This window comes from Macrotis lagotis, chromosome X (assembly GCF_037893015.1).
Source record: "Macrotis lagotis isolate mMagLag1 chromosome X, bilby.v1.9.chrom.fasta, whole genome shotgun sequence".
NCBI lineage: Eukaryota > Metazoa > Chordata > Mammalia > Peramelemorphia > Peramelidae > Macrotis > Macrotis lagotis.
Genome location: NC_133666.1, coordinates 376,525,394 through 376,669,572, shown reverse-complemented (window position 1 = coordinate 376,669,572; position 144,179 = coordinate 376,525,394). Strand labels below are relative to the sequence as shown.

The window sequence follows — 144,179 nt, the reverse complement described above, 5'->3', positions numbered from 1 at the left end:
GGGGCAGCTAGGTGGTGCAATGCATAGAGCACTGGCCCTGGAGTCAGGAATACCTGAGTTCAAATGTGATTTCAGACACTTAATAATTACCTAGCTGTGTGGCTTTGAGGAAGTCACTTAACCCCATTTGCCTTTCAAAAATCTAAAAAAAATCATTAGCCATGCTTGAAATCCAAATTATTATTTTCCAGAAATCATTCAACCCATTATAATATCTTAAGGGTCTCTAAATTTAACAAAACAGTAATAATTATAACACTTTAAGAACTAAATTTCCCAAAACAATCTTTCCATTATTACATTTATTCTTGGACATACATTTCTAGAGCAAGGTCCAATTCATCATCTAAAAATTTCAGGGAATGGGGCAGCTAGGTGGCACAGTGAATAGAGCACCAGCCCTGGAGTCAGGAGTCCCTGAGTTCAAATCTGGGCTCAAGCACTTAATAATTACTTAACTGTGTGGGCTTAGGCAAACCACTTAACCCCATTTCCCTTGAAAAAACCTAAAAAACAATTTCAGGGCACCCAGAGGGTCATGGCCTTTGATAACTTAGCTCACTATCCCTACAAAGCAATGAATCATTAATTCTAGGTTTTACCACATTACAGTTAAATAGTTGATATTTCCAAAAGTAGATCACATGTTTCATAACACTCTTCAACAACTTATTCATTGATGTCAGATAATTAGGATGACATAATTTTTAATTTCCTAATCATTTTCCAAAGCCCCTCACATTTATACAACATTATTGAAAAGGGTATCCTTTAATTACACTATCCTTCTGAATCTGCATTTAACATGGGGGGAAGAAATCTGCAATTTTTACTTCTTTAAATTGAAACATTAAATTAGTAACCTGCATGAGACATAATGTTTTCATGCTGACATCTCATTCTCTTAAAGAAAAACAAAACAATAGGCTTTCTTAAAGGTAACCTTATAAATAAATATCTTTTACACTCAAATCTCTTTTAAATTTGTGCTTTATAAGGTTATTTATCTCTGCTTCCAAATACATTTCTATTTCCAAAACAAAGAGAATGAGATTCTCCATGAATTTTAGTCTTATACATATAATTTCAAAAGCCCAATGTACACTTTTTATGCATTGCATTGTCTATTTACATATATAATTTCTTCTTCTGAAATGACAGACCTCAATTCATTCATTGTTCATTATTGTAACACAATTTTAAATTTTCAAAAAAAGTCATTTAAATCTGTTCTGTGTTTTTTCTTTAAGGTATTCTTCAACTTTTATTTTTTCATTAAATTTTATTTATTTTTAATTTTGCAGTTTTTCCTGTAATCTTACTTCCCTCCCCCCACCCCAAAGAAGGCAATTTGTCAGTCTTTACATTGTTTCCATTGTATGCATTGATCCAAATTGAGTGTGATGAGAGAGAAATCATATCCTAAAAGAAGAAACATAAAGTATAAGAGATAGCAAGATCAGACAATAAGATATCAGGTTTTTTTTTCTAAATTTAAGGTAATAGTCCTTGGCCCAACTTCACAGTTGTTTCTCTGGATACAGATGGTATTATCCATTGCAGAAAGCTCCAGATTTTTCCTGATTGTTGCACTGATGGAATGAGTGAGTTAATCAAGGTTGATCATTGTCCGCATGTTGCTGTTAGGGTGTACAGTGTTTTTCTGGTTCTCCTCATCTCACTCAGCATCACTTCATGCAAATCCTTCCAGGACTCCCTGGATTCCCATCCCTCCTAGTTTCTAATAGAACAATAGTGATCCATGAACAAACAGGGTTACTGTGAATCTTTTTGTATAAGTGATGATTTTAGCCTTTTTCATCATCTCTTCAGGGTATAGACCCAGTAGTGTTATTTCTGAATCAAAGGGTATGCACATTTTTCTTGCTGTTTGGGCATAGTTCCAAATTTCTCTCCAGAAAGGTTGGATCAGTTTGCAGCTCCACCAGCAATGTAATAGTGTCCCAGATTTCCCACAACTCTTCCAACAATGATCATTATCTTTTCTGGTCATATTGGCTAGTCTAAGAGGTGTGAGGTGGTACCTCAGAGAAGCTTTAATTTGCATTTCTCTAAGAAGTAATGACTTAGAGCAATTTTTCATTGAATTTTAAAGGATTGCTTTGATTGCCTCATCTGTAAATTGTGTTTGCATATCCTTTGAACATTTGTCAATTGAGAAATGTTTTTTTTTAATTTGACTCAGTTCCCTGTATATTTTAAAAATGAGTCCTTTGTCAGAAATATTAGTTGTAAAGATTGTTTCCTAATTTACTACATTTCTTGGTTACTGTGGTTTTGTCTGTGCAACAGCTTTTCCATTTAATGGAAATGAAATAATCTATTTTGTTTTTAGTGATGTTCTCCATCTCTTCCCTGGTTATAAACTACTTCCCTCTACATGGATCTGACGGGTAATCTACTCCTTGATCTTCTAATTTGCTTATAGTATTGTTTTTTAAGTCTAAATCTTTTATCTATTTGAATCTTATCTTGGTACAGGGTGTGAAGTGTTGGTATAATCTAAGTTTCTTTCATACTAACTTCCAATTTTCCCAGCAGTTTTATGAGAGTTTTTATCCCAATAGCTGGGATATCAAACATCAGATTACTATAATCATTTCCTGCTGTTGTACCTAGTCTATTCCACTGGTCCTCCAATCTTTTTCTTAGTCAATATCAGACCCAATTAACTGACCAAGTTTTTTTTCCTATTTTGTTTATGTAACTATTTGGATATTGAATAATTTCTTTAATGATCAGTTTATTTATATTGTTGAAGTTTCTTTTTTTATCTCATGATAGGATGAAATTATTGCTGTTTCTATGTTGTTTTGTTTGATGCATTTATTCTTTTTTTTTCAGTTTTTGCAAGGCAAATTTGGTTAAGTGGCTTCCCAAGGCCACACAACTAGGTAATTATTAAGTGTCTGAGGCCGGATTTGACTCAGGTACTCCTGACTCCTGGGCCGGTGCTCTATCTACTGTGCCAACTAGTCTTCCCCTTGCTCCCATTTCTTTCCCTTTTCCCTTCCTACTTTTATCCTCCTTTTTTTTAAAGGTTTTTCAAGGCAAACGGAGTTATGTGGCTTGCTCAAGGCCACACAGCTAGGTAATTATTAAGTGTCTGAGACCAGATTTGAACCCAGGTACTCCTGACTCCAGGGCTGGTGCTTTATCCACTACACCACCTAGCTGCCCCTTTATCCTGCTTTTTGCTCTCCTTTCTGTCAGCATCACCGTACCTCTCATTCTTTCCCCTATAGATTAAGATAAATATCTAAACCCACTTTAGTGTATGTCATATTCTCTCTTTGAACCAAATCCAATGAAAGTAACATCCAAGCATTTCTAACCCCCTCCTCCTGCCTTTTCCTCTTCTGAAATATGTCCTTTGTACCTCTTCTTGTGATATGATTTACCACATTCTACTTTACCCTATCTCCATTCCCATTATAATCCCATTTTATTACCTTAATTTTTTTATCATCCTTTCAAAATTTACATATACTCATACTTTCCAAGTATACTCTCTCTGTTAGAGATACAGTTCTCAAAGGTTATGATTATCTTCCTCCTATGTAGAGTTATAATAAGTTTAATTGTATTGAATAACACTCATTTTCTTTGCCCTTGCTTACCTTTTTAGTGTATCTGTTAAGTCTCATGATTGAAGATCAAATTTTCTTGTCAGTTATTATCTTTACATCAGGAAAATTTGAAAGTCACTTATTTTATTGAATATCTAGTTTTCCCCTCAAAGAATATGCTCAGTTTTCTTGAGTAGTTGATTAATGGATATAATTCAAACTCCTTTACCTTCTAACATATTATATTCTTGACCCATTGATACTTTCATGATGCTGCTGTATATTCCTATGTAATCCTGACTGTGGTTCCTTGGTATTTCAATTGTTAATTTTTAATTGACTGAAGTGTTTTCTCCTTAACCTGTTAATTCTGTAATTAGGCTACAGTATTCTAGGTGTTTTCATTTACCCTTTAGAAGGTGATTAGTAGATACTTTCATTGATGATTTTACCCTGTGGTTCTAGGATGTTAGTGAAGTTTTCTTTGATATTGATTGCAGGAGGGCTGGTACAGGCAAAGGGGGGGTTGTGGCAGAGCCAAAATGTTGATGTGAGGGCAGAATTTTCCAGAAACTGTCTTTTATAATATTCCAAAAACTTTAAAATAATGATTCAAGCTAAATTTCAGAGAGTCAGAAGCCACATAAGGACCAAGTAAATTAATTCTCCAGGCCAAGGAAACTTGGAAGATACTGTGGGAAAACTCTGCTGCACCTGGGTCGGAAGAGGCAGTAGCATAAGCAGAACCATGCCTCACTGGAGCAAAGGAGCTTCAGCCTTCCAGGAACAACCTGGGGGGAGGTGGGCTCATGACAACAGAAATATTATCCAGACCTCCCAACCCAGGGATCACTGAGCACAACCTGGGAGATCAGGCAGAGAAACCTGTGCTAGGTGAGTGCAGAGCCCAGGCCATCATTGCCCTCAGCACAGCTGTGGCAGTCAGTGCAACTCCATTCCCATGAAATGGAAGGAGGCCCATGGAGCCACCCATCATGGAATTGCCTGGCAGTTGCTTCCAGAGTGCTCAGCCCATGAAAGATAAGGGTATGGGGATAAGACTGCTGAGGTCTCTCTGGTATCGCTGGTACACGACTCTAGTGTTTTGATTATATGCAGATCCTGGTCACAGACTGAGACTCCTTATTGCCACAGAAGAACAGGGACCATCCTCACAGCACCAGGGCTGAGGGGAGAGCTTGTGGTCATCCATAGACTAGAGTAAAGTCCAGGAGAGAATAAGAAAGTCTCATAAGTCACTGAAGGAACTGAGGTCCTTGAGGGGATGTCCCAATAACCCTCAAAAACTTATGAAACACCCCAAAACCAGGGCATAGGTTGGAGAAATGAGTAATCAGAAAAAAAAGGAACCTGACCATAGTAAATTACTTTGATAGCATTGAGAATCAAAACATACACTCAGAAGATGACAAAGTCCAAGATTCTGTATCACCAAGTCACCAAGAAAAATGGGAATTGGATTCAGGAAGAGCTCAAAAAAGATTCTGAAAATCAGATAAGGGAGGAAGAGGAAAAATTGGGATGAGAAATTAGAACAATGAAGGAAAAACATGAAAAATCAAGTCAGCAAATTAGAAGAAGAGATACAAAAAAAAGTTGAAGAAAGAAACATATTAAAAACCATTTTTGTGTCAAATGGGGAAAAAAGTATTCCAAAAAGTTGATGAGGAGAATATCTTCAAAAACAAAAATGTTCAGATGGTAAAGGAGGCAAGAAAGTTCTCTGAAGAAAATAAATCATTCAAATGTAGAATTTTGCTAAGGGAAATTGATGACTTTTTAAGAAATCAAGAAACAATAAACAATACTAAAAGAATGAAAAATTAGAAGAAAACCTGAAATATCTCATTGGAAAAACAACTGACCTGGAAAATAGATCCAGAATGACAATTTAAAAATCATTGGGTTGTCTAAAAGTCATGATCAGGAAAAGAGCCTTGACTTCATTTTTAAAGAATTTCTACAAGAAAATTGCCCTGATATCCTAGGAGAGGGCAAGAGAGAAATTGAGATAATTCACTAATCTCCTCCTGAAATCAATCCCAAAAAATAACTCCAAGGAATATTATAGTCAAATTCCAGAACTCCCAAGTCAAAGAGAAAATATTACAAATAGACAATAAGAAACAATTTAAATGTCTTGGCAATGCAGCCAGTATTACACAGGAATTAGTGTCTAATTTAAGGTCTCCTAGGACTTGGACTATAATATTCCAGAAAGCAAAAGTACTTGAAATGCAACCAAGAATCAACTACCCAGAAAAACTGAACACTGAATTCCAGGGGAAAAACTGGATATTCAATTAAATAGGGGAATTTCAAACTTTCCTGTTGAAACAACCAGAGCTGAACAGAAAGTTTGGTCTCCAAGTATAGAACTCAGGTGACAAATAGAGAGGGTGGAAGAGAAGGGGTAAAAAATTATGAAGAATTTAATAATGTCGAACTGCTTGTATTCCTGCATGGGAAGATGATATTGATAAATCAAATGAATCATCTCAGTTAATAGAACATTTAGATGGAGTCAATGGATGAAAAAGGAATGTATTGGGCTAAGATATTTCATGTAGAAGAGATGAGAAAAAATTTTTGCAATAGAGTAGAAGAGGGGAAAATTGTGGGGAATGAGTTGCTTCAATCTCATCAGAAATGTCTCAGAGAGGAAAAAACATACATACTTAATAGGGTACATAAATCTATTTTACCCTAGAGGAAAAAGGAGAGAAAGGGGATGGGAGAAAGGGAAATGAGGAAGAGAGGTGTGTGTAGGTGATAGAAGGGAGGGTAGATCATGGGTTAGGAAAGTCAGATACACCGCACTTTTTTTTTTTTTTTGCAAGGTAATGGGATTAGAAGACCTGTCTGGGAACAATGACTGGATAGTTGTTGGGTGTCTGGGGTAGAATTTAGGTTAAGGACCTCCTGGATCCAGGACCTGTGCTCTGTATACTGTGCTGCTTGGCTGCCCCTTGGAATACTTTTGAGGAGGGACAGAAGGAAAGGAGAGGGAAAAAATAGAATGATTAAGAGTAGGGAGGAATGAATAGAGGGAAATACAATAAGAATAAAATCTGTGAGAAAAAATATGGAAGTAAATTCTCTGATTGACTTGTAATAAAAAATGTGATCCATCCCAGTGACAGAGATGATGGTATCTGAACATAGACTGAAGTATATTTTTTTTTTACTCTTTTACTTTACTTTTTGTAATGTTTTTTTCTATTTTTTGGTGGAAGGGGATTATGGTTACTTATACAACAAGACTATTTTAGTAATGTGTAAATAAAATACAAATATATAAAACAAATAAAAATAAATAAATAAAACAAAATTTTTAAAAGAAGAAAATTTATGGCAAGATGGTCTCCAGGCAATTTTTTTTTGACAATGGCTTTCCTGGAAGTCCTGGTAAGCCCAATAATCCTTAAATTTCCTCTTCTAGATCTAATATTCAGGTCATTTGCTTTTTCCAATGGGATAATTTACATTTTAACTTAGATTTTTTTAAATTTTGCTTCACTGATTCTTGATGGGTCATATAATCCTTTCTTTTTTGCCTAATTCTTTTTCCAAGTAGTTATTTAGTTAGCTTTTGAATCTCCTTTTGACCTAGTCTATTTTTAAAGGAAGGCTTTTCTTTTGATTTTTGCAAGGCAATGGGGTTATGTGACTTGCTCAAGGTCACATAGCTAGGTAATTATTAAGTGTCTGAGGTCAAATTTGAACTCAGGTCCTCCTGACTTCAAAATCAGTATTTTATCCATTATACCACCTAGCTGCCCTCAAGAATGATTTTTTTTTTTACGTTTACTAAATTGTTTTTTTGAAAAATTTATTTTCTTTTTTCATCTTGTCAATTCTATTTTTTAAAGAGTTGCTTTCTTTATCCCATATTTCCAATTGTATTTTTGAAGAAGTTGCTTTGTTTACTCATTTTTTGTGTTTCTTTTTTTAAGATGATAAATTTTTCTTTCATTTCATTTGCCAATTTTTTTATACTTGGTTTTTCTGGGGTGTTTTGCAAAGAAGATATAGCTAAGTGGCTTGCCCAAGGCCACACAGCTAGGTTATTATTAAGTGTCTGAGGCTAGATTTGAACTCAGGTACTTCTGACTCTGGGGTTGGTGCTCTACCGACTGTACCACATAGCCTCCCCTATACTTGATTTTTAAAATCCTATTTAAGCTCTTCCAAGAGGTCATTTTGCCCAGGAGACCAATTCATTTTCCCCTCTAGGGATTTGTATATAGTCCTTTTTCTGCTATCCTCTTCTGACATGGTGATACATATCTCATAGTAGGTTTTCTTACAACAAGGTTTTTTCCTGAAATTTCTTATTCATTTTGAGCTCTTTTCTAAGACTATAGGAGTATTTTTCCAAGGCTTTTATGTTGGGTAGATGCCTGTTCACAGACTCTATGAGATTGGGAAAATTAGGGATTTGTTCACTAGACTAGGGTCCTCCAATCTAGACTTGGGGGATGCACAAGGGGTCTGGCTCTACCAATATGCATTCTTCACCTTTGTTGGAGACTTTTTAGCTTTCCTACTGTGCTTGAACCACTTAGATATGAACCTGAGTCCTCTGCAGCAGATCTCTGCTACGGCTATGAATCTCTCACTGGCCTCCTCAACAGCTTGTTCACACTGGTTTCTGTTCCCTGTGCTGGGGCCAAGGTAGCAATCTACTCTATTGATACAGAGCTTTCCTGAAATCCTTCCCAGATATCTATTCTTTTGTTCTGTCACTTCAGAGTAGTTTGAGGTTTGATTATCATTATTTCTATGAAAAGTCTTGTAGAAAGTAGGAAAGTTTCTGGATTCTCTTCCCCCTCCTTGACTCCACCCCTTTCCTGTTGCCTTTATAATTTGCCTTTGGCATTTGTGAACCAAGAGGTCTGATCAGCCACTGATGCCAGTACTTGGCTCAGAAGCCAGTCCCTGGTTTTCTGTGGCACAATTTATTTTGGCATGACTTGTGCTACTCTTTCAACCTAAGGAGATAACATAAGTGCTTCTTTTGAAGTCCAGTCCCTCTTTCCTTCAGGTCTAGTGAATTCCTGTAGATGCCCCACTTCCACATTTTCCATTAATCCTAATTTTTTCACTAAAAAGATCTTATCATTTCTACTTTTCATGAGGTTAAGAGATAAGGGAATGAATGATCTGCTATGTTAGCATTTTGTAAAGCAAGTGCCCAGCAGCTAGCATGAAAACTGATTGTTCCTTCCATTTCCAATCTGCATATAGCTACCAAACATTGAGATCCTATATATCTTTTTTTAGAAAGATTTTATTTATTTTGAGTTCTACAATTTTCCCCTATTCTTGCTCCCCTTCGCCCACCCCCACAGATGGCATTCTGTTAGTCTTTACATTGTTTCCATGGTATACACTTATCTCAGTTGAATGTGATGAGAGAGAAATCATATCCTTAAGGAAGAAAAATAAAGTATAAGAAATGGCAAAATTACATAATAAGATAACTTTTTTTTTCTAAATTGAAGGTAATAGTCTTTGGTCTTTGTTCATACTCCACAATTATTTCTCTGGATACAGATGGTATTCTCCATTGCAGATAGCACAAAATTGTCCCTGGTTGTTGCACTGAAGGAATCAGCCAGTCCATTAAGGTTAATCATCACCCCCATGTTGTCATTAGGGTGTACAATGTTTTTTTGGTTCTGCTCATCTTCCTCAGCATCCATTCATGCAAATCCTTCCAGGCTTCCCTGAATGCCCATTCCTCCTCGTTTCTAATAGAACAATAGTGTTCCATGGCATACATATACCACAGTTTGTTAATCCATTCCCCACCTGAAGGAAATTTACTTAATTTCCAATTCTTTCGCACCACAAACAGGGCTGCTATGAATATTTTTGTGAATATTTGTGATGTTTTTATGATTTTTTCATAAACTCTTCAGGGCATAGACCCAGTAGTTGTTTTGCTGGATCAAAGCATAAACACATTCTTGTTGCCCTTAGGGCATAATTCCAAATTGTTCTCCAGAAAGGTTGGGTGAGTTCACAGCTCCACCAACAATGTATTAGTGTCTCAGATTTCACACATCCTTTCCAACATTGATTATTGTACTTTCTGGTCATATTGGCCAGTATGAAAGGTGTGAGGTGGTATCTCAGAGATGCTTTAATTTGAATTTCTCTAATAAATAATTATTTGGAGCAATTTTTCATATGACTATGGATTGCTTTGGTTTCCTCAGCTGTAAATTGCCTTTCCATATCCTTTGACCACTTGTCAATTGGGGAATGGTTTGGTTTTTTTGAAAATTTGACTCTGCTCTCTGCATATTTCAGAAATAAGTACTTTGTCAGAAATACTAGTTGTAAACATTGTTTCCCAATTCACTATATTTCTTTTGATCTTGGTTACAGGGTTTTGTCTGTGCAAAAGCTTTTTAATTTAATGTAATCAACATTATCTATTTTGTTTTTAATGATGTTCTCCGTCTCTTGCTTGGTCATAAACTGCTTCCCTTTCCATAGATCTGACAGGCAAACTACTCACTGAGATCCTATATATTTTTGCAGAAAAGGAAGGGCATAAATGGGAAAACTTGACCAAGGTTTAACCATTAGCAAAATCCTTCTGTAGATCCCAAATCACAAGACCGTTGGTGGGTTTGTGTGTCTTGTTAAAACATGGTGGCTGAGTGCTCATATTAGATATTAACATTTTCTATTTATTTCTAAATGCTGGAACCCCTGTCATTGTTTTTGTTATAAGTTGCAATTGTCCTACTTCTAGTCAATAAATTGCTCTTTTTTTTGAATTAGGAAGAATAAGAGAAAATTGTTTTTTCATCCACCTAATATAACCTGTAAGACCCTTATTCATGCATCCTTAAATTAAATATGTGAATTGGGTCACTAATATGATATTAAGTATCATTTCAGATATTGGACTTTGCCTAGTTTGTGGAAACAAAGTACCTAGGGAAGAATTCTCAAGCATATGTTAAAGTATAGTCTTTGAAAAACAAATTAACAATGAATACACAAAGAAAATTATCTTTTAAAAGTCATAAAAAATTAAGATAATTTATTTTAAAAGCTAATTCTATAGTAAATTGCCATTCATAAAATCATATTATAAAGTTAGTTAGAGATGGTGGGTTGGATATAGGTCTAGATTTTGAAAGATATATGATACCAAATAAGAAAAGTGAGTTGTGAATGGCAGAAAATTTATTCAGAGGAAAGGGTCCGAATTCTGAAATCAGAGAAAGATAATGAAAATTCATCTAAGACATAATTGACTAAATAAAGTATCCTACCGCATAAATTGAGAATATAGAAAGTAAGTTTTAAAATAAGGAAAACATTATTTCGTATTTGAATTCTTATCTCCCCTCTGCAACCAACACAAATTTTCTAGATGAAGATTCAGCATAATTTTATATTTTCAAAGAATATGAAGCTAAGCCACTTTTGAGATAAATTTGTCTTTTAAAATATGGCAAAAAATCCATGTTTCTGGGCTAAAAGCCTTTAAAATTCTAATCATGATATAAAATAGTAACACAATCAGTTATTCAGCTTATATAGCTACAAAATTATAGAAAATTATAGTGATTTTAATGTGAAACATTGGGTTCCTAAAGGTTTTTTTGCTTGATTCCAGCTCTATTTGCCATCTATAAACTTCCAGTACATTTTATGCTAAATTACCGTTGATTTAAAATGATACTGACTACTACCAAATGGCTTCAAATTAGCTATATTAACTGTCAGTCATCTGTATTCACTGAAGATTGACTGAATGGGAACTTGACACTAACATCTCTTATTTAGATCCTCATGAGATTTATCACTTTTGCCTTAAAAATATTTTTATATATTCTTGAGCCTAGTGAATTATTTTAACTGACACATGCCAATGTGATATCTATGTGTGTATCACCTCGAATGGTACAGATCAAAACTCAGGCATGTAACTTGTCTATGGCTTCCTATAAATATACAATAAGTAGCCTACTTCATGTAACTTGAAGATACCAATGAAAAACTAAAATATGTCTATTGACTGTTTTCCTAAAAATAAAATTATATATATATATACATAATATATATATATATATACATAATATATATGTGTATGTGTGTGTATCTACATATATATATATATATATATATATATATATATTATTTGCTTGGCACATTAATAGAAACACACATTCACAGACACAATCACAGAGATAAACAAATCAACATTAGCAATGAATACTTATCTAAACATTTGGTGAAATTGGGTTGTTAATTTTTAGAGGACAGGTATTATGCATTAAATTTTTAAATCTAACATAAGAATGTTTTAGATTTTAAATTTCTGGATTAATACTTATTCTTTTCTAACTCCTCTTTAGAGTATCTATTTTTTCATAAATCCATATTTTCAAGAGAAGTACAATAGAATATTGAGAAAAGATTTTGGTACTAGCAACTATTATATGACAGTTAAAATGTCTTTTTAAAGATTATTCTCCCAATAAAGTAAAAAAAGATTATCTGTATTCTAAGTGGAATCTGTGAAGACTGAAGACTGTGAAGACTCATCAATATGATATGTCAAATTAGAAATAAAATATTTGTTTTTGTTTATGTGTACACATGAGTTCTCCAAATGCAGTTTGTAGGGAGGTCCATATAGCTATTTCTAGAATCACTCTCACTTCTTTCTAATGAAGACTGATTCCTTCCCAGGAGAAAGGTGCATAAGGAACCCATGAAGCTAACTTTACTTTCTCCTAAGAGAGAGTAACTATTAGGTTATAATTATTTCTATCTTTCACCCATTCACCCCTCACTAAATAATGCTAGCATAGATAAATTAATATATTTGGTTTATGTTCTTTTTCTAGTTATGCTTTCTAAAAAGGCAAGGAGTACTCCCTTACAAATTTATATCTGAGGGCAGCTAGGTGATGCAGTCGATAGAACACCAGCCCTGGAATCAGGAGGAATAGAGTTCAAATCCTACCTCAGACACATTAATTTCCTAGCTGTTTGATTTTGGGCAAGTCAGTTAACCCCATTGCTTTGACCCCCCCAAAAAAATCTTGTATACAACTTATATCTGAAGGCTTTGAAGGTACTTAATGATAGGTGAACAAAAAATCGTAAGAATGAGTGAACAGTGTGAAAAGTAAAAAAAAAAATTGTATAAACATTGGACTTAAACATATAGACAAATGATATCCCCCACTGAGAATAAGATACTTCAGCCAAACCAAGGTAGACAGACTCAGTTCAGACTTAAGGTGAAAATTACCTCAAGTCTCTAACAACAACAAAAAATAAATTTTAGAATCCAAATCATAATACTGATTTCAACACTTCAGTGAATATTTCATTTCATAAGTGGCATAACAGGCACAGGAGTGACATTAGTTATTTTACATATCTAATACATAGAAATTGACAGCATCAGGGCACCATTAATAGGTATGTCTGCAGGGACAAATGCCCTTAAAGCTAAACTACAATATGAGCTTAAAAGCTTAAATAAAAAAAGAGAAAGCTTTGTTTTTAAAACTTGAGCATGTCAAACAAACTGACTCATATGTGGTTCACCATGATGTTGCTTTTGCAGCAGAAATGTCACAGGTTCTCATGCTGATTCTCAAATAAAGTAAGAACAGGACAAGGTGTAATGACAGGGTCCCTGGAGCCTCTAATGAGTATTTTTGATAGCACAGAATGTTGTGAGGTCAGATCTCACATATTCAGAGACAGGCATCTTTGGAATTGTTGAAATAAAGTTCTGACACCATTAGGAGACCAAATTTATCTGTAATTAAGGTTGACTTTAAAGAATATTATAAAGCTCTCTAACTTTATCCTAATAGATCTGTGGTTCATTAATATGTGTATTCATGCCACAAATACAAATAGCAACCTGTCCATACTTTCACAGAGCATCATGTTAAGGGATGTTCTAAAAAGGATGTTAGGTCGCATTCCATACAAGCTACCACTTTATAGGTGAGAGACCTGAGAAATAGAGGATTTAATTTCCTCACTTATTCTCAACATGGTAAATAACAGAGTCAGAATTCAGTCTCAACCCTCCTGATTTCAAAATAAATTCTTCCATGCAATGTTTCTTTACCAAATGTGACTTTTATCAAAGTCATGTAAGCAATAATCATGTCCCTATGATGTAAGGACTTAGATAAACAAGTGAATAATGTATCTTTCTGACACTCCGAATCTAACATTCTAGTATTACCACATATTTCTTCAACATGTTTGATGCTGATTTTTTTAAAACACCAAGTCAGAGTAGGGTTAAGGTCACTTTTCCAGGTGACAGTAGTTTAACTTGAGATGTAAGTTCAGACTAGTTTCTTTTGTTGCTCTGCACTGCAGAATTCTTCTATATGTACAAGTCAAAAACTGCCAAGTATGAACTGCCATGCCTTGCATGAGCTTTAAAGGGTATCTAAGAACATGGACTGCATGGCAGAGTTAGTGTGTCACTTGCAACTAGCCATCCAGAAGACAAACAAGAAGTCCATATCTAAAAGCAGATCACTGAAACTATATATTCACTAAACAAAATTCATTTGAGAGACAAAGTTCATTGAACTATAGGGTGTCTGAAAGTAGCACACTTAAAGTGCTTTATAAATTAGAACTATTATTCATATATCATAGACATTATTTCATAATGACATTGTACCGTACATCTTAACTGACTTTCCAAAGTAATTTACTTAATAGTGCACTTTCTTTTTTCAATAATAGTATTTTTTGCAGTTACACATAGTTTTCAATATTCATTTTGTAAGATTTTGAGTTCTAAATTTTTCTCCCTTCTTTCCTTTTTCCCTCTCAAAGAAATATGAAATATAATAATGCATAATTATGTTAAGTATGTTTCTGTATTAGTCTTGTGAAAGAAGAATCAGAACAAAAAGGAAAAATCTTGAGAATGGAAAAAATAAAATATAAAAATGAAAATAGTATGCTATCATATGCAAGCAGACTCCACCGTTCTTTCTGTGAATGGCATTTTCTACCACAATTCTATTGTAATTGTCTTGGAGTACCATATTTCTAAGAGCTAAATCTATCATAATTATACATCATACAATGTTGCTATACAGTGTTCTTCTGATTCTGCTCATTTCACTCAACATCAATTCATGTAAGTCCTTCCAGTTTCCTGTAATTGACATGCTCATCATTTCTGATAGCACAATAGTATTCTATTACATTCATATACCATAACTTATTCAGGCCAATTGAATGCATCTCCTCAATTTGTAATTCTTTGTCAAAAATAAAAGAATTATCATAAATATTTTTATATATGAAGTTTTTTTTGCCCTTTTATATATCCTCTTTGGGATACAGACATAGTGGTTGTATTGTTGGATCAGGGAATTTCTGTAGTTTTTTTTAGATTTTGCAGCATAGTTCCAAATTGTTCTTCAGAATGGTTGGATCTTTTTACACCAGCCACAGTGTATTATTGCTCTGGTTTACCCACATCCCCCACCATTGATCATTTCCATTTTTGTCATATTAACCAATATGATATGCATAAGGCCATACCTCAGAGTAGTTTTAATTAGCATTTCTCTAATCAGTCCTGACTTAGAGATTTTTATGATTATAGATATATGATTATATTTTATATATTATATATATTTATATATTTTTTGGGATTATAGATAACTTTGATTTCTTCATCTGAAAACTATATGATGACTATTCATCAATTACTTTTATTTTCCCTTCATTGGTGGTAAAGTCATCCTTTTCATTTTTGATATGGTCAATTTGGATTTCTTCTTTTATTAAATCAAATACCCAAAGTTTTATCTATTTTTCCCCTAAACTCAAGTCCTAGTTTTATGAGCTCAATAGTTGCCTACTTTCAATTTTATTCATCTCCCTTGATTTTCAGAATTTCTAATTTGGTATTTAATTGGGGATTTTAAATTAATTATTCTAGCTATTATTTATATATATATATATATATATATATATGTATATGAATATATATATATATATATATATGCATGTATATATATTTTTAGGTCAGTTTTTTTTCAATTAGGTATTTACTTTTTCTTCTGTTTTTCTTCTCTTCCCCTCCCTTCCCCTCCCCGACTCTTCTCCCACCCTTGCCCCCTCCTCCTCTCCCCTCCTCTCCCAACCTGTCCATCTCTCCCCATCTGTTCTCTCCTCTCCTCTCCTCTTCTCCTAAATTGCTTTTGAATCTTTTTCTTCATAATTATGATTAATTTTCCCAATTTTTCTTCTATCTCTATTATTTGCTTTTAAAAATCCTCTTTGAACTATTCCAGGAGGACTTTTTGGATTTGAGCCATAAGGCTTTATTTGTTGGCATTTTGCCTTCAGCTGAGGCAGTATTTTCATGTTCCCTAGTGTCATAGTAGTTTTCTATAGCTGTGACACTTTATGCCCACTTTTTTTAAAAATCAAACTCTGTTTCTAGGGCCCAGTGGTCACTGCTCCAAGCTTCTTGTGCTGTAAGTCATGGGCCAGGAGAAACTAACATATTTTGTCATGTTCTTGGCTATATGTGGTGATGAAAGATGTTAGGATAGAAGAAGAGAAAGGAATGGGTCAGTGACTATGTTTTTAATCAAGGACATACAAATGATATTTTAGAGGTAAAATCAGGGAGCAATATAATAAGCATCAAAATATTGTATGCTTAAATAAATTCAACTCAGTGAGACAATCATTTAATTTTTTACTTGAGGAATTATATCTCAGAAATGAGTAAATGCTCCAAATCAAAGTTTGAATTATTGCTTTATTGATTGTCTAGAATGAACTTAAGGAGAAAAAGTGTCAATGAGGCAAATTAAATTTACAAATTTATTTTTTTGTGGACAGTGGATATAGCTAGGTATTAAATAATATGAGGACACTGTAATAGAACCTATATTTATCAATGTCAGAATGTCACAATGTGGGAATAATATAGCTCACATTACCTAATGTAGAAAAGACCAGGGCACATGAGTAGGGACTGATATTAGCTAAGCAGCATGAGACATTTTTATCCAGGTAAACTGAGATTGTGATATATGATCAGAGGATCTTGCCATCTTTAGAGCCCTGATTGAGATATACAGTAGTAGTCAATGCACATTAGATTCTGTGATTGAATGATAACATTTTACCAATTTCCTAAATTGAAGAAACTGAGAATTATACTGGAGTAGAGATGAGCCTGAATTTATCTTAGATACAACTTCCTGTTAAGGGTTATGCCTGGAAAATAACTGAAAGTTATCATATATGTAGCATAGCAGTAATGCTTCTTTTTTTACCTATTTAATTCCATGAAATGTTTATTGCAATGTGTCCTTGCTGAAGAGCTCTGTCAATTAGGCAATAACAAGGGTAGGGTGAAGAAAGGAAGCTTCTTAAAATAGCAACTCCTCTCCACCACTTTATTTTTTTGTCTGGTTGATGATGTTCATTAATTCTTTAATTCATAGGAAAGGAACATTCCCACACAAATAAGGTTAAAAAAAGAGAGAGTAAAGGCAGTCAGTCACCTTAAAGACTCCAAGAAACTAGTAGTTATCACAGATGATCATTTGGTTTGTATGGTCCATGGCAAAGAACCGAACATTTGACAGTCTGATTCTTGAATAGATCAATACACTCACCATGTGTTTGTCAGTAGCCCAAAATATCACACAAAACTAACTTAGAGATCAAGATCCAGTTTCCCAGAATGTAAACTGAGGCCCAGAGAAGAGGTGATTTTCTCAAGGACAGGTTTTTGTTTACATAGCTGGTAATAGAGTCTATTTCCAGTGACTACAATTTTTGTTCTTTTTACTGTCCATGCTGACTTTCCAAGTAGTGTTATTCTTATTTTACTGGAAATACTTGTGTTCAGACAAATGATGTAATTCGTTCATGGTCACAGTACACATAGATACAAGTGCTCCAGACTCCCAAGCCCAAACAATTTTTCCTATACCATATTGACTCTCATGTATCGCTAAAGGAGAATTTCATTGCTTTATAATATTAATGGCCAATTTAAGCTGATATTCTCGGTCTTCTCTGTATTTAAAGTTGAAAAGGTAATTTTGGCTATTGTTTCCTACTTTCTGGTTTTCCACTACTTTTAATATTATTCTGCTTTGGCAGGGATTATCACAACCATGGCAAAGAACTCTCTGTTTAAAGCAGGAAGAATCTACATTTATAGAGTGTAGACATCCAATGGCTATTTAGACAATTGAGATGTATCTTTAAAAAAAAGTTCATGAAATTCTGATTCAAATTTAGTCATCAGTAATATGCATGGGGAAATCAGATATTAATTCCTGCTCTCTGCATTTATTACTCTATTTTCCAAGTACTTATTTTATAAGAACAGGGACAAGTTAGGATATTATTTAATGAACTCCTTCTAGCAGACAAAAAAACTAAAATTGTATTAATTTATTCCTATTTTTATTAATGAATAAACTTAAAGTTCCTTGAAACCAGGAATGTATCAAGTCTAAAATTAAACTCTGTCCCTTTCATCTGGGGGTGTTATGTATAATTGATAATGAAATGTCAATAGTAATAAAATAACTAAGACCAAATATATTAATAGCGAATTTTATATCAAATTTTGGTAATGGGAGTTATTTTTTATATGCTATTTCCAAATATGTTGATTCTGTCGGTGGTCACATTAATTTTAGAAATATATCAAGGGAATTTAGGAGAATGCAAATTCATTCAAAATGCTGTTGCTTTTCTACCAATGTTACATTATTCAAGCCTAGTGTTAGAAATGATATAAATGTGAACAAATTAATATTTCCAGCAAGAAGAATTTTTTATGAAATTATTATTGCGATGATAAAAGGATTAAGAGTCTAGTATGCCCCATGTACTTTATGAGGATAATTATTAAGGATAAAAGGAAAGATGTATATTATATACATATGTATGCATATATACATATGTATATTTATTATATCGTAAGTATGTATATATGTTGGAATTATATTAGAATCTAGGATATTTTTAAGGAACAAAGGAAATATAGACTATTCAATTTAAAACTAGAATGCTTAAGGAAGAAACTGAGGTCTGGAAGTATTAACTGACTTATTCAGGTTCAAAGAATGAAGGGGTGGCTAGGTGGCACAATGAATAGAGCACCAGCCCTGGAGTCAGGAGTACCTGAACACAAATCTGGTCTCAGATATTTAATAATTACCTAGCTGTGTGGCCTTGGGCAAGCCACTTAACTACATTGCCTTGCAAACACCGAAAAAAACAAAGAAAATGCAGGTTCAAAGAATTAGCGAATTCTTTGAACAGGAACTCACCACATATTTCTGGCTAAATCCAATCTTAGTTTCTCCAAAACAGCACAGTATATTCCTAGGCAATATCCCATCTAGGTATTTGTCAGATTCAACTCTTCTTACCTTTTCAGCTCATGTATGGCATGGGTATAAAGTTTTAGATAAAGGAAATTCCTCCATTTAGGGAAAACAAAAGCAAACAATAACATGAAAGAAAAAAACATGCAGGTAATTTAAGTTTCTCAGGTCTAAAACTGGGAAGTTTTATGTTTTGTCCTATCTCGATAAACAACAGGGGATACATTTCAGGATTCACATCCAATTTTCCCTGTAGAAACTAATGCAGATGCTTTCCCAAACCACAAGCCATTATCAAAAATAAATTGCAGGCTCTGATTAAGCCACAGTATGAGAATATATATTAACTTCATTATTCATTATTCTCTTTTCTCCCCCTTAAATCTTCATATATTGAATGGGTCTTTAGCTGCTATAAGACCAATGTCACCACTGGAAAACTTGTCAAGGGTGATTCAAAGCATCTTTTTTCTTTATGATTTTTATTGTTTTATATTTTTATGATGAATAATATTTTTTAATCTGAGCTTCCAGTCAATGCTGACAGCACAAACCCATGAATGAAAAATGTTATTGTTCAGATTCATTACACAGGAAAAATTAAAAAAACAAACATATTAAGAGTTTTCAAAATAGTTCATTTTAGCAATGATGCGTGCTAACAAAATATGGCATACAAGAATAACAAAAGCAAAGCTTCATAAGTGTTACTCACAAAATAATGAATGCCTGTAGTTCTTACAATCCTTATCTCTTTATATTTTGTGACATATCAGATGTTCTCATTGCTATGTTGCTCTGATTTCCTTGTACTATATATATATATATATATATGTATGTATATATACATATGCATGTATATGCACACATGTGGATATGTACACGAATGTACATGTATAGTACCACAAATAATTTCAGTGAAATCATTTTGGGAATGTTTTATAAACTTTAGACCATTTGCAAGGCCCTAAATACGCATTGCCATTTTCAAAAACAATGCTAATGAACAAAATTATCTTGAAACTAAAATTTCTAAATCCATTTTTGGAAATATTTGAGGAAGATTTAAAATTTGGAATCTGCTTTGATATTGATTAGATTCACAGAGTCAATATGTTAATAGTGGATTGAATGGAAGACTTTGAATCAAATTACCTGGGATTAATTCTGCCGGATACTTATGTCAACATGAATTAAAAAGAAAACATACAACATAGCTAAATTGAGTTCTTTAATCAGGACAAGTGAGCTGCAGGTTGGGATGCTACTAAGCAAGTCCCTATGGAGGGGCCTTGGAATAGGATTTATATTGAATATTAAGACAGAGGGAGAGCTAAACTGCAGTTGGGAGGTATACAAAATAATGAAAGGTTAGGAAGGGTTGTCTCCATAGGCTCAAACAATTCAAATCTGTTTCATTGAGTCCATGGCCTCTATTTATCATTTATGAACTAGTTCTATGACCATGAACTATTTATTTAAAACTTCTTAATCTTAGGCAATTTCAAATAAAGTTATAGATGAATTGTAATCTTTGTTCTTGTAAGGAAGGAAAACCAAATCATCTCTTTGACATGGGAAAGCCCCTTATGAACTTTTCAGATCTGAAAATCCAAAAATTAAATGTTTAGGTCATACTTGGTTCTTTTTTTTTAAATCATTCCAATCCATCAGTTGTTATTTTTTGCTCTTTGAAGAAAGACCAATGATATCATAGGCTGATGTCTTGATTTTTGCATGATTTGCCTATAAGTGAGGCATAGCTGCACAAAGTAATGACTCTAACTGTTTCAGAATCATAGAAGTTTAGTAGCAAGAATAAAGTCTGGATGATTGATGATTAGTTGCAGTGGATAACTTTGTCAATTTAGATGTCTGCCCAAGCTCTAAATATTTCATAGCACCTGCTTCAGCCACTTTCATTGATACTGGAGCAAATAGTTCTCGTCCAGAGGTCTTTACATGTTTGGGGCAGACATCCTCCTAACTCACAGATGAGTTTGAGGAATGTTGATAACCTACCATTTGTTTGAACCTATCTACTGAAATAGTTTGATGTCTACAGAGTTGAATAAAGGTTGATGAACATCAAGGATTCATTAGTAGACTTGAAAAGACTAGATGAGCCCTCACCCCATAGATGTTAGTCCTCCTTGAACTCTTGGAGAAAGGAAATCCTGGGCTTAAATCCTGTCTTTGTTTAACCTCTATGTACTATATGAAGTTTATAAAGAAAACACCTTACATCCCATTAATTCAGACAACTAATAGAATGACTAAATTAGAGTTAAGTCTCCACTTTGCATGCATGAAGGGAAATTTGCTGGGCCAATTAAAATCAGTTGCCTAATGTGCTTTTCTAAAACATGATATCTGAGGTGTTCTAGCTTTTTGTGAAGGACTATTTATAACTATTTAAAAAACTTCAAAAAGCATTTGTAGCTGACAGCAAAGACTTCAGTGCTAGAAGAGTTTTGCCTATAACTTCACAAGCTCTTGTATAGTATTATTCCAGTATTTATATTCCACATAGAATAATTCTAGTGAATGACAACTGTCATTTAGTAATATTACAAACTTTCATAGTCAAAGAACACATGGCCTTTGCTGTGCCTTGGACAGGTAGATTTCTTTTTTCCTTTTCTTTTCATTTTTTTGTTTGGAGGGGTTGCAAGGCAGTGGGGTTAACTGAGTTGCTCAAGGTCATACAGCTTGATATATATATATATATATATATATATATATATATATATATATATATGTATTATGTATGTATGTATGTATAAAATGCTCGAGGTCTGATTAGAACTCAGGTCCTCCTGACTCCAGGGTTGGTGCTCTATATCCACTGCACCACTTACCTGTCCTGGTAAATATATTTCTAATCTTAGGCCCTTGCTTTCTATTTCTGGAGGTACCAGACAATTTGCTTGGTATATTAGTGCTTAATCTCAGCCCAGTGGGGGCCAGATCTTTATCCTGAGGTAAGGAAGAAGCAAATAGTATCTTAACTACTTAAGGATTTCCTAGTGAAAGAAGAGTATAATTGTCAAATTTGCTTATTAGCTCTTTTGCATGTAAAATGGATGAAGCTGTGATGCTAATTAAGGAAAAGACTGAAGATTTGCAGAATAGCCCCAAAGCATTTTGGCCTAAGTAGTATTAAGTGAGGGTGAAACTTTCTCAAAGCCACCACAGTCACAGTAGTGATCTGATAGAACAAACCTTAGCAAATAAACATTAAGTAGTCAGAGGATTGCACCAATAGCATCTTAGGAGATGTACTATAGCAGAGAAATTATTACAATAGTAGCAGAATGGTCATCTTCTAAAACTGAATAGGAGTAGATGGTGCAGAATAGTTGCATCAAGGGAATATCTAGGAGGTGTCTAGAAATTTTATGAAAATAGATTCACTAAATCATAGTAGGATGCTGGAATATGGAACCATGACAACATAGGCAAGAAGAATCTGTTCTCGAAAGTTGCCTGGAATGCTGCACAGGAAAGGCTCTAAAGCAACTTATGTGCATCTGTGTGAAGTTTTTATTTGCCTTAAAAGGCAAGGAAAAGAGTGATTCTATTGCTGGGATAACTCCTATTTATTTTTCTTTTCCATTTCAATTACATACTTATTAAATTTCTAATTGTTGTTTTGTTAGCATTCTGCCTTGCTGATATTCAAAACATAACTTTTGTATAATATTTTGCAAAGTTGTCGAGCAGCTCCTGAAAGACAATCAAATAGGTAGTATTATTGCTATTAAGCCCATTCTCTAGGAGGAAAACTGAGACTGCTAAATTTAGTAGCAATAACAGTCTACCAAAGTGAAAAGCTAAATAATAAATCTGTGTTTTAGCACCTAGCACACTAGGTATGGATAATTCCAGAAGCTTCATTACAGTCAAAATTTCCAAATAAAATCCATTTAAGCAACCTATAACACCATACTAGGCAATATGGCAGATGCTCAGTAGATCAAGATACTATCAACCCTAATGACCTACTCATTTCAAGCTATAATCAATATGACAAAGTTGTAGGTCAGGATATTACAATAATAGATAATATTTTCATTTTTCTATAAGGGATTCTGACCTAGTTACTTAGAGAGCATCCCTCTCAAAGTGAGTGGCCATTATTAGTAGTAGTATCATTATTAGTTTTTATCAACATTGAGTGCCCAAAGTGTGCCAGGGGCAGTACAGTCATATAAAAGCCTTGCTCCTTAGAGCCTCAAGTAGTGTTATTACTGCTTAGGATAAGCAATTATTCAAGATGTTCCCTGGTGATGTGACAGACTATATGCTGGCACTATTTAGCCTTTGCCTGCCAGATGGCTATTACCTGCAGTCGTGAAATGAGGACACAGTTGAAGGGACCTGGGGCAAAATGGCTCTTTTGTCACAATGTGGTGGAAGCAGCAATTGCAGCAGTAAGGAAGTGGTCCCTAGGCCTGGAGGAATGACATAAAACTAAATGAAAATAAGTGAAAAGACTGGCCTGAAATTAGGCCAACCAGTCATCTCTCAGAACTGCTCTTCTATTCTGCAAGACCATAGTGGTGTCTGAAATTTAAAATGTTTGAATTCCAGTCTGACTTTTCCAAAGAAATCATTGAAATTGAGTAAACCTGAGTTAATATTCTAATTTCTAGGATAATCTGTCTATTTAGCTTGCAGTAAAACAGCCCATTATATAAAGCCTAAACAAGTTTTATATTCCCTATTACCCCACACTTTTTAGTTGTTGTTTGATTGCTGTTTGTTTTTACTGTGTGAATATTGCCCTATCCCATTTATGAAAGGGGTTGAACAGAAAGGAAAATAGGAAGTTAAAAGAGCCCTCTAGCCTTAGTCACCATTGCAAATGACTAATAATTATATATATGTATATATATATATATATATATATTTAGTCACAGTAATTAAAATATATTTTTATTAATTACAAATCTTTTCTGCAGAAAAGGACCAATTTCCCTAGTGGAAAAAAGCTGTAAATTGTGTCAATGTCTTGTCTTATATGCAGTTTGAAGACTTGATCCTCCCCTTTGTGACAGCCATTGGTCAGGGTTACAATCTAATCAATACACTCACCTCATACCATTCTCTAATAATATGTTTTCACTGCCATAGTCATTATCTAATGAGCACAAGGAAGAGTATAGCAATTTGAATGAACTTAGTTCAAATTGTTGTGTGCCAGAAAAGTAGCCGGTGGGATCTCTGCCTAGATGTTTGCTTCGTCCCTTCTCTACTGTGAACGTGTGTGAGAGAGATCTACAAGCTCAACTCAAAATGTTCCCAGTTGGCCACATCCATCCGCATCTGAAGTCCTGGACAATGAGCCATGGGGGCCACCTCCACCATCACAGCCATTCTGGAATATCTAATTGCAGAGGTGCTAGAGCAGGTGGGAAATGCATCAAAAAACTTGAAAGTGAAGCACATCATTCCTTACCACTTGCATCATGGGGATAAAGAATTGCACTCTCTTATCAAGGCATCAGTTGCTGATGGTGGTGTGATTCCACATTCATAAATCTCTGACTGGAAAGAAAGGAAAAGAGAAGACTATTTAAATGATGCCTGGATTCCATGTTGGCTCAGGACTCTAAATACTCTTAACAACTGTCCAATGTTGGTGATTTCCAGTGGACTATATCTCTGTGAAAATGACAATTTTGCCTATTTGTAATTCTATTTTGATTAATTTGGAAGCTTATTTTAGCTTTCCAGCCAACCAAATTTCTGCATTGAAGTTGTAACCATATTTAAGTGTTACTGTGGCCTCAAAGAAGCTATTGAATCTGAAGCAGTTGAGCAGGTACATTTGCAAAGGATATGGAACCTAAGTCAATTCAGGATGATATGGAGAAGTTAGGATCCAATCTCAGGTCTGGTCAGGTGGAGGTCAATTATTTTGTCTTACACTTGCATAACTGCATGTAGGCACAACAGCAGACTCCAGTCTTTGTAATGCATATTTTTTCAGTCAACAATTTATTTTTTTAAAGAAAGATTTTTATTTCTTTTGAGTTTTACAATTTTACTCCTATTATTGCTTTTCCCACCCCCTACAGAAGGTAGTCTGTTAGTTTTTACATTGTTTCCATGGTATACGTTGATCTAAATTGACTGTGATGAGAGAGAAATCATATCCTTAAGGAAGAAAAATAAATTATAAGAGATAGCAAATTTACAAAAAATAATGGGATTTTTTTTTCTAAATTGAAGGTAATAATCTTTGGTCTTTGTTCAAACTCCACAATTCTTTCTCTGGATGCCGATTGTATTCTCCATTGCAGATAGCCCAAAATTGTCCCTGACTGTTGCATTTGATGGAATGAGCAAGTCCATCAAGGTTGATCATCACCCCTATGTTGCTGTTAGAGTGTACACTGTTTTTCTGGTTCTGCTCATCTTGCTCAGCATCAGTTCATGCAAGTCATTCCATGCTTCCCTGAATTCCCATCCCTCTTTGTTTCTAATAGAACAATAATGTTCCATGATATACATATACCACAGTTTGTTGAGCCATTTCCCAACTGAAGGACATTCACCTAATTTAAATTCACCAAAAACAGGGCTGCTATGAATAATTTTGTACAAGTGATGCTTTTACCCTTTTTCATAGTCTCTTCAGGGTATAGACCCAGTCTTGTTATTGCTGGACCAAAGTGTATGCACATGTTTTTTGCCCTTTGAGCATAGTTATTAATTGTTCTCCAGAAAGGTTGGATGAGTTCACAGCTTCGCCATTGTTCCAACATTGATCATTGTCTTTTCTAGTCATATTGGCCAGTCTGAGAGGTGTGAGGTGACATCTCAGAGATGCTTTAATTTTCATGTAATGCATATTTTTTTAAACTAGCAATCTCATCTTGCATTCTGTGTAAGTCTAATGCCCTACATTCTTCATAGTCTCTCTATAAAAGGGATCCCTGATTCTGTACATTCAGCAAGATCCCAGAACATCTTTCATTGGTCAGTTAAGTTTAACTTGGCATTGATGAGAGGAAAAGCACAAAAAAAATCTGAAATCAGTAGAAAAACCAACTATCTTTGGTTTCTTTAGTCAGAATTAAAGTGAAGAGGGAGTGATTTATGGAGGGCAGTAATGAAAAAATCTATTTTATAGCCATATGAGTATACTCTTGCAACGCAAATGTGTTTATTCAGTTTAAAAGGAAAAATATCTGAAATTCTAAATGCAGAGAGTACTTATCTTATAGTATTCTAGTGAATTGTATATTATTGTATGGTATTTACTCCCTACCTCCAATACAGATTGTTGTTCTTAATTTAGGGTTTAAGATGAGTAGAATTTTCAGAAGCATCAAACACATGACTCACAGGTCCAGGTACTGCAGTATGTAACCCAACTATATTAAAACGTAACTGGGAAATATTTAACAAAAATAAAGTTTAAAATTCAATTAAAGTCAACATTTGGAGAAAATAGTCAATATGCAATCCACAAAACTCCTTATGCAGATATTTGGCCCCTAATTTTATTTGAGTTCCACTTCACTCTTCTAGAGGCTTTTGCCTAACAAGCCAATAACATGAAAGACTTAAATAATATTTACTTAATGAAATAAGATTTTCCAGCCTAGAATTCACATTAATTGTTTATTGACTCTCCAGATCAAATATAGAACTTTGTTAAAAGAAAATCCCTGGCACCCTTTTCTTGGGTGGGCCCCTGGCACTGGCCCTGGTCCCACTTCCCTTCCCAGACCAGCCCCTGGCCCGGCCACTTGGACAGTTCCCCTGCCCCTGACCCACCTGCACTGAGCACCCTCTGAGCCTACCAGTAGGCCCAGCCCTGAACAGGAAACACCACCAGTGTCCAATCCAGTGAAGGCACCAACCAGGTGCATTGACAGCAGCTCTTCCATCAGGGCTCCTGCCCTACTAGTGAGCAGATCCCTTGTCCCTCCATGCTCTTGCTCCATAGCATCTGCTTTTCTTCAGAGACGACTCAAGCTGGGCATCCTGGACAAACTGGTCTAGGCTGGCTACTGTGCTGTGGGAATTGATCTGCCTGGTCTAGGACACTCCAAGGAGGCAGTTACCCCCACACCCATCAGGGAGCTGTCCCCCAGCAGCTTTCTTCAACCTGTGTTGGAAACTCTGCAGCTGGGTCCCAAGGTCCTGGTTAGCCCATCTCTAAGTGGAATGTATGCACTTCCCTTCCTCATTTCACCCAGCTCTCAGCTCTGTGGCTATGTATTTGTTGCCCCAATCTGCACAGATAAAATCAGCCCTGCTGACCATGGCCTAGGGAAGACTCCCACTCTGATCGTGTATGGAGACCAGGATCCCATGGTATAGTCAAGTCTCAAGCACCTGCAACAACTACCTAACCACCAGGTTATGGAGATGACAGGAGCAGGTCATCTCTGCTACTTGGATAGGCAGGATGAATGGCATTCTGGGCTCCTGGATTTCCCAAATGGGTTGCCTTGAAGACCTGGAGTATTCCTGGTCCATCCTAATGGCTTCTGATTTGGGGAGGGGAAGGCACTTACCTCCTTGCGTCTTTTACCTGGCCTCTTACCTCTCTTTATGGCTGACCTGTCAAACAGTCTCCCTGCCTGCCCAGTGAGTCTGTCATCTGTCTGTCTGGCATCTGGTCTCTTTGTATCTCTTTTTCTCTTTGCTCAGAATTATAGGTAGATGGGAAGAACTAGGAGAATTAAGGAGATGTAAACCATGGATCTAAACCACATGAAGGGTAATTGGTCACTGTGCTTCCTCTTCTCCCATTGGACTCCAGCCTTCCCCAATTCCTTTTCCTCTTTCTTTGGCCACAGGTGTACCTAGAGATGTCACACATATATGCATACTTAGAGACATAAATCTAGGAATATCTGCCAATGTAGCAACACATTTATGGATAGGACCCCCCCCACACACACACACAGATGTGTGCCAGCTGATGTGTCCAGGGGCAAAGGAACTCACTGGGATGGCAGGAAAGGTGGTGGCCCTGTCTGAGAGGACTGCAGCTCTGGAGTTCAGATTTCCTGGGGTAAGGGCTCAACACCCGATTAGTGCTTCATTCTGCTCTCTGCTTGGGGTAGCAGGTTCATGTGGGTTTGAAAGAGGAATAGAAAAATCAATCAATCAGATAATCTTAAAAAAAAATTGAAAATAAATAAAAAAGTCCAAATATATTTGATTTATTTTCTTCGAGTTCTTTTTGAGAATGAATTGCCCAGAAAAAAAATCATTTCAGATAATATGACTTGGGAACAGTAAAATCCAACTCATCCTCTTCTTTCAGTCATATTTCTGTTTTGATTATTTCAATATCCCCCTTGAATGAAACACAACACAAAAGAACAATGATTACTCCTCACACTTAAGGCATATCACTACAGTCAGTCTTACAATGAAAATAATTTGAATACAGAAGTGAAAAAGTCATTCTAAGTAAAGAATATACTATATGATTTTTAAATTGTGATTTTAATGATCAAATAGGAATTCATGATGTTAACACACTATATAAAAGGTTTATCTAACAACAGAAAAAAGGAAAGAGGTAAATATTATAGAACTATGGAAATAAAACTATTTTTCTTTACATACTGAATATTAGTTAAGGAAGCTGAAAGATGCTGATTAGAGAGGGTGACAACCAGGACCTTATTTTTTAAGTACATTTTCCCCCATTAGAAGATCATTTGATCACAGGGAGAAAGTGAGAGGGAGAGAAAAATGTTTCTTACATCTTAATAGGTTTCTACTTCTGACCCAGGAGGAAAAAATGTCTAGATAAAAGTTGTGGAAAGAAAGACAGTTAAGAGGCTTCCCTGATAATAGCAAGAAAAGGGCTTCTCAAGACAGGTACCTCTTTTTTTTTTTAATGAGAACCAACGAACAAGAAATAGTTGGGCTATCAGTAACCACAAAGTAAAGCAGTTGGTAAAATAAAGATTCTGAAGTCATTTAAATACCAATTATAAACAGTTCATCATTGGACAAAAAAGATCTTGTAGCCTTTCAAAGTCTGAAATTCAGGTGGGTGAGAAAAGGCCAATATTTTCCTCAAAGTGGAAATGAAGAACAATGTTTAAGTTAAATAATGATGGATATTAGTGAAATTAGGAATCAAATTTTTGTCTAGGAATGTTTCCTTAAATCATTGACTTTATCAACTTCCCTATTGTGTACTATATTTTTTATTTCATGATTAGTAATAATCTTTAGTATTTACATTCAAATTATATTATCTCATGATTTTTTTAATTAGAGTAAACTTGAAAATCTAAGTCAGACATTTACTCACCTCATATTCACCTAGAGTAAGCCAATTTAACCTTTGTGCCTAAACAACTGGATTTAAAGAACCCAATAACAGCTACCTGAATTTTAACTATACTTACTATACCTTTCAATATAGATATATTGAAAAAGATAAGTCATTGCTAAAGAATAGCCAAGAGAAGTAAGAAGTGATATTGAAGATTTAGGACAGACTTTTAGTTAGGAAGTGACTATATTTTCTATTGTTCTATAGAAAAGGGGGTAAAGAAGATCCTGTAAAGTTGAAGTTTTTAAAGAACAATCTGGAAGGTTAACTTGCAGATTGAGATCATGCTTCAAATGCAGCTTGACAGTTGTTTCAGAGAAAAAGTCCTGCTCTTTACTACATCTGATTCTGTTTCTTGGAGACTTAGACAAAGAAACAAAATGAAAGAAAGTTTTTTTTGGGAAACATGTGAATCAAGAAATAATAGTAAATACCACCAAGTTTTAGTTATTAGCTTTTTAAGAAAGTTGTCCTCAAATAAATCATACTCATTATTTAGTTCATTAAATATTTAATGATATTGTGTCAAAGGTTTTAACTCAAGCAGGCTATCTGTATATGAACAAGTTATGAGTACACTTAAATAGCTATAAAACAAAGATATGTTGTTATCTCTGACACAAGGGAAAAAAGAAAGTAAATACATTGAAAGTTTCATTAATGAAAGTAGTAAAATATTTAATAATTTATCAATGAAGGGCTAAAAAGAGGAAAATTAAAATTTGAACATTTTTTCATATGATAAAAAATTTTACTTCAAAATTCAACTGGTGAATGGAACTTATCCTCCCCTCCCCTTAATCAACCAAAAAACAGGCATCTAGAAATACTCCAAAAAAACACTCCCTTATTTTCATGAAGTTGTTAGGCTAAGATTCTATGGTTTAAATAAGACCAAATGAATTAGTTCATTATAAATGGGCATGAGAATTATCAGGTTAAGAATTTAATGACAGAGTCAATACTGAATTCAAACAGTTAGAAATATGGAAAATATGAGCATCAGAATCAGAGGTCTATGGTTAGCAATGGCAGATATATATATAAAAGAAGGGAGTTTAATAGAAATATATTTTGATGACTTCTATGAGTTTGTCTGCTTAGTAAACTAAATATATTGTTAACCTATAGAATTAGTCTTAATAAGGGACAAAAAAATAGAATTAGGTTGTCATACATATTAATTAAAATTTCTCAGAGCTTTCTGATTTGCAGCCATATGTGGGGGTCATGCTAGTAAACCAGACCCAAAAATGGAATTTTGGAGAAAGTCTTATATAATTCCACTATCATAAGGCATCTGGAAAAAGTTGTCTCTTGGTTGTCCATTTAGGGAAAGAGGCCCTCAATTCAGTTTGGAGCTAGATATTAGGCCAGGAGGAATTTCCCCCTCTCAATTCAAGAAATTTGTACCTTTTCAATTATGCTAAGACTCTACAAGGCATGTCAGTCTTCCCCCTTCTAGATGTTGGCACCTACCCAGTGACCACTGATGTAATAGTGAGATTCATATTGCTATTGAGGAGAATGGAGAATAGACAAAATACATATTTGTTTCAAGGTGATTTCAACAACCTATATAACAGAAAACAGGAAGATTATATAATTGTAGAGCTAGGAGCAATTGAAGTCAGAGAATCAGTAAGACCTAAAAATAAAATCATCATGATAGCTGAGTTTGGGAAAGTCCCAGAGTTTTTTCTTTACTTCATATAGTATAGCAGCCAATTCCAGAGGAGAGGGACAAAGACTGAAGAGGGCAACTGGCAATTAATAACATTTGGCAGGGGTGAGAGGCACTTTAGGGAAGGGTGGGGTGGTACTGGGGAAATAAATCTGGAGAAATTAATCCTGAGATAGATCAGCTTTGTTTGATGCTAATACTTAACCAGCTATGCAAATCTGTATGTAATTCTTTACAATAGTGATCACATCAGAGAAGATGGATAATTGAAGCTATTCTTTGCCAATAATACATTACAATTCAAGGTTCTGGACTTTTTCTTATAAATATAAAGCATGGCATACATGTTTCTTTTAAAGTTCTGACTAATGGAGACAATTTGTCAGAAGGAAGCATTTTAGTTATTGAACAGATCATTAATATTAACTCTGCCAATGAAAAGAAATGCCTGAATGCTTCCAAACTCCCCCACCCTCTCCACCCCCAGGAAAATAGAAGAGTATAAAAAATTCTTCATTTATATTGCAAACAAAAGTGCTTTTACTGCCCCAACCTGATTCACAATGTCTCTCAATGCACACTATAATCATGCTTTCAAAATGCAGTTGATCTAAACAATACAACATTCAGTGATTCTGACAATATTAATACAGAACAATTGGCTTGTCTGTAAAGATTGTAATTAAGTAAATGCAAAATCATCCAGTAAAAAAGTAATTTGTGCAATAAAACATTTAATAAAGTCATTAAATGCTATTAAGTCAAAAATGAATGAATGTTAAAAAATAGAGAACATTTTTATTCTGGTATAAAATCTGCATGCTCAAATATAATGACTAAATTGTACATTTAAATATGAAGAAAATTAGTGACAATATCCATCTAAAACATCATTTATATTGGGTATTTTATTCTTTCAGATTAAATATCAATAAGACATTGAGTTACATGCATTGGTCAAATTATTTGTTTTAAATGTAGTTCAGAATATTTCTTATTTGTTAAAATAATAGAGGGAAAATGAGGAAGGAGACATTGATTCAATCTCTATACTTACATGCTTTCTTCATAGAGAACTTCACTGGGAAAGATATCTTTCTATTAACAATTCAAACAAATACAAAGAGAGATAATTATTGGGTCATGCAAATAAGAAAACAGTTTAATATATTTTTAACAGATGGAAAAATTCACTGAAAAATCTCTCCATAATATAGATAACTTCATATACTCAGTTGTCACTTGTCTCAGATCTAGTCTGGGCAACCAACAAAAGTGGTAACCAGAGATGACTTTCTGTTCTCATGGGCAATTTTTTAAAGGAACATTTAGACATCCATGCTTCATAAATTCCTTTCATGTTTCTTATTTCAGTTTTATTTTGATTTGTTACTGTTCAGTGCTTCCTACTGTGTAAACTAAGATCACTGCATTTTAAGGTATTTTCTTGGTCTTTTTCAAATATAATATTATTAAATTTTATGATTATATGACTTGCCCAACATTAGAGTACTACTACTACTACATGGTAGAACTAGACTTTTTGTTTCTGGTATATATGTATCAGATACACATGTTTGTGTACATTTGGACAATTTGAACAGCAAAATATAATTTTATTATTCTCAAAAAAGGGAACAATATCCTATTCAATAACATTGGTTCTGTATATCTCTCTTAATTGGAAGCTTTAGAAATTTGAGAACAAAAATTTTGGTTTTCAGTTGTCAGATTCATATTTAAGGTCAGATCCAGTCCAGATTCAGAAAGAAAGATGTGTTATCTTCTTCAAACTAAAAAAAACAAGAATATGTCTGTTTGGTTCCAGCATTAGTAAAACTAGTTAAAGGCCAGGGACCAAAGCAACGAAGCAAATTGATGGAGGTGCAAAAGCAGGAATAAAAAAAAAAGAGTGGGCCTTTGCTACAATTATTTTTTTTTCTTTTCTTTTTCTTTTCCTTATCTCATTCTTACTTTCATTGCAATATTTCATTACTATAGGTAGCTATTCTAATAGAATCAATTGATTAGATGAAATGACATCTACACAACCTCAAATTGTAATATTCTCTCAGTCTGTGTTACCCTTCATCCAATAAATACATACTTGACATCACAAGGGAGGATTTCTGATTTTCAGCACCTGGCTAGCAAATTTAGGAGCTTTTTAAAAAGTATATGAGTAGTTCAAATGACTTTTCAAAAGAGGGGGAAATTTTAATAGATATTCAGAGAAAAAGACCAATTATGGTTTATTGTTTATGAAGTGAGTGTTCCAAGATATATATATATATATATATATATATATATATATATATATATATATATATATATATATGTAAAAGAGAACAGGGGGAGAAAGGAAACATTGAATTAAAGGAAGAGAAGCAAAATTTATGGAAAAACAAGAGAATGGGGAAGCTAGGTGGTTAACCCGAAAACGAAGTTCTATATTCTTAAAGTTGAAAGAGATCTTTCAAGAATTGGGTAATCATCTGTTCATAGAAGTACAGAATTATATTGTTTGGATCATTGAATATTTATTTCCATATTGGGGTTCTGGATGCACTTATGATGAAGAACTAGTAGTAGCAAAGTAGTAGCAAAAAGAAATAAAAAATAGGAAATTTTATTTTTCTAAGATCTAGGAGAAATTTTAATAACATTCTTGCAGAGGAGAGCAGTTTCCTTTGGAATTTCTAGCATGATAGATTTGATGTGAGCAAAAGCCTCTTTGAGCTAGGTTAGAGAAGTAATTTTTAATATGAAAATGTGATTTGTCTGGCAAATATGAAAATGTGATTTGCCCAGCAATTAGATCTTGGACAGTTAAGAATATCAAATCATATAGTACTTGAGAGTTATAGTACATATATGGACAACTAAGAAAATGGTAATATCTTGATTTCAGGCAGAATTCTCTAAATTATTGAAAACAAGAGAGACATTTCATTCAATCTATATGGGGGCGAAATGTCTTATGGAGATTCTCTCATCTGCTACTATAGCCTACCACTTGAAGAAAGAGATCTAGGGTTCAAATTCTTAGGAATGGGTTTCAGGGTCTAAAAATGAAAAGTAGAAGAAAAAAAAATCATAGAGTTTTTCCTATTTCTTGACCCTCATTTCTGGAACCACAGGAATGCATCATGTTAGTAACACTAAAATTCATCAAAAACTTATTAGTGTCTCTTGGCACAGTAAAGGTAATTTCCTATGAAATGAAGAGGAATGACACTGTTGAAGTCTGCCTAAAGTGTCTACACCCTTTGACCTAGTAAGCTCTCAACTATGTTATTACCAACAATGAAGTAAAAGAGAGAACCAAGGGTTCACACACACACACACACACACACACACACACATATATATATACATATATATATATATACATATATACACACAGACATATCAAAATTATCTTTTCAGAATACTAGGAAAATAATTAACTGGAAATGAAGTTGATGAATATTATTTTAGTAATCATTAAAAACCATGATATCTGAATATAATAGAATTTATTTAATGTGAGCCCATGACTCTGATTCCATTGCTATGGTTAATTGATCTAGCCATTTAAGGAGTATGTATTACCATTATTCTGTAGGACTCAGCTTTCCCTATAGTCCCATTCATATAAACATGCATTGATGTAAAAAATTATTCTTTCATCTTTCCTTTTCTAACCAGATATATCCATAGTTAAGTTTCCCTTTGACTTCAGTCCAACTGTTTCATCAGTACTGGACCTCCTTGTTTTTGCCCTCCATTACTCTGTAGTAACAAATGAGATACCATCCAAACTGAATGACCCATCTTCCAACTCCATTTCCTTAAGATTTTAGGACTGTCCATATAGTTTTATTGACAAAGATACTGCAATGGTTTGCCATTTCATACTCCAATGAATCAGTTTTATCAGAACTTTCCATGCTGATCTGTCTTTTTAAAAAAATATATTTATTTATTTTCATTGATATGCACATGTATATTTTTAAGTTACAAAGTTTCCTTCCATGCTACATTCCCACCTACCTCCCTTCAATGTTGTTCATACACAGAAATGCTGATGATTGATGTAGGTGAACCATCAGGTTAGCATTGTACATATATGTTTGAATACACATGTTTACAAAACAGTAATTTTTGGTATGAGGAATTAGGAATAAGGGAAAGAGATACATAAGAAATTTATTTTGTAAAGTTCATCAGATTCTACAGGGTTGTGGGTTTTTTTGCATGTGTTTTGTTTAGTTTTATTTTTCTTCCTCTGAATGGGGATAATGCAGTACATAGTCAGTCTAAAACAGTTGTCTTAGCTCTCTGGACTGCCAAGAGGAGCTTGTTCTCTTGATTCTATTCCCTTCATGCCACATCAGATCCCATAAATCATTCTATGTTTCTCTAGAGTCCAAAAAATTTATGGTTACTTATAGAACAATAGCATTCCATAACATTCATATACCATAACTTGTTTAGCCATTTTCCAATTAATGGGCATCCCCTCAATTTCCAATTCTTTTCCAGTAGAGAAAGATCTGCTAAGAATATTTTGGAACTTGTAGGATTTTCCCCATTTTTATAGATGCTTCTGGATATAGACCTGGAATTGAAATTGCTGGGTCAAAAGGATGAACAGTTTTGTTGCTGTTTGGGCATAGTTCCATATTAGATGGAAAGGTTGGATCCATTCACAACAAAGTCCCAATCCAATCACAACTTTTCCAACATTGATCATCTTCCCTTTTTCTCAGCTTGGTTAATCTAATAGGTGTGAGGTGATACCTCATTGTTGTTTTAATTTGTATTTTTCTAATCAGTAAAGATTAGAAACATTTTTTTCATATGATTATATGCATAGATTTAATTTCTTCATTTGAAAACTGTCTGTTCATACAGTTTGACCATTTATCAATTGGGGAATAACTTGTGATCTTATAAACTTGGTGCAGTTCTCTACATATTTTAGAAATGTGTTCTTTATCAGAATGCCTACTTGTGAAAATTATTTCCCGGCTTTCTGCTTACTTTCTAATTTTGGCAGCATTGATTTTGTTAGTGCAAAAATTTTTTAATTTAATATAGGAAAATCATTAATTGTGCAATTTATAATGTGTTTTAATTCTTGTTTCCACAGATCTAAATGTAGAGTATTCCTAGTTTGTTTGTTTACCTATGTTATTGCACTTAATGTCTAAATCCTGTACCTATTTTGACCTTAGTTTGATACAGGGTCTGAGATGTGGATCTATGTCTAGTTTTTTCCATACTATTTTCCAGTCTTCTCAACAATTTTGTCAGAGTGAGTTCTTAACCCAAAAGTTGATGTCTTTGTGTTTGTCAAATTTCTGTAGTCATTTACTGCAATTTCTTTTGATCCTATCCTAATCTACTGATCCATTACTATATTACTTAACTAATACCAAGCAGTTTTGATGATGGCCACTTTATAGTATAATTTTAAATCTGATAAAGTTAGGCTATCTTTCTTTATATTTACATTTATTTTTCATCATTTCACTTGCTATTCTTGTCCTTTTGTTGCTCTAGATGAATTTTGTTAAAATTGATTCTAGCCTGGTAAAGGAGGTATTTGGTAGTTTGCTTTGTATGAAAGTGAATAAGTAATTTCATTTGGTTAGAATTGTAATTTTTATTACATTAGCCGGACCTAACAATAAGTATCTGACATTCTTCCAGTTATTTAGATCTGACTATATTTGGGTGAGAAGTGCTTTATAATTGTGTTCATACACTTTCTGGGTTTATCATATTCCCAGGTATATAATGTTGTCTACAGTTATTTTAAATCGAATTTCTCTTTCTATCTTTTGCTCTTGGGTTTTGTTGTTCATACACAGAAATGCTGATGATTTGTGTAGGTTTGTTTTATATCCTGCTATTTTGCTGAATTTGTTAATTATTTCAAGAAGTTTTTTTAGATAATTTTCTCAGGTTCTCTCAGCGTACCATAATTTCATCTGCGAAGAGTGAAAATTTTGCTTCCTCATTGCCAATTCTGATTCCTTCAATTCCTTTTTCTTCTCTTATTGCTACTGCTAGCATTTTAAATAATATATTGATTAGTAATTGTGATAATGGGCATCCTTGTTTCACACAATTTTATTGACAATACTCTGAGTTTATTCCCATTTCATATATGTTTGAGGATTAGATAGATATGATTTATTATTTTAAGGAAAACTCCATTTATTCCTAAACTTTCTAGTGTTTTAATAGAAATGCATGTTGTATTTTGTCAAATGTTTGTTCAGCATCTTTGGAGATAATCATATGATTTCTGTTGATTTTGCTACTGATATGTTTAATAATGTTAAGTGTTTTCCTACTGTTTAACCATCTGTGCCTACCTGATAAATGCTGGCTGATCATGGTGTATTAGACTAGTAATAATAATTTGCTGTCTCATTGCTAACATTTAAGACATATAAGATTTAAGATATTTAAGATATTTTCTTTGTTTCTTTTGGTTAGTCCTAATTTAGGTATCAACACCATGTTGGTGTTATAAAAGGAGTTTGGCAGAGCTCCTTCCTCTCCTATTTTTTAAATAGTTTATGCAGAATAGGAATTAATTGCTCCTTAAATGTTTGGTCAAATTCACTTGTAAATCTATATGGAACTGGAGACTTTTACCTAGTGCATTTACTGATGGTTTTTTCAATTTCTTTTTCTGAAATGGAGTTACATAAGTAATTTATTTTCTCTTCTGTTAATCTGAGTAAACTGTATTTTTGTAAATATTCTTCCCGTCCACTGAGGCTATCCAATTTATTTGCATACAGTTCAGCAAAGTAGCTCCAAATTGTCTCTTTAATGTCTTCCTCCTTGGTGGTTGGTTCACCCACTTCATTTTTGATACTGGTAATTTGGTTATCTTCTTTCTTTTTTAATCAGATTAACAAAAGGTTTGTCTATTTTATTAGTTTTTTCATAAAACCAACTCAATTTTATTTATTAGATAATGGTTTTCTTACTTTCAAATTTATTTTCTCTCCCTTGATTTTCACAATTTCTAATTTAATATTTAATTGGGGAAATCTTTAATTTACTCTCTTTTCCTAATTTTTTTTAGTAGCAGAACCAATTCATTGATCTCTTTCTCTATTTTATTCATATAGGCATTTAGAGATAAGGTACATGGGTACATCCCATGACTTTTGGTATGATGTCTCAATATTATCATTTTCTTGGATACAATTATTGATCATTTCTATTATTTGCTGTTTGATCCATCCATTGTTTAAAGTTAAGTTATTTAGTTTCCAATTAGCTCTTGGTTTTTCTTTCCCTGACCCTTTATTACATGTAATTTTTATTTTCCCATGGTCTAAAAGTGTGTATTTATTATTTCTGCCTTCCTGCATTTGATTATAAGGTTTTGTGCCCTTCTACCTGGTCAATTTTGGTGCATGTGTCACATACCACTGAGAAAAAATGTATATCTTTTCTATCCCCATTAAGTTTTCTCCAGAGGTCTATTATATCTAAATTTTCTCTGATGCATTCACCTTCTTAACTTCCTTCTTATTTATTTTGTTATTAGATTTATCTAATTCTGAGAGAGGGAGATTGAGGTTGCACATAATTATAGATTTTGCTGTCTATGTCTCCTTGTAATTCATTGAGCTTTTCCCCTAGTATGCTGACCCAGTTTTCGAAGTTTATGATGCTTAATGGGTTCTAAGTCCTGGGACACTCTGGAGGTCACTCCTGAAAACTTTACAAATGATTCTAAATTACACAGATACTGATTTTGGTCCTCACAGTTTATGATGCCCTTATTAGATAAAGTTCTAAGCATGATAAAAAGTGGATCAAAGAATAAGAAGAAACTTAATGTTAAAGTTAACACCCTGGCTTTTCTTGTGGGCTTTTTTGTTTCAAAAATAGTGAAGTCTTCTTGAACCTCTTCAATGGATAGATATGACCTAATTATACCCAAATCCTTCAATTATAATCTGCCTTTCAATTATCCTTAGTGAAGTAAAGTTCTAAAAATTAGAAGTGTTATATCTTCTCTTTTAGGGTAGTATACAATTTCATGTTCTTCACCAACAATTGTTTTGTCTTGTTTCATTTTTTTTCCTTCCCCTTTTCATTTACCTTTTTTATGCAACTCTTGAGTTTTGTATTTGGTAATTGTATTCTCAGCTCAGTTCTAGTTTTTCTTTCAGGAAATTCTGGAAGTCCTCTATTTCATTGAACATTCATGTTTTTTCCTGACAGTATTTAATGAAATTGACAGGGTAGTACATTCTATGTTGTAATCCCAGGTCCTTGTTCTATGAAATACGCTATGCCAGTTCTTCAGATCCTTCAGTGCTGAAGCTGATAGGTTCTATGTGAATCTGATTGTGTTTCCTCTATATTCAGATTATTTTCTTTTTGCTTCTTGTAATATTCTCTCCTTTATTTGAGGGATCTGGAATTTGGGGGGAGCTGAGGTCAATCAAGTACAAGGCATGCTCCCAGGAGACCAGAGACTATAGGGAAACTTGGAAATATACTAATTAAGGGACTGCTGAGGGTCTCAACCTGTTTCAAGTTACTCCCATGGACTGTTATCACAGTACTTGCTGGATTGGGCTGGAAACAAGGTTCTCCTTGATTGACCCATTCACTCCCCTACATGAGGGCTTCACATGCTATACAGGCAGACTTAGGGGGATAATAGGAGAGGCAAGACAGAGAGAGAGAGAGAGAGAGAGAGAGAGAGAGAGAGAGAGAGAGAGAAAAGAGAGAGAGAGATAGTCAGCCATGGAGCCCTTTCTCCACCCCCTACACTGCCTTGTTGGGGGTAGTCCCAGGGAACAGGGACTGGTGTGGAGGGCCTTTCATGTGGGGGGCTGGAGAGAGGCCATGAAGGAGACTCCAAGATGTAACTGCTATGCACTGAAATAAAGACTGTTTGCATAGACTCTCCTTGTTTCCATTCTTCCTTGACTCTTCACTCAAGACTGTTGCTGGTCAACAGTCTCGGGGGCACCCAAAAGGTGGGTTAAGTCATAGGTAAGCTCCCCATAGAGAGCTGGGCCTAAGGAAAACACCAGCACAGTCCTTGGAGTTTTTATCCTGGTGACTTGTTCTGAAAATTTTTGAAAAATTGACTATTAAAAGTAAAAATAACCAATTGGAAAAGGAAACACAGAAGCTAATTGAATAAAATATAACACTAAAAATTAGAAATACATAAGTAGAAACCAATGAATCTACAAAACTACAAGATTCCATCAAACAAAATAAAAAAGCTGAAAAAAATTGAAGAAAAGGTAAAGTACAGTACCTTTTAAGGAAAACTAATGACCAGGAAAAGAGATACAGGGGAGACAAACCATGCATCATCAAACTTCCAGAAAGACTGAACCAAAAACAGAACCTGGAAAAGATCACTCAGGAAATTATAAGAGAAAACAGTCATTGGCCAAGATGGTGCCTATACAGTTCAGGCCTTGCCTTCCAGAGGTTTTTTCCCTCTCCTTCACGCCCAAGTTCTGACTTATGGTTTGTTCCTTACACAGCCCTGTCTTTTACCTCAGTTTTTTCTGGGTTCAGACTTTGTTTAGGATCTTGGTACTCCCTGTTGGCTTGCTATCTAGCTGCCAGGAACTCTGCTCTTCTTTAGCTGTCAGGACCTGGACTGCCCTGTGGCTATAGGCCTGCTGCTGCCCTTCCCACTTTCCAACCTCTTGGATTTTACTTTCTCTTTTCCACCTTCACTGAAGATCCTCCACATATCTACCCTTGAAAACTTCTTTGAATCTTCTCTTCTTCTTGGTGGGTCCTGAAGTGGGGATATCAGAGTAGAGGCTTCATTTATCTTTGGTGGGGAAAAGCTCAGGGAGCATGTTAACTTAATACTGGCATCCTGCCTCTGCCCCCTCCCTTTGATCTGTCTGTAAACCTACATAGCACAGTGCATTGTTTTATTGAACCATACTAGTCTTCTGTGAAAACAAAACAGTGATCTAGAGTGGGATTTGACTGTCCACTTGTATTTTTTCATGGTCCTTCTGCCTCCTCTGTTATCTTCCTTTACTTCTTTTATGTGTTAAACTCTTTCCTTTCCCTTTGTCTGTCTTTATATGCTCAGGTCTTAGCACAGTTCCTGACAAGTAGTAGACACTTAAGAAGTGTTTATTCACTATTTCTCTTGACAGTCTCATCATTGCTCAAGGATTCCTCTATTGTCTTTAAGAAGATGATTCTCAGATCTATTGCTTTAGGTTTAACCTCTCTCCTGAACTAAGTTTCATATTTGCAATATATATTAGAAATCTTAAATTATATGTTTCATAGACATCCAAGATGACCATATTTTAATTCAATACTTTTTCCTCCCCAAACTTTTGTCTCTTCATTATTACATCGTTATTATTATAATAATGGAGATTTTTGGCAATTCTCACAGTGATCTAGATTTTAAACCTGTTCCTTCCTTTTATGCCCTCACATCCAATCTCTTGTCAGGTCTTGTTATTTTTATCTACTTAAAATTTCTCAGTTTTACCTTGGAATAGAATACTACTCTGTTGCATGACCTCATCACACCTTCTTACCACATTTTTGCAATAACCTGCTAATTGGCTTCCCTGTTTCAAATCTCTCCCTATTTCAGGTCAATCTGCACTCAAATTTCAAACTAATTTTTCAAAATCGCATGTCTATCCATTTCACCCACACACACATATGTACAGAAACAGAGTCTGCCAATTTCAATTCCCTTAAAAACTTATAAAATATCAACTTTTTTAAATAAAATATCTTCTTACATTCCAGTCTTATTACTCCATACCTCTTTCAACAGCCTATATGATCTAGTGACATTTATCTCTGTGTTACTCTTCTAAAATGACAATCCATTTCCCAACTCTGGTCATATTCAGAGGATCTATTTCCCCAAACTTTTGTCTCTGCTTTTTTTCTTTTTCTCCATAGCTCATTGAACCCATATTTAGTATCTGCTCTTTGAATACAAATCATAGATTTTATAAATCCAAATCTTAACTCTGTCCTGAGCTAAATCTAGTACCAACAACTACCCCCATATATTTTTATTTATTTCTTAAATATTTCTCCATTGAAAATAAACAAATACCATTTTTTAAATTGAGTTTTAATTTCTCTCCCTCCCTCCCCTACTTCTTGAGAAGGTAACCAATTTGATATAGATAACATGTGAAATCATACTTAACATATTTTCCATATTAACCATGTTGGAATAGAAAATAGATGAAAAACAAAAACAAAAAGATAAAGTAAAAAACAAAATATAATAATACAAAACAGACAAACATACATGTTTTAATCTACATGCACATCAAACAAGTTATTTCTTTGTAGATGGATGGTATTTTGTTTATCAGTAAATCTTTTGGAATAGTCTTAGATCATTTTTTAAAATTATAACAGAAATATGCAATATTGCTTTTCTGTGTAATATTATCCTGGTTCTACTCATTCCTCTTTGCTTCTGTTCATATGTTATTTCTGAAACCCTACTAAATAAGCATTTCTCATTAACCCAATAGCATTCCATTGCCATCATATATCACAATTATTTCAGTCATACTCCAATTGTTGGCACTCCTCAATTTTGAAATCTTTGAAATGACAAAAAGAACTGTTATAAATATTTCTGTACATATAAGTAATTTACTTTTTAATTTTTGATTCCTTTGGCATACAAAACTAATATTTGTATTACTGGCCAAATGGGTATATGTAGTTTTATAGGTCTGATGTCAAGTTTCTAAATTACTGCACAAAATGTTTGGATTAGTTCAAAACTCCACCAACAATGCCTTTACTGTCCCATTTTTTTTTTGCATATGGCCTCCAGCATTTGCGATTTTGCTTTTTGATTCTGTTACTATATCTGATAGGTGTGAAATATTTTAATTAGCATTTGTCTGATTTATAGTCATGCAGAGCATTTTTTCACATTATCATAGAATTTTGTTTTTCTTCAGAAAATGGCCTGTCCAAGTTCTCTGATCATTTTTCAATTGGGAAATGACTCTTTTATTGTAAATTTGAATCTATTTTCTACATTTTGGAGAAATGAGTCTTTTATCATGGAAAATTTCTTATTCCCTCCACATCCCAGTTTTCTGCCTTCTTCCAATTTTGGATTCATTGACTTTGTTTTGGAAAAATATTTTTTAAAATTTTAATAATATCTATTTTTAAATTCTCAATCTCTTTTTATGCATCTATGTTTAGCTTATCAATAGATGTAGCAAGTTAACTACTCCATCCTCTTAATTTGGATTATGATTTGCCCCTTTAATCTGAATCATCAATTCTTCTTGATTGTAACTTCGCGAAAGGTATAAGATGCTGATCTATTTCTAAGTTTCTGAGAAACTGCTTTCCATTTTTCCCTGAAATTTTTGTTAAATAATGAGTTTCAATACCAGAAGCTTGCATCTTTAGTTTTATCAAACTTTTAATTATTATGGTAGTTCATATTCATAGAGTGTTATAAACCTAATCTATTCTATTTATCCACTACTCTATTTCTTAGAAAGTACTATATTGTTTTGATCATTACTTCTTGTTATGCAGATTGACATCTGGTTATGCTATTCTAATTTCCTTCACAATTTTTTTCATTTATTTCAGTGATTTCATTGTTGATATTTGGTTCTTCCAAAGAATTTTTGAATCATTTAAAATAGCCTATTTGTTTGATTGCCATGGCAATGAATAAATAAATTTTGTCAACCAATTCATGAGTTACATTTTTAGATCTAACTTTGAGTGTGTGTATGTGTCTATAATGCTGCAAGATATATATTTGCAAAAAAGAATTTCAAATATTCTATATTGTCTATAATTGTTTTATTTTTTTCTCATGGCAGCTAGGTGGTACATTGGGGAGAGCCCCAGCCCTGGAGTCAGGAGGCTCTGAGTTCAAATCAGTCTGCAGACATTTAATGATTACCTAGCTGTGTGCTCTTGGGCAAATAACTTAACCCCATTGCCTTAAATAATTAATTTTTTTAAAAATCTCTTTCTATTTTATTCTGCTTTGTTTTGTCAATAATATTTAAAATAAATGTTCCCAGGGGCAGAGACAAGATGGTAGCATGAAGGCAGGAATTCTGAGAAATTTGTTTCCCAAAAAATTCCAAAAGTCATCAAATTATGACTCTAGCCAGAATTTAGAGGGGCAAAACCCAGAGAAAAGACTGAGTGATACAATTTCCCAGTCCAAGACAAATCAGAAGTTCCATGGGAAAGATCTGTTTCACTATGACCAGGGGTTGGAAAAATGCCACAGCACAGTGCAGTCCAGGGATCACTGCGAACAGTTTGATGGAGTGATGAGAGAATTTTGCCGCACCAAAGTGAGTGTTGAGAGATTGCCCAGCCTCAGAACAGCCCTATGGTGAGAACCTGCTGCAGGAATTGGGGAAGCCAGCTGCACATCTAGAGCATATCCCTCATACCATAAGGGTGTCAGGAGAGACTGCAGAAAATCACTCTGCTCTCCCTGGGGCAGGACTCTGCTGTTTGCCGACACTCAGATCCAGGTTGCAGTTTGGGATTCCATACTAAAATATCCAAGAAGGAACTCTCCTTACAGTGTTAGGGCAGAGGGGACTGCTGTGGTTCTCCACATATCAAAGCACAGGCAAGAAAGCAGTCAGAGCCTCTCAAAAGTCCTTGGAAAAATTAAGGTCCTAGAGGATTGTTCCAAAATCCTTCCAAAGTGTTGGAAGTGTGGAAATTCAGTCATAGGCTGATAAAATGAGCTAACAAAAGGAAAAGAATAATCTGACCATAGCAAATTATTTTGGTTCCATGGACATTTCAGAAGACAATAAATTCAAAGCTTCTGTATCCAAAGCCTCCAAGAGAAATAGAAGATGGTCTCAGGCTATGGATGAACTCAAAAGAGACTTTAAAAAGCAATTAAGGGAGGTAGAGGAAAAAATTGGGAAGAGAAATGAGAGTGATGCAGATAAATAATGAAAACCAAATCAGCAGCTTGGTGAAAGAAATACAAAAAAACCCTGAAGAAAAAATATATTAAAAACAGTTTAGGCCAAATGGAAAAAATGACACAAAAGGAAAATGAGGAGAAGAAGGCCTTAAAAACATGGAAAATGAGAAAAAAAAGCTCTCTGAAGAAAGTAATTCTTTCAAATGCAGAATGGAACTAAAGGAAGCTGATGGCTTTGCAAGAAATCAGGAAGAAATAAAACTATTCCAAGAAAGTCAGAAATTTGAAGACAGTGTGAAATATATCATCGGAAAAAACAACTGATCTCAAAAACAGATCCAGGATACATAATTTTAAAATTATTGAGCTACATGAAAATCATGAGCAAGAAAAGAGCCTAGGTTTCATTTTTTGAGAAATAATACAGAAAATTTGACCTGAGATATTAGAAGCAAAGGGTTAAATAGAAATTGAGGGAATTTTCTGGTCATTTCCTGAAAAGAAAACTTCCAGGAATATTATAGCCAAATTCCAAAACTCCCAAGTGAGAGAGAAAAAAACCAAAAAGCTGCGAGAAACAAACAATTCAATTACCATGGCTCTGTAGTCAGGATTACACAGCATCAGGCAGCATCTAAATTAAGGGCTAATAGGGCTTTAAATATGATATTCTGGAAGGCAAAAGATCTTGGTCTACAACCAAGAATCAACTACCCAACAAAACCGAACATTCTCTTTCAGGGGAAAAGATGGACTTTCAATGAAACAGGGGACATTCAAACTTTCCTATTGAAACAACCAGAGCTGAACAGAAATTTTGATCTTCAAATACAGGACACAGGTGAACCATAGAGGGGGTGATGAGAATGATTAAGTATGAGGGACTTAATGATATTAACTGTTTGTATTCCTGCATGAGAAAAAGATACTGATAACCCATATTAACTTTCTCATTTAAAAGAGCAGTTAGAAGGAACATAGATAGATAGATAGATAGATAGATAGATAGATAGATAGATAGATAGATAGATAAGGCACAAGAAGGAACTGAATATAATGGTAAAATATAGTAAAAAATATGGATGGGATGAAGAAAGTACTTGGAGGAAGAGAAAGGAGAGTAAGAAGGGGTTAGGATATTTCACATAAGAGTTAAGAAAAAGGTTTTTCAATGTAGTGGAATGGGGGAAGGCGAGGAGGAATGAGTGAACCTTCATTCGCACCAGAAATGAATCATAGTGGAAATAACATAAACACTTAAAAGGGTATAAAAATCTATCTTAACATAGAGAAAAATGAGAAGAAAGGGAAGGTATGGGGAAAGTGAGGGGAGGGAAGGGGGAATAGGTTATAAAAGAGAGGGAAGATTGTGTGCAGGGTACTGAGATACAACATATTTTTAATAGGGTGAAAGGAGAGAGAGAGAATAGAATAAATGAGAGTAGAAAGGAATAGAGTGGAGGGAAATAACACTAGTAATAGCAACTGTGGTAAAAATAATAAAGGAACTTCTTTGGTGCACTTATGATAAAGAAGGCAAGTCATCCCAGAGACACAGCCATTGGAATCTGAACACAGACTGAAGTACACTTTTTTTCTCTCCCTCACTATTCTTGAAATTTCTCATCTTCTTAGGGGATCAAGGAGGGGTATTGATGGTTACTCTCATAACAAGATTTTTGTAATAATATAAAAAAATAACCCCTCCCTAAAAATACAAGCAACAAAAATAATTTTAAATTATAAGCAATTTATATGAAATGAATTTTTATTCTGCAATACTGCAAAAGCTGTAGTGTTTCAACTAGTTTTTAGTAGATTTCCTAGTATACTCTAAGATACCATCATAGTATCTGCAAAGAGGAATAGTTTTGTTTTCTTATTGTTTATTCCAATTTCTTCAAATCCTCTAATGTATCTCATATAATATTTAATTTTAAGGAAAACTTACCTATTAGTTTTCATGTGTTTTTCTAAGGATGAGCTTTATAATGTTTTTTTAGATAATGAACTCAATATTTTTTTCAAAAACTTTGTAGACATTTTGCATTTTATCAAAAGTTTTTTTTAATTTATTGAAATGGTTTTGAGGGGTTATCATATATAAGATTAACTTTTCTAATAGATTTCATAATATTGATCTAGGTCTGCAGTCTTAGTCTAAATCCCACCTGGCTATAATGAATGGTGTTTTTCTTATAATCTCCTTTCTTACTTTTTTTGAATATTTGTATGAATAATCATTAGGAAAAGTGGTTTATCGTTTTCTTTCCCTGTTTTTGCTCCTTCTCATTTATTTATCAGTACCATACTTATTTTAAAAAAGAATTTAGCAGAACTCTTTGTCTATTTTTCCTAGTAGCTTTTATTGTATTAGAATTAGTTGTTCTTTAAAAGTTTGATAGAATACAATTCTGAATCCTTCTGATCTTGGAATTTTTTTTTTTTCTTAGAGAACTCATTGATTTCTTTCTTAATTTATTTTTCCATGTTAAGGTTACTAAAGTGTTTGATTTTCCTTTTCCATGAAACAAACTCCTAGTTTTATTTATTAGTTCAGGTATTCTTTATATTTTATTAATCTCTCTAATTTTCAGGAAATACAATTTGGTGTTTAATTGGGGAATTTTAATTGGTTCATCTTTAGTGTTTTTAATTGCATATCCAATTCATTCATAGTATTTTTCTTTTTTATTGATGTACAGAATTAGAGGTTCAAATTTATTATTATTATTATTATTATTATTATTAATTTGTCTCTTTATAATGTAATTATTTATTATTTCCTTGATCTTCTCTTGGAGTAATCCATACTTTATCATTATATTGTTTAGTTTTTCAATTAATTTTCATTCTATGCTTCCATGGATATTTTGCAATCTGGTCTGAAAAAATGCTTTTAAAATGTCTCCTTTTTCCTTTCATTTTGAGACTTTTATGTCCTAATATAAGGTCATTTTTTTTTGTGAAAGTGCTGTGAAACTGGGAAAAAGGTTTATTCCTTTCTATTCCCATTCAGTTATTTCAAGAGTTTTTTCAGAGTTAACTTTTCTAAAATTCTTTGCATTGTTTAGCTTCTTTCTTGTTTATTTTATCTTTAGATTTTGGTAGATAAAATGGAAACCCACTAATATTCTTTTAATATTTCCTTTTGTAACACATTTACTAATTCCTTTAAGAATTTAGATGACATGCCATTTGGTGCATATAGATTTATTATTGATATCATTTCGTTATTTGCAATACCTTTAAGTAAAATACAGTTTATCTTTCTCTGATATCTCTTCTAATTAATACTTTTATTTGATTTTGTTCTGTCAGGGTCATAGTCACTGCCTTTTCTTTTTTTTATTTAAGCTGAAGCATAGTAACTTCTGTTCTAGCCCCTCATTTTTATTATTTGTGTCCTTGTTTCATTTTTAAGTGAAGTTTAACTCTTTTATACTTTTTCCCTCTCTCTTAATGCTCTTTTCAGCTCTCTCTTCACAAAATACTGTCAAAAGAAAATACAGGATTAAAACAACGGAGTTCATGAGTACAACATCAAAAACAGCTATAAAAAAGACTTACTTGTAAGAGGAAATTAATGCAATATTTTATAGTTGTTTTATATATCAGACAATATTCATAAAACTAATCATGATGCATATGCTCCCTGACTACAGATGTCTTTTGAAAACAATAGTTCACTGTTAGAACATAAATATCACAAGCCAGTTTTGTTTTTAATTTTAGTGCAATTAAATATATCAAACTTAATAGTTTTAAGTGTTGCTTCTAATCATTCTTTAACATTTTTTGCAGGGACAGGCTATTGGTAGAGAAGTACCACATAGGTTTTTGGATTTCTTCATTCAAATTCAAAACTCTCTCAATTTCTGACTGTTAGATTGAATATTATTTAAATATCTGATAATTTCAAAAATTACAAACAATAGGTCAGAATTTCAAGCATCCTTTTATCAAAAATCCTTTTCTCTGAGGAACAGTCAAAGAAAAGGACACAGGCAATCACTTGTTTTTATACTAAAAGTAAGGTGATAGTAGCATCTTATGACTATTAACCTTGAGTCACATTATCAGGATGAGAATATGAAATAGTGTCTCATAGGGCCTGTTATTTTCTAGAGTGCGGCTTCTTTATTTTAAGGGTAAGTTTTACTGGTTGACTTTATAGTTAGAGAAGGATGTTATGGATCATAACTCTGTTTTTAGAGTTTCTAGCTAGTGATTCTACTCATTAAATGCTACTCATTTGCCTTCTCCCAGGCCACAGATTTACGTAATCAGTTTGCAATGGTAGGATGTTTTTTAGGAATTTCAATAAGGAAAATTCTGAAAAATTTACCTTATATAATTGAATATATTTTAAAAATGAACACATAAAAATGATTGTCAACAGTGTGCTATAGTGGGAAAATATTAATCAAACCCAAAGCAAGGCTATGGTACTATTTTTCAGTAGTTCTGTGGACACCCTATGATAATGAGTAGGACCAAAAAATCAATGTTAATTGTTCTTTTCATCAGAAAAGAAAATTTAGTTGTTATATTCAAGGAGTCATCATTTTGAAGCAGGATGTGAAACCTATTTTTTTTTGCACTCACAGACCATCATTATTTCTTTAGGAGGAAAAGTTTAACCTGAGATATTTCACTATAAGATCGACTGCATTGCTCAAGATACTGCTAACATTATAAAGGATTACTATACTAGTGAAATACTAAACTACTGTGCTTTAGACTTGTTTTAGTTCCCTAAAAATGCCAGTTAAATTTACCTAGACTAATGAAATAAGAACAAGTCTAGAAAATGGTCCTTTTATAGATAGAAATTTTCCATTTTATTGATATTAATCAGTGAAGTCACATTCTATTGAACTTTGCAGAAAGAGACTATGAATGGGGCCTTTAACCTGGTCCTCAATTTATTGTCAAAAACCAATCAGGGATGTGCAGCCAAGAAGGCAGGAAATTCCAGGAGTTATCCCCCAAACTACTCCAAATATCATTAAATAATGACTCTAATAAGATTCTAGAGTGGTAAAACACACAGAAAGACTGAGTGAAACAATTTTTCAGACCAAGACAACTTGGAAGATCCATAGGAAAGATCTGTTACACCAGAGTTAGAAAAGACCACAGTGCAGACTGGGCCATGCCATCTGCTAGAGAAAACTGACTCCAGACACCTAGGCACAGTCTATGGGGGTGTCCTGGTGCCAGAGAATGCCTAGGTCCATGACACCATAGTCACCAAGATCACCAAGGATAAATTGGAAGGTCAAGGGGAAAACTCTGACACAGCAGAATGAGTATGTAGCCCAGTCTAAAACAGGGTTCAGAGCAGACCCCAAAATAAGAATGAGGAGCAGGCCTGGAAGCCACCCAGTAAGAAGCCACCTGGCAACTGCTTCCAGAGTATTGAACCCACGGATTATAAGGGGGTCAGTAGAGACTGTGGAGGTCTCTTTACTATCTCTGAGGCAGGGCACTTTTTCTTTACCCATACTCAGACCTAGGTTGTAGTCTGGGCCCCAGTCTCAGGAAAAGGAGTTTTTCCTGCCTTAGCAGAGCAGAGACCCTCCTCACAGTTCTAGGCCTTTTGGCCATACATAGATCAGAGCACAAGTCAAGAGACCAGGCAGAATCTCTCATAAGACTTTGAAGTATTGAGTTGTCTTGAAGATGTCTCTAAAAACAATTGCAGAAACCCTTAAAAATGTGAGATAGTGTTTTCTCAACCCTGGAAGTGGAGATCAATCATAAAAAAGAGTTAGAATCAAGTCATAGACTGGGAAACTGAACAAACAATAGAAGAAAAAAATGTAACCATAGAAAATTGCTTTGTTCCTATGGAGGATCAAAATTCACAGTCAGAATATAAATAAGTCAAAGTATCCAAGTTCAGAACCTCTAAGAAATATATGAATTGGTCTCAGGCTATGGAAGAACTCAAAAAATATTTTGAAAATCAAGTAAAGGAACTTCCAGAACAGAGTCAATGAGATGGCAGGGTAAAGCTAACATGCTCTTGGAGTTTTTCCTCAGTAAAGATAAATGAAGCCCTTGCAGTAACAATAAATGTTTTAAACATGATGCCAAGAAAATGAAAAGTTACAAAGAAATTTTGTATGGTGGACATCATGAAGTATCTTCAGTTAGAGTCTGTCATTTTGATGGGGGGAGTTATTTCATGCAAGCCTGGAAAGTTGGAAAGCCAATGGGAAACTTTAATGCAAGGACAGTCCAGGTCCTGACAGAGTGACAATAGCACAGATTCCAGCAGAAAGATAGCAAGCCAGCAGGGAGAGTCCCACCACCAAACAAAGTCTGAAACCAAGAAAACCAGGGCAAAAGATAGGATTGCATTGGGGGCAAACTACTGCATAGGCAGAACTTGGACATAAAGGAGGGAATAAACCTCTGTAAAGGTAAAACCTAGACTGCATAGACATATCTTGCTCAATGACAAGTCAGGGATGGGAATCCAGCCACAACAACAACAAAAAAAAACTTGGATCTATGTTCCCTATATACCATGAGCAGAGCTAAAACAACAAAATGAGAAAAAAAAGCTAAAAGAGTGCCAACTATAGAAAACTACTTTGTATAGATAAAGATTATAATGCCATGTCAGAAGAAGAAATCAGTAAGAAAGTCTCAGAAGAGTCCATGAATTGGATTCAATTTCAAAAGCTCATATAACAGCTTAAGAAGAATTTAAAAACCAAGAGAAGAAGAAGAAAAATGGGAAAAAATGAGAGTCATGAAGGAAAATTATGAAAAATTGATGAAAGAAATCAACTGTTAAAAGAAAAATAACCAACTGGAAAAGAGCAAAGATAATTGAAAAAAATAAAATCCTAAAAATTAGAACTAAACAATTAGAAATCAATGAATCTATGGGACTATAAGATTCCACCAAAAAAACTAAAAGTGCTGAAAAAATTTAAGAAAACATAAGATATTAGGAAAGGAAAGACAAATGAGCTAGAAAATAGATCCAGAGAGACAATCTATGAATTATTGAATTATCAGAAAGTCTAGACTAAATAAAAAGGAACTGGAAAATGTCATGTAAGACACTATAAGGGAAAACTGTCTAAATTTGCTAGAAGAAGAAGACAATATAACCATTGAAAGAATATACAGAACCAATGTCAGAAAGAGATCCTAGGTTAAGAATTCCAAGGGATGTTATAGCCAAAATGCAGATCTCTCAAATAAAGGAGAAAATACTTCAGGCAGCAAAAAGAAAACAATTTAAATACAAAGGAAACACTATCAAACTCACATAGGACCTATCAACCTCAACACTGAAGGACTAGGGGTTCTGGACTAATATATATATATACATATATGTATATATATATATATGTATGTATATATATATATACATATATATATATATGTATATACATATATATATTGAAGGACAAAGGACCTGGCATAACAACAAAGAATTTACTACAAAAACCTTAAAAATGAATTTAGAAAGACAGAATTAATAAATACACACTTTTCTGACCATCATGCAATAAAAATTACATGTAATAAAGGTCCACAGCTAAAATGAACAAGAATTAATCGGAAACTAAATAATTTAATTTTAAATGAGTGGGTCCAACAGCAAATTAGAGAAATGATAATTGTATACAAGAAAATGATAATAATGAGACATCATGACAAAATTTATGAGATGTAGCAAGACAAGTTTTGAGGGGAAACTTTATAACTCTAAATTCCTAAATGTATAAAATATAGAAAGAGGGGATCAATGAATAGGCTATGCAATTATAAAAAAGAACAAATTGAAGATCCCCAATTAAATACTGAATTAGACATTCTGAAAATCAAGGGAGAGATTAAGAAAATTGAAAGCAATTATTCTAATAAATAAAACTAAGAGTTGGTTTTATGAAAAACCCAATAAAATAGATAAAACTTTGGTTACTGAGATTAAAAAAAGATAACAATCAAAAATGAGAAATGTGCACTAGCAACCAATGAGGAGAAACTTAAAGAGATAATGCAGAGCTAATTTGTCAAATTGTATGCCAATAAATTTGATAAATAGATGAATATTTGCAAAAATATAAACTGCTCAGATTAATAGAAGAGGTAATAACATATTTAAATAACCTATTTCATTAAAAGAAATTGAAGGAACCATCAGTAAACTGCCTAAGAAAAAGTCTCCAGGTCCAGATGAATCTACAAGTTAATTCTACCAAACTTTTAAGCAACAATTAATTTCTATTCTACATAAATTATTCAAAAAAATAAGAGAAGGAGTTCTGGCAAATTCCTTTTCTGATACAAACATGATACTGATATGTAAACCAGGAAAAACCAAAACAGACAAAATTATATACCAATCTCCCTAATGAACATCTCTTTTAATTTTTTTAAAATTTACTAATTAATTTTCATATATATGCACATGTATATTTTTAAATTTCAAAATTTCTTTCCCCTCCCTTCCCTTTGCCCCTGCCCAGGTTTCCCTAATGAACAATGATGCAAAAATCTTAAATAAAATTTTAGCAATGAGATTATATCATGTAATTGTAAGGATATTACACCATAATCAGGTATGATTTAAGCCAGATAGGCAGGGTTGTTTCAATATTAAGAATATGCTCAGTAAAATTGAACATATCAATAGCAAAACCAACAGAAAGCTTAAGATTATCTCAATAGATGGTAAAAAGTTCTGAGATAAAATACAACATCCATTTTTATTAAAAACCACTAGAATGTTTAGGAATAAATGGAGTTTTCCTTAAAATAATAAGCAGTATGTATCTAAAACCATCAACAAAAATTGTATGTAATAGGGATAAACTGGGAGCATTTCCAATAAGATAGACGTGAAACAAGTATACATGTTATCACCATTACTGTTCAATATTGTATTAGAAGTGTTAACTTTAGTAATAAGAGATGAAAAATAAATTACAAGAATCAAAATTGGAAATATAGCATCAAAGTTTTCACTCCTTGCAGATTGTATGATGATATACTTAGAGAACTCAAGAAAATCATCTCAAAAATTCTTTGAAACAATTAACAAATTCAGGAAAATAGCTGGATGTAAAAACCCCACAGAAGTCATCAGCATTTCTATATATTTGCAACAAAGCCTAAGAATAGAGATAGAAAAAAGAAATTCCATTTAATGTGACTGCAAACAACATTAAATTCTTGGCAATCTAACTCACTAGCAATTCCAGAACCTGTATGTACACAATTATAAAGCACTTCTCATACAAGTAAAGTCAGACATGAATAATTGGAAACTTTTCAATTGCTCATGGTTAGATCAAGCTAATACAATCAAAATGGCAATTCTACCAAGATTATATTACTTCTTTATTACCATACCAATCAAATTACCAAAAAATTATTTTATGGAGGAAAATACAGATCAACAAAAGGACAGGAATTGCAATGGAACTGATGAAAAACAATGTAAAGGAGTGTGGCCTTACTCTACTAGATCTCAAACTATCCTACATAGTTGAAGCCATCAACTCTTCCTGCTCTTGGCTAAGAAGTAATCGCAATGGATAGTGACTTTCAATAGTTTCAAAAGAAGCAGTTTTAAATGATTATAGTAATCTATTGTTTGTCAAACTTGAAGATATTAGTCTCTGGGATAAGAATTCATTATTTGACAAAAATTGTTGGCAAAACTGGAAAATAAAATGGCAAAAATGAGGCATAGACATAGAATTTCGACATAAAGTACAATACCATGAATTAATAGTTCAAGAAATACTCTGTCTATCAGAGCTATGGAAAGGGGACAAATTTATTTACAAACAAGAATGAGAGCACATTATAAACTGCAAAATGAATGGTTTTGACTATATTAAATTAAAAAGGTTTTGCACTAATAAAATCAATAATGTCAAAATCTTGTCATTCTTAATAGTTTTTCAGAAACTGATCAAAGAAAAGAACAACTCCAAATCAGATTAATTGGATGCTAAAATCTTAATTGTTATTACTCATTTTCTTTCTTAGTATGCCAATGTAAAATATGATAATTTCTTGTTTTTATGTCTACAGATTTTTATTCTTGAGACCAAACTATTTTGGATTTACTATGTCAATTTTTTTAGGTTTTTTTTTTTTTGCAAGGCAAATGGGGTTAAGTGGCTTGCCCAAGGCTACACAGCTAGGTAATTATTAAGTGTGTGAGACCAGATTTGAACCCAGGTACTCCTGACTCCAGGGCCAGTGCTTTATCACTGCGCCACCTAGCCACCCCTATGTCAAGTTTTATTACCAAAAAAACTCTTACTGTCATTTCCAAGAATCTTTTAAAGTCTACTCCATTAAAATATAGAATCATGTCACATTATTCCGTGAATTTCTCTTTTCATTCATCTGATACAGTACTTTGCATATATATCTATACCTTTAAAATGTACTCACACTCTATTGGTGTGAGACTTCTATATACTAATACATTAACTTTGGAGATAAGTATGAAGTTCAGAGAAGCTTTTACTTGCTCATTACCTCATATAAGTTCAAAATGTCAGACAGGATTTCAACCCAGATGTCTCTGAATGTAAACTATTATGCCATTTTTCTTCTGATTGTGCATATAATATTTGATTTAAATGTCCAATATCTAAAATAGAGCAGTCACTGTCTTCTTCCTCAAAAAGGTCTTCCCAAGCAGGAAAGCAACATGGTTCTGTGAATATGATATGGAATTTAGAAGGATTGAGAATGAGTTTGAACTGGTGTTACTTATCAAGCGATTCTGCTGAGACTATTTTGACCCCAGAATCACACTTCTTCATTTAAATCCGATTTACACATCCATCAAAACACATCACCCAAAAGATATCTCATTCCTCAAAGTTCTATGCTGACAGACATGTAACAAAGCAGCAGGTGAAGATAAACTATGAACTGTAGGCACAATACTGCACATAGGTGGCCTGACTATAGGGTCATTTACCCACTGACAGCAGTTTTGAGATTTGCCAGCCATCTGTGTGATTGAGTTTACCTTTTAAGTATCACACTCCTCACCTCCTGATTTGAGAAAGGAGCTAGAAAAGGTCCCCTAAAATTGTCTGTTTACAAAATCCTGACCTGATTACACTGTAGGCAGGGACTCCACAGTGTGGTTGAGACACAAAAATAATCTGCAAAGAAGAATCTTCAAAGAAGATTCCACTCACCACTGGTGCATGGAATGTGTGCACATGCATAGACAACACAAGATCGAATAGACTTTAAGGACGAACAACTCTTGTAAGTAAACCCAGCAAATATTACATCCAATTAGTATCCCTAAATGAAACAAGGTTGGCAAAGAAAGGCCAGCTTATTGAAGTTGGAACTAGGTACAGAATTTTCCTGGAATGATGACAGTGAAGAGGGATACCATGATACTGGGATATTCTTTTGTTGACTAATCAAAAGTAATGACAGGCTCATGACAATGAGATTGTCACTTCCAGGAAAACATCATGGCATCATTATCAATGCCAATGCTCCCATCATGATGAACCCTGCTGAAGTTTAAAAAAAATTATGAAGACTTGGAGTCCCTTAACGTCAGTGCACCAGAATAGGATAAATTTATAATTCTGGGTGACTTTAATGCTAGAGTGGACTCAGATTATCAAACATGGAAGGTAATCTTTGGGAGGAATGGAGTTGGAAACAACAGCATTAGTCAACTGCTATTGAAGATTTGCACATTTAATCACAAACATTGTCTTCTATTTACTTAAATTCAATAAATTTTTCTGGATGCATTCTCATAGCTATCATTGAAATCTAATAAAATACTTGATTGTAAGGAGAAAAGACAGACAGTTTGTTAGAGTAACAAGGGTGATGTGTATGTAGTGCAGAGGGTTGAAATGATCACAGTCTCATCCTCTCCAAGCTAATACTAGCAGAATTAATGTCAAGAGATTAAAGATTCTCACTGAGAGGGAATTGTTTGTTACTGACTTGGAGGGAAAACTGAGCCAATACACATTTGGCAACAGTGGAGTGAAATAAAGAGTGGTCAGCTTTCAGAGATCTGGTGTACAGTACCTCATTTGCTCACCTGGATCTGAACATTGGTAAACATCAAGACTGATGGGGAAATATAGAAACTGTAGAATGAACCAAGAACTCCACAGGGTTTTCCAACAGGATAGTTCATCCATTTCTAAAAAAAGTAGCATTTAATTCCATCAAAACTAAAGTTAAAGAGAAATTTAGAGAGAGATTCAGGACTCTTGGATCAGTGAAAAGACACATGTAATTCAGTTTTATGCAGATAGTAACAAACTAAAGCTCTTTTATGATGCCCTGAATGCTATGTGTGGGCCAAAGACATAGTATGCATGTCAACTATTCAGAGCTGATGAATCCACATTGATTAATAATAGGGACATAATCCTAGAGAGATGTACTGAGCACTCCACAATTTTCTTAATAGACTGTCATCAATCAATGCAGAGGCCAATGATCATTTACTTCAAGTTGAAATCAATTAGTTTCCAACTGAAGAAAGGGCTTTGTATGCCATCATACTCAGCAAAATGGTGACAAAGCATCTGTTGCTGATTTCATTACAGCTGAGATATTCAAGGTTGGAGAGGAGTCCATTGCTCATCTGAAAGTTGACTGAAATTTTCCAGGTTATATGGCATGAAGAGTTTATCCCCCAAGAATTCAAACAAACCTCCATTATCCATCTCTATAAAGGCAATAGAAATAGACTGCTCTGAGATAATAGCAGGAGTACTTCTCTTTTAGTTATTACTGATAAGTTTACTGCAAGATTCAGTCCTTCTCAATAGGCTAATGCTTCACCTGATTAATGGTAACTACACCGAGCTCCATTGTGGCATCAGAAAGGGTTGAGGAATAGTTGATATGGTGTTTTCTGCCTGACAAAAATTTCAGGAACAGAACAGAGGTCTAGATACAACATTTGTAGTTGTGACTATATCTTTTGATACCATCAGTTATGATGGTTTTTGGAAAATTATGTAAAATTTGATTTCCTGGAGAAGTTCATAAGTATTGTACATCAATTTCATGTCAGCATACTTGCCTAAGTTCTGGATAGTGAACGACGATCTTGAGATTTCTTAGACAACAATAAAGTAAAACAAGACAGTTTCCTTACTCCCATACTTTTTAGTATGGTGCTTTGATTTTATAATTAATGCTAAGAAAACATAGGTGCCCCATCAGCCAGCAACACACCAACCATATGTGGAACCATTAGGTATGGCAAATTGAATACTCTGGATAAATTTACTTACCTTGGCAGTGTCCTTTCCAGGGAGATACACATTGATTATGAATTTGACAACTGTATTGCCAAAGGTAACTCAGAATTTGTAAGGCTTTGAAAGAAAAAGTGGGAGAGAGGAGGTAATAGACTTATTATTAAATTGAAGATCTACAGAGCCATTTTGCTGACCTCTTTGCTGTATGGCTGTGAAACCTGAACAATCTACCAGTGCCTTGCCATTAAACTGAAATGCTTCAATTTAAATTGTCCAAGGAATATTCTGGAGATCACCAAACTGGAGAAGATACCAGATGCTGAGGTCTTTTCTTGAGATAAACTGCCTAGCAGTCTAACATTACTACAAAGAGGACAACTATGATGGATTGGGGATGTTTTCAATATGTAGACTTGTCGATAAGATTATTTTATGGCAAACTCACCCAGGGCAAGTGCTCACAAGGGGGTCAGAAGAAGTGATTTCAAGATATCCTGAACATCCCTCTCAAGAACTTTATAATTGATTGCACAGCACAGGAGTGTTCTTATCAGAGAGGGTGCTACCCTCTATGAGGAAAGTAGAATTGAAGTAGCTCAAAGAAATGTTACATAATGTAAATTTAGAATTAGCACACCAAATATTCATAGTACTATTTGTGCCTGACTATGGTAAAGAATTCCAAGCTTGTTTTGATCTGATCAGTACAAGTCAGACACCCTGTAATTTGACTCAAACCTAGTGTCATTTTTGGCTTTCTTTGATAATGTAGGACAAGAACCAATCAATTTATTACGAGATTCTGTTGAGGTTATTTTGAAAGCAATGTGGTCATATTGGACAGAAAAATAAATACACACATGGACATCATTTCATTTGTTATTTAAATATTTCAAGCATGATAAGTCAAGGGGCCTAAGTAAGGTTGTGACAAAGGTAGTGAATCAAAAATAATAAACACAGATACATCATTGCAATACATTTAATAGGATGTGGCATCTCTTGGTGTCTTAGTACTGGGGAATTAGGAAGAAAGAAATTATTTTGATTTTTGGAAGTTTGTGAACCTTTGTAATAGATTATTGTCACCAAGAGGAGATAGAAAAATGGGAAGAAGGAACAATTTTGGAAGAGATAGTTTGATTTTGGGCATATTGAGTATGATATGCCATGAAAAATTCCATGTGTTTATTTGGCAGTTAGAGATATAAAATTGACACAACTTTGAAACTAGAGTTAGATTAAACTCATTTGGAAAGAGAAGATGATAAAAAAGTTATCATAGTGGATTATATTTTCAAAAGAAAGAGGAAAGAGGAAAAGATAAGAGGTAGAAGATGTCTATGAATTTAGCTTTTCTAAAAGCTTGGGAGAGTAGGAGAGCAAGCTAGTGAAAGAGACTGATAAAGAGCTATCAGTTGTTAGAAGCAGAGCAAACATTACATAGAAAATCAAAGGGAAGGAGGGTGATAGATCACAGTAGTAGGAACAGATAGAGGAAAAGGATTTAGGAGAGAGAGAGAGAGAAAGATGGGGTGGATAGAAAAAAGAAAGGGAAAGAAGGAAATAAGCATTTACTAAGCAACTACTTTGTTCCAGAACCCAAGGCACTCTGCTAGAAACTTTATAAATAATATTTTTTTAATTGTCAAAACAACTCTGCAAGGTTAGTGGCATTATCTCCATTTATATTTGAGGAAGATGAAGCAGACTTAGGTTAAATGATTTGGTCAAGTCAACACAGAAAATGTTTGGGATGCAGTGTTCTGCTCATTGTGCTATAGTAGTAAATGATTACAAAATGTCAAGAGAGATGAGTCAGATTGGGATTGAGGATGGGATTGAGGTGATGTGATGAAGAATAGTCATTATATTTCACAAATGTTTTGGTGGTCTTAATGACAACAACCTTAGTAAAGTGATATGGACAAGTTTATTGGGAAATTTGTCAGTGAAAGAGAAGAGCAATATAGTTTAAGATCTTGAAAGATAGAAAATTGAAAGAAGCTTGTTGTTAATGCAGTTGTAAAAAAGCTCACACAGTGGTATCGCATGTTCATTTGGTGAATTAATGGCAAGATTTCCTTCCTCTTTGCTAAAAGATATATTTCCTGTGTTATTTTCTAGTTACTATCTCCTTATATGCATTTTAATATTTTTTACTCTTTCCTAAAATGTAATTTATTTAATTGCAACTTTGCTATCTTATTCCTCAACCATTTTCGAGATTACATGCATTTCACCAATAGTTATAATTTACCTTGCATCATCTTTATTTCCATGTCTGAACCCTCTCTTCCATGAAAATCTAAATATATATATAAATGATAACTAATATCCCAGATGGTTCATGTTTTGTCCATAACATAACAAGTTTTTTATGTTGGTTTTTTTTTCTCAAGATTTTTGCAAGGCAAATGGGGTTAAGTGGCTTGCCCAAGGCCACACAGCTAGGTAATTATTAAGGATCTGAGGCTGGATTTAGTCCCAGGTACTCCTGTCTCCAAGGCCGGTGCTCTATCCACTGCACCACCTAGCCACCCCCACCACCTAGCCTCCTCAACAAGTTTAATGCATTGACTATGAACATAAAATCAAAATCAAGTATTCCTCAAAGTCTGAGGGAAAATAAATAACAATAAAATGTTTCTTAAAATGAATGTTAGGTAATAAGCACAATAGTTGAATCACCCCAAAGATCTGAACCTGAATGTCTAGTATGCCTCCAGTAGAATTCTAATTAGCCGTGTTTTTCCCAACAGGAGCAATTGTGACAACCTGTATTCAATCAGATAATTTGTAGGCATGTATTTCCTAGAGACCACCCTGAGGCATGTGTCAAGGTACATATCCACTATTGGAAAAATGTGTTTAGTATATCAGAGAGATGAGCTCACTTCTCAGCCAATTAAAAAGAAGTGAGTTAGCCATTAACATTTGCTAACCTTCAAAGAGTTTGAAGGCAGATTTTGAAAAAATCTTGAAAAGAAGTGAGAGAAAATATATTAAAAATGGCATATATCCAAGTGAGTTATTCACTGAAAGACTTATCTGACGTAATTAATGAAAAGATATCCACAATATATAGAAGGAAGACATTATATGAAATCCCAGTGACTAGATCCTGACTAGCCCAAGTATATATTTTACTAGTTCTTTAGAGGAGAAGAATATTCTATAGAATATTCTATATTCTATAGAATATTCTATATTCTATTCTATATTTACTACCTTCCTTCCTTCCTTCCCTCTTTTCTTCATTCCTTCCTTCTTTTTCTCTCTTTCTTTCCTTCTCCTTCTTTCTATATCCGTTCATCTCTCATTCATTCAAAATCTCTTCTCCATTTTCTTTAAAATTGTTGCCTTTTGTTTCATTTATTAAAATTGAAAAATCAGTTTTCTAGTTTTATTCTTTAATAAACAGAATAGTTTAATCATATAAAATATCTTAAAATTTGTTTCAAGCTATTTAAGTTTCTTTTTTTAAACTTAGGAGGAGCAGTAAGGTGATGTCAAGTATAATTCTTAGTTTAACTGTCTTTGATACTAGCAAAGCAAATAAATGAACATTTGGACAAATGTCTACCAACAGCAACAGTAAATTACTTTAACTAATGAAGTTTAAAAGACATGGTGGAAAAATCATTTTCCTGGTAACAGAAACATCTAAAAACATAACTGTTTCCATGCTTTCATGAGAGAAGATGAAGGAATAATTAATTTTTGAGCATTTTTCTATTTTTGCATTATCAGGAATGGACAATGATCTATCTTAGATATATCTAGAAATCAGGAAATGTAAAAGACACATGGGAGGTAGAAGGATCCTTACAAACATTTACTTCATTTTCTAAGATAAAAATACTGATTTTTACAATATGCTGACTGGTGAAATTATTCTTATTAGCCAGCTATGAGACAGAAATGCTTATTTTCTTACATTTTTCCTTTTTCAGCCTTCCCCCCCGGACTGGTTTACAGTCCCCAGTGGGCACTACCCTGCTACAGTCTCTCATAGACACTGCTATAGCAGAGTTCTGCTGATTGTTGTTTAGCCAGACAATATTTCTCTGATGGGTATATAGTCACAGCAGACATCCTACCTTACCTCCTCAAGGGAAGAATGGGTACTACCACACTTTCAAAGCTTCATAGCTGAGATCACATCTACTCCCAACATACTCTCAGCCATTTTCTGTCAAAGAATGACTACTGTTTATCCTTCATTCTCAAAGTGCATCATGATATCAATTAAATGATGCCATGATAATTGTTATGTAAATCCATTGCCCTTCTCCATTGTGAGGAAAATAACTTTTAGCATATGTTATAGTCATTGTGGAGCCCATGGTCAATTAGACTTTTCCCTTACATTCTTTTCTCTAAAGTTGACTAAAAGAAACATTTATTCTTGTCTATCTTTTAGAAAAATAATTTCTCTCAAACCTTAAGGTGGGGTAAGAGAAATATATTAAAATGATTTTTGTTATTTTAAAATCCTCCTTAAGTCTGTCCTGGACCATTAAACCTATCTTGAGTTATTTATTTGTTTGTTTATTTGCTTTTTAAAAAAAATATTACATTATACAGAATATTTTGAAGAAACAGTTTTATACAATCTGAAAGCAGAGACATTTGCAGTATGTCTAAGGATTATGTAAACAATGTCTATAGCCTCAAACCAAGGAATGGCATTAATAGACAAATGCTATGAAAAGGATTATTCATTCCATTTCCATTCCAAATTGGCAGGCAAGATGTATTCCTAACCATGATCAGTTGTCTGTGGTAAAATCTATTATACCCAGTAGATGAGCAAGATGGAGGTGACATGTGATTCTTGTATATGAACACTTCAGTACTAGAATGCATATGGGGAAATAAAAGAATACACCTTTTTTTCCTTGGCAGTACATGAGACATATACAAAAATTGACCATGTACTAGGGCACAAAATCCTTATAATCAAATGCAGAAAAGCAGAAGTAACAAATACACACTTCTCAGATCATGATAATACAATAAAAATTACATGGAATAAAGTGTCAGGGAAAGAAAAACCAAAAACTAATTGGAAATTAAATAACTTTATATTAAAGAATGAGTGAATCAAATAACATATAATAGAAATAATCAATAATTATATCCAAGAAAATGATAGTGATGAGACATCATACCATTTATGGGATGCAGCAAAGGGAGTTTTGAGGGAAACTTTATATGTCTAAATGCCTTTAAGAATAGTGTAAAGAAAAAAGAGAACAGTGAATTGGTTATGCAACCTAAAAAGGTAGAAAAAGAAAAGAAATAAAGATCCACAATTATATAACAAATTAGAAATTCCAAAAACCAAAGGAGAGATTTATCATATTTAAGACAATAAAATCACTGATGTTATAAAATTAAAAGAAGTGTTGGTTTTATGACAAAGTCAATAGAATAGACATACATTTAGTAAATCTAATTCTTTTAAAAAGGGAAAAATCAAATTACCAGTATCAAAAATGAAAAGGGTGAACTAATGACAAATGAGGAGGAAAATAAAGAGATAATTCAGAGCTATTTTGCTGAAGTGTATGCCAAAAAATTGAATGATTTGAGTGAAATGGATGAATATTTACAAAAAAATACAAGTTGCCCAGATTAACAGAAGAGGAAATAATTACTTTATTACTTAAATTACTTAAATAACTGCATTTCAGAAAAAGAAATTGGATAAATGATCAATAAACTCCCTAAGAAAAAAGTCTCCAGGTCAAGATGAATTTACAAGTAAATTATAACATATTTAATGAGTAGTTAATTCCTATTCTACATAAAATATTTAAAAAATAACAGTAGCTCTGCCAAATTCCTTTTATGAAACCAACATGGTGCTTATATCTGAATCAGAAATAACCAAAAAAGAAAATTAACGAGATAGGGCCAGGTCCCTAATGACTCTTGATGCAAAAATTTTAAATAAAATTTTAGCAATGAGACTACAGCAAGTTATTATTAGGATAATAGGATAACACACCATTATCAAGTAGGATTTATACAAGATAGGCAGGGATGGTTCAATGTTATTAAAGCATTCAACATAATTGAGCATGTCAATAACAAAACCAAAACAAATCATATAATTATCTCAATAGATTATGAAAATTTCTGATAAAATACAACGCCCATTCCTACTAAAAACACTAGAAAGTTTAGAAATAAAAGGAACTTTCCTTAAAATAATAAATAGTACATGTATACACACATACACACACACACACACACACACACACACACACACACACACATATATATATATATAACCATCAACAAATATTATATTTGATAGGATAAACTCAGAGCATTTCCAACAAAATTGGAGTATAAAAAGGGTGACTATTTTCACATTGCTATTCAATATATTATTGGAAATGCTAGCTTTAGCAATAAGAGAAGAAAAATAAATTGAAGGAATCAGAATTGGCAATGAGAAATCAAAGTTTTCACTCTTTGCAGATGATATGATCATATACTTAGAGAACCTAAGAAAAGCATCTAAAAAACTCCTTGAAATGATTAACAAATCGAGCAAAGTAACAGGATATAAAATAAATCCATGTACATCTTCAACATATTTCTATACAAGCAAAAAAGCCCAAAAGCAAGGGATAGAAAAAGAAATTCCATTTTAAGAAACTAAAGACAACATTAAATATGGGGAATTTACCTCCCAAGACAAACTTAGGAACTGTATGAACACAATTATAAAACAATCTCAACCAAATATAGTCAGATCTAAATAATTGGGAAAATAACACTTATTCATGGTTAGATAGAGCTAATATAATAAAAATGATAATTCTACCTAAATTGAATTACTTATTCAATACCAGACCAATCAAATTAGCAAATAACTACTCTATCAAGCTAGAAAAAAAATCACATCAAAATTCATCAACAGAATGTCAAGAACAACAAGGGAACTGATGAAAACATGTAAGGGAAGGTGGCCTAGCACTACTAGATAAAAAACTTTAATGTGGCATCATCAAAACTACCTGTTATTGGTAAAGAAATAGAGTAAAGGGACAGTAGATTAGGATATGTTCAAAAGAAACCACAGCAAATTATTACAGAAATGTAATGCCTGAGAAACCCAAAGATCTCACCTCCTGGGAGAAGAGCTCCCTATTTGACAAAAATTGTGGGGAAATCTGGAAAATAGTATGGCAAAAATTAGACATGGACCCACATGTGACACCCTATAACACAATAAGGTAAAAATGGGTATAGGATTTAGACATGAAGGTTGACACTATAGATAAATAAACATACCAAGAAATTCTCTATCAGATGTATGGATGGGGGCAAATTTATGACCAAACAAGAATTAGTGTACATTATAAACTGCAAAATGAATGATTTTGACTATATTAAATTAAAAAGGTTTTGCACTAATAAAAATCAGTGTTGCCAAACTTAGAAAGAAAGTAGAAAGCTAGGGAAGAATCTTCAGAACTAGAAGTTCTGATAAAGGTCTCATTTCTAAAATATATAGAGAATTGTAACACATTTATAAGGATAAAATTCATTTTTCACTTGATAAATGGTCAAAGGATATGAATAGACAGTTTCATATGAAGAAATTCCAGATATATATGTATATATAAATTACAAAAATGTTCCAAATCATTATTGATTAGAGAATTGCAAATTAAAACAACCATAATGTATCACTTCACATCTATCTGATTGGCTAAGATAAGAAAAAGGGAAAATGATGAATGCTGGAGAGGTTGTGGGAGGATTGGGACATTGATGGAGTTGTGAATAAATCCAATCACTCTGGAATGAAATATGGAACTATGCCCAAAAAGCAATAGAAATGTTCATTTGCTTTGATCAAGTAATTCCAATTCTAAGCCTATATCCAGAGGAAATCATAAAAAATTGAAAAAGCCCTACATGTTTCAAAATATTCATAGCAACTCTTTTTGTAGTGGCAAAGAATTGGAAATTGAGGTGGTGCCCAAAATTTGGGTAATGACTAAACAAGCTATGGTATATGAATACTATGAAATATTACAGTTCTATAAGAAACCATAAATGGTCACATTCTAGAGAAGCATGTAATGATTTACAGTATCTGATACTGAATGAAAAGAGCAGAACCAGAGGAACAACGTACACGTTAACAACAACATTATGAGGTGATCAATCTTGATGGAAGCAGTTTCTCTCAGCAACTCAGAGAGGTAGGACAACTGTATTAGACTAAGGACAATGTTATTCCCATCCAGATTAAGATAAACAAAGCAAAACAGAACAAAACAAAAGCCCTTCAGCATCCAATGAACACTTTATAAAAAATCATCTCTTTTCCTTAGTCCTAATGCTCTATAGCAAAAATGACTAATTGGTAAACATGTTTATCAAAAATATGTATGTGCAATGCTAACCTAACTGATTGGATGGGAGTGGGAAGGGAGGGTGGAAAGAAATTTTAAAAATAAAATATATACATGTCCATTTGGATGAAAAAATTTTAAATACAGAAATTAGGTTATTTAGTTTCAAATTAATTTTAGGTCTATCCATGAAACTTTATTGCATGTAAGTTTTTATTAGCTCATAATATAAAAATGATATTTTAATATTTCTGCCTTTCTGCATTTGATAATGAAGTTTCGTCCTAAGAGTTTGTCAATTCTTTGAGTAGATATCATGTATTATAGGAAAAAAGGCATATACCTCTCTATATCCATTTAATTTTCTCAAAAAGGCTATCATATATAACTTTTCCAATATTCAATTCACTTCATTAACTCCTTTTTTTTTTTGCTTATTTTATGGTTAAATTCATCTAATTCTGAGAGAGGGATATTGAAGTCCCGCAAAATTATAGATTAGATACCTTATTTTGCTTCTCTTCTAAGAATTTGGATATTATGCCCCTCTGATGCCTAAATGTTTAGTTTTGAAATTGTGTTTACTATGAGATCTGTTTTTTTCACTTGATTTGTCTTAGATAAGGACTTCTTGTTTGGTTTTTACTTCAAATGAAGCATCTCCAGTCTTTCACATTTACTCTGCATATATCTTCTTGTTTCAAATTTATTTCTTAAGAACAGTATGCTGTAGGACTCTTTTTTAGATTTTTTTTTTTTGCAAGACAAATGGGGTTAAGTGGCTTGCCCAAGGCCACACAGCTAGGTAATTATTAAGTGTGTGAGGCTGGATTTGAACTCAAGTACTCCTGACTCCAGGGCTGGTGCTCTATCCACTCCGCCATCTAGCCACCCCTTTGTAGGACTCTTGGTTTGTAATACACTCTATCTGTTTTTTTTTTTTTTTGTTATTGTTTGTTTTAAGGGAGAGTTCATACCATTCACATTTACCATTATAATTACTAACTCTTTATTTCTTTCCATGCTATTTCCCCTCCTCTATTTGTACATTTTCCCTCCCTTCACCCATCCCTACTTACCAGTATTTTGCTTCTGAATAATGCCTCCTTCAATATATTCCCCATTATATCAGTTACCCTTCCTTTCCCTCCCTCTTTCCCTTTCTCCTTCTTTCTTCCCTACCTTCTATTAGTCCCACCATCCCTTCCCACATTTCCCTTCCAATATTTGAAGGGTAAGAGAAATTTCTAAATCCAATTGAATGTTATGTGTTAGTTACTATTTAAATCAAATACAATGAGAGTAAGTTCAAGAAGTTCTCATACTTTCCTTCTTTCTCTCTGCTGCAATAATTTTTTTTAGTCTTCATTTAATGTACCTTATACCATTCTGTCTTCCCCACTCTCCTCTTTCATTGTACTCTTCCCTATTTTGTCTTAATTTTTTGAAATCATTCTGTCAGAACCAACATTATGTCCATACCTTCAGTCTAAGTATACTACCTTCAAATAGAATTATGCTCCTCAAGAGTTTTAAGAATCTGGGAGGCTAGGTGGCATAGTAGATAAAGCACGGGCCTTGGAGTCAGGAGTACCTGGGTTCAAATTCTGTCTCAGATACTTAATAATTATCTAGCTGTGTGGCCTTGGGCAAGCGACTTAACCCCATTTTCCTTGTAAAAATAAACCCCTAAAAAAAAGAGTTATGAGAATCTTCTTCCCAAGTAGTAATGTAACAAGTATAATCATAAAGATTAGCAGTCTTTTTTATTTTTACCTGTTTTCCTTTTCATGTATTTTTGTCTTGTTTGTAGTTCAAACAAGTCTTTTTCTCAGAAAAGTTTGAAAATCATCTATTTTATTAAATGTTGAGCTTTTCCCCTGAAAGATCAGGTTTAATTTTTCTGTGTAGTTGACTTTTTGTTGTAATCCATGTTGTCTTGACATCTGGAATATCATAATACAGGCCTGTTGATCCTTTAGCACTGATGCAACCTGGTCCTGTGTAGTCCTGAATGTGGCTCCTTGGCAAGGCAAAGAGGTTAAGTGACTTGCACAAGTAACACAGCTAAGTAGGCATTTTGTGTCTGAGGCTGCTTTTGAACTCACGTCCTCCTGACTCCAGTGCCCATGCTCTATCCACTGTGCCAACTAGCTGCCCAGTCCAATTATTCTTAAATTATTTCTCCTGGATCTATTTTCCAGGTTAGTTGTTTTATCAATGATGTATTTTAAATTTTCTTCTTTTTTTTCAAATTTTGTTTAACTGATTCTCTGTTTCTCATGAAATCAGTAAAATCCTTTAGAACTTTATTATTTCTCAAGGAGATACCTTCATTTTACTTGCATTCCTTTTTATTTGGTGGATTCTATTCTTAAAAGAACTATTAACTGGGTGGCTAGGTGGCATAGTGGATAAAGCACCGGCCCTGGAGTCAGGAGTACCTGGGTTCAAATCTGGCCTCAGACACTTAATAATTACCTAGCTGTGTGACCTTGGGCAAGCCACTTAACCCCATTTACCTTGCAAAAACCTAAAAAAAAAAAGAACTGTTATCTTTTTCCAATTGTACAATTTTATTGTTAAAGTATTTCTTTGCTTTTGTCACTTTTTATAGCAAAATGTTATTTTTTTAATTTCTTTCTTCCATTTTTCCATTTAATTTGAAAAATTCTTTCTGAGCTATTCCAAGATGTCATGTTGGTCTGCAAACCAATTCACATTCTCCTTCCTAGCTTCTCATGTAGCACCTCTTCTGCTGTCCTTTTCTGAACTTGTTTTTTGCCCATCCTTATCTCCAAAGAAACCTGCTTTTCTATGTGCTTTCTTATGTATTTTATGATTTTTACCCATATCAAGGTGCTTGTCTTCTGAATTGGGAACCCCAGAGTCTTGCTAAATACCTTGGACTGTTGAAGTCAGGAAAGTCCAGGCTGATTGGTAAGCAACACCTAAAACTCTCTCCCTGTGGGTAGTCTGTGTTAGGGATGTCAGCTTCCCATTCCCTAAAGTCAAAACGCCTAGGGCTATATCCAGGTTGTCTACAGGCAGATTAATCATTTGGTAGCCCTGACCAGGCTGAAAACATGAGAGACTCCTGCCCCCATCTCTGCATAGACCATAAACCCTGGGGAATGCCCAGTTGCCATAGTCTGGGATCTTCCCTGACCTACCTTTGCCAGGAGGCCAGAACCTCCAAACTAAGAAAGAAATTGGCTCAATGTCAGTGAAATGATGTTCTGACAAGCCTGGTCTGGCTGAGTGTGAGTCTTGGACACCTGAGACAATTCCAAAGCCTTTGCTCCCATAGCTGAGGATATCAAGTAAGTTCTCCCACCTCATCTTCTGTCCATGTTACTGGGTTTCTCTTGTCTACCCTAGAACCTCCCACTCCCCAACACCCCACCCCCTACCTTCCTCAACTCCCCTCACCCCTCCTTCCCCATAGACCTTTTTCACTCTGCTCTTTTGTGTATTCTGTCTCTTCAAAATCTGTTAAGCGACTTAGTTAATGTCAGTTCCCAGGAAAATTGAGGAGGGCTTAACAAAATCCTGCTTTCATTTTGCCATTTTCATGAGAAGTTCCTGAACTATTATGTTGAGTTCCAGTTCTGGACTCCCTCAATCTTTCCCAGGTGAGTGTTGGAGGGGATGGAGACAAGGATGACAATGGACAGAAGTACTCTATCAAGATCCCCACGTGCTCCCTTTATTCACCAAAATACCAGTGCTTAAATACCTTCCCAATCTCTAATCCACACCCACTCTCTCCTTGGCACTTAGTAAGATAAGACTCTGGTGTTCAAGGACACCAGGTGAAGATAATTCACAGTACTCCCATCCACAAAGGTCCCAACATTCATACATTTGGTTTTGCTTAATTAGGATTCTGTTATAATGGATATATGATATGCCAATATTATCAGTCACAGAACAATATAATGGAATTACATCTAACATGTGAAGAATAAAGTCTCATATATTCAATATACTATTCTACTGTCCCACATTTTTCAGTAAAAATGCTTTTAGTTACCAAGTTGTAATGAATCCTTTGAATGTATCTTTTGAAATTTAAGTTAAACATTGGGAAAACTAGAAAATAGTATGGCAAAATCTAGTATTAGATCCCATTTCCTTTTAAATTTTATTTATTTATTTATTTTCATCCAGATGCATATGTAGATTTTTAAATTACATATTTTCTTTCCACCCTCCTTTCCCATCCCCCTCCCCTCAGGTTAGCATTGTACATACATATATTGATGAACATTTTACAAATTAGTAATTTTTAGCATGAGGAATCAGGATTAAGGTAAAGAGACACATAAGAGATAATTTTTATAAAGTATTCATCAGATTCGGAAGGGTTGATTTTTTGTGTATTTTCTTTTCTTTTGTTTTTCTGGGGATGGGGATAATATAGTCCATAGCCAGTCAAATACAGTTCTCCTAGGTCTCTGAACTGCTGACAGGAGCTGATTCCATCAAGGTTGTTCATCTCACAATGCTATTGCTATTACATCTTACACCCTAAACCAAAATAAGGTCAAAATGGGTACAGTTTTAAAAATAAAGGGAAACACTATAGATAAATTAATGGACCAAGAAATTAGCTATCAGATCTATATAAATCAGATGAATTTATGACCAAGCAAAAATAAAGTACATTATATACTGCACAGTGATACTGATTATATTAAATTGAAATACTTTTGCACTAATAAAAGCAATGCTGCCAAAATAAAAAAAAAAAGCTGGGAAACTTGAAACAAAATTCCTAAGTAGGAATTCTGTTAAAGGTCTCATTTTTAAAATACATAGAGAACAGCATCAAATTTTTAAAGTTAAAAGTCATTCCCCAATTGATAAATGTTTGAAGGATATGGATAGAGTTTTCAAATGAAGAAATAAAAGTCAAATAAAATCATATGAAAAAATTATCAAAATCATTATTGATTAGAGGGGTGGCTAGGTGGCACATTGGATAGAGCACTGGCCCAGAGTTCAAATTCGGTCTCAGACAATTAATAATTACATAACAGTGTGGCCTTGGGCAAGCCACTTAACTCCATTTGCCTTGCAAAAACCTAAAAAATAAATCACTATTGATTAGAGAAATGCAAATTAAAACAACTCTGAAGTATCACCTCACATCTATTAGATTGGCTAAGATGAGTAAAAGGGAAAATAATCAATTTTGGAGAGGTTGTGAGAGGATTTGAACATTAATTTCTTGCTGGTGAAGTTGTGAAATGAGACAACTATTCTGGAGAACAATATGGAACTATACTCAATGAACAATAAAACTTTATGACCTTTGACCAAGAAATTCCAATTCTAACCCTATAAACAGAAGAAATTAAAAAAAAACTTGGAAAAGTCCCACATTTTTTTTCAAAATATTCATAGCAGCTCATTTTATACTGGCAAAGTATTATAAAATGAGGGGAGCCCATTAATTGGTTAATGACCAAACAAGTTTTGGTACATGAATACTATGGAATATTATTATTCTATAAGATACCATAAATGGTCTAGGGAAGCATAGAATGAGTTATGCCATCTGATACTGAGCAAGGGAGCAGGCCAAGGGAAAATTTTACACATTAAATACAGCATTGTTAGATGATCAACCTTGATGGAAGCAGTTACTCTCAGCAGTTCAGAGAGCCAGGACAATTGTTTTAGACAGTCTATGGACAATGATATCCCCATCCATAGGGAAAAAAGCAAAACTAAACAAAACAAAAACAAAAACAAAAAACCCTTCAGGATCTGATGAACACTTTATAAAAATATGTCTTATGAATCTCTCTTTATACTATTTCCTCATATACAAAATGACTAATGTGGAAAGATGTTTATGATAAATATGTATGTACATTGTTAACCTGTTTTCTGCTGGGGGGGTGTGCCTGGGAAGGGAGGGTGGAAGGAAATGTTGTAAGTTAAAAATACATAGATCCATATAGTTGAATGTTGAAAATCTTTTATAACATATATTGGCAAAAGTAAAAATAAAACAATTTAAGCTAAAATTCCTGAGCTGACAGTGACAATTAATGCATTCTTTCAGTAAGTAAAGGGCATTGACATAGATTTAATTCTTACAGAATATTTTTTATTAGTTTGACTGCATCCTGTAAACTGGACAATTTACAGTATGTATCTATACATTAGTCTTCTAAATCCTAAACATAATTTATTTTAATACTGTCTTTCACATTCAATATTTTGATAATTTACTTCTATTGTATAGTTATTCTTATTTTGAGAGCAACTTCCACTTGCTATTTTAAAGTAATGGAAAGTATTCTTTTTTTTTCAGATTTTTTCAAGGCAATAAGGTTAAGTGGCTAGCCCAAGGTCACACAGCTAGGTAATTATCAAATGTCTGAGGTCAGATTTGAACTCAGGTACTCCTGACTCCAAGGCCGGTATTCTATCAACTGTGCCACCTAGCCTCCCCAGTAAAAAGTATTCTTCACTGTGAAATTTGAATATGATAATAATCGTCACTTAGAAAGTGCTTCAAATTTGCCAAAATTATTTAAGTTCATTCATGGTCTCATTGGAGACAGTCTCATAATAATCCAACAAATTGGGGGTGGATGGGAGTCAACAGAGCAGGGTAAAGGCAAGAATTCCTAGTAGCTTTCCCCATGACCACTCTAAATGCCTTTATTACTGACTCAATAAAATTCTAGTATGGTGGCACCCACAGAAAGACTGAGTGAAACAAGACAACATGGATGATCTGGGGGAAAGGTCTATAACACTGGAGTTAGGAAGGGCTACAGTGCAGCCTGGGCCATGATGGAGCAAACCAGCTCTAACCATCCAGGAACAGCCAGCAGGATATGTGGGTCATTGCCAGTGGGAGTGATATACATACCTCTCAGCCCACGGACTGCCAAGGACAATTGGGAAGGGGAGCAGGAAAACTCTGACACATCCATGTGAGCATGAAGCTTAGACCAGTGCAGGCTTCAGCTCAGACCCCATCCTTCCCTCTCCCCCATCAGGAGTTGGCCTTTGGAGCCATCTGGCAGCTACTTCCAAAGTGCTCAACCCTCAGATGGAAAAGTTGTCTGAGGAGCCTGCAAATGTCTCCCTGCTATTGATCCCTGAAGCCATATTCAGATCAGATCTGAAGTCTGGAACTAGTCTCAGAAAGATATTGAGATTTAGAGAGATTAAGTACTTTTCCAAAGTTCGAGATATTAAAAATATTATTTGTTGATTCAAGATTTCCCTCTCTTCTGGTCCAGAAGTCTATCCAAATATACAAATCCATAAATGTTTCTGTAGTACCTATTATGTGCCATGTAAAAAAGATCTTGATGGACTTTATATGTTCTTTCCTTAGTGAACTTGCATTAATTGAATGGAAAATATTATATTTAATAGAAAAAATCTTTTAAAAATAAATAACAAGCAAATTGGTCACTCTGGTTTTAAAATTTTAAATTCTAACATTTTTGAAATTATCTTTTAGGTTAATCTTAAAGGATGTATTATTGATAATAACAATACTTTGGAAAATAATTTATTTGATTGAAGAAATATGCTCTAATATTTCAAGTTGACTATGATGCTATAATTTATAATCTAAGTTGTCTGAGTCAAGGCTATGTGATATACAATTAAGAAAAGAAAACAAAAACTAATTTTATAATTTTTAAAAAAAATTAATGTTTATCCTTCATAGTAATATTTATAGATATGTGGGGCAGCTAGGTGGTGCAATGAATAGAGCTTTGGTCTTAGAGTTAGGAGAACAAGAATTCGAATTCATCTTCAGACACTTGCCACTCACTAACTTTGTGACCTTGGACAAGTCACTTAACCCTGATAAACTTGCATTCAGTACTATCTTCAGTGGACCCAGATGAATGGAAGAGAAAGTGAGACTAGGACTTAGCACAGCATCCCCTCACTCAAATCCAATTCATATGCTTGTCATGGCATCACCTCCCTGATGTCCTGGTCTTTATCAGAAATGAAGATAAACATCTATCAATAGATAGAGAGATAGAGAAGTAGAAAGACAGACAGACAGGCAGATAGAGATCGAGATCGAGATCAAGATAGATATAGATGATATAGATAGATATAGGACATCCAGGTTCAGGTAGGTGGTACAGTTTATACACTAAGCCTGGCATTCAAATCCAGCTTCAAACATTTAGGTATCTGGGTTACCTGTGAACCCTCATTTCCACATCTGAAAAATAAATTGGAAAAAGAAATGGCAATGCAATATAGTATCTTTTCCAGAAAACATCAAATGGGGTCATAGAGAGTTGGGCATAACTGAAATGACTAAACAATAAATTATTCCTTTTTCAAGTAGGTTTTTGGTAGGTGGATGGTATAGTAGACAGATGATATTTACTAGCCATTTTCACTGGGGCAAGTGGTTATCTTCCTTGGTTTCTTCATTTACAAAATGAAAATTATAATAGTCTCTTCCTTTCAGGAATGTTGTGAGGATAAAATGATATTTATTGGGGTTAAACTTTACAATCTTTAAATAGTGGTAGAAAAGGCTATCTATAATGGGGAGAATGAAACTGAGACATAGATGTTAAAGAACCTGTTCAAGGAAGTTTTCAAGACTTTTTCCAAAGCCAATAATCTTTTGTCTCAGTCCAACTGAGAAATCTAGACCCTAAGTGGCTATTTCTCTTCTCAGACAATTCACCCCACTTTACATTTACAAAATGGACTTATAAAAGCAACTGTTGGGAATGTCTTGGTGTAAATCACTAGTGTCAAGCTACAGGGATTATAGGTTTTTACCTGATGAGAGTCCTGGTGTAGAGAACAATGGATAAGGATAAGGAAATATTTGGTGAATTCTTCCTTTCAGTTTTTGTTTACATTTTACTTTAGGATAAGATTTCTAGGAGAAGAGAGTATATTAAACAGCAAGATAAGGTAGAGTGGCCACAGTTTATTTCATTTAATCTGTAATTGTATCACTGTGCTCCAATGTTTCATTTACCAGCAGAGAGAGTCAAAAGCAGTCAATTGAATCATTACTCAATAATCCACTGTTGTCAAAAATATCTTTTAGTACTGGTTGACTCTTCTAACAGCAAGAATTGTATAATGGGCATGACCCTCCGTCATATTCATCTACTTCTTTTCTTCATGCTTACATTTTTTGTGTATTAATTTACACAATTGATTTTATATCCTTAAAAAATCAGTTCCTGGTTCTAATCTGTGCTTTAGAGATGAATTTTAGTTTTATATACCTTGTGATTTATTTGATTGAGAGATATATAACATACTTCAAGCATAGTAGAAGGTAATCTAAAACTAGTGGATGAACTGTCACTTCCTAAGGAGGCAGAGGGGGGATAATTTTATCTGAATACTCTTTGTTTTAGTTCTACTCCTGGGGTATAGGGATTTTTTTTGGCCTCAATTTACAATATCCACTTTGACAGAAGCTAGAAGATGCTAGCTAGTTCAGTGGATAAAGTACAAGGCTTAGAGTCAAGAAAACTCATCTTCTTGAGTTCAAATCTAGTTTTTTGAATTTATGTATTTTTCTAGACACACACACACACACACACACACAAACACACACACATTTTTAAGTTACAAAAATTTCCTTCTACCCTTCCTTCCCAGCCTCCTGCTGACTTTCCCACTTTCCTGCCTCCCTGACTTTAATACCTCTTTCCCCCAAAGAGACTGACCTTCATTGATGATCCTCCACTATGTCTACAATTGAAAACTTCTTTGAATCTTCTCTTTTTCTTGGTGGGATCTATAATGTGAATATCAGTATAGAGGCTTCATTTATTTAAATTCCCTCCCCTTTTAGTAGGGAACAACACTAGGAGCATGTTAGTTTCACACCGCCAGCTTGACTCTACCTCAAATCTAGTTCACATACAACTAAAATGAATGAAGAACAACAAGAAGATATAGCCTGGGATATTTGCTCAATATTTCTCCAAAGCAAAATTATGATTTCCAGGATTCCATAGAGATATTTTGCATTCATAAAACTTAAATTTTATATCTTTTTATGTCATTTGGCAGTTGGTGTGACTTTGTGAAATCAAATAACCTTTCAAATCATATAACCTTTCAGAGCATCAGTTTTCCCTTCTGTAAAATGGTCACACTAATGCCTCCCCTTTATTGTTCATAAAATTATTGTTAGAGTGAAAAAAGGATTCAAAAATATTTTTGAAATGTTAAAATACTCCAGAAAGGCATATTTTATTATTGTGAAAATATGTTAAGCAACTTTTTAGTTCTTTATGACTTTGTGACCTCATTTGGAGTTTTCTTGGCAAAGATACAGTAATGGTTTGCCATCTTTCAAATGAGGAAACTGAAGTAAATAAAGTTGTGTCTTCTTTAATGATGTACAGCTAGTGTCTGGAGTCATAACTGAACTTCAGTTTTCTTTACTCCAGGTCTAGTTTTCTATCCATTTTATCACATATATGGTGTTGGTAGATAATATAACCTCTGCATAAAAGAGCTTCTGCCAAATTGAGTTTATTTCCTTTATCTCCTATTACTTTGTGATTCCTTCCTTCTTTCTTACTTTTCATTTTTTCATTATTGAATAATTGTGTTTATGCACATTATTAATATTTTAAAGGAAGGGTGATAGAGGGGATCAGAGACAGAGTTTCAATTTAGTATGGAGAATTAAAGTTCCACTTTGTCACATATTAGATGTATGACTCTCAGCAAGTCTTTAATCTATCAGAGCTCCAGAATACTGTCTAATATCATTAGTAATAGGGAATCTATCTACCTGAATTACTAGAAGTAATTTCCTCAACCTAAATGAAATGAAATAGCATGTCAAATCACTAATCCACTCATATTCATGCTTTAAGGAATTTGAAATCAGCAATTCTTCATATGATTATTTAATACAGATAATAAGAAAAATTTTCCTGGAAAAATTTATGAAAAGTAAAATACTTCAGAAAAAGCAAAAACATATAGTATGATTCAGAGACGCGTATTCTGAAATTGAAGTCAGGAAATATTGGGTTATAGTCCTAGTTGAATCATTAACTATTTTGGGGGCTTTTGGCAAATCAATTTATTTATATGAGCCTTAGTATACTTATCTATACAATGATAATGCTGGGTTAGAGTTTTACTAAGATCCTTTCCTGGTTTAATGGCATATAAAGATATATGGATATATATATATAGATATATATATATATATAGATATAGATATAGATATAGATATAGATATATACATACATACACACACATATATGTGTGTGTACGCATATATATGTATGTGTATTTCCAAATATACCTATAAGTACACAGTTAAATTTAAACTGCTTAATTAACTAAAATTGTTTCAAATTTTTTTATTCATTATGTTGCACATAAAATTCCCTATAGATTTATCACAGCTGAATAATAAATTTATAACTCTTACCTGTAGTTCCCAAGGAATTCCCACTAGGGAAAGAAGATTAAGCAGCAATGGCTCCCAGTTCTCAGGTTCACTGGGATTGCTGTTGCCCTCACTTGCATTGTCAGCACTATCTTCATAATCCCCAACCCAAAAGCATAATAAGATTATGAGAAGCCAGAATTTTTTCTTTGTTGGGAAATGATTAGGGATTTGTGCTGTTTAATAAGCTAAATATCTTATCATTTCAAAGCTCTTGCCACTAAGATTTGATGTAAAACTCAAAAGAATGAAATTTGATATCTGAACCATTGTTGAGTTGAGGTAACAAAACTAAAAACTGAAATATTTTATGATGATGATGGTAATTATGACAAAGGTAATGATAATATTGACAAAAGATAAATTCCAAAACAATACACAGCAATATTATGTACCCAGTACTTTTCAAAGTGGTGGTCATAGAAAAAAATTTTATAGTTTCTATTCCTATGGCAGTCACAGTCTAATGAGGAAGAAAACTTGATAACAACCATGCACAAGCAAGATATATAAATGATGACTTGAGGGTAGTTTCAGAGGATAGGTATCAATATCAAAGAGAGTCATAAAGTGCTTAATGAAGCATGTCTCACTTTAGCTAAACCTTGAGCAAAGCAAGGAGTCAGAGTTGAAGAGAAAAAGTTCAATGAATGGAAACTGTCATCAAAAATATCTTGGGATATGTTTTGTTTGAGGAATAGCGAGGAGAGCATGTGGATTTGGATTGCACAGTATTTGGAAGGAAGTATGGTGTGAAGAATTTTTAATAGAGAATTTTATATTTTATTCTAGAACAGGAATCAATGAATCACTCAAAAAAGTTAAAATTCTATACTGACCGCATTACTACCTATAATAATTATGAAACTATATCTTGAGTTTTATTTTTCTGCTATAGTCTAGTTTCATACTAAATATCTATTATGATGTTTGATTTTTTCCCCTCAATAATTAGACAAGGATATACTGTTTGTTTAACACTCTTTTCTTTCTCTATATTGTTAAAGCCCAAAGTCAACAGATATTGGTAAAGCCAAAAGTTATAGTTGTAAATTGAGCTTGGAATTGCTAACTAATTGTAACCCTGGCATGTTGTGTGTGTTCAAGGAAGACTTGAACTGTGTTGTGAATCCTGCCAAGCCTTTTTGAGAACTTCTTTTTACCTCTGGTGTATGCCTGATTCACCTAACTTCTTACTGATGACTTCAAGCAACTGTAACATGCACAATGAAGACATCCCAGTAAAATATTTCAGCAGGTAGGTTAAAGAAAATGGAGGTTAAGTGAAGGGTCACAAATTCTATAGTGAATCAAAAGGATAATAACCTTGAACATGGACAAAAATGATTTGATCTAATAGCCATGAAGATAGCTGAAACAGCTTTTGTGGAGGGCTAAGAGACTGAATAAATATCAAACATATATTCTTTCGATGAGTATTTTGCCCTCTGATTCCAGGATATCAAGGCAGTTCTCCTTCACTATATCCTGAAGTATGGAGGCAAGGTACTTTTCTTCCTTGAAGACTTTCAGGAAGTCCTATGATTCTTAAATTGTCTCTCCTGCATTGATTTTCCATGTCTGTTGTTTTGCCAATGAAGTATTTTACATTTTGCATCTATTTTTTCATTTTTTAATGATTTTGTTTAACGGATTCTTGTTCTCTTGTGAAGTCATTAGTTTCCACAGATTCCATTCTTTTTCTTAGAAAAGAGTTTTCTTAATTTACCTCTTGTGCCTCCTTTCCCAATTGGTCAATTCTATTTTTGAAGGAATTGTCTTTTTTCCATTTGCCTAATTGTGTTTTTGAGATAATTATTTTCTTTTTCTTTTGGTCCGATGTATTATCAAAGGATTTATTTTTATTTTAAGATGTTAATTTTCTCTTGCATTTCTTTTCCCAATTTTTCCATTTGATTTTTAAACTTCTTTCTATTCTCTTCTAAGAAGACTTTCTGGGTTAGAGATCAATACATATTCCCCTCTGAAGATCCAGTACTCTCTGAGTTAGTATCCTTGTTTCAAGGTAATATTCAATAGACCCCACTTTGCTCTGCTCTTTCTTCATTTTGGGTCTTTTCCCTAGGGTTTTATGTTGGGGTAGGGACTGATTCACAAACTTTCAAGTTGAGATCCCTAGAGGCCTTGTCCACTCTAGCGGGTTACTCAGTGGGCTGCCCTAAAAGGAATGGCATAAGCTTTCTCTAAATTGTCTAGACTATTATTAGTGGGCCCACTCTCTAGACAGGGTGGGGGGAGGGGGAGGTTTGCAGAATCTAGGCTATCCTCACACAATGTGAGATAGTCCCTAGGACAAGAAAGTTAATTTATTTGGCAATCAATGCTGAGATCAATCTGTCACACACCTGGGCCTTGTGGCAAGGTGCAAACACCTGAGAGCCGTTACTGTGTTTATTCTGGAGAAAGTCACCTTCTACCACAGCAATGGGGAGAGGTCTCAGCTGGAAATTTTAGGAATTGGCTGAAAACATGGGCACTTATAGCCCAGGTCTTCCATACCAGCTGAGCTGACCAGATAAATGTCTGGCCATCTCACTGGAGCTCTCCCACCTGCCCCTCCACATACACACACACAGAACATGCTTCTACAGCTGTTCTAAGGTCAGTCCACTGGTGTCACCCTACCACCCCTGTGCTGGATATCTGGTCTTTGCCTCTGACATACCTATTCTCCCCTTTGACAAATCTCTTTGAAAGATGTTCTCCTTAGTTCTTCTGGGTTTTATGGATCCAAATGTCTGTTAAGAGTCTTGATTCATGTTAGTTCTGAGGGAAAGCTAGGAAAGTTTTAAACAGTACCTGGCTTCTCTGTGCCACCTTGGCTGGAAGAATACATCAATCCTCCTCAAAAGGGATGCCAAAATGAAAACACCAAGCAATATTTTAGCCAAACTCCAGAACTATCAAATCAAGAAGATCCTGCAAGCAGCCAGAAAGAAACAATTCAAATACTAAGGAGCCACAGTCAAGATTACAAAGGAACTAGCTTCATCATCAATAAGGGATTGAAGGGCTGGAATATGATATTCTGGAGAAAAAGGGAGCTTGGAATGCATCCAAGAATTCACCATCTAGCAAAAATGAGCCTTCTCTTCCAGAGGAAGCATTTTTTAGCATTCTTGTTTATTATTTATTTATTCTCTTCCATATACATATGTATATTTTTAAATTACAAAATTCCCTGGAAATAACATAGTCCGTATCTTGTCTAATATACTTGTATTAGCTCTCTGAACTGCTGAAAGGAGCTGCTTCCATCAAGGCTGGTCATCTCACAATGTTGTTGATGTGTGCACTGGCCTCTTGGTTCTATTCCCTTCACTTAGTATCAGATCTTGTAAGTCATTTCATGCTTCTCTGGAGTAAAAATATTTATGGATTCTTATAGAACAACAATATTCCATAGCATTCATGTATCTTAACTTGTTTAGCCATTCCTCAATTCATGGTCATACTGTTGATTTCCAATTCTTTGCCTCTACAAAAAGAGCTGCTATGAATATTTTAGAACATTTAGGATTTTTCTCTTTTTTATAATTTCTTCTAGATCTAGACCTAGAATTGGAATTGCTGCTACAAAGGGTATGAACAGATTATTGCTCTTTGGGCATAGTTCCACATTGCTCTCCAGACAGGGTGGATTCATTCACAACTCCACTGCCAATGAATCAATGTCCCAATGTTCCCACAAACTCACCAACATTGATGATTTTCCCTTTGTTTCACCTTGGCCAATTTGATAGGTGAGAGGTGATAGCTCATTGTTTTGCTAATTTGCATTTCACCAATCAATAATGATTTGGAGCATTTCTTCATATGATTTTATATAGCTTTAATTTCTTCATTTGAAAACTGTCTTTTCATATCCTTTGATCATCTATCTCTTGGGAAATGTATTTAACCTTATAAATTTGTTCCAATTCTCTATATATTTTAGAAATGAGACCTTAGAACTCCTAGTTGTGAAGAATATTTTCCCCAGCTTTCTGCTTTCCTTCTAATTTTGGTAACATTAATTTTATTAGTGCAAAACCTTTTTAATGTAAGCAGAAATCATTCATTTTTCAGTTTACAAAGTATTCTAATTCTTGTTGTTCATAAATTTGTCCCCTATCCATACATCTGAAAGATAAGAGTATTTCTCGGTCTATTATTTTATCTATAGTGTCACCCTTTATATTTAAATTCTGTACCCATTTTGACCTTATTTTGTTATAGGCTGTCAGATGTGTGTCTGAGCCTACTTTTTGCTCTACTATTTTTGTCAAATATTAAGTTCTTATTACAGAAGCTGATGTCTTTGGATTTGTCAAACATTGTTAAAGTAATTTGCTGTGGTTTCTTTTAAACCTCTCCTAATCCAATGACCCATTACATTATTTGTTAACCAGTCCCAGCATTTGTTGATGACTACCACTTTATAGTAGAGTTTTATATCAGGTAGATTTAGGCCACCTTCTCTTATATATTTTTTTCCATCAGTTCCCTTGCTAATCTATTTTATGTCTATTTAATTGGCTTTTTCATAAAGCCAACTCTTCATTTTATTTATGACATCAATGTTTTCTTGTTTTTAATTTTATTAATCTCTGCTTTAAGAGATTAATAAATGACCAATCTGATAGATGGGAAGGGATACCTCATTGATGTTTTGATTTGTATTTCTCTAATCAATAATTATTTTGAGTATTTTTTCAAATGATTACATATTGCTTTAAGTTCTTCATTTGACAACTGTCTTTTCATGTGCTTTGACCATTAATCAGTTGGGGAATGACTTTTGACCTTCTAAATCTGTACAATTCTCTATTTATTTTAGAAATGAGACCTTTATCTGTCCTTCTAGTTGGGAATATTGTTTCCTAGTAAAAATATGGATATTTAAGGAACTAGGATTCTTCTAACTTTCCTAATGAAAAGACAATAACTAAATAGAAAATTTGGTCTTCAAACAGGAGACTCAAGGTAAACATGAAAAGTTAAACAGAGGAAAAGAAAAAAAGTTATTATCCAATAAGATGAAACTGGCTATAACCCCATCTGGGAGGAAGTTTCTCATAACTCTTGAGAATTGTAACTCTATTAGGTGGAATAGACAAAAGTAATGGATTCTCATGATTTATCTGTGAATCTGATGTAATGATTTAAGAAATAAAGTCTCCTTAAAAAGAATAGCAGTAAAAGACCCAGAAAGGGGGAGATTGAATGGAATAAATTACATTATATGAAGAGGGGCAAAGTACCTATTGCAATACATCAGGTGAAGGGAGGAGGTGAGAATCAGCTGAATTTTATTCCTATGAGATTTGGCTCAAAGAGTGATTAACACATACTCAGATGACTTTAGAAACGTATTTAACCATTCAAGTATTAAGGGGGAAAATGGGGAGATGGAAGGAAAAGAGGAACCAACAAGAAATAGAAGGAATAAAGGGAAAATTGAAAGGATAAAGAAAGGAGAGGGGGTTGTATAGGATGAGGCAAACACTCTGAAGATGATATTTAGAAACAAAATATTGGACAATAAGGAAAAGATGAAAAAAGGGGAAAGATCAAATATAGGGAGCATAGAGGGCAATAAAAATAGTAATTATAACTTTGAATGTGAATGGAATGAACTCTCACAAAAAATGTAAGTGGATAGAAGAATCCTACCATATGCTGCTTACAAGAAATGCATTTGAAGCAAAGAGATACATACAGATTAAAAGTAACAGGCTGGAATATAATATATTATGCTTCAGCTAAAGTGCAAAAGGTAGGGGTAGCAATGGTATAGAGTTTCAACTTTTGTTGTAACTTCTCCTGGAAATAGACATCTAAGTTGATTTGCTGGGTAAAAGTGCATTAACAGTTTTATTGCTCTTTGGACATAGTTCCCTATTAATCTCCAGAAAGGGTGGATCAGTTCACAAGTCCAACAGCAATGCATCAATGACCCAATCCTCCCAAAACCTCTCCAACATTGATCATCTTCCCTTTTTCTCATCTGGGCTAATTTAATAGGTGTGAGATGATACCGCATTGTTGTTTTAATTTGCATTTCTTTAACCAATAGTGATTTGGAGCATTTTTTCATATGATAATATATAGTTTTAATTTCTTCATTTGAAAACTATCTGTTCATAACATTTGAATATTTATCAATTGGGGCATGATTTGTGACCTTATAAATTTAATGCAATTCTCCATATATTTTAGAAATGAGAATTTTATCAGGATTCCTGATAGTGAAAACTGTTTCCTATCTTTCTGCTTTTCTTCTAATTTGGGCAGCATTGATTTCATTAATGCAAATTGTTTTTTAATTTAATATACTCAAAATCATTCATTTTGTAGTTTATAATGTACTCTAATTCTTGTTTGGTCAAAAATTTATCCCTTTTCCATAAATCAGATACATAGAGTATTTTTGGTCTATTAATTTATCAATGGTATTGCTCTTTATGTCGAAATACTGTACCCATGTTTGACTCATTTTGTATAGAGTATGAGATATGAATCTAGGCCTAATCTTGGCCCTACTATTTTCCATTTTTACCAAGGGTTTCTGTCAAATAGTGAATTCTTATCTGATGTCTTTGGGTTTGTCAAATAATAGTTTATTGTAGTCCTTTACTACAAATTCTTTTGAACCTATTCTAATCCACTATCCATTACTCTATTTCCTAACCAGTACAATTTTGATTACAGCTGCTTTATAGTATAGTTTTAGATCTAATAGAGCTAGGCTACCTTCCATTACATTTTTTATCAGTTTCCTTGATATTATTTCTCTTTTGTTGCTTCAGATGAATTTTGTTACTATTTACTCTAAAGTAAATTAATAAAGTAAAGTAATTATTTGGTAGATTGACTAGTATGGCCCTGAATAAAAAATTTGATTTGGGTAGAATTGTCATTTTTTTAATATTAGCTTGACCTAATCATGCTCATTTGTCATTTATCCAATTATTTAGATCTAACATTATTTGGGTGAGGAGAGGTTTATAATTGTGTTCATACAATTTTGAGGTTTGTCTTGGGAAGTAGGTTCCCAAGAATTTGATGTTTTCCACAGTTATTTTAAATTGAATTTCTCTTTCTTTCTTTTGCTCTTGGGCTTTCTTGTTCATATATAGAAATAACGATGATTTATGTGGGTTTATTTTATATCCTGCTACTTTGCTGAATTTATTAATTGTTTCAAGGAGTTTTTTAAATGATTTTCTCAGGTTATCTAGGTATAACATATTATCATCTGTAAAGAGTGAACGTTTTGCTTCCTAATTGCTAATTCTTATCCCTTTGATTTCTTTTTTCTTCTCTTATGGCTACTATTTCCTATACTTACATTTCCTATACTATTTTGAGTAGTAATGGTGACAGTGGGCATCCTTGTTTCATCCCAGAATTTATTGGAAATACTACAAGTTTGTTCCCCTTAAATATAATATTTGTTGATGGTTTTAGATTATACCATTTATTATTTTAGTGAAAACTCCATTTATTCCTAAACTTTCAAGTGTTTTTCATAGAAATGCATGTTGTATTTTATCAAAGGGTTTTTCCGCATTTATTGACATAATCATATGATTTCTGTTTGTTTTACTATTGATATGTTTAATAATGATGAGTGTTTTCCTAAAGTTGAGCCATCTCTACTTGTCTGACGTAAATCCAACCTGATCATGGTGTATTATGCTTGTAATAACTTGCTGTATTCTCATTGCTAAAGATTTTTGCTTCAATATTCGTTAGGGATATTGGTCTATAATTTTCTTTATCTATTTTGGTTCTTCCTGATTAAGGTATCATCATATTGGCATCATAAAAGGAATCTGACAAAACTCATTCTTCTACTTTTTAAATTGACTATGTATAATTGGAATTAATTGTTCTTTAAATGTTTGGTAGAATTCAATTGTAAATTCATCTTGACCTGAATACTTTTGCTTAGGAATTTTATTGATCATTTCTTAAATTTCTTTTTTCTGAGATGGTGTTAAGTAAATTATTTCTTGTTCTGTTAATTTGGGTAGCTTGCATTTGTGTAAACATTCATGCATTTCACTCAAGTTGTCCAATTTATTGGCATATAGTTCGATAAAGTAGCTCTGGATTATTTTTTTAATTTCCTCCTCATTGGTGGTTAGTTCACTCTTATAATTTTTGATACTGGTAATTTGGTTATCTTCTTTCTTTTTCTTAATCATATTTACTAGAAGTTTATCTATTTTATTGTCTTTTTCATAAAACCAACTCTTAGTTTTATTTATGAGATCAATGGTTTTCTTGCTTTCCTTTTATTAATTTTTTCCTTGGTTTACATAATTTCTAATTTGGTATTCAATTAGGGTTGATTAATTTGTTTTTTTCTAGCATTTTTAGTTTCATAACCAATTCATTGATCTCCTCTTTCTCTGTATTATTCATATAGCCATTAAGAGATATAACATTTCCCCTCAAAACTGCCTTTGCTGCATCCCATAAATGGGATGATATCTCATTAGTATCATTTTCTTGGATACAATTATTGATTATTTCTATGCTGGGTTACTTGATTCACCCATTATTTAAGATAAAGTCATTTAATTTCCAATTAGTTCTTGATTTATCTTTACCTGACACTTTATTACATATAATTTTATTTGCTTCATGGTCTGAGAAGTATGCATTTATTATTTCTACCTATCTGTATTTGATTTTAATGTTTTTGTGCCCTAGTACATGGCCAGTTTTGGTGAAGGTGCCATGTATTGCTTAGAAAAAAAGTATGTTCTTTTTAATCCCCATTAGATTTTCTCCAGAGTTCTATCACATCTAAGTTTTCTAAGATTTCATTCACCTTCTTAACTTCTTGTTTATTTTGCTTTTAGATTTATCTACTTCTGAGGGAGACTGAGTTTTCCCATTATTAAAGTTTTGCTATCTATTTCTCCTTGTAATTCACTCAGCTTTTCCTGTAGGAATCTGGATGCTATACCACTAGGTGCATGCATGTTTAATAATATAGTTTCATTACAAATGTTGCCTTTTAATAAAAGTTAGTTTCCTTCCTTATCCCTTTAATGATTGATTTTTTTCTTTTACTTTGTCTGAGATTATGATTGCAATGCCAGATATTTTTAACTTCCACTAAGACATAATATATTTTGCTCCAACCTTTTTTCATTACCTTGTGTGTCTCTCTGCTTCAAATGTGATCTTGTAAACAGCATATTGTAGGATTCTGCTTTTTAATCCATTCTCCTATCTGTTTCTGTTTCATGGGACAATTCATCTTATTCACAGTTAAAATTACAGTTTTAAAGTTAAGATTATTAATTCTGTATTTCCCTTCATGTTATATTTCTCCTTTTACATTTATCTTTTTCCTTTTCTCTTATTCTTCCTCACCAAAATTTCCTACCTTTCCATTTGACTTTTCTTTTAGAAATTTAGAAATTTAACTTTCAATTTATTTTTATTTATACCTTCTCTTTTATCAGAATCTTCTCCCCTCTTCTTTCCCATTGCCCCCCCTCCCTGTAGATTATGCTAGATTTTTAAACCCAAGTGGGAATCTTATTCCCTCATTGAGCTAAAATTGTTGAATAGAATTTACTCAGTGTTCACATTCTTCCTTCTTTCCCTCTAAAATTATAAATCTTTGTGCCTCTTCCCTTGGTGTTCTAATATTATTAATCTGATATTATCTTTCACAGTTTGAGTATTTGCTTGCTTGATGAGCACCTGGTGTTATCAAGATATCCTCATAGATTGTTTATTTGATTGCTTGATAAGTGGAATTGACTGAAATTGCATCTAATTATAATTATAATCATTTTAACCCCATTTTCAAGTGTCTTTCAAGTACACACAATCCTCCATGCAAGCTAAAGTATCATCCAAAACCATATCATTTCTTTTAACTATGTATGCCCCTCCCCCCAGGCCAATTTTCTTCCACACTTATCCCCGCCCCAACAACCAGGGTACTTAACACCTTGTTAAGTAAATCAAGGCCTATTTTCTTTCCCACCCAGGTTACTTAACCATTTGTTAAGTGAAGCACTAGAAGCTGATCTAATTAACTGTGAGAATCTTGAAGATCTTTAAATACTGGGAGGCTCTTGATGTCTCAGTGGGAACTTTAGAACTGATTGAAAGTAAAAGAGACACTGTCTCAAGTCCTTGCAGTTTATGATACCCTTATTAGACAAGGTTGCCTAACATCTTGTGATTAAAGTGATTCAAAAAATAATGAGATACTTGAATTTAAAACCCCTGGTTGTTGTTGTTTTTTCCCAGGGCTTTTTGTCTCAAACATATGTGATGCGATCTTGGACGCCTTCAATTGAGAGACAAGACACGATTATACTCACATCCTTTAGGTTCATTCTCTTCAATTATATTCTATCCTCTAATTTTCTTTAGAGAAGTAAAGTTGGTGCAGTGAATGGAGCACCAGCCCTGGAGTCAGGAGTACCTGAATTCAAATCTGCCTCAGACACCAGACACTTAATAATTACCTAGCTGTGTGACCTTGGGCAAGTCACTTAATCCCATTGCTTAGCAAAAAGCAAAAAAAAAGAATTAGAATTGCTATAACTTCTCTTTTAGGGACTAACATTTGTTTAAAACAACTCCTTGTTCATTTCAATCTTGTATTTGGTGATTAAATTCTCTGTTCATTTCTGGTCTTTGTGTCAGGAATTTCTGGAAGACCTGTATTTCACTCAACATACATCTTTTTCCTTGACAGTATATACTGAATTTTGCAGGGTAATACATTTTAGGTTGTAATCCCATGTACTTAGTTCTCTGAAATATTTTATTCCAGTTCTTCTGATCCTTCAGTGTTTAGACTGATAGATTATGTGTTAGTCTGATTGTGTTATTTCACTCATTTTCTTTCTGTTACATGCAATATTCTCTCTTACTTGAGTGTTCTTGAATATGGCTATAACAGTCACTGGAGTTTTTATACCATGGTCTCTTTCAGGAGGGGTTCTGTGGATTATTTCAATTGTTATATTATTAATCTTGTTCTAGGAGATTGGGGCAGTTTTCTCTTATAATTTCCTGCATGATGATTTTCAGATTCTTTTGTTGGTCCAAGATTTCTGGTAGTCCAGCGATTTGTACATTTTCTCCTGGACCTGGTTTCCAGGTCATACATTTTCCCTAGAAGGTACTTTACACTTTCTTCAATTTGTTTTTCAACCTTTTCATTTTGTTTGATGGAATATTGTTGTCTTGTAGATTCATTAGTTACTAACTGTTCACTTCTAATTTTTAGGATTTTATTTTCTTCAATTATGTTCTCGTTTCCTTGTCCAATTGGTTATTTTTACTTTTTTTTTTAACTTTTAATGGAATGGATTTCTTTGGTAAACTTGTCACAATTTTCTTACATGACTTCTACCCCACTTTAGTTTTTAAATTCTTGTTTAAGCTCCTCTATGACCTTTTGTATTTGAGTCAAATTTATAGACTCTTTTGATACTTCTCCTAATGATTGATTTTTCACAGCTTTCTTCTTTAGACATGGAATTGCTATCAGCTTTATCTGTGAAGTAGTTTTTTATCCTGAGTGCTCTTTTAGTTTTTTTTGTTCATTTTTTTGTTGTGGTGGTTCTGCTCCTGGGGCATATGGAGTATAGATCCAAGTTTTTATTTTTCTGGGCCTGGGATCTGATCCCTAGTTTGTTGTTGCCAAAATTTTGCCTATGCAGTCCAGGAATTGCCTTTGCAGAGGCTTGGTTTATGTCCAGGTTCTGACAACAAAGAATTGTTCCCAAAGCAGTCCTGTATTTTACCGCGGTGCTCTCAGTGTTCAGACTTTGTTTGAGGTTGGGCTCCTCCCTTCTGGCTTGCTATCTAGCTACAGGGACCTATGTTATTATTAAACTCTCAGGACCTAGATTGTATTGTGGCTAAAAGCCTGCTGCTGGCTCCCCCCCCCCCACCTCCTGAACTTTACTTCCCCTTTCCCCCCAAATAGACAGACCTTCACTGAAGATCCTCCACGATGTCTACAGTTGAAAATTTCTTTGAATCCTCTCTTTTTCTTAGTGGAATGTGTAGTATGAATGTAAGGGAAGAGGCTACATTTATCTTTGATAGGGAAAGGCTCCCAGGAGCAGGTTAGCTTCAACCACCATCTTGGCTCCATCCTGGAAATTCTGTCCTTTATTTTCAAGGTAGACTATAACATCAGGGAGGTGATGTCATGATAAGAACATGGTTTGGATTTTTGAGTAAGGGAATACTGTGCTAGGTCACCAGTCTCACTTTATCATTCAGAGTCATCTTGGTCCAGTGGCCAGATATGAATTAGAACTACTAGAGATGTCCTTGGATACAAGGAAATCAGGTTTAAATGACCTGCTCAAGATCACATAACTAGTAAATATCAAGTATGAGGCTAGATTTGAACTCCTCCTTCTGACTCCAGGGTCAGTATTCTACTCACTGTGTAACCTAACTTTCCTTTCGTGCTTATGAATAGGAAAGCCAATAGACCTGAAAGGTGAATGACTCTTGATGCAAGGAAAATAAGTAGATTTTATATTCAGATAGTAGTAAAATGAGTATAGTAAAATAAGAGTGACAATTGAAGGCCACTTATTGAATTGGAACTGTAACAGCTCTTTTTTTTTTTTAATGGTCATTGAGAAAGGGAACTCCATAAAGCTGGCATATGTTTGATAATCAGAACAAATCTAGTCAACTATCTTTTATGTATTTCAAAGGTAGTGAACAGTAACAGTTGTTACTATGATTGTTGCTTAAAGGGAAAAAACCTCATCACCATCATCAGTGTCCATAGTTCTACTGCTATGAACCCTGACAATATCAAAGAAAAATTTTATGATATACACATTGCTAGACTTAGTTCAGCATTTAGCAGTCCCTGATAGAAAGTGAAAGATAGTAGACGTATAAGATTGTCTACCAGGCTGAAAGTCTACAGAGTCATTGCATTGACCTCATTGTTATATGCCTATGGAACCTGGACAGTATACCAGTGCCTTATCACTTCCATTTGAATTGTCTTGGTAATATTCTGAAGGTCACCTGGAAAGATAATGATGCTAGACACAGAAATCTCTTTGTGAGCTCACCTGTCAAGCATTCAAATTCTATCTTGCTCTATATTGCTCAAAATTCAAACATATTTTTACCTAAAAGACTATTTCATGAAGAATTCACAGGAAGCAAGTACTTACTTAGAGGTCAGAAAAAGTGATACAAGGACACGCTTAAAATATCTCTCTAGCTTTGGAAACAATTTCATGACTTGGGAGACACTGGCAAAGGACCATCCAGCATGACATGCTATTCATTAAAAAAAAAGAAACACTTAGTTCAATAAGTGAAGTAGAAATGAAGTTGTTCAAAAGAAACATGAGACATGCAAATTTAGAGACATTGCCACTTCAAATGTTCATCTGGATTATTTCTATTTTCAAATGTTCATCTGAATTATTTCTATTTGACCAATGAAAGAGGCTTCAAAGTTTATTTCCAGAAAAACTGTACCTAGACTCCAACATATTGTTACAATTTTGGTTCTGAGATTGAATGACAACAATTATTTATAGTCATAATTCAGAATGCTGCTGCTGACTCCTAATTGGATATTGAAAAAAAAGAGCTTTAGTAATTGGGAATATGGCATAGCTATAAGCAATATCAACCCAGGGCCTAAATTGAACTGAACTACATTGCTTCTGAAGGGATTGTTGGATGACACCTGTGTAAGTATTTGTGTAACTCCCAAAGTGAATTGCATTTCATTCTTTTTCTGTTAGTTTTCTCATGTAAAAATTCCTAACAATTCATAATTTGACCTTATACACTGTGCAATCATTCCATGTAAATAATTGTTATTATTATTGTTGTTACTATTTCATTCTGCTCATTTAAAAAATTGAATTTAGAGAAAATAAAAGAATAAGATGTTTAGATTTTATTTGTATTTAATTTTTATTTATTAGAGGATTATTTTTAGTAAGATTAATATTAATAAAAGCAAAACAATAATAATAATAGTGGTTAGGTGACACAGGTGAAACAATGTTAGACTTGAAATTAGGATTACATAAATTAAAATTTATCCTCAGAGATGTACAAGCTACGTGACCCTGGAAAAATCTCTTAACCTTTACTTACTTTTATGCACTGCAGAAGGAAATGGAAAAAATATTCTAGTATTTTGCTAAACAAACTCCATGGATTATACTGTCCATGCAGGTAACAGTGATTTCGTCATTATTCAACAACAATAAATAATAACAATACCAACAATTTTTATCATTAGTACTTTTCTATTGCAACTACTATGTGTGAGACACCATGCCAAGTGTTTTTCAAATATTATTTCATTTGTTCTTCATACCAAACAGATTGTCTGATTTGGAACCATGAAGATCTGGGAAAACTGTATTACAATTACTCTTTCTTTTAGTAATTATATAAACTGAGACAAACAGATTTTAGTGACTTGCTTCAGTTAACACAGTTAAGAAGGTTCAGAGATGAAAATGGAAATTTGGTTCACCTGGTTACAGGGTCAGTGTTCTATATGTTACACTCCAAATTACCCTAAGTGAAAAAAAAATCATTACTTTTAAAATAAATAATAATACTAGAATGCATGCTTATCCTCTGAAATTCAAGGTAATTATCTTTTTGGTAAAGTGGGTATGGCAAATACCTCATTTTTTCACCTTATTTGAATTGCTTAAATTAGGATGATATACAATGAAATATTATAATTCTATTTATTCTAGAAAAGCTATTTTTGTGAAGGAAATTTATCTTCTTAACTATTTATGGATCAGTGTTATAGTTGGTATGAGTCACAGTGGCTATAATGATTCTCTAATTTCAACACATTTTTTCTTCTAACTAGGGAAGGAAATTGCAAAATACCCCAGTATTTTTACCAAGAAAATACCAAATGGTGTCACAAAGAATAAGACGAGACTGAACAAAAAGCAAACAAACACAAAGACTGAACAACAACAAAGTTAAGACTTACTTTGAAGTAAATATTAATTGATTTCTGTTGTTTCCATTGTATTGACTCCCATAAAATGATCTGTATTTGTGTATATATATATATATATATATATATATATATATATTCATCTTTGTTCTTGATAATCTGGTGGCAATATAGTTTTCAATAATAAGACATTATTTGTAAATAAAATTTCACAGGGTTTTTTTTCCTTTTTAGTCTTTTTTATTTTGCAATTTGATCTTCCAATAAAATTGAGGTTGAAAAAAAAACAGGTCCTTTAGCCCCTCTTTCTTCCATAGTAAGCCATACTAATTAAATTGAAATAATATTTTGTTGTCAGAGGATCAAGTTAGATTAGATAAAATAGTTCTTTATTTTACGGTCAGTAAAGCCATGTAATCTTATATCCTCCACAGACATCATACAATTGATATTATGATTTAATATGATTCCCTCTTTGATTTGTAATCATATCCACTTTTATTCAGTGAGTGATATTATTAATTTTAGTCAAGAAAGAACATTATAAGCTTTAAACTACCTTCATGAAAGTTGCCAAATTTTATATCAATTATTTTTGTAATTATTGTGCTGGAAGCATTAAAAATAATTATCTATATGGACATTAAATATTTTAGCATTATCACTGTGTTTAAAGCCATTTAATATTAAATGCAACTAAATTTAAAACATGCTTTCAAAACTATGTCAAATATTTTGATTCTCAATAAAGGCAACCGTGTTTTCAGTTGCTCAACAATCAATGTTCAATAATCTTGAAACTTCTTGACATGTTTTCCCCCTCATAGAATATTAAATTTTCTCACACTTGTTTTTAGTTTTTTAAGGAAAACAAGGTAACATGAGTTGTAAACTTGAATATGGGCTGTAGGGGCAGGGTTGGAATTTGAGCCCAGGTTAACAGATTCCATTTTATGAGTCTTTTTGTTTGGGTCATTCATCTCATCAAGAAGAAATTGAGGTTTAAAGATTTTAAGTGATTTGTTCAAGGACAAGAACTCAATTATTCACTTGAACTCAGACATTCTGACGGAGAAGTTAGTGTTCTTTCCACTACAACACAGTATCTCATAGCCACCACAGCAATCAGAATGCATATAATGTCCCTTCTAAAGACCACACATTCAGATCTTCTATCAATTTGTCATTTTTGTCTCTGCTCAAGGATAATGGTTTGAGATTTGATGAATTATTAATTATTCTAAATAACATCAGGAGCACCAGCAATATCAAAACTATAATTGTTGCTGTTAAATTTCCATCTGTATGAGGTTGTATTCAGATGTCAGGGATGTATTCAGACAAATTTAATACTAAGACTTGAGAGCTTTATTTGTGACCATTTTTGTACTCACATTATTTTAGAAAACAAAAAATCAACTCATCGAAACCATGAAGCATCAAAACAGAACTTCTGTGTTCATTAAAAGAAAACATTTGTCTTTTAGAAATTTGAGTAAAATAAAACAAAGGAACATAACTATAGAAAAAAAACCTTAAGGATTTTCTTCAGAAAATGTTTCTTAAATTTGTAGATCCAAAATATGCAAGATTTCAAAGTGATTATGGAGATTAAATTCTACAGTAATCTGTGGAATATTGACATCAAGAATATTATTTAAATGGATGATCAAAAATGATTTCCTGTGTCATTAAATACACACATACACACACACAAACACACACACAGGTATTTCTAAATGATGGTTTCATTCAATTTAGAAGTTTGGGCATAATTTATTGTTTTCCTTCTCATGACTTTCTTCTACAGAGAATGAGAATATTTAGAAAATTGATGATTATTAAATATTAGCTTTAGAAAGACAAATGGAGTTCGTTGTTAAGGCACTTAGGAAAAGCAAAAAGGTAGGAAGAAAATGACCTGACTTTTAATTGTGGAATTTTCATTTAAACAAATGTAAAGGTAAAGTAATTTTCAGTGATCAAATGAAAAATATCTATTGAATACTGTTCACCAGAAACATTTCTTCCTTTTAATAATGATTTAATTGCAGTATTTATTTCAATCTCTGTCCTTCTCCTCCTTCTCCTACATTTCTCTGTCTGTCTTACTCTGCTTGAATCTTTCTCTCTGTCTTTCTGACTCTCTGCCTCTGTCTCTGTCTCTCTCTGTCTCTCTGTCTCTGTCTGTCTCTCTGTCTGTCTCTCTCTCTCTGTCTCTGTCTCTGTCTCTGTCTCTCTCTCTCTCTCTCTCTCTCTCTCTCTGTCTCTCTCTCTCTGGCTCTATTTATATCTTTCCCTTAAACAAAGTCACACACACACACACACACACACACACACACACACACACACGCAAACATATTCAGTCAGAAACACTGAAACCCAGTGACAAATTCATCAAAGGGACAGTACTTTTCCCAAACTTCTTGACAGTAGACAATCAGTTGTGCTATTTGGAATAGTGGCAGATTTATTCTTTCAATTCTGCACTGTTCCATGATGGCTCAAGTGAAAGTATTTCTGTAGAGACACTAAAGGGAACTCATAAATGACAGAACCTATTATGAAAATGACAAGCTCAGGCACAGTGACCTTGTTTCTGACTTTGCATAGACTCCTCTTCAGTGTTTATCTTGCTGTGTGGGCTTCTTATGGAACTGATGATAGAAAACTCATTTAACCACCTTCTCCTATGTTTGGAAAATACTCTACTCATTCCTTTGAAAGACAAACATAGCAGAACAGCATTCTCCGAACTGCATTCTGTGTTTTTTCGTTTTTCTTTTGATAAATATATTTATAAATTAATAATTTTCAGTATGAGGAATTAGGATTAAGGGAAAATACATGAGATTTTTTTAAAGTGTTCATCCGATTCTGAAGGGTTGTTGTTTTGTGTAGGTTTTGTGTTGTTTCATTTTTCTTCTTCTGGAGCCTTCTGTGCTTCTTGATAGACAGTACTGTAGTGATCATTTCTTGAGATTCAGGAAATAATTGAATAGTAAATAAGTCTATTGAATCATCATCATCATCAAGATTGCTTTCTTTGCTTTCCTTTTTTTTTCTTTTGTTATTTTCATTAGTGGTATAAAAGATCCAAGTCTCTCTTTTCCATAATGCCCATATCTCACAGTAGAAGAGTCTCCTACAAAGAAAGGATCCTATTACCATCCTTAACAGGGATTCTGGTGGAAGACCTAGGACACACAAGCCAGGCAGAGAGGTAATAAATGAAATTTTAGTCTTCTGAGTCAACTTTTCTTGGATGAATCCCTTACTCCTGCTCTTCTCAATCTGTTATTTTTAAGGAAATAAAAAAAAATCAAAGATAATTTTCAATCTATTGCAGGAGGGACTGCAACCTTCATATAAGAGCAAAAGTCCATTGAAGTGTTAAAGAATACAGATAGATAAGATAGGCAAACAGATAGATATAGACATACAAACACACATATATAAACCTAGATATGTATTTGTTTGTGTATATTGTTACATTTAGGAATATATGTTTTCAATCAACAAACTTTTCTTATTATTATATGTGAAACAATGCCCTAAGCACTGGGAATACAAAAAATGTCATAAAATAATTCCTTCTGTGAAGGAGGTCACAGTCTAATGGAGCCATAGACTTGGGCTTCAATGTTTCCTCAAGAATCAAGCTAAATTTCACTTTTTATAGAAAGTTATTCTCAGTTCCTCTAGCTGCTAGATTTCTTCTTAAAAGTTACCTTCTAATTAATTTGTTTGCGTGTTTTCTGTATGTCTTGTTGTTGAGAATGTGATCTGCTCATGAGTCTCACTTGCTTCTATCAATCTGGAAAAAGTAATCCACCTGAACACCACACTTATCTCTCATAAGCTGCATCACCTTAAACTCCAGTGGAGAGGTGCAAGGACATGAGTTTAAAGTTTTAGGATTGAAATGTAAGTTATTTAGATTCTGTTTACATTAGAAACAAAAGTAAGATGTGACTCAGTGGAATACTGCCCATGATTGAGGAAGAAACAAGTTCTAGAGGATTTGGGCAACTAGAAATGAGCAGTGTGATTCAAGGAAATCATAATAATATCCTTGTAGCTGCATTTCTTCATGGTTAAAATGAAGCTATTGGACATTATAATATAGAATAATAACAAAATCAACAGAAATCTTATGATTATCTCAATTGAGCCAATATAACAAGAATATGACACTTCTCTTTGCCTAGTTTCCTTTTGTTGATTATTTTTTATTTTAATGTCCAATTACATGTTATGAAAAAATTTCAAGTCATCCTCTCGCATATTTATAATTGCACTTTCTTCCACCCTCGCTACCCACCATGCCCTCAGTGGTGAATAGTCTAATGAATGTTATGCATGTTTATTTGTGTTTAACATGTTTCTACAATAAGTCATTTTGTATTTATGGAATTAGGAGTAAGGTGTTATTCCCAATGAGCAAGTCAGAGATCAAACTGCAAAATTTAAAGTGGAGTTTATTAGGCTAGGGACTGCAAGGACCTAGGGCCCAATTCAGGCAGTCCCAAGAACTCAAAGGACAGGGTTCTTATAGTATTTTGAAGGGGGTATCATGAGTTAGCAGGTTATAGAGGCCAATGTTGTGGTTAGAGATATTCTTTATTACATGTCTTGTACCTTGTCAGACATTTGCTTACACACTCGTGGCATAGTCAGGGGTCCAAGCATATCAGGATAAGGGAAGAGGTCAGGGTTTAAATAATGTCTACAAGATGGGTAAGTCACATACCCAGGAGCCTTGGGGCTGAGGTCAAGTGAAGTTTACTATCTCACAATTCCAGCTGCATCTGAGGGAGGGAGAAGCAAGGGTGAGTTGGAGCATAACAGTCCCCACTTCTTTTGGACTAATCAAATCCTTGAGTCATCATCCTCATAATCTGAGGGATCTTGAAACACAATCATGTATCCTAGAGAATATATGACAGATGAGTTGATTGATCGAGCAGGGACCAATGTTTACGGTGAGGAGGAGAAGTAATAAGGAACCAATTAGAGCAGACAAAAAAGTAGTGATTCAAGGGGAGGAGCTAAATAGATGCTGGTACCAATTCTCAGACTTTTCTGTTCTTGCTGCTAATTATCTATAGTTTGTTTTACCAGAGATAGGCTCTCCTGAACTAGTCCACATTTATTAGCACACAAACAGCAAGTCTCCCAGAGGGCAACACTGAGGTCACCTTGTTGTAAAAACAAGAGATCAAGACCCTGTCAGTTTTGTAATGCCACTTCAGCCACTCAGTCAACCATCAACCAGTTTCTCAACATGTGCAATCCAGTCTCCAAGGTCCCCAATGTCTAAGTCAACCTGGGCACTTAATTTGTGGTAGGAGGATTCACCATGGACAAGGGCTGCAGTTCCCACTGAAGTAGAGCCAACCAAGCCCAATCCCCAATAGAAGGAGGATCTGGATAAGAAGCACACTTTTGCAAGTAATGCCCCTTCAGGAACAGGTCAAGAAACCTTCAAACCTCTGGTCCAGGAAACAGGGATACCTGAGGCAGGACAGAGAAGAGGATACAAATGGGCTCCTTCTGAGTCAAGAGAAATGAAGCAGAAGCACATTTCATGAGGCCAGTTGGACAGGCCCACCACGTTCCTTTGTATGCTACATACCAATAGGGATCACACTCAGGAGAGGAGATATAAATGAATTGAGAACCATCAGAGAGGAGGGGATTGCTGAGATTGTTTTGGGGTGTTGTGAGACAGTAGCCTCCACCTCAAAGTTCCCCTAAGGTAAATCGGGGTTGGCTCCAGGAACAAATAATCAATTCTGAGGTAACATGTACCAGGTCAGAGGCTGCAACTTCCACCAAATAAGGAGGCTGAGTGTCTAGACACAGGCAGCAATCTTTTTTCCTAGGAGAGGGTTGGTAGTATTGACAATCCTATAGATTGTGGAAAGAGTTCCTAGGCAGAGGCATGGGGACGTGCTCAGCTGGGCCCAGGAGGGGCAGTGGGGTAGGCATAGGTTTGGGTAACCCAGGTAAACCTTCATTTGGTTCTTGTATGTGAGGGGGCCATGCTAGCCCACTCAGGGGCCCGACTGCCAGATAAGGGGATGGTGTTGAACACTGATCACAAAGGGGAATGTCAGGTTTTCTTGAACACAGGAAGTAAACAAACTTTCTGCTTTTTCTCCACAGAGAAACTTCTGGGTCTATCAGTTCAAAAACAAGATGGGGGTGGGTAGAGGGTCTAGAGGGTTTTGAAAGTCAGTGATCAAGAGTCTTAATGATTATGAGAAAGTGGTTGTTGGGGAAAGAAGTACAAGGATGTGTGCCTGGGGCACAGGGTGGGAACCAGGGGGACTTAGTAGACCAACTTATGCAAGGCTTTTTAAAGGTGAACTGCACTGTGTGGTTCATAATGTGGGGTGTAGCATATATGGAGAGATTCCATATGTGAATGTCCAGGTGGGCACATGTAGATTAGTGGCGGCTCCATTTGGAATCCTAATCCTTAGACACAGGAAAGCAAGGAGTTGTTGGTCCAAGTATTTTATATGGGTATGGTGGAGCCATGTGGGTATGGTTTCGACTTTGACAGCCATTGAGGTGGTAAGGATGATGTTGTGGGGGCCCATCCAGGAAGGGTCTAATCCCACAGCTGTGAATTTTTTAATAAGAGCTAACTCACCAGGGGTAAAAGAATGGGCAGGATAGTAAAGACTGACAAGAAACTCTGTATGAATGAATCTTTGTAATTTCTTTGTAATTTCTGCTGAGAGGCCTGAAACCCCTGTAAAAACTTGAGCAAGGAATGGTTAACAGTTTCAGCTCTAAGATCTTCCTGGATGGTGGGCAGAATAGGGGAGGGTGACCAAACAAAATATCAAGAGGTAACACTTGAGCTATATGGGGTATATTGGCTCTTGAGCAAGACCAAAGATAGTAAGGTAATCCAGTTCTCCCCAGTTTCTAACACTGGTTTAGACAGATATTCTTTTAGCACTCTGTTTGTCTGTTCTACCTAACCTGAGCTCTGGGGCCAATAGGCACAATGGAGCTTTCAATTAATCCCCAGAACCTTTGAGAGTCCTTGTGAAATCTTTCCTGCAAATGCTGGCCCATTATCTGACCTTATTTCTGAGGGAAGACCAAACTCTGGAAGTATTTCATTTAAAATCTTTTTGACTCCCATCAGGATATCCTATTTTTGGATCAGGAATGCTTCTACCCATTCTGAGAAGGTATTAACAAAAACCAACAAGTATTTATTTATACCCTTGTGCAGCAGGTTTGATTTCAGCAAAATCAAGTTCCTATTTTTCCCCTGGTTATTGGCCCCATTCTCAAACCCCTACTGGAGTTGGCAGATTTCTTTTAGCATTTACTTTTGCACACCTTTCACATCTTTGGACAATACTATTGATGATGGTTTTCAGCTTAGGCTTAAAGTGCCAGGAACTTAAGAGATCGTATGTTTTTTCTTTCCACAAGATGGGTTAATTGGTGTAATTGTTGGGTCCATGTCTGCCCTAATGTTTCTGGAACAAAAATTTTCCTACCAGCAGTTCCCACCAGCCTGCTTCAAGTCTTATCTCCCCCCTTTTGTTTTTGCTAAGGAATCTTCCAGAGAAGAGTATATGGGGGATACAGGGACAATGGGGGAGGAGACAAAGGAAGGAGAGTAGAGACAATATCAGAGGGTGAGTCAGAAGAAGTGGCTGCCTTGCAAGTGACTAAGTCCTCAGCACTGTTACCAACAGCCTCAGGGGAAACCCTATCTGATGACCAGGACAGTGAACAAAGTCAAGGAAATGGGGAAGCTAGATGACATCTGAGAGAGACAAAATTTCTTCTTTGTTTTTAATAGGCTTTCCTGAAGAGGTCAAAAGGGCTCATTCCTTGTATATAGCTGTGTGAACATGGACAGTGGCAAAAAAGCATAACAGCTGTAGGTATAAGATGTGAGCAGATTTACCAGACACAAGGCAGAAGGCTTGGGTCAGTGCAATAAGTTCTATTTTTGGGGACAATGTTCCAGAAGGGAGCAAAGGTTTTATTAGTCCAAAACTACCCAATTTAATATAGTCAAATTAAAAATTTTTGCAATTTGTAATGTGCTCTTTTTCTTGATTGGTTATAAATTTTTTTCCCCATTCCATAGACCTGATGGTCTATTTCTTGATCTGAAGACTGATCTATAGCATGCCTCTTTATCACCCATTTTGATCTTATTTTGTATCTGTTTTGAGATGTGTTGAGGACTAGTTTTTACCATACTATTTTTGAAATTTCCCAAAAAATTTTGTCAAATAGTGAGTTCTTATTACAGAACCCAATATCTTTGGATTTGACAAACTATAAATTACTGCAATCATTTGCCATTGTTTCTTTTGTACCTATCTTAAACCACTGTTCCATTACTCTATTTCTAAACCTGCATTATGCAGTTATGATGACTGCCATTTTACAATGCAGTTTTAGAACTGATAGAAGTAGTCCACCTTCCTTTACGTTTGTTTTCATCAGTTACCTGGATATCCTTGATCTTTTGTTTCTCCAGTTTAATTTTTTTAGCTTGTTAAGATAGTTATTTGCTAGTTTGATTGGTATGGCATTAAATAAATAATTTAGTCTGAGTAAAATCATCATTTTTATATTTTTTGACTTGACTAACCAAGGCCAAGTGATATTTTTCTAATTATTAAACTCTGAATTTATTTGTATGAAAATGTTTGATTGTGTTCATACAGTTTCAGAGTTTGACTGGACTCCAGAGTATTTTCTTTTGGTTGGTCTGCAGTTGCTTTAAATGCAATTTCTCTTTCTATCTCTTGTCCTTGGGCTTTGCTATTCATATATCAAGATGCTGATGATTTATGTAGGTTTATTTTATACTCTGATACTTCACTGAAATTAATTGTTTCAAATAGTTTTGTAAATGCTTTTCTCAGATTATCTAAATATACCATCACATCTGCAAAAAGTGAAAGTTTTACTTCTTCATTCCCAATGCTAATTCCTTCAATTTCTTTTTCTTTTCTTATTACTAAAACTAACCTTTTTTATAAAAAATCATTTTCCTGCATTTCATTCATTTAAACATTTAGAGATCTAAAAGTCTGCCTAAATATTGCTTTGGCTTCATCCCACACATTTTGGAGTAATATCTCATCATTATCATTTTCTTGGATGAAATGATTCATTATTTTCATATTTTATTGATTAATCCTCTCATTTTCAAATGAAAGTTATTTAGTTTTCAATTATTTCTTAATTAATCTTTCCATGATCCATTATTATATATAGTTATTGTTGTAACATGATAGGAAAAAAGCATGCATTTATTATTTTGGCCTTTCTGCATTTGCTTGTAGGAATTTTATACCCTAGTACATGGTCAGCTTTGGTATAGGTGTCATGTACTGCAAAGAAAATGCTATATTGTTTTCGATCCCTATTCAATTTTCTTCAGAGGACTATCATCTAAATTTTTATGATTTTATTCACCATCTTAATTTCCTTCTTGTCTATTTTGCAGTTATATTCATCAATTTCTTAGAGAGGGAGGTTGTAGTCCCCCATTATTCAAGTTTGTTGTCTATGTCAACTTGTGATTCATTAAGGTTCTCTTCTAAGAATTTGGATGTTATATCACTTGGTACACACACACACACACAGACATATATATATATATATATATATATATATATATATAGATATATATATAGATATATATATCTATATATATATATATATATATATATATATATATATATATAATCCTCCATTGTCTTCGGTACATTTTACAAAAATTTAGTTTCTTCTTTTATCTTTTTTTTAATGAGATGTATTTTTGCTTTTGCTTTGTCTGAAATCATTTTCACTACACTTGCTTTTTTTTTACTTTTGTGAAACATAATATATTTTACTACAGTCTTTTGCCTTTACCCTGTGTGTATCTCTCTGGTTCAGATTTGTTACTTGTAAACAACTTATTGTAGTATTATGTTTTTAATGCATTCTTCTATTTGCTTCTGTTTTATGGGATAGTTCATTCCATTCCCCTTTACTGTTAAGATAACTAATTCTGTATTTCCCTTGATGTTATCTTGCCTCATTTATACTTTATTCTTTCCTTTCCCCTTATTTCTCTTTACCAATGTTTTGCTCTCTAAAGCATTTAACTTTTCTTTTATATTTTAACTTTAACTTTACTTTCACTTTTCATTTCCTTTTCCCTTTTATCAGTCCCTTCTCCTCCCCCCTACCTCCTCCTCATATTTCCTTGAAGGATAGGAGAAATTTTTGTTAAATCCAATAGGAAATGTAGGTTATATAATCTCTTGATCAAACACTTTCAGTTCAATGTTCAAACCCTCCCTTCTTTCCCTCCCTCTATAATCCATTTTTGTGTCTTTTTACCCAGTGATATTTATCTACTAATAGCCTTCTCCTAGTATGGTCCTTATTTTTATGATATTGCTAGTTTAAACCTGTTTTATATTTACAACCACTTTGTCAAAATATACTCCTTTTTCCCCCATCCTGATAGAAGCACTATTCCCAATTGGTTGATTGGTTGATTGATTGATATGCAACATTGCCTCATAGTCACTAGGTACCTTCCCCTCTTCTGTGGAAGTGATCTTCTCAAGAGTCATAAATCTGCTCAAATTATAATCACTTTAAAGGCCTTTTTCAAGAAACTTTCATGGATGAACAATCCTCCTGAGCCAAACCACCATGTAAAGTCATTTCATGAACCATTTTTATACACCCCACCCACCCCCAATGCCAATCTCTCCAATTGTAACCCAAGTGTCAAGTAAAACACAATATCTTCATGATGTTTTCATTTGCAGTCCCTCTAAATATACTGTCTCCCTCCTTCTTTATAGTACCCAAACATTTCTACAACCCTCCCAAACCAAAGTATCTTGTATACTCTCTCACTCTGACTTTTTAGCTCTCCAATTGTAATACTAAAAACCCTTACTATTTAAAGTTTGGATTAAGGCAAGATCGCTTCCTAAACTCTTTATGTCAGTCCTTTTAAGTATGTTCTCACCCTCTGAGCATATTGTACTTCAGCTCTCTAACTTCACAGGTATATAGTAAAGTAAGGTCACTTCTGATTTAATTATATATGCAGCCTCTAATTACTCTAAGTAGTGGGACACCCTGAAGTGTCTCTTGAGAATTTTAGAGTTCTTTGTAAAGCTAAATAATTTTCCGTGATTCTTTCTCCTCTCATATTGTTAGCCAATTTTATTAATATTATTCCAATATTGTGACACTCAAAGATGAACAGAATATTTTATCTAAGACCCAAGCAGGGCAAAACATTGGTTGTGCCATGTTCCATGCTAATATTTTTCTGTTTTTATTGATATTTTAATTTTCTACATATTTGTAATGAAAGTTTTTTTTCAACATTCATCCATATGCATTGTATATTTTTACAAAAGAAAATTTCATTCCATCCTTGTTCCAATCTCCCTCCTCTCAGAGGAGAACACTCAGGTTAACATTGTACATACCTATTTTTAAAAGATATATTTATAGATTCATCATTTTAAGTATGAGGAATTAGTATTATGGGAAAGAATTACATAACAGATAATTTTTATAAAGTAATCATCAGATTCTGAAAGGGGTTTTTTTTTGTTTGGTTTTGTTTTTCTTCCTCTGGATGGGGAAAGCATTGTCCATAGCTCCTCTAATAAGATTTTCCTAGCTCTCTGAACTGATGAGAGGAGCTGCTTCCATCAAGGTTGACTACATTGCAATGTTCTTCTTAATGTATACACTGTTCTCTTGTTTCTGTTCCCTCTGCTCAGCATCAGGTCCTGTAATTCAATCTGTGTTTCTCTAGAGAGGGACCATTTATGGATTTCTTATAGAACAATAATGTTCCATAATATTGTATGTAACATAACTTGTTTAGCCATTCCTCAATTGAAGGACATTCTGTCAGTTTCTAATTCTTTGCCACTTCAAAAAGAGTTACTATGAATATTTTGGAACATGGGGGACTTTTTCCTATTTTTTATGATTACTTCTGGATATAGCTCAGAAGTGACATCAACAGTTTTATTGCTCTTGGGGCAAAATTCCATATTGCTCTCCCGAATGGTTGAATCCATTCACAATTCCACCAGCAATGCATCAATGTCTAAATCCTCCCAAAATATATCCAACATTGTTCATTTTCCCTTTTTCTCATGTTAGCCAATATGATAGGTGTGAGGTGATAGCTCACAGATGTTTAAATTTGCATTGCTATAATCATTAATTAATTTGGTATTGAAATTCCTTCATTGTCTATGGTATTTTTAGGAGGATATAGTTTCCTTCTTGTCTCTTTTAAAGGTATCTATTTTTGCAACTACATTGTCTGAGATAAGGATTGCTAGCCCTGCCTTTTTCACTTTAGCTGAAGCATAATATATTCTGCTCCAACCTTTTACCTTTACTCTCTACGTAGCTTTCTACTTTAAATGAATTTCATTTAAGCAGCATTTTGTAGGATTTTGATATTTAATCTACTCTGCTATTCACTTACATTTTATGGGACTGTTCATCACCTTCACATTCAAAGTAATTATTACTAACACTTCATTACCCTCCATGCTCTCTTCCCTGTGTTTATATTTCCACCATTTTTCACCTTATGCCTATTTCCCAGTGTTTTGCATCTGAATACAACTTCCTTCATTGTGTTTGCTCCCTTATATCCAACCTCCTTCCCCTTTCTTTCCACTTTTCCTTTGTTCCCTGTTCCTTTCCTTCCTTTTTTCAGTTCCTCTTTTCCACCCCCTCCCCTTTTCCCCTCTTAATATTTGAAAGGTGAGATAAATTTCTAAACACAACTGAGTACATGTGTGTTAATACTTTTCTGAGCCAAAGCTGATGAGAGTAAGATTCAGATAGTTTGCAACCCCCTCTTCCTTTCCCTCTATTGTAATAGGTCCTTTGCACCTCTACATGTGACATAATTTTCCCCATTCGATATCCTCCATCCTCCCATCTCTTTAGTGTCCCCACCTTTTCGAGGAGATAATATTTCTAAATCATCCTATCTGAGTCATGGACAAGTCATGTTCTTATGGTTAAGTTTATTCCCTCTAATAGAGCTATAATTATCAAGAGTTATGAGAATCTTTTTCCCAGGTGGGGGTATTGAGAGTTTCATCTTATTGTATAATAGTTTTCTTTTCTTTTCCCCATTTTCTTTATTCATGTATCTCTTGAATCCCTTATTTGAAGTCCAAATTTTCTTTTTAGCTCTGCTGTTTTCATCAGGAAAAGTTGAAAGTCTCCTTTTTCTTTAAATGTCCATCTTTTCCCCCAGAACAGAAGACTCAATTTTGCTGGATAGTGATTTCTTGGATGCATTCCAAGCTCCCTTGATCTTCATAATATAATATTCTAGGCCTTTTTATTCCTTAATGCTCATGCAGTGAGATCCTATGCAACCCTTACTGTAGCCCCTTGATATTTAATTTGTTTCTTTCTGGTTGTTTCTAGGATTTTCACCTTTAATTGATAGTTCTTGGTGTTTCCATTTTTGAGTCCCTTTCTAGAGGGGATCTATATATTCTTTTCTTTATGTTTTTTTTTGCAAGGCAAATGGGGTTAAGTGGCTTGCCTAAGGCCACACAGCTAGGTAATTATTAAGTGTCTGAGACCAGACTTGAACCCAGGTACTCCTGACTCCAGGGCCAGTGCTTTATCCACTGTACCACCTAGCTGCCCCTTATATATTCTTTCAAAAAATATTTTGCTCTCTGATTCCAACAATCAGAACAATTTTCATTCACAATATCATTCAGTCTTTTTTTACTCTTCAAAGTGTTCAGAAAGCACAATGTTTCTGAAATTTTCTCCCCTAGATCCCTTTATGCATTTATGTTTTGCCATTCCTTTTCCAATTGGTCAATTCTATTTTTAAGGAATTTTCCATTTGTGCAATTGTGGTTTTGAGAGAATTATTTTCTTTTTGCTATTGTCCAATGGTATTTTCTAATGATTTGTTTTCTTGTTACAAGATGTTAATTTTCTCTTGCAAAGTATTCATTTTCTCTTGCATTTCTTTTGCAAGTTTTTCCATTTGTTTTTTATACTCCATCCTGCTCTTTTCTAAGAAGTCTTTCTTGCCTGGAGACTAATTCATCTTCTCCCTTGAAGATCTGGTCCTCTCTGAGTTAGGATCCATGTCTTAAAGGTAACATTAAATGAAACCCCTTTTTCCTACTGGTTTTTCTTAATTTTCCTAGGGTCTTGTTTTGGGGAGAAGCTGGTACACAAACTATTGGGGTTCAGATCCCTAGAAGATTTGCTCACTAGGCTTGGGACTTCCAATAGCGGATGCTAGAAGCTATTCCTGCAGTGTCTATGACCTTGATTAGTGATGGTCTCTAGACCTTGGTAATTTATGGGGCGGCAGGATCTGAGTTGTATTAGAAAAATGTGGGCTGAATCCTTGGACTATATAGTTAATCTACTCAATTGTCAATCAGACATGGGGGAGATCTACACCCCACACCTGAGCATGGGTGGGGAGTGTAGTTGTTACTGTGTTTGTTCAGGGGAGAGTCACTTTCTTCCACAGCAATGGAAGGAAGGGGACTCAACAGGAAACACAGGGAATTAACTGAAAACAGGGGGGTTTGTGGCCCTGGTCTTTCAGACCCAGATGAGCTGACAGGGTATATGTCTAGAAATCCTGAAGGAGTTCTCCTGCCCACCATGCACACAATCAAAACTTCCTGCTGCTTTTCTCAAATTAGTCTCCCGGCTTCACCCCACTGCCCCTAAGCTAACCCTGAACTCTCTACCCCTGACTCACCCGGGCTTAACTGTAACAGACCCTGTTGACAGATGTCCTTGTCCTTGGTTTTTCTCTGAGTCTTAAGGATCCTTGGCTCATGTTAGTTAAGAAGGAAAGCCAGGAGAGCTTAAGAGCGCAGCTGGTTTCACTCTTCTGTCTAAATCAGAAGTTTGTCCTTTTCTATTTTTAACATATTGTTTCTCTAGATGAATTTTGTTACTATTTTTTTCTAACTCTGTAAAGTAGTTATTTGATAGTTTGATTAGTATGGCACTAAATGAGTAATTTAATTTCAGTAGAATAGTCTAATATACACTTATTTGTTTTATTAATTAAAAATTTTCTATAATAGCTTGACATTTTTGGACATTTTTCCAGTTATTTAGATCTGACTTTATTTGGGTGAGAAGTGCTTTATAATTATGTTCATGCAGTTTGTAGGTTTGTCTTAAGTAGATTCTGAAGTATTTAATATTGTCTATAATTATTTTAAATGGAATTTTTCTTTCTATCTCTAACTCTAGGACTTTGTTTTTTATATATAGAAATGCTGAAAATTAATGTAAATTTCTTTGAAGTTCTGTTTCTTTGATGAATTTATTGTTTCAGGAGAATTTCAGATGATTTCTCAGGTTCTCTTAGTATAACATCACATGATCTGCAAAAAGTGAAAGCTTTACTTCCTACCTGGCAACTCTGATTCCTTCAATATATTTTTCTTCTCATGTAGCTAAAGCTAGCATTTCTAATGCTATTGTTTCTTTAACATTATTTTAATTTAATTTAACATTATTTCTAATACTATTTTGCATAGTAACAGTAATAATGGAAATCCTTATTTCACACCTAATTTTAATGTAAATGCACTGTTTACTCCCATTACACATAATATTGGTTGATGGTTTAACCTAGATACTCTTCATATTTTTCAAGGAAAGTTCTATTTATTCCTGAAATTTCTAGTGTTTTTAATAGGAATGGATGATGGATTTTATCAAAGATTTTTTCATCCTCTGCAGAGGCAATCTTATTATTTCTGTTGGTTTTAATTTTGATATGTTCAGTTATGTTGAGTATTTTCTAACAATATACCACCCCTGCCTACCTGGCATAAATACCAACTGATTGAGGTGAATTATCCTAGTAATAGTATGCTGTAGTTTTATTGCAAAAATTTTATTTAAGATTTTTGTATCAATATTCATTAAATAGATTGGTCTGTAATTAGCTTTTTCCATTTTGGTTCTTCCTAGTTTAGGAAACAGCACCATGTTGCTGTGATAAATGGAGTTTGGCAGAACCCTTTCCTCTCTTATTTTTTAAATAATTTATGCAGAATAGGAATTAATTGTTCCTTAAATGTATGGTAGAATTCACTTGTAAATCCATCTGGACCTGATGATTTTTTCTTAGCTAGTTTATGGGTGATTCCTTCAATTTCATTATCTGAAATGGTGCTATTAAGAATTTTATTTTCTCTTATGTTAACCTGAGAAGTTTGTATTTTTATAAAGATTTATGCATTTCACTCAGGTTTCCCAATTTTTTGCATATAGTTCAGCAAATAAACTCCAAATTATGTCTTTAATTTCTTCCTCATTGGTTCACCCTCTTCATTTTTGATACTGGTAATTTGGTTATCATTTTTCTTTTTTTTAATCAGGTTAAGCAAAGGTAGCATTATGAGGTTTTCATGAAACTAAATCTTAGTTTCATTTATGAGATTGATGTTTTCTTTGTGATTAGCTTTCAATTTTATTCAACTTCACCTTGATTTTCGGAAATTCAAATTTGATATTTAATTGGTGGTCTTTAATTTGTTTGTTTTCTATCTAATTGAGTTGCATACATACCCAATTCATTGATCTCCGTTTTATTAAATTTATGCATGCATTTAGAGATATAAAGTTTCCCTTCAAACGTACTTTGACTGTGTCCCATAAAGTTTGCTATAATTTCTCATTAGTATCATTTTCTTGGATATAATTATTGATTATTTCTATTCTTTGCTGTTTGATCCATCCATTGTTTAAGATTAAGTTATATAGTTTCAAATTAGTTTTGCTTTATATCTTCATGAACCTTTATTGCTTGTAATTTTTATTGTAGCAGGGTCTGAAAAGTGTGTATTTATTATTTCTGCCTTTCTGCATTTGATTAAAAGGTATTTGTGGCCTAGTACATGGTCAATTTTGATTCAGGTGACATGTACTGCTGAGAAAATAGGTATATTCTTTTCTACCCCAAATGAATTTTCTCCAGAGGTCTATCATATCTAAACTTTTTTTAATTCATTTATTTTGAAATTTAAACTATTCCCCTAAACTTGTTTCCCTTCCCCCACCCCCCTCAGAAGGAAGTTTTTTTAAGTCTTTACATTTTTTCATTGTATATATAGATCTAAGTTAAATGTGATGAGAGGGAAATCATATCCTTAAAGACGTAAAAAAAAATTAAGTATAAGAGCTAGCAAAATTACATAGTAAGATAATTTTTTAAATTAAAGTTAATAGTCTTTGATCTTTGTTCAAACTCCACAATTCTTTCTCTGGATACAGATGGTAATCTCCATCACAGATGGCCCAAAATTGTGCCCAATTGTTGCACTGAAGTAATGAGCAAGTCAATTAAGATTGATTATCACACCCATGTTGTTGTTGGGGTGTACAGTTTTGTTCTGGTTCTGCTCATCTTGCTCAGCATCAGTTCATGCAAATCCTTCCAGGCTTCCCTGAATCCTCATACCTTCTGATTTCTAATAGAACAATAGTGTTCCATTACTTATGTATACCAAAGTTTAGTAAGCCATTGTCCAACTGGTGTACATTCATTCAATTTCCAATGGGCTCCTCTGTTCTGGAAGACCTCAGACTCCATGCAACCATTTCAGTTGAACCCTCTTTCCAGAAAAAAAAAAAGCAGTAACAGCCCACACCCTCATCCCTAAACTCAGGTTTGGGCAGCAGAGCCCTCTCAGGGAGAATAATTACCTTGCCCCAGGGCATAGGCCAGATTTTTCAAGGAAAAAAGTACCTGGCAGCACCACCCACCCCCTCCAGGGAAAGGGAAAAAGCCTCAAATCAAGATCACAGATACTCCAGAAAAAGCAATCAGCAATCCCTACAGGCCAGGCTATTTGGAGTGACTAAACAAAGTGAGCAAAGCTGGCCTACCTGGAGTTATTAAACCTAGTGAATAAAGCCTCTTGGATCTCAACAGGAAACCTTTGTGAACCAGGCCCTCCCCCAAATCAAAATATCAGGAAAATGAAAAAAAGCCAGTAGAAATGGCAGTCAATAGAAAACTACCTAGAAGTTAAAGACCTAACTCAGATCCAGAACTCTGAGGAGAATATGATTTGGTCTCCAGCCCAGAAATACTTCCTTGATGAAATCAAGAAGGAGTTCAAAAATCAATTAGAAAATTTGGGAGAGAGAAAATTATCACCTTTCATCAAGAAAACAAATCCTTGGAATATACAATTGGACAAATGAAAAAAGAAAATAATTCTCTCAAAACCTCAATTAGTCAAATGGAGAACTCTTTCAAAAATAGAATTGACCAATCAGAAAAGGAATTGAAAAGGTAAATGAAGAAAATTCTTCTCTAAGGATGGAGTCTGTGGAAACTAATGATTTTGTAAAAAACAATAAGAATCTGTTAAAGAAGGAGAGACAACTTAAGAATCATTGGGCTCCTTGAAAATATTGTAGGGAAAAAAGTCTGGAGTTAATGTTAAATGTTTTAGTGCCTTCATGGAACCTGAGGGCAAAATAGTTATTGAAAGAATACACTGATACCTCCAGTAAGGTATGCAAAAATGAAAACACCAAGGAATATTGTGGCTAAATTCCAGAACTACCAGGTAAATGAAAATATCCTGCAACCAGCCAGAAAGAAACAATTTAGATACCAATTTGCCACAGTAAGGATTAGACAGGACCTGATTGCATCTACATTAGGGGATCAAAGGGCCTGGAATATGATATTCAGAAAAGCAAGGGAGCTGGGAATATAACCAAGAATTCATTATCTGAAAAAACTTCTCTCCTAGGGGAATGCAGACAAGAATTCACTATCTGACAAAACTTGTCTTCTAGGGGAAAAGATGGACATTTAGTGAAATAGGAGACTTCTAACTTTTCCTGATGAAAAACCAGAGCTTAATAGAAAATTTAGACTTCAAGTAAGAGTCTCGAGATATACATGAAAAGGTTAAAAAAAGGGTAAAGAAAAATAAAATGTCATGCAATAAGATAAAACTGGTTATTTCCCTACCTGGGAGAAAGACTCAAATTACTCAAGAATTGTCACTCTGTTAGAGAGACTATACTTAGCCTGAAGTGATGGGAACTTGTGAATTTTCTATGACTCATAATTATTTAAAAACAATACCATAATAAAAAGGGGACAGTAAAGAAACATGAGGATGGAGGATATTGAATGGGGTAAATCTCATTACATTAAGAGGTACAAAGGAGTATTACAATAGAGGGGAAGAAAGGAGGAGGTGAGTACTGCCTGAATCTTACTCTTAACAGATTTGGTTTAAAGTCAACTACATACACTTAGTTATGTTAGGAAACCTATCTTACCTTTCAAGTATTAAAAGGGGAAAGGGGGAGGGCAGAGGGAAAGGGAAAATGACAGAAGGAAGAGAAGGAAGAATGAGCAAAGGGAAAGTGGAAAGAAAGGGGAGGCGGGTTGTATATGTGAGTGCAAAAACACTGAAGGGAGTAATATTCAGAAACAAACTACTGGGGAATATAGATAAAGTGAAAAAAGGGGAAAAGGGGCGGCTAGGTGGTGCAGTGGATAGAGCACTGGCCTTGGAGTCAGGAGTACCTGCATTCAAATCCGGCCTCAGACACTTAGTGATTGCCTAGCCATGTGGACGTCTGCAAGCCACTTAACCCCATTGCCTTGCAAAAACTAAAAAAAAAAAAAAATGGGGGGGGAATAAGAGAGGAAAGATGGCATAGAGGGAATTAAAGAGTTAGTAATTATAACTTTGAATGTAAATAGGATGAAATCTCCCTTAAAAATATAAGCGAATAGCAGAGTGTATTAAAAACCATAATCTTACAATATGCTGCTTTCAAGAAACTCATTTGAAGCAGAGAGATATATAGAGAGAGTAAAGGTAAAAGGTTGGATCAAAATATATTTTGCTTCAGCTGAAGTGAAAAAAACAGGGGTAGCAATCCTTATCTCAGACAAAGCAGCTGCAAAAATTGATCTCCTTAAAAGAGATAAGGAAGAAAGCTATATCTTCCTAAAAGGTACTGTAGACAAAAATGTAATTTCAATTTCAATACTAAATATGATTGCACGCAATGGTATGGCATGTAAATTCTTAGAAGAGAATTTGAAGGAGTGACAGGAAGACATAGACACCAAAACTATACTTCTGGGAAACGTCAACCTCCCACTCTCAGATGTAGATAAATCTAACCATAAAATAAACAAGAAGGAATTTAAGGAGGTAAATAGATTGTTAGAAAACCTATATATGATAGACCTATGAAGGAAACTGAATGGGGATTGAAAGGAAAATACTTACACTTATACAAAAACTGATCATGTACTGGGCCCTAAAAAGCCTAATAATCAAATGCAGAAAGGCAGAAATAATGAATACATCTTTCTCATATAATAATGCAGCAAAAAGCACATGCAGTACTAGGCCAGGAAGATACAGACACCCAAATTAATTGGATTAATCTCATTTTAAATAATCAGTGGATCAAAAAAGAAATAATAGAAAGAATTAATCATTTCATCCTAGATAATGAGAATAAAGAAACAACTTACCAAATCTTATGGGACACAGGCAAGGCAGCTGTCTTGGGATATATTATATCTTTAAATGCTTACAAGAATAAATTAGAGAAAGAGGAAATCAATAAACTAAACATGCAATCTTGTTAATGTGCTTAATTAAGTTGAGTGTTTTACTAATTTTTAACCATTCTCTCTACCTGGTATAAATCCTACCTGATCATGGTGCAATATCCTAGTAATAATTTGCTATAACCTTATTGCTAAAATTTTATTTAAGATTTTTGCATCAATATTCCTTAGGGAGATTTAGTCTATAATTTTCTTTGTCTGTTTTGGTTATTCCAGGTTTAGGCATCAGCACTACATTGGTGTCACTCTTATTTTTATAAATAGGTAACATAGAAGAGGTATTAATGATTCCTTAAATGTTAGGTAGATTTCACATCTAAATCCATGTGGACCTGGAGACTTTTTCTTAGGGAATTTATTGATGGTTTCAACAATTTCTTTTTTGTTGAAATGGAGTTATTTAAATAATTTATATTCTCTTCTTTTAAACTGGGCAGTTTGTATTTTTGTAAATATTCGCTGATTTCCCTCAGCTTATCTAATTTACTGGCAAATAAGCTTTGAATTATTTCTTTAATTTCTTCCTCATTGATGATTATTTAACTTTCTTCATTATTGATGCAGGTAATGTGATTGTCTTTTTTCTTTTTTTTAATTGCATTTACAAATGGTTCACCTATTTTATTGGCTTTTTCACACAACCAATACTTTGCTTCATTTATGAGATCAATGGTGTTCTTGTTTTCAATTTTATTATTCTCTCCTTTGGTTTTCTGAATTTCAAATTTGGTATATAATTGGAGATTTTAATTTGTTCTTTTTATAGCTTTTTTAGTTACATACTCAATTCATTTATCTCCTTTTTATTTGTTTTATTCATATAGGCATTTCAAGATATAATATTTCCACTCTAAACTACCTTAGTTATATCCTATAAATTTTGGTAAATGTCTCATTATTATTTTTTTTGCATATAATTATTTATTATTCCTATTATTTCCTAGTGGATATACCCATTATATAAGATTAAGTTATTTCATTTACAATTAGCTCTTGATTTATCTATCCATGACCCTTTATTTCATATAATTTTTTATTGCATGATGGTCTCAGAAGTATATATTTATTATTTCTGCTTTTCTGCATTTGATCATAAAGATTTTTTGTTTGTTTATTTGTTTTTGCCCTAGTACATGGTCAATTTTGGTATAGGTGCCATGTACAGCTGAAAAAAGGTATATTCTGTTCTATCCCCATTAAATTTTCTCTAGAGGTCTATCATATCTAAGTTTTCTAAGTTTCCATTCATCTTCTTAACTTCTTTCTTGTTTATATTGCTTTTAGATTTATCTAGTTCTGCTAGAGGGAGATTGAGGTTTTACATTATTTAATGTTTTGCTGTTTATATCTTTTTGTAATTCATGCAGCTTTTCTTCTAGCAATTTGGATGCACTAGGTGCATACATTTTAGTAATGATAGCATTTCATTACCAATGGTGTTTTTTAAGATGTCATTTCTTTCCTTATCTCTTTTAATGAGAATGATTTTTGCTTTTATCTTATATGAGATTATATCGCTCCCTCTGATTTATTTACTGCAGCTAAAGAATAATATATTTTTCTACAGCCTTTTACATTTACCCTATGTAAATCTCTCTGCTTCAAATGTATTTCTTCTAAGCTGGTTTTAATATATTCTGTTATCTGCTTCCATTTTATGGGACAGTTCATCCCATTCACATTTACAGTTAAGATTACTAATTCTATATTTCCTACCATGCTATTTTTCTCTTTCCATATTTTTCTCTTTCCTTTTTTCTTATTCCTCCTCACCAAAATTTTGCTAACTTTCCCTTTCACTTAAAAAAATTTTTAACTTGCACTTTATTTTCAATTATACTTTCACCTTTCCTTTTATTAGTCCCTCATTCATTTTTCTTTCCCTTTCCCAGTTCTCCCCCACTTCCCTTTAGATTAGGATAGATTTTTTAACCCAAGTGGTAATTTGCCTGATCCCCTCTCTAGGCTAAATCTATTGAATGGAATCCACTCAGCATTCCCATCTTCCCTTCTTTCCTTCTAAAATTAAAAATCTTTGTGTGTCTTCTCTTGGTGTTATTTATCATTCTAATACTATTAATCAGGTATCATCAATAGCAGCTCTATTATTTGATTCCATGATAAAGTCATATTTTTCTCATGGTATCATCACAGATTGTTTGCTTGATTGCTTGATAAGCAAACACAAATTAAGTTACATTATAGTTAAAACCTTTTTTTATTACCTCATCCTCTTTTTAAGTATTTTTCAAGTGCACAAATCCTCCTCATGAGCTAAAGTGTCATCCAAAGTCATATCATTTCTAGAATTATTTTTGCCCCTCCAGGCCAATTTTCACTCACACTTTAACCCACTCCCCCCCCACACACAAAGTCAGCATACTTAACCCCTTGTGAAGTGAAGCAAGGCCTATTCTCTCTTCCACTTTACCCTCACCCTTCCTTTTCACCCAAGGTACCTAACCCCTTGTTAAGTGAAGTTAGAGTTAAATCAAACCCTGATCTAATTAACTGCAAGAATCATAAATATCTTCAAGTACTGGGAGGCTCTGAAGGTCTCAGCTGAGATCTTTACAAATGATTTTAAGTTACAGAGACACTGACTCAACACCTCACAGTTTATGATGGCCTCATTAGACAATGTGCTAAGCACAGTAGAATTGAAGTTTATCAAGGACAATGAGACATTTAAGTTTAAATTTAAGATGGGATAATGAGGATAAGGATAATGAGACACTCAATTTTAAGATAATGAGACATTTAAGTTTAAAGTTAACACTCCTGCTTTTCTTCAGGGATTTTTGTCTCAAATATAGCGATATCTTTGACCTCTTAAATGGAGAGATAATTCCCAACTATTCCCACATCCTTTAAGTCTATTCTCTTCAGTTATGTTCTTGGAATTTGACTATTACAATCATTGAAGTTTTTATTCTGGGGTTTCTTTCTGTAGGGGTTCTATGAAGTCTTTCAATGGTTATATTAATATCTAGGGTGGCTAGGTGGAGCAGTGGATAGAGCACTGGCCTTGGAGTCAGGAGTACCTGAGTTCAAATCCAGCCTCAGACACTTAATAATTACCTAGCTGTGTGGCCTTGGGCAAGCCATTTAACCCCATTGCCTTGAAAAAAATCTAAATAAATAGTTATATTAATATCTTGTTCTAGTAGATTTGGACAGTTTTCATTTATAATTTGCGGCATGATGTTTTCCAGGTTCTTCTTTTGAACTAAGCTTTCTTGTAAACAGATGATTTATAGATTGTCTCTTCTTGATCTATTTTCCAGGTCATCCATTTCCCCTAAAAGGTTCTTTATATTGCCTTCAGTTTTTTAAGTGTTTTTATTTTGTTTGATAGAATTTTGTTGTCTTATAGTTTCTTTTTTTTTCTCCTTGTTCAATTCTAATTTTTAGGGTCTTATTTTCTTCAGTCAACTTTTGTATTTCCTTTTCCAGTTTATAATTTTTACTATTAAAAGGGAGTTGATATCTTTGGTAAATGTTTCGTAATTTTCCTGTATGACTTTCATTTCTTTTTTTCCCTATTTTTTCTTCTTCCTTTCTTCTTTCTTTTTTAATTTTTTAAAAATCTCTTAAATTAATTTTTTTTATTTGAGTACAATTTATAAACTGTTTTGAAATTTCTGCTGTGAGTGATTTTTCACTTATATCTTCTTTCAATATGGCATTGAATATCATTTTTGTCTATAAAGTAGTTTTCTATTGTGAGAACTCTTTTAGCTTTTTAGTTCATCTTTGTAGGACCTCTGTTTTTGTTAAACTGTCAGTATCTGGACTTCACTCTGGCTAAATGTTTTTCACTGGCTTTCCAGATCTTCTGCCTCCTGTTCTTTACTTCCCCTTTTCCCCCAAAGAGACAGACCTTCAATGAAGATCATCGATGATGTCCTCCACTGAAAACTTTGAATCTCCTATTATTATTATTGTTGGGATCTGTAGCTTAAAGCACAGTGCAGAGACTTCATTTATCTCTGGAAGGAAAAAGCTCCAGGAACCTGTTAGCTTCAGACTGTTATTTTGGCTCCACCACCCTGGTCATATTTTTTTTAATTTATACAAAGATAACAATAGTTTTTTGGATTATGATCTCAAAATAATGGTTCATATTAAAATGTCACTCCTATGAATTCCCATAGTTTTAATCCTTTCAGAGGAACTGTGGTTTAGTCCCACAACTCCATCTTGTAGGAGTAAATCACAGTTCCTCTGGGAAAAAAACATATACTTATTGTCATATCAACTTGTTCTTAACCAAAAGGAAATATTTTATATTTCCTTCAATAAATTTCATTGCAAGACCTAATTGTTCTATCCTGTCAGTATCATTTCCATTCTTGACTCTGATATCAAATGAGTAAATCCTCTAAGTTTTTTTCCTTCCATTAACTTAGCTGGCAAGCATGACAGTTATAAATTCAAATAAAAATCAGCATAAGAGTAAACAGAAATATTTCATGCATTTTCTTTGAAACAATCTTAACCAGTGGTTTCAAATAGAAATACGAGCCACGAAAATGAATACAAGGATCTAAGGTGGTATATATTGACTTAGAAAACCACAGAAAGGATTATATGGTGTTTTAAAATTTGTTTATTTTTCCAACTACATGCAAAAATCATTTTTGTAGGTATTTGAGTTTCACCTTTTTCTCCCTTCATCCCATCTCTCCCTTTTCCCCCCTGATTGAGAGCAATGGAATACAAGTTTCACATACATAACTATGCAAAACATGTTTCCATATTAATAATGCTGTGAAAGAAGAATCAGAACAAAAAAAAGGGAAAAAGAACACAAAATACAAAGTATTTTTTATTTTTTGCACAACTGATTTTTTATACATTACTAAAATATTCTTGTTTAAGAGTAAACTTAATACCCCCTCCCCCTAAAAACTATATAGCCTCATGAGAAATAAAGTAAAAGAGAGAAAAAATGTGTTTCAGCCTGTGTTCTGATGCCATCATCTCTATCTCGGGTGGATCACATCCTTTATCATAAGTCCATCACAGTAGTTACCTCCATATTTTTCAACAGTTGCTATTACTGATTGTAATTCCCTCTATCTATTCCACCCCACTACTATATATTGTATTTTCTCGCTCTTTTCACTCTGTCCCTCTTCAAAAATTTGCTGTGGGGTAGCTGAGTGGTGCAGCAGACTGAGCACTGGCCCTGGATGAAAATTGAAAACAGTAAATTTTGATCTTCATTCAAATTCCATTAAAAACTCCTTCTCTGCATGTGTATGTTTTTTCCATCACAAACCTTTTAGAATTCTCTTTGTTTATTATTCTGATGAAATATACATTAAATAGTGATATAGAGACTTCTGAGACTGAGCCAAGATGGAGGCATGAAACTAACATACTCCCACAGTTTTTCCCTATTAAAGATAAATGAAGCCTCTGAAATGACATTCAAGCTACAAATCCTACCATGAAAAAGAGAAGCTCTAACGAAGTTTTCATTGGTAGACACGGTGGAAGATCTTTTATTAAGGTCTGTCTCTTTGGGGTAAAAGGAAAAGTAAAGCCCGGAAGGTGGGAGACCTGGAAAGACAGTGGAAGAATTATCGATAATACAGTCCTGGTTCCAATACCTTAACAACAGAAGAGATCCAGGCAGATAGATATCAAGCCAGACAGAGGATCCCAGTCCCAAGCAATGTCTGAACCCTGTGAACACTGGGACAAAAGACAGTATTGGGTTGCGGAAAAAAATCACTGCTAAATCAGAACCAGGAAACAAAGGAAGAAATCAACTTATATAAAGGCAAGACCTGGACTGAATAGGCAACATCTTGGCCAACAACAAATCAGGGATTAGATCCAAGCCCCAGCAAAATACAAAAAAAAAGCTAGTGTCTATTCTCCCTATACCCCAGTAGCAGAGCTAAATCTACAAAGATGGGAAAAAAGTGAAAAGTGTGCTCGCTACTGAAAACTATTTTGTAGATAAAGATAATATAGACTTGTTGAAAGAAGAAATCAGTGAAAAAAATCACTCAGAGGTGAAGTCTCAAAACAATTTATGATATCTAAAAGCTAATAGAAGACCTTAAAATGAATTCAAAACCAGTGAAAAGAGGAAGAACAAAAATGGCAATAAGAAATGAGAGTCATGCAGGAAAATCATCAAAAATCGATCAGAGAATTTAACACTTTTACAAAGGAACCAAAAGGATAGCTGAAGAAAATTAAATGCTAAAAATTAGAATTGAACAAATAGAAAGCAATGAATCTATGAGCTTACAATATTCCATAAAATAAAATAAAAAGGTTGAAATAAATGAAGAAAATATAAAGTACCCTTTAAGAAAAATGAAACACCTGGAAAATAGAACCCAAAGAGATAATTTACAAATCATTAGACTACCAGAAACCCTACATCAAGAAAAAAAAAAACCCTGAAAAACATCAAGCTGGAATTTAGTGAAAATTGTCCAAATGTGCTAGAACACGAAGAATATATCACCATTGAAAGAATACATAAAACACCTCAAGAACGAGGCCCCAAGATTAAAACATCCATGGAATGTTATAGCCAAATTCCAGAACTTTCAAATAAAGGAGAAAATACTGCAAGCAGCAAGAAGGAAGCAATTTAACTGCAAAGGAAATACAAACCAAATCACACAGGATCTATTAGGCTCAACAGTGAAAGATCAGAGGACCTGAAATATCATACATAAATCAGAAGGCAAAGGAATTAGGATCACAACCAAGATTTCAACACCCCACAAAATTCAGTATTTACTCTCAGGAGAAAAGATGGATGGGGTGTTCAACAAAATAGAGGGCTTCCAAAATTTCCTGACACAATGACCAGAACTGGACAAATAATTCAATCTCCAAATGCATGACTAAATCACTTCATAAAATGAATGAAAAGAGGAAGGAAAAAAAACAAAACAAAACAAATGTTAGTCAACACCATCAAATTGTATACATCCCTAAAAGGGAAGCTATAACACTTCTAACTCTTGAAAATTTTATTTCTCATGGTATAATGAAATGGTCTAATATAATTGAAGAGATTGTTCTTAGAGGATATGGGTGGAAATGGGTGTTATCTCTACATTGAAGAGGTCTAATCTGTCAGCACTTGAGATAAAAAGCCCTGATGAAAAAGGTGTGTTAACTTGTAATCTTAAATATATCATTATCATTTGACCCACTTTAATTCTGCTATGCTGACAAAATTAGCACTATCTCTGATGAGGGCATCATAAACTGGCTTGTCCTGAGTCATTGTCTCTCATAATTTTCAAGTATTGGTAAAGTTCTGAAGTGAGGCTTTCAGAGCCTCCAAGTACTTAGAACACTTTAAGATTCTTATAGTTAATTAAATCAGGGTTTGAGTTAATCCTTACTTCACTGAACAAGCTATTAAGTACCCTTGGTGGGGAGGGGGGAGGTAAAGTATGAGAGAAAATAGGCCTGGGGAGAGGGGTACAAATAGTTCATGAAATGATTAGATTTTGGATGATTCTTTGACTCATGAGGATTGCATGTCTTTGGGGGGAGGTACTTTAAAAGGGAGCAAGGAAAAAAAATAGATTATGATTAAATGTAATTCAAAACACCTTAAAAGTATACTTCTAATGAAAGAGAATAGAGGAGGGTACTTAGTGACTTTCAGGCAAGACTGCTTATCAAATAATCAATCAATCAAAATGTGATGGTACTTTGATAACATTTGAGCTTATCAATTGATTAATCACTTGATGAAGCTATGATAGATTGTGGGAACACAGGCTATTCTAAAGGCCCTGCAACATGGACAGTCTCAGGAGCTGCCATGCCACCCTGAGAGATAAGGTGCTCTGGATTCCTTGGGAGCTGATTATTCTGCCCCACAGCCCAAGGGCACAGGACACAGCTGTGTTTTACCACCTACCCACCCCCAACATATCCCCTTATCCTGTAATGCAAGATGCTGCAGGTACACCTCTTGTACACCCCCCCCCCATTCCCCAGTGTGACTTGTCTCCTTATTCCCAGCTCCTCTCCAGAAGGCAGGTCATTGCTGTTAGGACCCCAAGGTGAAGCAAGCTGCAACAATAGATGATACCAGTTTAATAGTACTTGAGTGGTAAATAACACAGGGTGAAGAGGCACAAAGATTTATAATTTTAAAGGGAAAGACGGGAGCGAGTGAATATTGAGTAAATTCTATTCAATAAATTAGGCCTACCATGGGAATAAGATATATTTCAACTTGGCTTTAAAAATCTATTATACTCTACAGGGAAGTGGGGGGGGTGCTGTAAGGGAAGGGAAAGATAAGAAAGAAGGGACTGATAAAAGGTAAAGTGAAACTACAAGTGAAAATATACTGAACATTAAAAACAAAATTAAAAGGGAAAGTGAGTAAAACTTTGATGAGGAGCAATAAGTGGAAAGGAAAGAGAAAATTTCAAAGAGGAAAGAAAGCATTGAAGTAAATATAGAAATAGTAATTTTAATTGTAAATGGGAATGGTATGAATTATCCCATAAAACAGAAGTTTATAGTAATCTAGTTTATAGTAATCTAGACTCCTACAGCATTTTTTTTACAAAAAAGAAACACATTTGAAGCAAAATGGTACACATGGGGTAAAGATAAAAAGTTGGAGCAAAATATACTATGTTTCAGGTGAAGTTAAAAAAAAGGGATAATGAGTCTGATCTCAGATAAAGCTGAAGCAAAAATCGATTTTATTAAAAGTGTTAAGGAAAGAAACAACATCTTAAATGGCACCAAAGGTAATGAAGCTATATAATTATTAAACACATATGCACCTAATGGTATATAATCCACATTCCTAGAGGAAAAGTTCAGTGAAATACAAAATGACATAGACAGAAAAAACAATAATAATGAGAGATCTCAAACTTCCTCTCTCAGAACTAAATAAATCTAACCATAAAATAAACAAGAAGGAAGTTAATAAAGTGACTGATACCTTGGAAAAATTGGATATAGATAGACTTTTGGAGAAAACTTAATGGGGATAGAAAAGAATGTAACATTTTTTGGGGAGTATATGGCACCTACATCAAAATTGACCATGTTGTAGGGCAAAAAAAAAATCCCAAAACTAAAACCTTATTATCAAATGAAAAAAGGTAGAAATAATAAAAACATACTTCTTAGACCATGATGCAATAAAAATTATATGTAACAAAGGGTCAGGGAAAAATAAACAAAGAATTAATTGGAAATGAAATAACTTTTTCTCAAATAATAGGATCTATCATCCTCATCCTAAACAGCAAATATTAGAAATAATCAATAACTATGTCCAAGGAAATGAAAAAGATGAGATACTATGCCAAAATTTATGAGATGAAGTCAAGGCAGTTTTGAGGGGAATTTTTTTTAATTTCTAAATTATTATATGAATAAAAAAGTGAAAGAGCAGGTAAACAAATTGGGTATACATCTAAAATTGCTAGAAAAATAACTAAATATCTGTAATTAAACATCAAATTTGAAATTCTGAAAGTTGAGGGAAAGTTAAATAAAATTTGAAACAAGAAAAATCATGGAGCTCATAAACAAAATAAAGAATTAGCTTCATGAAAAAACCCATAAAATACATAAACCTTTGGTTAATCAGATTAAACAAAAGGACAACTAAATTACCAGTATCAAAAATGAAAAGAATGAACTAACCACCAATGAGGAAGAAATTGAAGGGATAATTCAGAGCTACATTGTCTAACTCTATCCCAAGAAATTTGATAACCTGAATGAAATGAATAAACACTTACAAAAATCCAAACTGCCTAGATTAACAGAAGAGGAACTCACATTCTTAAATAAACCCATTTCAGAGAAAAAAATTGAAGAGACAACTAAAAAAATTCCTATGAAAAATTCTCCAGGTCCAGATGGATTTAGAAATGAAATCTATCAAACATTTAAAGAACATTTGAAACCTATTCTACATAAACTATTTTAAACTACGAGAAGGAGCTTTGCCAAATTCCTTTTGTGTCACCAGCATGGTGCTGATACTCATAAACCAGGAAAAAGCAAAATAGACAAAGAAAATTATAGACCAATTTCCCTAATGAATATTGATGCAAAAATCATTAATAAAATTTTGGCAATGAAATTACAGCAAATTATTACTAGGATAATATACAACATTCAGGCAGTTTTTATATAGGCAGGAAGGAAAACAAAATTGAATATATCTATAGGAAAACCTACATAAATCCTATTAATATCTTAATTGATGCTGAAAAAGCCTTTGATAAACTTCAACATCCATTCCTATTAAAATACTAGAAAGTATAGGACTAAATGGAGTTTTCCTTAAAATAATTAGTATCTATCTAAAATCATCAACAAATATTATAATCAATGGGGATAAACACAGAGAATTTCCAATAAGATAAGGAGAGAAACATGGATGCCTATTATCACCATTTTTATTCAGTATAGGTTTAGAAATGTTAGCACTTGCAATAAGAGAAGAAAAAGAAATGGAAGAAATCAGAATTGACAATGAAGAAGCAAATCTTTTACTCTTTTCAGATGATATGATTGTAAAGTTAGAGAATCCGAGAAAGTCATCTTAAAAATCTCCTTGAAACAATTAACAAATTCACCACAGGAGCAAGATATCAAAGTCCAAGAGCACGGGATAGGAAGAGAAATTTCATTGAAAGTATCTGTAGAAAACATTAAATAGTTGGGAATCTACCTCCCAAGACAAACCTAGAAACTATAAGAAAACATTCATAAAGTACTTCTTACAAAAAATAAAGACTGACCTAAATAATTTGAAAAATGTCATTGCTAATGAGTAGGTCCAACTAATATAATAAAATGATAATTCTACTGGAATTAAATTACTTGTTCTGTGCCATACCAATGAAACTACCAAATAATTATTTTCCTGAGCTAGAAATAATGGTAACAAAATTCAGTGGAGTAACAAGAGGTTAAGAATAGGAAGTCAACTGATGAAAAACAATATGAAGGATGGATTCCTGCTCTACCAGGTCTAAAACTATAGCATAAAGCAGAAGTCAATCAAAACTTCCTGGTACTGGTTAAGAAATAGTGTAATGGATCAGTTGATTAGGATAGTTCAAAAGAAACTGCTGCAAATGACTGCATTAATTTCCTGTTTGACAAACCCAAAGACATCAACTTCTGGAATAAGAGCATGCAATTTGACACAAATTGTTGGGAAAACTCGAAAACTAGCTTGACAGAAACTAGACATAGACTCACATCTCACACCTTATGCCAAAATAAACTCAAAATGGCTACAGGATTTTAACATAAAGGGCAACACTTTAGATAAATTAATATACCAGTAAATACTTTATCTATCAGATCTATGGAAAGGGGACAAATTTATGAGCAAACAAGAATTGTAAAAATTGGGAAACCATTTCCACAACTAGGAGTTCTGATAAAGGACTTAATTCTAAATTATATAGATAATTGTATCAAATTGAAAAGGTTATTGATAAATGTTCAAATAATATGATTAGACAGTTTGCAAATGAAGACTATTGGCCAATCTGATATGTATGAGGTGGTACCTCAGAGTTATTTTAAATTGCATTGCTCTAATAAAATAATGATTTAGAGCATTTTTTCATATGACTATAGATAGCTTCATTTTCTTCATCTGAGAACTAACTCATTCACATCCTTTGAGCATTTATCAATTGGGGAATGACTTGTAATCTAATAATTCTAATTCAGTCCTCTATATTTTTTTAGAAATGATTCATATATCAGAAATAATAGTTGCAAAATTATTTTCCAATTTACTTTCTTTAATCTGATTTCCATTGGTATGATTTGTGTAAAGATGTTTTACTTTAATGTAATCAAAATTATCCAATTTTTGCATTTTATTATGTTCTTTTATACTTGATCTAGTTGACTGTTCCACCATTATATTTCTAAGCCAGTAGCAAAAAATTTTGTTGACTGAAGCTTTATAAATTAATTTTAGATTTACTACTGCTAAGACCCTTTCTATTTTATTAAATCCCTTGATATACTTAACCTTAAGTTTCTCCATAAATTCTATTTTTTCTAGCTCAAAAATAATTTTTTGACAGTTTGATTGCTATGGTACTGAATAAGTGAGTTAATTTAGGTGGATTTGTCATTTTTACTTTATTAGTTTGCTCTACCAATGATCAATTGATATTTGTGTGCTTATTTAGATCTTACTTTATTTGTGTGAAAGTGTTTCTTAGCTATAGTTCTTATAGTTTCTTAGTCTTGGCAAACAGAATTCCAAATATTTTATGTTGACTAGTCATTATAAATTCTCCACCTACAGTGATTTGTGAATAATATGGAGAAAGACTGATGATCTATGAGTGTTTACTTTATATCCTGCAAATTTGCTGAAGTTGTTAATTATTTCAGGCAATTTTTAGTTCATTTTCTTGGGTTATGTCAGTATACCAACATATAATCTGCAAAGAGGGAATATTTTGTTTGCTCATTTACTATTCTACTTCCTTCAATTTTTTTCTTCTCTTATTGCTAAAACTAACATTCCTACTACAGTGATGAATAATAGTAGTGATAATGGCCATCCTCCTTTCACCCCTAATCTTGTTTGGAATGCCTCTGGCTTATCTCCATTATTTATAATACTTGCTAGTGGTTTATTTAGATACTGCATATCTGCTTAAGGTAAACAACATTTATCCCTTGCTCTTTAGTATTTTTAATAAGAATAGGTGTTCTATTTTGTCAAAAGCTTTTAATAGCATCATTGAAATAATTAAATGATTTCTGTTAGATTTATTGTTGATATAGTCAATTGTGCAAAAAGTTTTCCTAAGTATTGGACCAATCCTAAATTCATTTTATAATTCCTACTTGATCATAATGTATTATCCTAGTGATAACTTCCTGTAATAGCTTTCCTAACAATTTATGTAAATTTTTGCATAAATATATTTTAGGAAAGTAGGTCTTTAATTTTCTTTCTATGCTTTCAGTTTTTCTAGTTTAGTTATCAGCACCATATTAGTGTTGCAGAATAAATTTGATAGAACTCATTCTCCCCCTGTTTTTTTTTCAAATAGTTTTTATAGAATTTGAATGAATTGTTCCTTACATATTTGGGAGAATTCATTTGTGAAGTGATTTGACTTTGGAGACATTTCTTTAGTGAGTTCATTGATGGTCATTCAAATTCTTTTTTCTGAATGAGGTTATTTAATTGTTTATTTTTTTGTACTAATCTGGGAAATTTTTATTTTTGTAAATATTCATCGATTTCACTTAGATTCTCATATTTATTGGCATAGTTGGACAAAATATCTCTGAATTATTACTTAAACATTCTGTTCTTTGGTGGTGAATTTCATTTTCATTTTTGATGCAGGTAATTTCAATTTCATCCTTCATTTTTAATGAAATTAAATAAAATTTTATCTACTTAATTTTTTCATAAAGTACACTCAATTTCATATATTTCTTCTATAGTACTATGGCAGAAGATCCTCACAATCATATGCAGAAATGCAGAAATAGTAAATGCATCATTTTTTGATCATGATGCAATAAGAATTATGTGTAGTAAAGAGCCTTGGAAAGAAAGACTAAAAATTAATTGGAAACAACCTAGTCTTAGAGAATGACTGACCCAAATAAGATGTCAAGAAACAATAATTTCATTCAAGAAAATGAAAATAATGAGACAACATAACACAACTTGTGGAAACAGATAAAGCAGTTATTTCAAAATTTTTATCTCTTAATGCTTACATGAATAAAATATAGAAACAGGAGATTTAATGAATTGAAGTTTTTAGTTGCTTCTTTCTGTCTGCCTTCAGGATTTTCTCATTCTGGAATTTGGCTACAATATTCTTGGTATTTTTTGATTTTGGGATCCCTTTCAGGAAGGCAATGGTATATTCTTTCAATAATAATTTTACCATGTCTATGATTTCCTCACAGTATTCCTTGATTTCTTAAACAATATTTTCTAAATCCTTTTTATTGATTATGGCTTTCAGGTGGTTCAATAATTCTTAAATTTTTCTCCTGGATCTATTTTGCAGATTAATTGTTTACCTAATGTGGTACTTTACAATTGCTTCTATTTTTTTTTTCTTTTTTGAATTTGTTAATCTGATTCTTTATGGTTCATGGTGTCATTAGCCTCTACTAGCGCAAGTCTAATCAAGCAATTCTTTTCTTCAATCACCTTTTGCATCTCCTTGTCCATTTGATCAATTTTATTTTTTAAGGTTTTCTTAATCTTTTTCCATTTGCACAATTTTTTGAAAGATTTTTTGTATTTGCCTGATAGCATTTTTATAGTGTTTGTTTTCTTTAATAATTTTTTTGTGTTTCCTTTTGAGTGATATTGAATGTCTCTTGTATTTCTTATCCCATTTTTTCTACTTGATTTTTAAAATCATTTTTAATTCATTCCAAAAACTATTTTTGGACTGGAAATCAGTCACTGCATGTTCACATGTAGTACTTTTTCTCCCATCCACTTTTGAGATGATATTTTTCCTTGGAGATAAGAACTCCAAGAACTTCAAGTAAACTTTGTATAGTCCCATTTTTTTCTTGGAATTGTTTTACTCATTCTGAGTTTTATTTCTGGGTGCTTTCCCAAATTTCTTGTATTGTTGAAGGGGACCACTCAGAGACATTTACACATTGAGAACCATAGAGTTCTGCTCACTGAATGGGGCTGTCTATGGTGATCACAGTCTAGAGAATCATGGCTTATTCACTGGGCATGGACACTGGACACCAATGGACACTAGCAGCTTGCTTTCTGAATGGGAGGTATGTACTACATGTTTTGGAGCCCATCCAGCTGGCCTACTGTGATATTGGCCTGCTGAGATGGGACTTCAGGGACTTCTGCTGAAGATCTCCTCTGTTGCTGAACATCTCTGGTTGGTCCCCACCATGCCACATTGCCCAAGTGCTGGGTTTCAGTTTCATGTCCTATGGCTACACCTGATTCCCCTGAAGCAGAACTTGTTAGCAAATGTTCCACTCTATTCTTTTGTAGGTTCTGTTGTTCCAGAAAGCATTTAGTAGTTTGATTAATATTGTATCTGATGTAAACCTGGGAGAACTTAAGGAAATATCTGGCTTTTCTCTTCCATCTTTGCTCTACCCAATTATTGAGATTCTGTTATACTCTTTGGTCTCATTATTCAACTAGTTGACTTTCTGAAGAATAGTTTTCTAGATTTTTTAATTCTTATATGATAGACTTAGCTTTCCTCAGCCATAGAATAACTAAAGACAATTATAACGAACAATGACACCTACATATAGAGAAAAAAGTATGGATTCTGAATAAAAGTCAAAGATTACTATTTTCCATGTTATTTTATTTTTGTTTTATTCATTATTTATTTTTAACTTTTTAAAAATTGATATTTTATTTTATTTTTCAGTTACATATTATGAAAGTGTTTCAATATTTATACATATATATATATATGAATATTCTAATTTATGTAATTTCCTTCCACCCTCCCTTTCCAGCCCCTCTGTTCAGTGGTGGACATTCAAGTGAATATTGCATGTACACATTTGTCTTAAACATGTTTACAGATTAGTCATTTTGAATAGAAGGAATTGAGATTAAGGGAAAAGAAAGGAAATCATGAGGTAGGAAAGAAATACAGAAGAGAAGTTTTTATGTTTTATTTTTTTTAAAGGGAATGCAAGGGGCAGGTAGGTGGATAGTAGATAGATCACTGTGCCTGGAGTCAGAAAGAGCTGAATTCAGATTTGGCCTCAGAAATTTAATAATCACCTGTGTGACTTTAGGCAAGTCACTTAACCTAATTCCCTTAAATAAATATTTTTTGAAGTGAATGCAATTTTCATGCAGATTCTGAAGGTTTTTTGTTGTTTTTATTTTGTTTATCTTCCTTTGAATGGAGATAGCATTGTCCATAGGCAGTCTAAGAGAGCTATCCTAACTTTTTCAATTACCAAGAGCAGCTATATCCATCAAGGTTGCTGTTAATGTGTATAATTTTCTCTTGGTTCTGTTACCCTTTGCTCAGAATCAGATCCTGCAATTCATTCCAGGCTTCTCTACACTCCAATCACATATGGTTTCTTAAAGAACAATAACATTCATATACCATAACAGGTTCAGTCATTCCCCAATTGTTGAACATTCCTTCAATTTACAATTCTTTGCAACTACTAAAATAGCTGCTATGGATATTTTGGAACATGTTGGTCTTTTCACTTTTTTTTATGATTTCTTGTTTAAATAGGTCTGGTATTGGCATTGCTGGTCAAAGGGTATGATCAGTCTTATTTATTTTTGGGCACAATTCCATATTGATCTCCAGAATGGATGGACCAGTTCACCAACTACCCCAAGATTGCATTAATGTCCCAATCCTTCCACAACCTCACCAACATTGATCATTTTCCATTTTTGTAATCTTAGCCAATCTGATAAGTGTGAGGTGAAAACTCATAGTTGTTTTACTTTTCATTTCCCTAAACAATAATGACTTGGAACATTTTTCCTATGATCATATATAGCTTTAATTTCTTCATTTGAAACTGTTTGTTTTTTTTCCTTTGATCATTTAGCAATTGGGGAATGACTTGTAGCCTTATAAATCCTGACACATTCTCAAGATGTTTTAGAAATGACACCTTTTTCAGAACTCCTAGTTGTGAAATTTTTTTTCCAGATTTCTATTTTCCTTCTAATTTTGACAACATTGATTTTATTAGTGCAAAAACTTCTTAATATATTCAAAATCATCCATTTTGCAATTTATAATATACTTGATTTCTTGTTTGGTCAAAAATTCCCCGCCCTTACTACAGATCTGACAGAATATTTCTTGGGTAGAGAATTAATTGTGAAGCGTCCAAACGAGCACCTACTTCTGCCTTGAGAATGAGTCTAGCCGCGAGCTTACCTCTCTCCGAGGTCTTCGGGTGCACTCCGGCTTCCGACCTGGGGGATGGGAAGGAAGTTCACAGCCACACACGAGCCTGGTTTACAGCAGAAACGTCTTTAGTGGGTGGAGCATATACCCCGGGGAAGAAAGGGATGCTGTATAAAAGAGTGCTGCTCAAAGGCTGGGGGGGGGGGGCATTTTCTGCTGTTCTTCAATAAAGACGCTTCTGCTGTAAACCAGGCTCGTGTGTGGCTGTGAACTTCCTTCCCATCCCCCAGGTCGGAAGCCGGAGTGCACCCGAAGACCTCGGAGAGAGGTAAGCTCGCGGCTAGACTCATTCTCAAGGCAGGAGTAGGTGCTCGTTGGGAAGCTTCAAATGGCGCCCGAACAGGGACCTGAAAAGCACTGAATGCTGAGGAGAACCTTAGTCGTAGCCGACCTTAGCTAGCTGGTCTAGTTAAGAAGAGCCACACGCAATCTTGAAAATATTCAAGATGGGGAAGAGTATTAGTCTTCCGATGGTGGAGCCTGAGGAAAAGGGAGTTTTAGCTTGCAAACTGTACAAATTATGTAAAAAGAATGGGTTAAAACCTCTCATAAAGCAATGCAAGGAATTTGTGGAAAAACTATTTGTTATTTCCCCGTGGGTGGAACATTCAGGAATCAATTGTAAAGGATGGAGGGTAGTAGGACAGCAAATGAGCTCATATCACCAGGCTGAACCTGAATTTGTTACCCCCATGGACTTTAAATTCTATAAGGTCATTAGCACGTTGTTAGAAGAACCAGAAGAAATAAAGGTGAAAGTGCCATGCTTGTGCCAGGTAGGACCTTCCTTGTGTGGGTCAGAGAGAGATGATCAATCTGAGTATAGCTATGATGAGGTAGAAGAGAAAGAGACTCAGTTATACCCCTGGAAGGAGTTAAAGCAGACTCAGGAAAGTGAGAGAATTTCCAGAGAAGAGATAGCCTGTTCTGAGAGATCAAAAGCAGTTTTCAAGGAGGAAATGGCCCGTAGTGAGAGATCGAGACAATATGTGGAACAGTTGTGCAGAAAAAATTTTGAAGAGGAAGTAGGACCGTGGCGCAGTGAGAACAAAGAAGCGGAAACCCAATTAAAGAATGTAAATTTAGGGTCGGAGCGCCATCTAGTGAGCGAAAATATTATTGCTCCAGTAAGAACTTCTACTTCTTTACAGATAAGGGATGCGCCTCTTCCTACTTCTAATTCCCTTTTTCATTCAAATCCCCTTGGTTCAGGCACCTCTTCAAAAGGAAAAACTTATCTGACATTTTCGGCGAAACCATTTAAGACAGAACCCAAGAGTACTCAGAAATTAACGTTTTCTATGAAGCCAACTATGACAGAACCTGAGAGTGTTTTGAAAAAGAGCATTAGAGTAGCAGTTGAAGAGGGAGAGAGGCCAGATTTGGAAGAGTGGGGCTTTCCACCAGTTTTATGCCCCTTGGAGATTAGCTATGACCTCCAAGGGAATGAAATAGCTGACCACAAACCGCTACCGTTCCTACTGATTAAAGAGATAAAGAGAGCTGTTAATGAGTATGGTCCTGCTTCTCCTTATGTTAGGCAGTTAATTAATAATGCTACAATGACCACTCCCTGGACTCCAAATGACTGGAAGGAAATTATGTCTGCAGTCTTATCTTATGTTACATATGTAGTACTTGTTCGTAGAGAGTGTGAAAAATATCTGAAGGGAATGCACGTCCCTGGGCAAGAACAGCGCAATTTTGATTTGGCTGTGGGTGAAGGTCCCTTTTCTACCACTGATCAGCAAATAAATTATGACAAACCTCTTAGGGATGCTGTTACATATATATGGTCACAGGCCTTGTCTCACCTGGATCCTCCGGGAAAAATGAGGGAAAAGTTTTCAAATTTGAAACAAAGGCCAAATGAGAACCCTGCAGATTTTTTAAGCAGGGTCATTGAAACAGTCAAAAGAACCATGGGCACAGGACCGGGGGCCGAAATGCTTACTACTCAATTGGTTAGAGAGGGATTAAGGCCTGCATATCAACAACTTATTGGGAATTTTGGAAAGGATGCGACTATAGATCAAATACTGGATAAATTGATAGATGCCCCCATCAATGATCCTGTACAAGCTATGCAAGGCGCCATTGCTGAATTGGCCAACACGGCTAACACTTCACAAAGTGCCATTGCTGAATTGTCTAACACAGTGAAAAGTGTCATGGTAGTTAATCAAAAAAGATGTTTTCAATGTGGCCAACTCGGGCATTTCAAAGGACAATGCAAAGTGAAAAAGCCTATTAAATGTTTTTACTGTGGAAGGTTGGGACATGTTGCAAAAGATTGCCGTGCAAAGAAGGGGAACCTACAGGGAAACGGGGGGAGGGGCCTCCCTTTTCACAAGAGAGGCCCCGAACAACAAACAAAATAGAGGAACAGGGAACAAGGAACAGGGAACCAGGACTCTCAAAAACCCGATTGCAAAACACAAGTAACACAGTGAAACAAATAAAGCAAGAATCAATGACCTTTATATACCCTAGTGTTCACACAACCCTTCTCACGGAACCGCACTCAAATAAGGAAATAGAAATAGAGGAACAACCTTATGATAGATTAGTAACTGGTTTGGAAACTAACCACCTCCTGAATGTCCCTTCTCAAATTATTCGGGCTAATCAGAAGAATATCCTTGTTTCAAACCTACATAATATCCCAATTCCGATTGACCCAGGGAAACCGATAGCCAAGGGGACAAGATTACAAGACAGGCATGAAGTAAATATCAATTGGTGTACAAATATAGAGTTGGCAAGACCTATTTTAGAAGTAATGGTACAGGGAAAAAAGGTCGTGGGGATGATAGATACAGGGGCAGATAATTCTTGTATCAATACAGATCAATGGGGTGATTGGCCGACTCAAGCAGACCCAGTAACAATTTTGGGGGTGGGAGGCAGCCAAGGTGCCCTGCGATCTGCAAGATATCTGCAATGGTTTTGTCTAGAACATTCAGGACTTTTTAAACCATTGCAAATTACAGGATTGTCCTATGCATTATGGGGAAGAGACCTCATATCAGCACTAAATTTGCATGTGACCAGCCCTGAACATTTAAACTTGTTGGGGTCATTGAACAAGTGAGCTGTCCCCCTATCCAATGGAAAACAGAAACCCCTGTGTGGGTTGATCAATGGCCCTTAACGCCTGAAAAGCTCACTGCTTTAAAAGATATAGTAGGGGAATTACTTCAGTCTAAGAGAATAGAACCTTCTTTAAGTCCTTATAATTCACCATTATTTGTTATAAAAAAGAAAACAGGCAAATGGAGGATGCTCATTGATCTTAGAAAAGTAAATGAAGCTATGGTACTTATGGGTCCTTTACAACCAGGACTACCCAGTCCCACAGCCATACCAAAGGATTCTCACCTGGCTGTGATTGATATAAAAGATTGTTTTTATAGCATACCTGTCCATCCTTCAGATAGAGATAAATTTGCTTTCTCAGTCCCTTCTAGAAATCTCCAAGAACCCTTTGAAAGATACCAATTCTGTGTCCTTCCCCAGGGGATGGCTAATAGCCCCACCTTGTGCCAGCAATATGTCCATAATATTTTAAAACCTATAAGAGAATCAGAGCCACAGGTTACAATCATACACTATATGGATGATGTACTTATAGCTGCTCCCCAACGCCAACAGGCATTGAAAATATTACAAAGGGTTGCAGATGCTTTACAGCTCTACGGATTACAGGTAGTGCCAGAAAAAATTCAACTTACACAACCATATAATTACCTAGGGCATAAATTAGAGGGAAACATTGTCACCCTTGTTTCTCCAAAAATAAATTTAAAGGGACTGAAGACCTTAAATGATTTTCAAAAATTAATAGGAGCTATACAATGGATGCGGTCAGTAATTCCTATTCCAGATTCCCAGATGCATCCTCTTTATGATATCTTGAGAGGGGACTCATCACTGAACTCCCCTAGAAGTTTAACTCCCTTGGCTAAAAGACAGATAGATAGTATTTTAGAAAAGATTACATCAGTTGTGGTTCTACAAGATCCAAAAGAGCCCATATATGCCACCATTTTAGAGAATGATACCCCGATTGGCTGTCTATATCAAACGCATGGGGTATTGGAGTGGCTCTATCCTGATAAACAAAAACGCATTTTACCAAATAAATGGAAAATGCTAGCCAACTTCTTCCTCTCTATTGCGGAACGTTCCTTACTCTTGTATGGTCGATATCCTGTTCTAAATCTTTCTGCTTCAGAGATCTCTTTACGATCGTTTTCAGAGGAAATCCCCGAGTGGGCCTCTCTACTCTGTCTTTGCATTGTTGTCTCGCTCCCTTTACCACCTCCCCTTTGAGGATGGACTTCACTTCCATTGTCACATTCCCCATCTGTTATAGCTCTGTCCCCTGTGGAAGGCCCTAACGTTTTTACTGATGCTACAAAGATGAACCGAGCTGCTGTCTATGTTCCTTCCAGAAAAATCTTGAAAGTTTTCCCAACTGAATATTCTTCTGCTCCAGTACCCTATAAGATTACCTTATAAGGCAGGTTCAGACTTCCAGGCCTCTCACGGCTTAGGTCATATGACCCTCATGGGTGGCCTCGGTCCAGAGCTTCCCCTTACATAATTGATCTATGGTGTCTCACTTTATGTCTAAATTTTGTACCCAGGGGCAACAAAGTGTTGCAGTTGGATAGAGCACTTGCCCTAGAGCCAAGAGAACCTGAGTTCAAATCCAACCTCAGACATTATATAATCGCCTATCTGTGTGACCTTTGGCAAGTCACATTACTCTATTGTCTTAAATAAAATTTAAAAAATAAAAAATAAAAGCAAAAAATAAATAAATCCTGTAGCCATTTTGATCTTATCTTATTTTGTTATAGTGTGTGAAATGTGAGTCTGTTCCTAATTACTGCCATGCTATTTTACAGTTTTCCCTACAATTTTTGTCAAATCGTGATTTCTTATCCCAGAAGCTGTTGTCTTTGGATTTGTCAAACAGTAGATTACTGTAGTAATTATTGTTTCTTTTTGAACTTATCAAAATTCACTGATTTCTTAACCAGTAGCAGGCAATTTTGATGACTTCCATTTTATAGTATTGTTTTAGTTCTAGTAGAGGTAATCCACCTTTCTTTACATTTTTTTTTTCATCAGTTGCCTTGATATTCTTCACCTTTTGTTGTTCCAGTTGATTTTTGTTAACATTTTTTCTAGCTTGGTAAAATAATTATTTGATAGTTTGATTGATTTGAAACTTTGCTTTAGTTTAATTTGGGTAGAATTGTCATAATTATTTTATTAGCTTGACCCAAGCATAAACTTTTGGCATTTTTTTAGTTGTTTAGATCAGGCTTAAATCTTGTGAAAAATACTTTGTAATTGTGTTCATACAGTTTCTGGGTTTGCCTGGAAATATAGATTCCAAAGTTATAGTGTTGTCTGCAGTTACTTTAAATGGAATTTCTCTTTATTTTTCTTACTCTTGAGCTATGTTGTTCATATATAGAAATGTTGATGACTTATGTGGTTTTATTTTATATCCTGATACTTTAGTGAAGTTGTCCATTGTTTCAAGTGTTATTTTAAATTGATTATCTGGGGTTCTCTAAGTATATACCATCATATCATTTTCAAAGAAGGAAAACTTTCCTTTCTCTGAAAATTCTTGTTGCTTCAAATTCTTTTTCATCACTTATTTCAAAAGCTAATATTTCTAATATTATACTGAATACTAATGGTGCTAAGGGGCGTTCTTCTTTCACTCATGATCTTATTGGAAATGCTCCTAACTTAACGCCATTACATATAATATTTGTTGTTGGTTTTAGATAGTCACTGTTTATTATTTTAAGAAAAATTCCATCTATACCCATACTTTCTAGTGTTTTTAATAGGATTGGATGCTATGTTTTTTTCAAAGGCTTTTTCAATATTTGTAGAGTAATCATTTGATTTCAGTTGATTTTGCTATTGATGTGTTCAGTTATGTTGAGTGTTTTCCTAATATTGAACAATTCCTGCCTAGCTGGTTTAAATCCTACCTAATCATGGAATATTATTCTAGTAATAACTTGCTGTAATATTTTTGCTAAAATTTTATTTAAATTTTTTTTATGATCAATATTGGGGAGGTTGTGGGAGGATTGAGACTTTAATGCATTTCTGGTGGAATTGTGAACAGATACAACACATTCTGGAGAGCAATATGGAACTGTACCCAAAGAACAATAAAACTGATCGTACCTTCTGACATAGCAATTCTGACACTAGGCTTATATCCAGAAGAAATCATAAAAAAATGGGATAATTCCCATATGTTCCAAAATATTCATAGCAGTTCTTTTTTTGTAGTGGCAAAGAATTGTAAATTGAGGGGATGCCTATAAACAGGGGAATGGTTGAACAATTTACAGTATATGAATGTTACAGAACACTACTACTTTTCCATAAGAAACCTTATATGATTGGATCCTAGAGAAGTATGGCATGCATTATAGGATCTGATGCTAAGCTAAGGGAAAAGAGCCAAGAAAACATTGTACACATTAGCAATAACATTGTTAGTTGGTCAACCTTGATGGATGCAGTTCCTCTCAGCATTTCAGAGACTGGCTATGGATAATGCTATCCCCATCCAAAGGATGAAAAGCAAAACAAAACAGAACAAAAGCTTCAGAGTCTGATGAACACCACATTTACTTTTTAAAAAACTTCTCTTAATACTTTCCCTTAATCCTACTTCCTAATGCAGAAAGTGATTAATCTGTAAGTATGTTTCAAACAAATGTGTATGTACAATATTAACCTGGCTGTCACTGAGGGGAGGGGAGCAGGAAGGGAGGGTGGAAAGAAATTATGTAATTTTAAAAATTTAAAAATGCATATTGATAAATGTGGAAAAACTTTCATAACAAAACTTACAAAACTTTCAAATAACATATATTTGAAAAAATAAAATATCAATTGTAAAAAGATTTTTCCTTTGTCTATTTGGCTTCTTTCCGGCTTACTTATCAGCATCATTTTGGTGTCAAAAAAGTAATTTTTTTAGGCTTTTTTTTTTTTTGCAAGGCAAATGGGGTTAAGTGGCTTGCCCAAGGCCACACAGCTAGGAAACTATTATGTGTCTGAGACCAGATGTGAACCCAGGTACTCCTGACTCCAAGGCCGGTGCTTTATCCACTGCACCACATAGCCACCCCTTCATCAAAGGAATTTGGCAGAACTTCTCCTATTTTTTAAAATAGTTTATGTAGAATAGGAATTAATTGTTCCTTATATGTTTGGTAGAATTCACTTGTTAATCCAATTGGACCTGGAGTCCTTCTCCTAGATTAAGTGATGGTTTCTTCAATTTTTTTTTTCTGAAAAGGGGTTATTTAAGTATTTCTTTTCCTCTTTTGTTAATCATGGTAGTTTTTATTTTTGCAAACATTCATTTCACTCAAGTTATTAATTTTATTGACATGTGGATCAGCAAAGTAGCTCTGAATAATAATTTTAATTTCTTCCTCTTTGTGATTAGTTAACCCTTTTCACTTTGATACTGTTAATTTAGTTATCTTTCTTGTTTTTAATCAAATTAACTAAAGTTTTATCTATTTTATTTGTTTTTTATAAAATCAACAGTTTTATTAGATCACTTTGTTTTGCTTTTAATTTTATTAATGTCTCCCTTGTTTTTCAGAATTTCTAATTGATATTTAATTGAGGATCTTGTTCTTTTTCTACATTTTTAATAATTACTTTTATGATATTTTCCAAGTTCTTTTTTTGTAATCTAGGTTTTTCCTGGTAGTACAGTAATTTGAAAAATTTTCTATCCTGGAACTCTTTTCCAGACTGTTTGTTTTACTAAAAGGTACTTTATATTTTCTTCAATTTTTTCAACCTTTTTACTTTGATTAAGTCTTGTAGTCTCATAGATTCATTGGTTTCTCTTTGTACAATTCTAATTTTTAAACTTTTATTTTCAATTAGCTTTTGTGTTTCTTTTTTCCAGTTAGTCAATTTTATTTTTTGAAGAGCTACATTAGTTTCTAGTTGGTTATTTTTGCTTTTAAAGGAACTGATTTCTTTAATCATTTTTTCATAAATTCTCTGCATGACTCTCATTTCTTTTTTCCATTTTTCTTCTTCCTTTCTTCTTTGGTTTTTAAGTTCTTTTTTAAACTCTTCTACGAGCTTTAGGATTTGAGTCTAATTCAGGGTCTCTTTTGAGATTTCCCCTGTGGGTTTTCTTCTTCTAATGTGACATTATTATTATCCTTACCTTCATAATAGCTTTCTATAGTGAGCGCTCTTTTAGCTTTTTTTGCTCATCTTGAAATGTCTGAACTCTAATCCTAGGGTATAAGTAGTATAGACCCAAAATTTTTATTCTGGGACTGGGATCTGAGCCCTAGCTTGTCATTGGCCAAGATGTTGCCTATGCAGTCCAGGCCTTGCCTTTGCAGAGCTTTGTTTCCTCCTTTATGTCTAGGCTCTGCCTGTGCAGGGGTTTGTTTCTAACCGAGTCCTGTCCTTTGCTCAAGTGCAGCAGTCCCTGTTGGTTTGCTATCTACCTCCTGGGACCTATGCTATTTTCAAGTTGTGTAGTCTTGATTGACATATGCACTATGGCTAAAAAGCCTGCAACTAACTTTCCTGCCTAGATGGGCTTTACTTCCCTTTTCCCCCCAAAGAGAGAGGCCTGCAGTGAAGATCCTCCAAGATATCTATCACTGAAAACTTCTTTGGAAATTTTTTTTTTTTTTGGTGTGGGGTGGGGGAGTCTTTGTGCAGAGGCTTCATTTACCTTTCTGTCAGGAAAGTCTCTGGGAGCATGGTAGCTTCACACACCATCTTAGCTCTGCCTTTAAAGTCCTATTTTCCATTTTAAAAATTTATTTTAGGAACTTTTTACCCTTTCATCATCTTTTGCTCTTTTTTGTTCTGATTCTTCTTTTATGGGACTAATTTAGAAATATATCTAGCATAATTGTTCTTATATAGCATATATCAGATTACTAACTATTAAGCAGAGAGGGAGGGAAGGGAGAAAAAATGTGAACTAATATTCTTAAAAACCTATTGTTAAAAATCATCTTTTCAAGTTGATGGAACAATAATTTAAAAAAAAAAGAATAAATTGTTCATTAGCATCTAGGAAAATATCATTTATGATATTTTCTTCCTAATACTTTTTAAAAAAAATTCTCCTTCCTCAAATTGCTTAATGTAAATTAATTCTTTATGCATACACACATACATACACACACATACACACATATGTTAAGGATGTATATGTGTATATGTATTGTTTTACTTTGTTTCTTTATCACCACTACATACAGGAAAACTTAATTAATTAAAATTGAATTGAATTCATGAGCATACCACCTTATATCTCTATAGACCATTATGCTTCAACTATGACATTAAAAAGAAATGAAGAGATATTCTGAGATTCATGTAAGGGTTTATTATCTGATCTGTGCTGGCTCTTGGGGAAAATGTCAGATCCATTTTGGGAGTTCTTTACCAGATCACATTTCATATGGATAACATTTTATTGAACTATTTATTTATTATTATTATTCATCACAAAAGATGCTATAAATGTTTAATGTGAAACCATATATAAATATATGGAAAATCCTCTTTGTGTATTGAGAAGTACCAGGAAATTTTGATGCTTCTTGACATCTCTCTAATAGACAAACCCATAATTCCCAGTCCATAAGACTTTTATACTTAATAGCATGATGTTCATTTTTGATAATGTATATTATACATCACCTTTAAAAGGTCTATTAAAATTATCCATCAGAATTTTGCCATACTTAAAAGAAATATCTCTCACTCTATTATTTTCATCTCAATTTTATCAAGAAAAAATAGAACTATCATTGTCCATGAAAAGAGAAAATATATTAAATATTTACATATGCATGTACATAATATATAAACACATATGTATAATACATATATGCACATAAACATAATAATGTATAAACAGATTATTACAAGGTTTTTAATACTCAAATAGAACATTGCAACAAATAAATGTTTCTATGTTCTTAATATAATAAAATTTCTTCCCTTGCTTTTCTTTCTTTACCTTTAGTCCTATTTCTTCTTATACAAAATGACTAATATGGAAATATGTTAAAAACAGATACACATGTAGTTTTTACCAGACTGCTTGTTGTCATGGGGAGAGAAAGAGGAAGGGAACAGAAAGTTGAAGGGAAAATGTGTAACATAAATTTGAAAATGGATGAATTTTGAAAAATTATCATATCATTTAATTGGTAAAATAATATCAATTAAAATATATCTCCTTTCAGCTTTTGAAATGTGTTTTAGGTAATCATATCTTTTAATTTTAATTCATCTATCTATATCCCATTCAATTATGATGGACTTACTTCAGATTTATCTGTGTTCATTGGATTTAATGACTCCAAAATTATCCATTACCACACTGCTCAAACTTTATTCTCTCTTCCTCCCCAAAATTAGAACTATCTATAAGAGATAAAAGACAATTTAAATATCTCTATTATTTCTAGGAATACAGTCTTGGGAACTGGCAATAAATGCCTAGAAAAGTATGGAGAGATTCAGCACAAAACTTTTAGGCATTTGGTGATGAATTCTTTGCCCATGACAAATGATGATGGCATTGATATACATTATTGCAAGAGCTTCCACTTCAATGAAATCAGAAATAAATTAGGAAATGAAAGAAGAACTTGATAAATTGCTTACATGTGGTTTCTATACTATATTCGGGTCCTCTCATAAAAAGGAGATAATAATCATGGAAATAAAAGAACAGAAATAACCACCTTTTTCCCCATAGCCTAAACTTACAACCTAATTATCATTCTCAAATTCTCATTTTAATTTCCATTACATATCCAATGTTTCAAGTTCTGTCATTTATATCTTTCCAACATACATACACACACATATATATATATATGTATGTATGTTAATTTATTCATATAACCATGCACATATAGTGTTTCCTCACTCACATAGGTGCCATTCTGACAGAACAGATCCTGCTCACCACAAACCTGAACTACTACAGGCATGTATTTGTTAGTCTTGTTTCCATAAATCTTCCCCCAATCAAAATTATTCTCCACTTAGCTGTCAAAATGTGTTTTCTAAAAATTCATGACTGACTATATCACACACTCTTATACTCCCATCCCTATGTTGTTCAATAAATTCTAGTGATTCCTTATTAGTTCCATGAAGAAACAGAACCCTTCCTCTCATTCCAGGTTTCATAAACATTATTCTCTCCATGAAATCTACAATCTATCCACACTGACCTATTTGTTGTTCTTCATTCACAGCACTACATCTCCCAGCTCCATTCATTTGCAGTGATTGTTCCCAAATACTCACCTTCTTTACTTTCAATTCCTAACTTCTCTGAATTCATTCAGTAATCAGTTCATGACCTGTCTCTATAGAAGACTGTCCTATAGAGACACTTTGCCAGCATTCTCAATATCCTCCCTCTAAAATGGCTTGTAATTTATATAGTACTTTTCTTGTGTATATCTACTTGTTTTCATGTTTTCTGCTCTGCTAGAATGTGAGTTCCATGAGAAAAAGGAATTTTCTTTTACCTTTTTAAATTTTTGTACAGTGTCTAGCAGTTAATAAATGCTTGGTGTCTTTTTAATTTTGTATATACTTTTTTCAGTGTTTAAAATATCTATAATATTATTGTGTAGTTATATTCATGTTGTTAAAAGGTGAAGCTCTTATTCATTAAAAAGTCATACTAGTGAACCTATTAAGCTTTAAAATGCTTATTTTAAAACAAAAGGTAATGGTAAACTACATTAGGAGATGAATATGTTTTATCCATTACAGGAAAGCCAAAGATTCAGCTTTCACAGGAAATCATACCATTGTTCTTATTTAATGTTTCATTGTAATTTTGTATAGTACAATAAAGTGTGGCCACAACTCTGCTTATGAAAGGGGAACAGAAAAGTCAAAATGAAATCTTTAATTTAACAATGAAAAGTCATTGTTTGGAAGAAAATACAGGCTATATCATTGTTGATTTATGGAGAAATAATAGAGGTGGAAACTACTCACAATAAACCTGTTTTCATCATAGGATTTGCTGCAAGCACTGCTGTTTGGAATAGATGAAATGATTTTAGGCTGAAATGAACTGGTTTGAAATTCACTTATTTTGGTCAACATATGGCAGGCAGTTATGATTACAGTAAGATACTCCATTTATCCCAAATCAACTAAAAAGTGATAAGCCACAAGAGAATATACTTATCATTATTCACAATAAAGATTTAGTTTTCTCTTTATTGATTTATATCCTTGAAACACATCTTTCATCTTAGCTTCCTCCCTATAAAGGCAGTATTAGTTAAATATAGTATAAATATAGTATAAATACATATCAATGTACTAATTTTTATCTTCATTTGGAAACCTTTCTTATTTTAAAAAACCTAAAATATAGCTAATGAAACTGGTTCACTTATTTATTTATTTATTTTTATTTTGTACAAATGATGTTTTTATACATTACTAAAAGAGTAAACATGATACCCTCTCTCCCCCAAAAATATAGACCCTCATGAGAAATAAAGAAAAGGAAATAGAAAAAGAAATTGTGCTTCAGACTGTGCTCCAAAACCACCAGCTCTATCTATGATGGATCACTTTCTTTATAAGTCCATCACAAAAGCTACTTCCACATTTTTCCACCATTGCTGTTGCTGATCGCGACTCCCTCCATTCATACCTCCCCACTACCACATACTATATTTGCCCTCTCCTTTCACTCTGTCCCTCTTCTAAAATGTGCTGTAGGGTAGCTGAGGCTGATCACTGCCCCTGGGACCAAGAGGATCCAGTCCCATGATCTCAGACAGGCCACCCAATTCCAGCCCTTGCAAGAAGTAAAAAAAGAAAATGTGTTATATCTGACCACTCTGCCCCATGATCCACCCTCTGCTCCATCACTCACATCCTGCCCCACATCACCCTGTCCCCCTTCTCTCCTTTTTACTCTAGATTTCTGTACCCCATTGAGTATATATATATATATATATATATATATATATATATAAATACATATATATATATATATATATATACATAAACACTTATGTATATATGCTGTTTCCTCTCTAAGCCATGTCTGATGAAAGTGAAGTTTCCCTCATTCCCCCTTACTTTCCCCCTTCCATATCTTGGCAATGTGCATTGCAATATATATATAGATAGATAGATAGATAGATAGATAGATAGATAGATAGATAGATAATATATA

General features: G+C 33.8%; 2 pseudogenes; both read left to right on the top strand.

Annotated features, from left to right (window-relative positions):
• The first annotated feature begins 24,334 nt into the window (after positions 1-24,334).
• Positions 24,335-24,618, top strand: LOC141499155 (histone H2A.Z pseudogene; annotated as a pseudogene).
• A 2,364-nt stretch (positions 24,619-26,982) lies between these two features.
• LOC141499154 (putative protein-lysine deacylase ABHD14B pseudogene) lies at positions 26,983-27,511 on the top strand (annotated as a pseudogene).
• The last annotated feature ends 116,668 nt before the right edge of the window (positions 27,512-144,179 follow it).